The sequence below is a fragment of the Dromaius novaehollandiae genome, chromosome 3 (assembly GCF_036370855.1).
Source record: "Dromaius novaehollandiae isolate bDroNov1 chromosome 3, bDroNov1.hap1, whole genome shotgun sequence".
NCBI classification, from domain to species: Eukaryota; Metazoa; Chordata; class Aves; order Casuariiformes; family Dromaiidae; genus Dromaius; species Dromaius novaehollandiae.
Genome location: NC_088100.1, coordinates 16,947,355 through 17,091,533, shown reverse-complemented (window position 1 = coordinate 17,091,533; position 144,179 = coordinate 16,947,355). Strand labels below are relative to the sequence as shown.

Sequence of the window (144,179 nt, the reverse complement as noted above, 5' to 3'; positions counted from 1 at the left end):
TGGAAGTCAGAACAAGAAACAATTTATTGACAGTGCGGGGTTTTTTCCCTACCGTTTATTTTTCCAGTGCTATGTCCAAGGCAGTCATTAAATTTGGAAAGTAATGGGAGACTGCTTACCTGGGTAATTATTCCACTGTTTCATTCTCCAGGAATTGTTTTGGATATTCAGGGAAATTTCAGGGCTTCTTAATTTCTTCCTGTAATTTCCAGATTTATGTCTATGTATCACATACTAAATCATTAATAAATGGCATGTACCTGAAGAAACAAACCAAACCAAACCAAACCAAACCAAAGGTCCATGGCTGAAGTAATCGGTAAGCTTTTCCAAGATTTCTGTGTATACATGTTACCTGGGAAGATTTAAGCACTGATTTTCCATAAATCCAAGTAGTCACAAATATGCATACAATACCTCTTTGCAGTAAAAAGTCCTATGCTATTATGTTTAGGTAATATGTTGGCAGGACAAGTATCTTTGTCATTGAAAAAGGGGAATTATAAACATATGAGTTGAAGTATTTATCTGATTTGTATCATTCTTGTGGGTCTTTTTTTCATTTGGCAAAAGCTTTTTTTTTTGACTTAAATTTGCCCTGCTGGAGTTCCTATTATGAGGTTGAATCAAATCACTTATTACCACTTACTTTTATGTCTCAGTTTCCCTATCTGTGGAAAAATTACATTCTGGCTATGGAATGGTGTTAGGAAATTCATTTTGTTTAGCTTCACCAAGGAGCCTGGGGTCCCCTGTGAGAAAGCATTTTGAAGGTGTGAAGTATTCTTGCAGCTATTCAGATAACCAACTCATAAACGTTTGTAAATAAATGAATGAAGATGCAAACTCGCATAAGACCCTGATTGTTTCTTTCTAAACAGCCAACTTCAAATGCCCCTAATTTGCGGAAATTAATTATAAAACACAACCATATGTCCCTGTAATTATAAGAAAATAGATGGGAAGCTGAGGAAGCTGGCTGCATCCCATACATGAATAAAGGTCCTCATCAGATATGCCAACTTTAAGCCTTCCTTTAAGGAACTCAGTCAGTTCACATGTCCATGAACTCCCTGAAGTGGGATCCAGGCTTTTTACTAAGCATTGAGATACCATTAAACTAAACCCCATAGCAAAGTATTTACAGTGCCTGACAGCTCCTGCTGCTCAGAAATTGCAGCCTAAGAACCTGCTGAACCACTCATTTCATTCCAGGATTCATTTATTGACTTCCATGGAGTTACTACTCCTGCTCCTAAACAAGGAGGCTAGAATGATGTCCTCTGAGGGTCTTGGTAAAGGTCAGATACAGGACCACCACACCTGGAGCTATCGAAACCTTTGCCACAATGTGGTGGCTACTTCTTTTTAACTGACCATGCTGGGAGAGTAGCAAGGACATGATCTTCAAAGTACAAGACAACAAGAAGCTGTAATGAGTAATCCTGAACTTACTAAAGGCAGGTGTGAAGCTCTTCTAGGTTTTTGTTTGATTTCTGGGAGGTGATCTCTGGTTGTTGAACTTATATCATAATTCTGTTCCTAGGACACTGCTGTCAGTCCTCATAGGTTGGTGCTTTCAGTTCACAGTGACTGGCAGAGAAAAAAAGGACAGGAAGAAACCCCAAGCTGTGTTGTTCATGACAGGCTCCAGCACAGTATCTTCTTCAACACTGTCATCATCCTGAGGAGAGCCTTTGTTATTAGAGATGATTTTTTGTGACAGTATGTGATTTAAAAATTGTATTCCACACACTCCGATGTTGCTTTGCACATCTTCTGTGTGGCCATCTGTCTGTCAAAGAGGCAGCTCAATAAATGAATGCTCAGCTGAGTGCAAAAACCTACACATCATGTGCCCACTGACTCCTTAAAAATTTTATTTAAAATGTTGTGCATCAAACTCATGGCTGTTCTTGACATTTTTTTTCTTCTTGAGGCTTGGTTATTTTTTTAAGTAAACTAATGTGGCATCTACTGATTAGATTAATAGTTAAGCATTTATTCTAGTTCTTAAGACTTTGACTGTAATTAAATGATTGCTGTCGCCCATCTTACATCTCCAAAAAACAGGCCACGCAAATGCCAAATTAAGTGCTTCCAAGGTGCATAGACCTGAGGCCCAGAATTAAATCTGCAAAGGGTAATGGAAAACATGGTGAGAACAAAGCAACCTTACAGCCCGATCATGCTTGGCAAAAAAGGCTCGGCTGAGGATGTACTTGGTGTGAGCATCAAAAAGCAGCAGCAAATTGTTTTCTCTTTTTCTCAGAAATGCCTGCAAACTTCATGACAACCTGTTTTCTGCTTTACCTCCCACTGCCCCAGCCCCTCCAGTGTCCCACGTGCCAACCTTTGCTGTTTTCTGTCCTCGGAGCAGGGCGATATTTCACATGGTGTGTCAATAGCGATTTGGTTTTGTCTGATACCAAGCTGAAAAATTCAGCTGACAAGTCTAATACCTATGATTTAAATGTGTTACAGATGTGAACTGACATGAACAGTGATTTCAAGTGACCTGTCAAGATATCGAAGTTCTTGGGTTGATTTGAAAATTGGAGAAAAAGCCATTAATATCTATTAATGTAAAACTAGCATTGACAAAGCAGTCTACCTTTAAACAAGGCTGAGAAAGTCATAAGGTTGATATGTTTGGAAATATTTTATAACGACTAGAGCAAGGTGAATATTGAATGTGTTGCCATTGCTTTTGTTTGCTTTTTTCAGTTTTATAAATTTCCCGTATGTTTTTTATTTCTAGAAATATCTTGGGAAATTCACAACCCCAGAGAAAACCCTGCTTATATCTGCCAGCAGTCAGTTTTTATTTTTGTATTTAATCCTGTAGTTGAAATTCTCTATTTAATTATAAGAATCATCCAATTAAAGGGTGGGCATAGTACTATGCAAAGCCAACAGCTTAACTGCAGCCTACTGAAATTAAAATGATTGTGAGAAATATAAACATTGTGAAATTTGTCTCTGTCCTTAATTGGGGTGAAAAGTTGGAATTTTGAAATGTTTTGTGGAACTGAAAAGCTGAAATATTTCTGACTGGAAACATCAGACAGATTCCTTGAAATGAAGCATTTCAGTGGTGTCAAACTGTGCCATGAATGTCAGGCAATTTCATCTAATAAGGTGAAAAATATATTCCACCCTGTCCTACCCATTCTATCCTATTGGCAGTGTGAAGGACAAGAAAAGAGGGGGGCTTGAGATGAAACAAGACAATGAATTTTTATTTTGAATTATTCAGAAACTTTTTCAGTGGTAAATATCAAGCAGGATCTCTTCCTGGGAAATAGCATTTCTTTAGACAGTGCCATCCTCTGCATAGTTTAGCAACGAGACATAAAATATGATGCGCCTTCCCAGGCTGCCCTTCTGTGGGAGTGCTTTCCCTCTCCTCGTCCCCGTGGCACTGGCCGGTCCCCACGGCTGAGGCCACGGGTGGCTCCCAGCTGCTGGAGACTTGTGTTGTGGCTCCATCGGGACGGCACTGCCGGGCAGAGGCCCCTGGTAGGACACGGCTCTGCTGGGCGACGTGGGCAGATCTTCCATTAAACAAAAGGAGGATTTTTCTCCCCAGAGTCTTTACAGCTGTAATGAAGCTCTGTGTTGACGCCTGTCTAGTGAAGCGGGTTCAATACAGCTGTATGATATGTCTCTGTGCTGGAGGAACTGTGTGGCTGGCTTTGCCCCTCACTGCCTTTGCTTTATGCTACATGTCTGTTTTGGGTGGAAGCTGTTTCAGGAAGGATGTCTCTCTCGTGGAGGTGGCAGCTATATCTCCGTGTCCTCGCTAGGCTGCAGCTGGACTGCCTGAAAAAGACACTGCTCTTGCCCTAGAGCTTTCTGTGGTTTCGGATTGGCTGCTGGAGCTGCTTGTGGGGTTGTCCCGCAGCCTGCTGCCATCCAAATAAAATGGTAACCTGAGTCGTTTGCCAGCAAGCATGAAGGTCCAGTGACAGTGGTGACCGGCAGCTCCCTGTAGTAGTCTTGTCAACCAACACAGCTATACGGCAGAAGGAGATGAATTGCCTTACCAATGACCAGACTTTAAAGCTATGAGGAGAGCAATGGTACCTGGCAGGATTCTTAAAAACACTGAAGTATCTGACCTTTGGTCCTAATGGTAGTTAAAGAAAATCTTACTAGCTGCCATCCTGTACCTTCAGCAGCCAAAACATTCAATCAATACAATCAATACAGATTCCTGTTGGGAGCAATACGTTACTAACTCTCGAGGTGGGTCTTCCACTTGGTTGTTCGTTGCCGCACTAAAAGTTCTTAAGTGCATTTGTCTCCAGCTCTGTTTTCTCTGGCTGAGTGTGTAGGCATGCACAAGCATTTGTCTATGGAATTTCAAATGAGAGAGCTATTCAAGGGTTTTAATTGTAACATTAGTCGTGTGGAATTTGGAACATTGTCTTTTTAATGAATTGCATTCGAAGAGACTAATTAGTATTCCGGCTGGGTGTTGTTTGTGTGTGTGCGCGTCTGTCGTGGAACGTATCGCTAACAAAGCACAACACTCACATCTGTCCAAGATATTAATCATTCTGCAGTCAGAGAAAATACCTCATTTTAATCGCTGTGCCATTCTACATGTCCCAGTAATTAGCATTTATTAAGCACTAGCAGTGTGTTTGGTGCCGCGTGGTACCGAGCTTACAGGCTGGGAACCGGTACCTATAGAGGCAAAGGCCATGGGGAGAGCGGTGGCCACCCAAAAGTAATCTGGAGACAGAGTCTGGGAAGGGGAATTGAAGCTTCACTCCTTAGACAAAGCAGAGAAAATGAGGAGATCTGTAGACGACTGACTTAGTGAATCTGGTTAATGGCACATTTAAATGTGCCTCAGAGTTAATGACACTTTTAATGGCATATTAAGGCACCTGGAACTTCCGATGTGGTTGTTTCAGGGGAAGGAGCAGTAATAATCCTGTTCTCACTGATACTGTGCCAGTTTAGCAGGCATTGGGTCCAAGCCACAGTGCCAGGCTTTGCACACCCTAAGCCTCAGTCTTGCACCTTGGTGTATGTGGGAATAAATGGAAATCACCGGGGCTCTGTGGGGATGGAAGGCTCAAAATGAGACTGGATTGGCCTGGAAATGGCAACTATTGCGTGTTAACGACTGCAGCCTACCAAGGATATAACCCTACGAGCAGAGTCAGCAGGATTTCTCGGTTTATTCCTTCCTTAACCAAATGGTAGAAAACTGTGCTTATGTTTTCTGTCACTGAGAGGAGGTGAGTGGTTGTGCTGGTCCTGGTGTGGGTTTAACCTGCAACGCTTCACGGTGCTGCTTGGCGGGGGGCTGCGGCTGCTGGCACGGCATGCTTGTCCCAAGCACACACTCTGAACAGCCTGGAAAATCACCGTTTCACAATGGATGCACATTCAGACAGCTTTAAACATCACCATATAGGACAGCTTTGAAAGAGCCTGGTGTGACCATGAGGAATGAGAAGTCCCCTGTTCAGACTGCTGGTTAGCCGTCGTTGACCTCCTCCAAAGAGAGGCAGTCGTGTTTCAGAGCCGGTCCCCCCTCCACAAGGACACTTATTAATGACAGATATCTGAGGAAATAACTCGATTCCATTAATTTGACTGTAAAATTGACTGTTGCTTATCAATCTTCCTGGAAGTCTAGATGCCCATGATGGTATAGGCTCTAGCTATACAGGATTAGCTGAGCAAACGTAATTATGTAAAAACAGGGGAAAAGCTGACCAGAAGGAGAGACTACAGTGTCAGTGGATTGCTTGGCTGTTATAATATTTTCATGTTTTCATCTCAAATTCAGAAGTAATAGCTGGGATAATTTTCCTACACTGAAGGTGAAGATCTATTTTTTATTCTTTTGAGCGTTGTTTTCTTCGATGGATGATTTAAAACCTCAGATCAAAAGCATAGTGATCTCTCACTCTCCTCCCTCTACTTCATGCTGAGCCTCCGGCTGAGTATGGAGGTGGGGGGTCGTAGGGCAGCGATGGAAAAGTAACTGCAGCATTGCCCTTGCCTTCATGGCCCTGCAGCGCAGCATGCACAAGGGCTTGGCTGGCGACGTGGCCATCAGGCACGCGCGCTTCCCGGGATGGGCAGGGGACTGCTGCTGGAGCAGGTCGGCTCTGGTGGGGATCAGCTGGTGGACGATGCACAACGCAGCGTAGTCTTTGGCTTTGGCTTTGAACCTGGGCTCCAGAGTTAACAGGGCAGCGTGTTAGTATGCTCCCTGCGCTAGTGCTGTGTCCGTTCTCCACCTGGGCTGGCTCGCCAAGGAGAGCATTAATATTAATGCAGCATTTCTTTCTCTTGTGTTCTTGACATTCTGAAAAGTGAATGTATAATATACAGAGGGCAAAATAGGCCAGTCCTGCCATTTCAGAGAGAACACCAGCATTCACCTGAAGGGAGATGAGGACAGAACAGGTCTATTCTGCGAGTTCAATGCTTCCATAAGGGTATTTCTGACTTCCCCTTTTTCTGGTTCCATTTGATTTGTAGGCATCTCTCTATGTATGTATAGACACACACACACACACACACACACACACACATACACACACGTACAACTCAGGACAGTATCTTGGTTGACCTGCAGTTCTACACTCACACACCGGGAATATGCTTTTCTTTCGGTTAATTGATCAAGGAACAGTTGCCAACAAAAATCTAAACTTGATCAAAAGATCCTAAAATGATAAATCTCTTTCCTCCACAGATATGAGGTTTAATTTTGCCAGAACAATTCTCCACACATTTGGGTTCCCAATGATCCATTTGTAGCCCATCAATTAATTTTCATATTTCCGTTCTGCGGAGATGTGGAATTCATTTCTTGCTGGAGAGGTTACTGGAATGACAATGTGCAGGTGGCTTGAGATATAGCATAAATATATTATGCTTTGGTATGTCTCATTTATTATGTAAATATGCATACGCTCGGTGCAGATAAAACAGCTTGATACTGCAGCAGGGTCATACATTGGATGGCATGCATTTGTAAGGCTGTTCAATAATGTAAGTCAACCAGTGACTGCAGAAACTATAGCTTCAGAGAATGTGTGTTCCCCACAGAGGCTGGAGGAAACGAATCTGTGCTCATCAGTCTGTTTTGATGTCAAATTCCCCTTTTACCACTCCTTGCAGGCAGCAATCCAAGGGGAAGGATGCGGGAGCTCTGTGATTGCCGTGGCTATGATGGCATGCGACATCTGCTGTCCTCGGAAAGGCCTGTTACTGCCTGTTTTTTCTGTAGCACCCCTAATCCGCTAACCTTGGAGATGAAAGAGAACGTGCCGGCATGGCAGTTCGGTGCCCAAATTAACGTGTGGGCAATTAAACTTTCTATCTGCCCACTGATTTGGGGACTTTAGGGTGTTTTTATTGGAAAGGCCTTAGGTGACCTTTCTCAGTTTCTGTTGGCCCCATTTCTGAGAGAGAGATTCTCATTGTTACATGAATTGGACCCAAAAGAAATCCTAGCTTCAGTGAGAAGATTTGTGAGAACAGGTCTGTGTTTTTTGTCCTGAGATCATTGCTTCAAATGTCTCCAAGGCCCCTGTATTGCCCTTCAGCTCCTCAGGGAGACTTGGTGGGCTCCCAGCCATGCTCCTGGCTGTAACCTGGGCAGGGCATGGTGCCTTCAGCATGGTTTCCTGGCCCAGGAGCCTTGGAGACGCAGACAGACAGATGGGAAGCACCCCATGTCCCTGTCTCTGGGCCAGGATGGGATGGAGTAGGCCGTTGGGCTGCTCGTTGGCGGGGCTGTGCTGGCGTTGCCTGGCCGGAGGGATGCATACCAGCCCAGCCATGCAGGGCACCCCGCTTTGGGACCTGGCTTGGGCGCCGTGAGCTGCCCTCGCTCTGGCTGTTAATACTGGGCTTGATTTGTAATGACCACTTTTGCAGGAAATGCATTGAACTGCCTTGACGCTTGGTTTCCCACCCATCTTAGACAGGCATAACAGTAAGCCAGGCACTTCCATGAACGGTACTCTTTGCATGGGATTTGGCAGCACTGCTGAAACACTTGCAGTTCGAAATGGTCCTCCCATTTTGCCTTTTGCTTTCCAAAGCCCTCTGCTTTGCATTTGTCTATGCTCAACAAAAACAGCTGAGGAAAATCTGCCACTGCTGCTCATTTCATGACAATTCACAGAGCAGATCTGATTCTGAACAGTTGTTACACAAATTGGGACTGAATGCTCAAAAGCAACTTAAAAACAAACAAACGCGGCACAGCACAGCGTTGCACTACACGCCTTGCCATGACACCTGCGATGGGCTGAAGCAGGGCTGTTTGCCCTTTCTTCCCTTGGAAAGGCATGTGGGCTGCCAAATGCTTTGCCTGTTTGCAGAGCAGCAAAGCCCTGGAGAGGCAGGTTGTGCTATAAGATGCTCAGGAGCATGTTTCAGAACCCTCATGAGTGGCAAAGTGCATCCTACCAGGGCTTCATCTGGCATCATTGCAACTAACTCCTGGAATATTTCCTCCACTTGCACTTGAAAAGAGGTTAGAGATTAAGCCATGTACATGCCTAAAGCTTTGAATGGATCCATAAATAAATAAATATTCCTCTGCAAAAAATAAAAACAACAACCCCTTCCAGACATCATGAATTGCTAATACAACTGGGGGTGCTCTCAATACATGTGAGAAGGGGAGGAAGGGGTCATGTGGTGAACAGATAATGGTTTGTTATTACAGCAGCCTTATCTCCCTTATATTTTAAAAAAATAAAATTTCCAGCGAGCTGCTTCTCTCTTGCATGCCATGGTAACAGTTGCATCTGCCAGAACAAACACTGCATGGCCTAATGGCCATTCTCTTGAAAATGGCACTATAAAAAATTCAGCACCTGTGAGCAATTTATGAAGCCCTGGTACAGCCTGACCTAAAAATTTAAATCAAAATAGTTTTCTGCCTATTCACTTTGACTGAAAGACATGCACAGCTATTGGCTTAGGGACTACGTGGTTTTTCAGCTCTTTTTAGCTCCTCCTCTGCAAGCCACCTGTCCTGCCTACCCCAAATGCAAGAATCATGCAACTTGAACTACCTTGTCAGTGTTGCTCTTCACGATGTGGGAAGATAGGCTCGAGGCAATAGATGATTTCTCTTTGTTGCTGCGACCTCTTGTCATCCTCTCTGCAGCAAACCAGCTGTGTCATTAAACTGAAACTAGTCAATGAGTTTGTAGTGACAGACTGGATACCAATATGTCATTCTCAGAAAGGTCTGGCTGGAAAATAGTGCTGCATGTTTAGTACAGGATGGCGCGTGCAGAGTCACAAGGTGCAGTCCAGCCCCATGCAAGTTTGGGAAGACTTCACTGGGGAACGGCTCAAGCCCTTAACTCCCTTGGACAGGTCTGACCTTGGTGAAGAGAAGTTGTCTCTCTCCCATGACCTGATTCAGCCAGTTTCTCCAGGGCATATGCCCAAGAAGTGTCCATCACAGCTGAACTCCTGCTTTCATCCTGCAGCACCCTGCCCTTATGGTGGAGTGTGGGAACTCAAAATAGGTGGTGCAGCAGGGAGAGGGAATGTACTGGTCTCTGGTGAATCACACCCAAAAACAGAGATACGGATGCATGTTACAACAGTTTCTGTGGTTCTGTACTTAACAGGCAGAAACAACAGGCAATGCAGAGCAAACAAAAGAGCTACAAGGTATAGTGCCAGGCAGGGCTGTGCAGGAAAAGCCTGGCCTGGAAGCAGCAGCAGCAGCTGGTACATCAGCACAGGAACCCAAAGCGGGAGCTGCTCCTGACTTTCCTGCTCACTCACAGCCTCGACCTGTGCCTTGGCTTCCCAGAGCACAGGATGCTCACGGAGATGGTTGATTAGCTCGTGTAGCTCTTCACTTACTATTTTTGTACCTGTTTTGAACTACTTCTCCTCTGTGAAGCACACTGCTTAAGTAAAACTATTTCACTTGAAGAGTCATGTTAAGGTGTAGAAACTTGCTGGGGTAGAATAAAAATTATTCAGAAAGTCCCTGTGAATTAAACTGTCATTTAATTAAAAAGAAAAATAAAAAATTCCTTTACTCTTTTAATTCATCTGTGCCCTGCTCTTCTTGGGCCCTTCTAAAAATTAAGGATTGTTGCAGGTTTGTATAGGCAGATGGTTTAGGCAGGCCGATGTGAGGAAAAGTTACTATTTCTACTTCGTTTTTGAATGTGAAAAGCATCTGAACATAGATTCTCAGTGAGTTTGTGTATTTTAAAAGTGCTTGTATTTGGGGAGGAGTGTGTACAAGTGCAATTTTCAAATTAACTTGTGTCATTCAATAGGATAGAAAAACAAGTCTATTCATGAGCTTCAAGTAATCACTCATGCCCCTCATCTTGAGCTTGTGCTTTTCTGATGGCCTTCTTTCATCCGTTTGCAGACAACAGCTGTAGCAGAATGGGCTATTATTGTGTGCTAGCTTTATATTAATAATGCATATGTTAAAAGTGCTTTTTCTAAGCTCTAGATGCTTTTTCCATACCCTGGAAAAACAATGATGAACATAATTTACATCAGCACCTACTCTTTGTCCCATGGCAGAGAATTTGCTTCCAATGGGCCTCTGCCCCCTAAGCCCTATGGACCTGGTGAGGATGGGTGCCTGGTTGGTGGCCACCGCTCTCTAGACCCTCATGTGGGACAGATGGGAGCACAGGAGGGAGCTGATGGGAGTTTAGTATTTTAGACGTATGCAGAACAGAAGAAAACAGCTTATGGAGCCAGCAGGATAGACTTTCACTGGGCCCAACCACTACCAGCAGGCTGGTGTCATTGAAGGAATAAATAGTAAAATAATGAAGGCATTTTGGTCATTGTTGGTGGCCCCACTGGTGTTGACGTATTTTTATCCTGATTTTGAGCATCCCTGCAGTGAAGAATCTCTGTGTTATCAGATATTCTTTTGTGATGCATTGGATTTGGAAAAAAGATCTTGTTGCTACACAAAAACTGCCATTTTTTGTGGAACATCAAAATCTGAACTATTTCAAATCAAAATGGCACATTTTCAGAGCTAAAGATCCAGGACCATAGACTCCTGTCCCTGTCTAAGGAGTGGGGTAAACATCATCTTCCAGAAAGTCAACCCTTTCTCTTCCTTCCTTGAAGACATGTGCAATGCATCCTGAGGTACCAGAAGTAAAATAGGTCCAGTTTATATCTTCCATGAGGCACAGCAGTGCCATCATGAAAGTATTTTAGTTGTAAGCATTTGCTTGCATCTGATAAATAGCAAATGCTTTGAGGGAAATGATTACTTTAGGTGAAAAACTTGAAATACAGATAAGGCAGAAACAATAAAAGTAGCCCCAATATACTGGTCCCACATTCACCAATGATGGGGCCTGCCAGTTTTTAACTTTTTTAAAAGTGTCACCTGGCAGATAGCAGAGATCCTCATCTGAAAATAGTGGCTTTCAAATGGGTTTTCTGTGTTGTTTACAATGTGACAAATTGAAGCCTGACATACCTCCATGCACAAGAAAATGTGTTATTCCCCAGATAAAATGTCTGTCTTGGTTATTTTCTGAAAGCAGCACATGGCAAATATGTATATGCAAAGCTTAAAAGACAAAGGAATTTTTCTGCTCATACGTCAAGCACTGTTGTGTTTCTAACACATTATAAACGAATAAACCTGTCGCTGCACTGAAATAAACTGCTTGAAGTTCCTGGGAACTGATTACTGGCAGCCCTTGCTTCACAGACCTGACCTGCCCTCGGTAAAGTTTCCTTGTGCACCGCCGGCGTGCCGCGCTCAGGTCTCTCCCTGACAGTTGCTCTGTGGAACACAGCATTAAGCTCAAAGTTGGATGCTACATTTTCTTTGTCACTCTTGCTTGTATTTGAGAGACGTACAGCTATATAAACATGAAAGTTATTTTATAGATGGACTTTACAGTTTCCATCTATACTAGGTGTTTTTTATCTTTTTTTCCCCCCTAACTGCCGTGTACGTTAATTATATACCTTGGATGGTCAGTAGTCATAGCAGGATCTTTTATTTCTCGGCATCGGCTGTTACACGACCTGGCAAAGGAGGCAGTGCAGCAGTAGTTGCCTGTTCACTGTTTTCTCTGCAGTCATTTACATAGCTGTACAAAAGGTATAAGGATTATGCACCAAATACAGTGGCCACAAAGGCACAATTTCCTAAGCCCCAGTCTCACTAGAATTACTATCAGAGGAACACTGGTGCCTCCCTGTTGTCTCTATTGAAATTTAAGGTGTGATGTGTTGGCATAAGCCAACCCTTGTGTTTATCAGATTGCAGAAGAAGGTCCTCACATTTTCACTTCTGTGGGACTGACTCATACATCTAAGAAATGCCTCATACTGCCCTGAACAGAGCAGCAGAAATAATACAAGTCAGTGGAGATTAAAAGCAAGATATTTCTATTCAGCACTCATCTTTCGTTATCAGTCAGGCTTGGTTAGCCTTGGAAATGTACCTTTCACCTGCAGAAATGGACCTGAGGTGCTGAAAGCACAGATGTGTTGAAAATATTGTGTTTCAAGAGGAGACCCCCTATATTTTCCTGCAAAGTATGCAAGCCAGTGCACACATAAATGCCTTTTCAGGAAAGCAGATTCAATACTGATGTGCTCACTGCTCCTATGGAAATGAGTTTGCTTAATTATATCCACAGGTATGTTCTGAAGATGAAATTCAGGCATCCCTGATTTTGAAAATTTATCCCTACTCATCAAAGTATGAGAAGTCCCTCAGTGTTTCTCTTTTTAGAAAACTGAATTATATTGTATGCCAATTAATCTTCTTTCTTATGTCTCAAAGAGCCCCCAACCCAGATGCTGTTTTAAAACCCATCCCACTATTTCATGCCTATTTTCACCCTCAAACCTCACATTTCTGCTTTCAAACTGTTATATACATAACCTTTATGAAGACTGCAAGATACCTTGCATTTGAGGGGCAGCAGAGCCAGCTGGTGCATCTCCTAAATAGCATCTATACACCTACATCTGTTTGATGATATTTTGTACTGCATATACATGAAAGACGTATGTAACTTGTTTCTCTGTTATTGATAAGAAGGCATACCCGGCTCTAAACAGTTTTTCAAAACTAAATAACTATCATTTGTTAAATACTTGAAAAGGGAGGTTTTCAAATAGTGTGAAGGACATTTGCATGTGTGAGGTGGGTTGAAAGACAACAAGAGTTGAGAGCTAACTTTCTCTGCAAACTTTCCCATCGCTGCTCTCCGTGTCGCAGGCTCTCTTAGCTCTGCTGGACCTTGCTCATCTCCTCATCAGGCTCTTTGGTGAGAAGTGGTAGTGACTCATGCTCCTAACCAGGCTGTGCTGCTACCTGGCCCATTGAGGTCATCCACGCTATTCTCTGAGCCTCTGGACCAGCAGCCCGCCAGGAAAGATGCCTATTCGGGGACATCAGAGGGGGGTTTGGCTGACTGCTCATCTCCCCGACAGCAAGCAGGTTCCGTAAGAAAACATCTGATGGGTGAAGCCCATTGTGCCTCGGTCAGAGCAGGTGCTTGGGGTTGAGTCTGTCCCTCTGTTGTGTGCCATGGGGCATCTCACCTCAGGAGCGGCCCACTAGTGGCAACCAGAGCAGAGGCCCTTGGTCCATATGGGGCAGGACCTGCTGCTTTTGCTGATGGTGCAGAACAGGGTGCGAAAGCAAGAGTGGGTAGAGGGCTTTGTCCAGCAGTAGCTGATGACACCTGCGGTCTTTGCCTACTCTTTGGGGGTTTGCCAGGCACCAGGGAGTAGCAGATCGGATAGTGAGGTGACTGCCATTCGTGGGGGAGCTTTCTCTTTCCTTCCAAGAAAAAGTGAGTAAGCAAATACTTGGTATTTCTCTGACACCAAGCCACCTGAAAGGACTAGCCCATCCAGGGAGTTTCCTATGATGAAACCCACTGTTTCCATAGAGATCCTCAGTTTTACTTCTAGATCATGTTAGAAGAACAAGAAATTGCTGGATTTTATTGCTTTGCATTTCCAGCCTTTCATCACTTGCTAAAGCTGAAGGTTACTGTTGCTATGTCTGCACTGCAGAGGGAGACTCCTCAGCAGGTTGAAGGGACTTTCTCAAGGCCTGACAGGGGCAAGGCAATTTCCTACACACTGATCCTCTTGATGAAGCTACTTCTGTCTCTCTCACCCTAGAAAGCTCTAGTTTGGAGAAGCGGCATCGTAGCAAGCATCCTCAGTGCCTGACAACCAGAAGCTGCCGAGCTCTGTGCCCTTGCTCTCTGGACAAGACCATGGGAACAGCACACCTCACAGTGACATTTCATGTGACAGTGTTGCCTGGCTCTTTCCACCAAGCTGCCCCAACATACCGTTGCTCTGCTCTGGGTGTCATCTTCTGGAGAAGACCGGGGACTACAGAAGTGGGCTTGCTGGGTCCCAGCACGGCATGAAGCACCTGCAGCTCGTGGAGCAGACCGACGCAGCTCTGCTGGCCCCAGCAGAGTCTTGTCCTGTCACCTGGTGCTGGGTCGGCCTGGCTGAGTCGCGACCCTGGCTAATGCTAATATCTGCGTTGACATAGCCACGGTCTCAATCAGATAAACTTGTGCTGTTGCCTAGAAAGGGTGAGAAAAGACTAACCTGGCTGGTAGCCGAAAGACACTTCTGTAACTGGGACTGCCACCAACCAGATGGCTGGGCTCCTGGGAAAAATCACATAAGATGACAAACTTCTCCTTTATTAATAAACACCAGGTAAGAGGTAGCTAGACAGAAGTGGAGCTTGATTAATTTGTTGCTTATGTTTCCTCTTAAAAGCAACAGAAACTTCCTCTTTCTGTGGCATAAAACAGCCATGAACTGAACGTTAAAGCATACAATCAAATTTCTTCATTTATTTTAGGGCCAATACTAACCCTGAAATACCCAGATTTAATTAATTAGCTCAGCTCCTCTCTGGGATGCTGGGTCATCGCCATCTCCCAACTTGCACCTGCGCCTGGCAGCTGCTGGGACCTGCCCTGGCTAGCAGCCGAAGCAGGAAAGAAACGCTCAGCAAGGAAAGGGGACGCGGCATGGGGACAGAAACGGGGGAGCATTCCCTTTCTAACCCAGTGGGAGTGACGCTCCCAGTGGGAAAAGTGCTGGCAGGCAGAGGTTTTAGACCAGGCGTAAGACCAGACCAGAAGTCCTGCCAGCTAGTGCATATGTTAAAAAAAAAAAAAAAAAAAAAAAAAAAAAAAAAAGAGGGTGGCATTTTCCAAAACCACAGAATTTTGCCTTGAGGATGAGGGAGAAATACCCCTTTCCTATGGAGCGTTGTTCTGGCTTTCTGCATCCTCCACCTTTAGCCCAGCTAGCACTGGGCTGAATTCAGGTGGGAGGAAGAAAAATGGGAACTTTAAGAGGAAAATGGGTATTTTCTTTTTTCTTGATTGCTTTTCCTTGGTATGGAAAAATCTGAAATTCTGAGAAAAACTTTTATGTGAAATATTTTCTCTGAATTAACAGAGGAAGGTTTTCTTTTTTTTTCTATTGCTAATAAGCATTTCAGAACTTCTCATATTAGTTAATTACAGTCTTTATAGACATAACCTTCCTTTTGCTTAAATGTCATTTACTTCCAGAATTTTAATTTTTCCTCCATATACTAGAGATATATCAGGAGGCAAAAAAATGCAGTTAGTGTGTATTGTAACTTCATCTTTAACAAACAGGCAAAGCTGGAACTACTTAAAAGTAAAAAAATACATTTTTATTCATTTAATAATATTCTTGGCAGTATTTTCTCCTGCTCATGTTATTTTATGTGTTTTTTACTAAAGTAGGGATCCCAGGGAAGTCCAGTTTCGCCTACACGACAACTAAAAATGTTCCCACAATGTTAGTAGGACACATTAGGGCAAAAGACATTATAGACGTACGTGATACTGTTTGGAGCATGAGATATGCAGTGTTTGGAGATCTTCCTGGAATTTTACAGCTCTTCTCTTCTGTCTAAACCCTTGTGGTTTTTCCAGTCTTTGTTCTCATATTTCAGGACCTTGGTGCACGCTGGAATTCTGGCACAGATTTGTGGAGGATATTACTAAGCTGAAACAGAATCTGTCAGAAAATGTTTGTGCTGTGATATTTACGAAACATGGATAATCTTAAAGGCTCAAGAACTGTCATGGCAGCCTCAGTGTTTTAATTGAATAAATCTTTAAGTTAATTGATATGGTGCTATATTTTCCATACACTTTTCCTGTAAACTAGTCTGCCATCACTGTGAAGTCATATAATTATATGACTGCATTATATTATTGCCTGGTAGACTGATGGCACCATTTTGAAACTATCTAATAACGACGTTTTATAGGGAAGCAAACTTTAGCATTCAGAGAGGCCGCTGTCTCTGCCATTTGCGTGCTTTGAATTTTCAGAGCTAAAAAATAGAGTGGTGCCTAATGATGTTCTTTACAATGCCTCTGGGAGAAATTCTAAGTGATGGCCCTGCCTGTGATGTAGTAAATATTAAAGCTGATTGGGAAAAGAATTTTCCCCCATCATGAAATTTCTGACTAAGACTTTCATTTAGAAGAAATTTATGTTTAATCAACTAGTTATCTTTCACCAAAAAACATTGCCAGAAAATTTTCCAGAGCTCCAGTCATGAAAAAGCCAGCTCTGAGTGTAAACAACGTATTTAGCAGCAATGACATAGGATTATGCTGTAAACATATCTGGTGCATGCACAGAGGATTATGTATATATTTTTGAACATGCAAGAGGGAATATTTGTTATTACTATTTTTAATACACTGACATTACTCTGCAATGTATTCCTGTAACTAACAGTCAGAAAAGGAAGACATATGGTGCAACGGAAAAACCAAAGAAGGATATAACTGCTGTGTTTCCTCTTTCTTCTTTTAATGTTAATGAATTCTGTTGTTTTTGTTAACATGGAACACTTTCAATTCTTTTTTTCTTTTTTAAAAGACTGTTACCAGCTCTTAACCTCTGCCACAGCACTAGCTCATTCTGTGGAGGGACCATGCTCTGCTGACAGCATGTGCTTCCTCTGTGGTCCAAGTGACATCGTGCATAGACATGCTCCCAGCGTGAATGGGGAGGATTCGCTCACTGCGCTACTGGACTTGGAGAGACCTCTTTGGGGTTACAGCCTGAATGTGGGCAGGGTGACTGAGACTGCTTGTGCGAGGAAATGGCCATGGGTGGTGGGTTCCCAGCACTCCAGTGAGGCACCTACTCAGGCTAGGTGGGCAGTGCCAGGGGACAGGCTTCTTCAGTGAGGGAGTCTCAAACCAAGCCACTGCCCCAGCTTCCTTCTGGAAGGGCCTGTGACCACAGAGAGGAATTTAGGAGAACTGTCTATCTAGTTTAGCCAGTGAAATCAGGCTGCACAGGTTGGGTGGGATGAAATTTTTTCTTCTCTCTCCCTCACCTGCACAGTTCTCCCTGGAGAGCTGATGGAGATGTTAAAGCCTCTGAGGAATAGCTGTGAACATCTTCATTTCTCAAGCATACGGGAAGACTGGTCCTTTCAGAAGGAAATTCAGTGCTGCTGCTCAGTCTCAGGAAACAAGGCATCTGCAGGGAAGGAAGGATCTCATCTCTTGGCTTTGACCACCCTCCAGGTGGTATCGTGGTGTCCTCTTTCACTGCTGCAGCATCTTAAAGGAGAGAAAGAAACAGGTCCTGGTAATGGGAGAGTTTATTATTAGGCACATCAGTCATCCATTAGATGCCCACAGGGCTGCTAAGTCCAGGGAAATGTACAGTAACCTCCCTCCTTTTGGGAGGGACCTTTTGGGATATCTAGATAGGTTGCATGGGGACAGTCAGCAGCTGTGGTCTATACTGATACTGATCACATCTGGAATTGTAGGAGTTACGCTTGAGAAGGTAAATTGAAGTGCTGGGCAGGAGACTGAAGTCCAGGACCTCCACGCAGTGTTTGCTGACATGGGGAGCCTGAGAGACAGGCAGAGATCCAGCATCTCACTGTGTCAATGAGACAGTGACGTAGAAGAGAGGGGAACAAGAACCTGCCGGAACTAGGGCAGGGGTGCACAGGAAGGTTGGGCTGTATCTTAATTGTACTGGAGCCAGGCTGCTGGCACAGAAAATTAAAAGATGAGCATTTATTCTAGAAGCTGTAGGAAAGCCAATGGGCACAGAAGAACCTGGACTGACATGACCTCCAAGGTGGAGATAACCAGAGTTGCTCTGAAGGCACCTGTGAAGAGGCTGGGAGGGAAATAAATAGCACGATTGCAATAAATAAGGAAGGTAGATTAGACCCCTTGTATGTGTGCAATATTAAGTGACAGAGTGAGGACATAATTTACAAGTGTTTCTACACCACCGCTAGAAGCCTAAAAAAATAATACAGAAGAACTAAGATGCTTGACAACCCTGACACAACAGGCATTTCAGAGCACGGTGGAGGAGGATATGCAGTGGGAAATGGTTTACAAGGCTACCAGGCTTATAGCAACATTAGCATGAGGTGTGCAGGTGGGGCAGTGGCACTCTGTGTGAAGGATTACATAAAGCGTAACAGCATAATATTGTTATGGGAAAAGAGAAGCACTACAGGATCCTTGTTGGTAGAAATCCCATATTCCAGCAATACATATACAGTACTGGGTTTGTACTACCGTGGGCAGGATGATGGTAGTGATCAGGAAATGTTAAGTGAGATTAGATAAACTGCAAATTCAGGACAGGTAGTAAAAGTGGGAGAATTCAACTACTGTGCTCACTGGATTAATGCCCCATGAGGGCAAGGTGCAGAGATAAAATCTTTGGGTGTAAATGACAGCCTCCTGGAACAGCTAGTCCTTGGAAAGCTGTTAATCTGGATTTGGTCTTCATTGGTGCACAGGGTCTAACTCAGGAGCCGTTAGTGGGAGAAATGATCTGTAACAGCAGCCACAACACAAATAGTTTTAACACTGTGGCAGAAGAGAGCAGGCCAGATAAATCCAGCATGTGGATATTCAATTCAGAGAAAATAAGCTACGGTAAAATGAGGTAATGAGTCAAAAAAACCCCAGAGAACAAGCTAAAAGCAGCAGTCTGAAAAGCTAGAAGCCCAGGTGAAATGTGTGCCACAAATCAAAGAGAAAACTGAGTAGTCCAGTAAAACACTGTATGGTTAATAAAAAGCCAGGGTGATGCTCAAAAGGAAAAGATGAATGCCCAAGAAGAACAGAACTATTTTCCAAATGAAGATAAGAGCAAAGCACATAAAATGTGTGAGATAAATGTAAACGGAAAACTAAGAGGGCTGAAAAAGAATTTGGAAAACACCTCACAAAGGATGCTTAAGCTGATAGTAAAAAACTCTTTAGATATGTCAGAAGAAAGATGCCAGATAAGGAATTGGTGGGAAGATTTAAAGGGCATCTCAAGGATGGGTAAGGGTGTAGCACAGAAGCTCAATGAAGTCTTGATGAACTCATTGCTGCAGATGTTGGAGAGATTCCCACATCAGATGAATTCCTTAGAGCACATGGGTCAGAGGAGTGAGATCAATGTGAAGTAATACAGGGGGAGTATTAGATCAGTTAGATGAGTTAGATGTTTTTAAGTCCTTGGGACCAGAGGGCATTCATCCAAGACTTCTCAAAGTCTTGTGAAATTGCAGAACTGCTGGCTAAGGTGTGCAATCTCTCTTTATAAAAGCCATCATGCCAGAGGACTGGTGAACTGGCAGTGTAATTCTCACCCCTCCAAAAAACTGTAGAGAGGCTCCTGCGAATGACAGACCAGTGAGCCTGACTTCCAGCCCTGATAAGATGGTGGACTCCATAGCAAGGAGTCAGATTGCTGAGCACACAGATAGACCTGGACTGCTGGGAAGGAGTTGTCATGCTTTGGGGGACGGTGAATCCTGCCCCATCAACCTGCTGGGGTTTTGTGAGGGTGTCAGGAAGTATGTGGATAAAGAGGATCCAGTGGACATCATATGCTTAGATTGGATGGGTGCTTGGATGAACACCAAATGTTGTACAAGGGAGTACGTTGTCACGGGACTGGAGGAAAGTCCTGTTATGGACTGAAAGCTGGTTAATGAATGGGAAGCTGAGGGTAGGGCTTAGTGGTCACTTTTCAGGTGGAGAAGAATGGGTAGGGCTGAAGGCAGCTGGATAAAGTGAAGCTAGAACTATTATTCACCAAATACCTCCACAAATAAGTACTCAGAAGGGTAGGGCTGTACGCTATAATGTCCGTAATACAATAGTTGTAGGTGTTGGAGAGGTATGAGGGAAACGGACCCCAGAAAGCAGCCATATTTGCTCTCCTTAAACAGCAGGTCCTATTGCCATGCCAGGAGACAGAGTCCAGGTGTCAGTGAACCATTGGTCGGACCCAGTAGGGCCCCTCTTCTGTTCCTACACACTGCTTAGGGAGGGGCATCCTAGGAGTACAGCTTTGCAGCATTTCTGTGTCTGCCTGGGCTTTTTAATGCTATTTCAGCTCCTGTGGTGGGCACGCCCTGGTTAGGGAGAACAAGGATGTTCCTGCTGCTTTTAAGTTGGAGACGTTGCCATGCTTGAGAACTGGTGGTTTCACTCACTCACTGAGGTTCAGCACTGGGGCATTGTGTCTTTTAGGGAAGCAGGATACTAGGAGCCCTATGTATCACAAGCAGAGAGGCAGGAATTAAGTTATCTTGGAAATATTACTGAGTGAAGTCCACGGCAGAGGAGCATGGGGTGGGGGAATGCAAGCACAGTGCACTCCTGGGTCATGAACGGGGCTCCTCAATGCCAACATAGGACGGACAATAAGTTATACATCAGAACAGCTTCTGCTGGATTTCCAAAGCAGGAGAGAGAGGCATCTGAGATGTTTGTATTTGTAATACGCTGTGTGTTTCTGACAGAGTTTAGCTAAAGAAATGCCATTTGCTTGCAAGCTGTATACCATAAACAGTCTCTTCTGTTCATTTACTGGTCAGATGAGCAGTGCTGGGTGAGAAATTCACACAAGTCGCCTTTAAATATGGCTAATGGCAAATTTATAAGCCTACAATGCTCAGTTTCCTCATCCAAGGGAGAAACAATCAGGATGAACTTTGTCCCGACATTTAATCTATTACTACATTTGCAGCAGTTCAGAGGCTAGACTAGTAAACCTGAACATACTGATAAGGGTTTTTTAGCTGTTATCATTTGTTTGGTATGTGTTCTGACATTTCTGGAGAAAGGGCTGCATGCTTTAATGTAAAGGTCCAGTGAAATCATGTAGATTTATGTGCTAATATACGGAATTGCTCCAGCCGTCTATTTTTCTTGATGTAAGGTAGAGTGGGGACAGAGAAGTGTGAGATATTAGTTAGAAAAGTGTAGAAATGTATAAATTAAGATGTGGTATAGATTAATGATGATTCAACTTTGAAAAGTTTGGAAAATGCTAGTTTCATGGGTCAAGAAGCCATATGAATGTCCATGGACATACATGAGGTTGATGCTAAAAATGATCCTTTCAGCATCATTGTTTGGCAGAGAATAGGTAAATATATTTTTTTAAATAGTTTAAAATATAACTGTAAGAATAGAAGTATGTACTATGTACTGCTGGAAATTCAGCTATTGAAATAAATTCCTGATATTTGGATCATATGAATACAGTGGCTAGCAGTAGTTTTTTCAATATTGTTCAGTTAATCTGAAACTCATTTATTTTCCTAGGTATTGTAAATATGGGCTCCTAATTGGGAAAAAAGCTGAGCACCTTGTCTGAGGTCTCATGTCTCTTGTCCCTTAGCAACGAATGCACCATGTTTTTCAGCAAACTCCTTTCTTAATGATATCACAACAAGCTGCATATGACTGTACATTAAAAGGAGTCATTGGATTAGTGGAAAGACTTGGACTATGTGTTTGGTATCAAAATAGGGTCAGCCTAAGATAGGAAGTGCAGTACCATTTTATTTCCAAATACTTTTTAATGACTTATTATAAAGAAATAAACAAGTGAGTGCTCTGTGTATTCACCCTCAAATTAGCAGTGGAAAAGGTACAAGCTACCAGTAATCTCAGACATTGCAGTAAATCAGCTTCTTTGCCAGTAATGAGGATTTTTTATCTATATTAGTTTAAGAATTGTGTTCTTAAACAAATTTTTAAAGGAAGCACTGTAGGGGTTTTACAGAAGAAGAAACAATTCAAATAAATAGAGTAGTTTAGTGGTCTTAAATCTCATATTTGAAGCTGAACTAAAGCCCATCGAACCTCAGAGCAGAGTCCCAGCAAGAGCAGTTTATCTGTTCAACCCCCATGAGAATAAAATGAAAAGGGGGGTTGATTTTGTCTTTTGATTTTTACCTGTCCTACACGGGCATTAAATAATCCCTGGGCTTTTAGCGCAGCTCCATTATTGCCCTGCGACATTCTCTCCCTGCAGAGTGGTCAGACTGAATTCGGCCCCACAAATGACATTAATAGTGCTACTGGTTTACAGTGCTGCATCCAGAGTTCATGGAAAGCAGTAGTTACATGCAGAATATAAACCAGTCCAGGACACGGCAAGCCCTAAGGTCCTCATTTCCTCTATCTTATATCAGCAAGTTGGCTAAAACATGTCTGCACAATCTGATTTTCCTCCCATTGAAGCCTGCTCATGGGAGGGTGATTCACAGCTCATTTGTATTTCATCCTGACATGGGATTGGGACACAGAAGGGCTCCTGGGCCTTGTCATTAACAGTGTGGGAAGCTTTCCAACAACCCCTATGGTATTCGGGTCAGGCCTCTTACTTTAAAAGCATCCTGGGATGAAAGACACTTTACCATGACCAGAACGGCCATGTCGGAGGTAAAGCTTTCAGCTGTAGTTCCTGAACAGTCCCCTTCTTGGAGAAATGAGGTGGTAGCAATAGCCCTGCTGGGCACATTATCAGCACTTAACATTTCTGGACAAAGTAATCTGAATAGCACTAAATAGAGGGAGGAAATAAGGGAGAGAAAGAAGATGGTAGGAAATAATTGCCAGTGCAATGACTGATGCAATGCATAAGTTTTAAGATGGTTTAGGGGCTTCTTATAGTTGAGAAATGCATCTCAGTTTTGTCAAATTTTGTCAGGTATTGGGAAGACGTGTAGCCTAAGTAGCTGTGTTGAACACAAGGGTCAGACCATTTTAGAAACGGTGCAGAATAGCCTTAAATGAAAGAGATCGTGTCTCTGAGAAGACCTTTCCCCAAATAAGATCTTGTCTCAAAAAGAGAGAGTTTAGGCCCTGCTCCCATATCAGGGTAGTGTTACAAACTTTCTGCTTGTGAAGGGATGGTTTAAATAAAACTATGAATACTGCTTTGGAGTTTTAGAATTTATTTAACATTTTTGAAGGCAAAGAGGCGATGGAACTTACACTTGTACACATTTCTTTCAATTGATCTTATAATTCTTCTGTCACAAAGATCAGGATAAACATTTTGCTGCAACTCCAAGACAGATGTGTGTTGTGAATCTTTCAGTAAGTCAGATTAAGAGCAGCCCTTTACCTAACCCTAGAGCTTGTCCCTCAAAACCATTTAAATCAGTGGAATTAGAAGCTGCTTAGTCCCTCTGAGAGCATGTTACAACAAAATTCCTGGCATCTAGTCTTCCTCCTGTTGTTTTCATTTGTCTGTTTTTTTTTTTCAGTTCTACTTTGGATATTATAAATCTGCTACAGAACAGGCAATATGAGACAGTATTTTTGAGACTCATATGGCCACATTCATTTGAAGGCTGCATTCATTGGAATTCATATGGCTGAATTTATTGCAGCCATACAAGAAATATTCAGAACGCACCCTGGGACACATGACAGAAATGTTCTTATAATCAGTGTTATTTGAAATGGATATTTTGGTAGCATCTGGCAGCCCCAGTAACAGGCCAAGACCCCCCTGTACCAGAGGCTACGGGCTACATTGGCTATAATCAAAAACTGATCCCAGCTACACGGTGTGCAATTCAAAGGCCTGTCTGCACTGCAGCCGATATGGGTGTATCCAAATATGCTTTCAGCTAACTAGTGGCATGTGCTGGCAGGGTGGCCATGAGCTGTAAAACCCACCCAGGTATTTCTCCAGACTGACATTTCCTGACCACTCGGCAGGAGATGGGGCAGGGGGGGAATTAGAGGGCAGTGGTACTCACAGCCCATCTGCCATGCGTCTGGGTGCAGAGTACTGTTACAGACTCCAGCCTCTCAGTTCACCAGCCTGATGTCTCCATTTGAGGTGCACAGCCTTTTTTGTCTCTCCATCAAGTCGCTGAGACTTACAAGTGAGAGTAGCCTTAAAGGCAACAGCTCCTGCTGCTCTGCCTTTGGAGAAGTTGCCCTGGAAGTGAAACCCGCCTTTGAGGACTCTCTCAATACCGATGCAGACTGGTAGTGGACTCTGCTGACAAAAGCCTGGGAAGTTCAAAAGAACAAGAACTAGCTCATTTGTCCCTGCATCAGACTTCCTTCAGTCCTGTGCTAGATTTGGCCCTAAGTGACTTGCCCAGGACTTGGAGGGAGTCTGTGGCAGATGAAAGAGTAACACCAGACATCCAGACAGACCCTCCTTCCTCAAATTATTATTAGCTGTGGGGGAGCTCCCTGCTCATCCCTTCTTCCTTTCCCTTTCCCCCTTTCTTCTACAGTAAGTAAGGGTGAGGAATGCAAATGTCACTCTCTTGCCCGTATGATACAAATATCTGCCTTGAAATCACACTAGCATCATTGCGTTCTTAATATCACAGGATTCTGCAAGCTGCTGGCAATGCTGTGTGATTGCTCTCTCTATTTGACTCTGGTGTTGATGAGCCCCATGATTGCGGGAGCACAGAAATGTCAGTGACTATATTTCTTCAGTAGCTTTTGCCAGCAATGACCCTTTGAACAGCTGATGCCCAGAAACAGGAGATGTGAGATGGCTGTCTGGGTTTGGGGATATGAATGGCTTTTCTTGCACACAGTGTTTTGGAAATGTCAGCTGTAATTGAAACTTAATCTTCTAACAAGTTTCAGCTGGCTGCTATTTGCAGACAATGTGAATGTTGCATTTTAGTAAATGGCATCTGAACTGAAAGGTTCTGTTGATTTATCCTTTTTTCCCAAAAGGACACTGCCAGCTAGGGTTTGGGTCTTGGATTAATTTGACTTTCACAGATCAGGTACTTCTCCAAGTATAATTTTTTAAAAATAGTCTGCTTAGTAAAAAACAACCTCCACAAACTTTGACTTGTTCTAGTTGGACCTGAAATACTGATGCCCTTTGGGAATGGGCAGAGTTGAATCTGTGTCTGAAGCTAGCTGGTGGGCAGGGCAAAAAAGCAAGAAGCAATCAATCTAGGCCAATATAATCAGCATTTATCCAAGATCCAGCTATGAGAGAAATAAATAGTGTTTCCAAAGGTAGGCCTATCCTCAGAAAAGATTGTTGAGATACTCAGTGCTTAAGGGGTTTCAGAAGCTCTTGGATCATATATACTCATTTATAAAGAGAGCTTCCTCCTTCCTCACCTTTCAACTGCCAGCCCCGAAAATTTAACCTGGCCTGTCTGGGGAGCTGGGGTGGTTTCCCTTTGCTCACGGCAACCATGTACCCTGGCTGGTGCCCATGCAGCCGGCTGTCTGCAGCTGGTCTCTGCAAGTGTGTTGGCTTGGCCTCTGGGTATCAATTTTGCAGTTGGTTCTCAAGCACTAGTTGCCCTCAATGCAAGAGAGACTTTCTGTGAAGTCGAACAGGCTTTGTGTGAAGCTTGAGAAGTTTCCGCTCGCTATGTTTTTGTTACCATTTGAAGTGCCAGCCTAGCAGCCAATTTGAGCATAGCGTGACCTATGTCCTGCATGGTTTCTGCCCATGAGTGCACGTGAAGGATACACGTGGCTTGAGTGTGCAGTGCCCCCACTGAACAGAGAAAAGATAAGCTCACAACAGCCACTGATAGATTCAGTCTAGCTTCTGCGGGCCCTCGTCCCTCATGGCTTGAATTTGAGCTGCAGCACTCAGGAGTTCATGTTGAGTTTGCTGCTCAGCTTGGATTTGCAGGAGCCCTGGTGAGGCTGGACCTCAGGCTGGGCTGGGACTGCTGGTGAGCTGCCAGCAGAGACGAATGCCATCTGTCTTGGACCTGCAGGAGTACCCAGCCACACGGCTGACGTTTGTTTTTGTCTCTGAAGTCAGCAGCTGCAACCTGGAACGCATCCAGGAAGGAGATCCATGGAACAAGAAGGTATTTATTTTTACAGAGTAAATCCTGGCGTTAAACAAACTAATCTTCTCAAAAGTGATATGGCTTCTGTTTGGTGAATTCTGTGCAGGAATTCTTGATAAAGCGGCCATCTCAAAAATCCATCTCTGAGATGGATTATTATAGCTTATATAATAAGAAAGGAACAGATGACAACCATTCCACTTTATGAATCTATGGGGTGCCAGCATCTTGAATATTGCATACAGCTTAGTTGCTCCATTTTGAAAAAGATACAGTGGAACATGAAAAGTTGCAGAGAAGAGTGTTAATCAGCAATATGAAGCAGCTTCTATAGCCGGAAACACTAAATATATTGGGACTTTCAATATTCAAAAGAGATGCCTGAGGGGTGATCTCAGATAAGCAGAGGAATAATAATTATTTACTATTTTTCGTAATACAGATATCAAAATTTAAGGTATTATCAGCAGGAGATTTTAAACAAGCAAAAGGAAGAGCTTTTTATATATAGCACATGATTAAATCACATAGCTCATGAGAGGATATTGTGGGGGTACAAATCAAAGAGGACCTAGAAGATATGGTCAATTGTGTGGACAAAGCACAAGTCAGGCGCATGTCCTGACTCAGGAAGCCTCCGAACTGCTGATTGCTAGCAGCCAGGAGGAACTGGGACTGAATAAACACTGCATAATTCTGCATTTCTTACACTTTTTCATTGCTGTCTATTGTTGGTCAGCATCAGAGACCTGTATGGCAGCTCTGCATTTAACAATAATATTTGGCTTTAACTCTATATTGAGTAGCATCTAAGGAAGAGCTCCTCCTGTTTTCTTGGCAGAAATCCAGTCACTCTGAACCCCATCCAAGCCTCGGACAAACCTGTTCATCTCTGAGCACATCTCTGTGCTCAGCCTAGAGGCTTCTTGGGTGACTAATTTTATTTGCTCAGAGGTTTATAGGTGTGCCCATTCCCAAGATAAGGGTCACCTAAAATGTTGTTGTGGTTCAGGGCTGCGTGGAAAGCTGTCTGAACTACCCCCGAAGAAGCCTGAATGGTTAGATGTGATCACGTAATTGGGATGTGATTTAGGATGGTGATAGCTACCTGTCCTAATACAGTCCTGTGGTTGAAGCATTCCTCCAGGGACTTAAGTTGTGACTAGGCTGTGTGATATTGTATCTACATCTCCTATACTTTAGAGCTGTCCTAACTTCTAGGCCACAGAGTATCCTGCGTAACTGCACTTGCCGCTGCTCCTGACAAAACTGAGCCACTGTGTAGCCACACAGTCAAGTATCATGAGTTTAAATGAGGAGCAGATTAGGAGACATCTGACTCTAGCCTTGTGGTTGGGCACTCTGCTGGGAGGAAGAGAGCCAGGCATGCTAGACTCTACTTCAGGTGTGGCATCTGAATGGATAAATAAATGGGCCAGGGGCCATTCTCTTGTGTTGAGGACAACCGGCACAGCACAGCTTGCACCCAAACAGCCAAATTCCCTTACTCTTCAAAACACGGTGGCTGCAGCCAGCCATGGCCCATGCTAACCGCAAGCCATACCCAGGTATTGTCTGAGAAAGCGCTAGTTGCCTGGAACCAAAACTGTGCCAGGGAAAATACAGCAAGAATTTAACGGTGGGATGATATTGAGGCCCATGCTCTGGCCCTGTTTAGTTTAGAGTGAGTAACGTACCGTTTTGAGATCCAGCCTGTGTGTGCTCTACAAGGGAAGGCGGACCAAGGTCCTCAGTCTCCCATCCCCAGCCTAGAGAAGGCAAGCTGGGGCTCGGTCCCGTTTGGGCTGAGCACTGCATGGCCTCCACCCAGGGCTCTCCATTTCCTGGGTGAGGGCTTACTGCAGGGCTGTGGCACAGCAGGACCTTTCCCTCTGCTCCATGGAGCACTCACTCAGAGGAGAGAGAGGTCCTGCTGTGGGCTGCCTGCTCTCCCTCTGCACCTCTCCAGAGGCACCTGCCTCTCTGCCCCTGACTTCAGAGAAGTGTATCAGGCTGCCTGAATTGTCCTCTTCCCCCTCCTCTCCTAGGCCAGATGCCCAAAATTGCAGTGGAGCGTTGCCTGAATTAGTCACTGAAATGAGGCTGACTGGAGTCTATCCAATGTGTCTGTTCTAATGGGTGGTTTTATTGCCTCAGCTACAATTGTTTTGGAATGTTCTTTGTTTATAGCAATAATTGATCATGTCTTTGTTAGAAGTGAATTAGTGGCAGCTGGAAGATCTAAACTCTAATTTTCCTGCAAATAGGGAGAAATTTTATAACTTTTTTTTCTTTCTTTTCTTTTCCCATAGTTTTGGAAACCTATTTCCAGTTTGCAGCCCACAGTAAGAGCCCACCAGAGGTATTACAGAGAGTTTAGGGCTCAGGAAAAGTCTGCCATTTGTCTTTTTGATTTAAAAAGATTGTTTGACAGTGCCCTTCATTAGATAGAACCTAACACAATACTTTACAAATATTACTCCATTATTCAGCTTTCATATCAAAACTAAAGGAAAGTATTCCCTGATGACACAAGAGGAAGAGTAGCTTCTGAGCTCATTACTACTAGCAAGGACAATTTTTTTATGCACAAAGAATACATTAGTGAAGGGGAGCAGGAGGCATGATCTGCCTAAAGTGTATCCGCTTGAGCTCATCAAGGTGTGCAGGGTAGTTAGAGTTTCTATGAGATGAATGAAAACCTATGAATAACAAACCCTCAGCATTTGGAATGGAATATTTTACTATCGGCTTCCAATTTAACGGTCACAAAAAGCAAAATGAACAGTCCAGCTGAATAACATGGCCTTTTAAAGGCCACTCCAGGCTGTGTCCAGTTCTGCCAGAGTTCTCCAAGGATCCCAAGATCAAGCTCTTTGGTTAAGCACCTTGCCCACTTTTGGCTGTCTGTATAGCAATGGAAAGAGATGGACACTTCCTGAGGCGGTCCACGTCTTGGGAGAGCTGAATCATGCTCTGGAGCTCTCTGTTTCTCTTCACCTGTTAAAAAAGGCAACTAGTCCCTGATGTAGGTGGGGTAAGTCTGGCCCCAACTGTCCCTATGGGCTTGGGGAAGCTATTTTGCTTTCCTGTCTCCATTTCTCTGCCTTAAAAAGGCAACTTAGCAAAAAAATATTGACTGTAGTATTATGCTGTGAGAATTAAAATATATGCAAAGGGCTCAGACAAAGAGAACACTTTAAATGCCAGGCGAGTCTTACAGCATTGGCTGACGTTTCCAGTAGTGAGGAATATTCACTTTGATTCAGGGATGGTCAGCTGCTGATCTGATTTTAGGGCTGAAGCACCTAAATTGATTCCATGTCCTAAGAGCTCTTAGAGAAACTTGTTTTTCTGGGCTGGATTAGGAAATGAGCAGAAGCCAATGACAACAGGAATCAACTTCAAGTTTCCACCAGCTATAGGGAGCAGGTATCATATGTTTTCCTGCTCTTTGATCATTTTACTTTGAGTGCTTCACAGAAAAAAATTGCTTAAAGGCTGTTGAAGACTTTTGCTATATTACATGATATGCCAAGACAAGAGCGCTGCTATACTGTTCTCTGCTTGAAGTAAAATATTAGACAAAGCAGCTGTTCTGGTGGCTGTTACTGAGTTTAAAAACATTGCGTTGACTAGTTTGACATCTTACACTCACACTCTCTTCGTATTTTCACTTGTGGTGAAAGGCATTAATAAACCTGGTGGAAGTGGGCTTTTTAGAAGCCTGAAGTTCAAATGCATCAGCTAAGTTTATTGGCAACACTCTTTTCAAGTTTAGAGATGTTGCAAAGTCCCCTACTGCTGTCTGCTTGTCTGTGCTTCATGGTCACCTTCTCCAGAAACCTAAGCTGTCACTTCAAGCACCTAAATAAGTGTCTCAAGCCCCAGGAAAGCTCGGGCTTTTGTGTACTTCCTGACTGGCTGCCCAAGTCAAGTGTCATTGCCTCACTGACATTAATAGAGCAATAACGCTTTGCAACAGTCAGTATCTGTGCCCCTGTGCTGAGCTCTTTTCAAAATAGGGCTCTTATATCTTGGTAACATTTTAAAAATAGCCTAAGTGACATCAAAGCCTGAGAGACAAGGTCCATCTTGAAAATAGGTATTTACTTGTGGAACACTTAATTTCCAGTTGGACCTGATGGAAATTTTTTTTATTTGATGACTTTGACCCCAGTGCCTGAGTACCTGAAAATCTGGCTGTGCTCTTTCAAAAACTGATCCCAGCTGGGAAAAAGTTTAGTGCACCTAAGGGGGTTTTTACACAGCTGACTGAAGGAAGACTGAAGCTGACTGAATCTGAGGCTCTTTAGACTCCTATGATGCCAGGGCAGAAGAAGGTCTCCAGAAGGTGCTCTAGAGCATGCTAGTTTTGCTTGTGGTCTGAATTGCTGTGTGGAGAAGTCTTCCTCCTGCTGTTAATCATGGGGAACCTAGCTTGACTAGTTGGGTAGGCAGTTATGTTGAGCTGTGTTGTTTGGCTCTAATGTATTTATGTCCTCAGTTATTCTGCAACAGGATTTCTTCTTTTCCTTTGCAGTTGGGATTGAACCAAATGGAAGAAACAGTGCTTTAACCCTGAAAAATTGAAGACTTTGGCTGATTTTGAAAAATGGGTCCTTTACATTTTTTAATAGGCCCTCTTTTATTCAAATTTAATGAAGGTAAAAGGATGAGCTGAAAAACTCAGCCAGCCGTGACAAAATGTATAAAGCCCTAGAGAAGCCGCATCTGCAACTTGGAATCCCACTGTGTAGCAGTGTATAGAAAACGCGAGAGAAAAGGAGGCAATTTTATCACTATTGACAGGTCAGAGAGACACAGAGCCCAGGTTTAACTCCTTCAGAGCAGACACTGAGATTCGGAAGCCATGCCTGTTTTTTAAAGTGTTTTTGCCATTAACTCTCTCTGCCTACAACAGAGAGTGCTGTTATGTTGCCAGAGTTTCAGCATGCTTGGCTGCCTCTGCCAGTCCTGTTCACGCTTGCTGCCTCCAAGAGAATCATGCTGCACAGGATGAGGGAGAAGGTATTCACAGTGCTGGGCTTTCTGAGCGACGGTGTCGATAGCTGGTATCTCCTCTCCTTCCTTCTCCCATCATGCTTTGAAGAGAGGGCGAGTTTTCCATTGCTGAGGGATCTCTGGGGGCTCTTGTTGAATCTTCTCTGTTCAGAGAAAAGTGGCACGCGATGCCTGGCTCTCCAATGCATTAACTCTCCCATGGGAGAGAGAAGCGTGTTGGGCATGCGGGTACCTGCACGGAGGTGTTTGAATCTGAATCCCACTCTGTTCTGTTGAAATCTGTAACATTAAGCCTAAGATTGCCTGAGATGAGATTTGTCTCGCCTAACAGATCACCTGGCTCGGTTCACATGCCCTCATGTCCTAATGCGCCAAGCACTCGTGCATAGGTAATTGAATCAAGACCTGGATTTCTGTGTCTAAGCTGTTCCCTCCACACCTCTTCATAATCACTTTAAAGGTTGACTCATTCAACAGCTATTCAGTGTGTGTATCCCTGTCTTGTGACCCTGCACTGTAGTGCGGACAGCCGGGGAGAGCAGCCTGTGTCACACACTTCCTTCACTCCTTGTTGTGGCTTTGTCTTCCAGCAGCTCGGGAGGCTGTGCCTCTTATGAAGAGTGAATGATAGTAATAATAATAAGCAAAAAAACCCATGAAATGGCAGGATTTCTGTGATACGTGTGCAAAGTCCCTGGAGTATGTCCCTTAAAAACCCTTTGGCTCCTATGAAGAGAGAGCTAGGCTTCTTTCCAGACAGCTTGCTTTGGAAGAACTGAGTAGCTGCTCACATGGTGCGTAGGGTTTCAAACAAAACACTTGCACGTGTGCTTTATTTTAAAAGCTGTCCTGATGACCTCATAGCCCAGATGAAATGGGGATAGAGGTGCTGACAAATCTGTCTTGTCTTTTTTTCCTGGATACACCCTCTTTCCCCATCTGGAGATCTTGTCTAGGTCGATTTCGAGGAGTTGCTGTGTTTGTGTAGGTTTTGGCTGTTCAGCCTGCCCCGTTCTTGTGGCAAATCCCCGCAGTGCAGTGCATGTGCTGCGTGCTCCCCATGGGCACACGCAGCGGAGTCGCCTGGCTGTTGGAGGCTGCCACCCTCTCGGGGGCTTTGGAAATCCACATGCGTGCAAAGTGGGTGTTCAGCCACCCCAGTGGGTCCCTGTTTTCTCAAACGTTTGCCCTATGTGTACAGCGGGTGCCATTCTGCAGTGAAGCAGCAAGATGCTGTGTGGGCCAGGAGATGCCTCAAAGTCCAGGGGGTTTGGCATTCCTGGGTGGTCTGCACCAGCAGGTAGCAACCTTAGTTTAATGCTCATCAACATTAGGTCCTTTGCACCCAAGGTTTGAATGTGGATTTCTGCTTTGGCACTTCCTCAATACTTCTTTCTTGTTGAGATGCTTAAATGCCCCTCCATCACACACACACACACACACACACACATTAAGGCTTGTGTCTGGCTAATGTTGGGCTGCCCTGGTGACTGGGACCTGCAGGTTTGCTTGAAACCTTATTTTCAAAGTTATCTTTATAAGGAAACATAGGATTTCCTCTATTCCTGTGTGCGTTTCTCATCGAGTAACACCATTGTTTATATATCTCATGCTCCATTTCCCACCGTGATCTTATCGAGTTTCAAGCAGGAGGGAGAGGAAGCAGCCAGCACCGGCAGAACAGCACCACCCGAGCAATACAGCTCGTTTTGAAAAATATCCCCAGTCACAGTAGGCTTTTGACTATTGGTAGCGTAGCACAATGAGCTGTGAGAAATTGTTGTGGAGACTCCTAAATGCAACTTTGCTTCCAAAGTGTCATGAGCCTTCTTATACACGTTTCCTGAACGTTCATCACTGTGTAAAGTTGCTTGTACAGACATTCCTGGAAAATGTGGTTTGTGCCTGTACCAGGGTTTTGTTTCAGTGTGAAACTAGATCGTGGGCACTTGCTGAGTGTTCTGTGAACAATCACTGAAGTCATATTTTGAGGGGCTGCTTTTGGTGAAATCTGTGGGAAAAATCAGGAAGAGCAAAAATTCATGGGATTCTGTTTTCTAAATAAGAGGAAATGAGCAAACAGAAAATGAAAGATGATTTTCAAAATTAAAAACAAAACAAAATGTTATTTCAAACTGTGTTAAACTTGATTTAAAAAAATGTTCAGTTGAACCTTTTCTCATTGAAGTCAGTAGTTTCCTTAGGAGCCACCTCTGAGATTTTATCTCAGAAAATATAGTTTTGACAAAGATATTTTTGGTAGGAGGTATTACATGTTAATCATGACTGCTACCTCTACAACAAAACAGCTATATATGCTTCTCTGCAGTCAGGAGTTCTGATTCTGTTACTGAGTTTATGATACATACACATATATGTATGTGTGTACATTTATTCTCTTGAGTTCTCGTTCCTTCTAAAGATATAACATATCAGTGTTACAATTTTCCTGCCTTATTTGATTTGCTGCAATGAAACATTGATGCTTCTTTTGCTTTTACCAGCTATATTTCCAGGGTAGATATTAGGAAAATATTTTTTGTTAATGCAACACTTTATTTTGCCTTTTCTAAGAAGTAAAAAGCAACTAATGAGAACCTGTTTTTCTGGCCATGTTAACTGCTGGTAGACTATAATCCTAAGAGATGAATTTCAATTTATGCTTAGCCAATTGGAAAATATAATCTGTCTCTGAGAGGCAAAATAATTTACTTTTCTATTAAGCTTAAGAGGTTTTTGGAACCAGAACTGTTTTTGGGTACTCTCTATGGATACATCCATACTACTAAATTAAAGAGAGCCAAAGGCTGATCTTTGAGCGTGAGGCCAAGGAGTACAGACTGGTTTGTGTCTGTTCTGCTCCCTCTGGAGCTGACTGGCCGCATCCAGACTAAATAGTGTTTGGCTCTGGGTCTCCACTGGGCCCCATGAGGAGGCCTTTGGCCCTAGAAAACATGTTTTTTTCTGTGTTATTTCAGTTCCCCTTGCCTGAAGTAAAATGAGCCTAGTGCTGTAGTCCACCACAGTGGTGTTCTTTCACGTGATCCCGGCGGTATGTTTTGCTGATGTTTAGCATGAGGGCATGTGAGGCTGCAAAGCCTCCTGGGATAGTGTTGGAGAACTGCAGAGGGAGCCAGACGTGGTGCAGCCCAATCTGATCCCTCTAATAGTGACATCTGGGAAAAGTCCTGCAATGAGCTATTTTCAAGCTACTTGCCCAAACTTTGTTTTGCAGACAGCTAGTGCGAAAGGTCCAGAACGGAGCCAGAAATGAGCCGGCAGTTAAGCAATGCCAGATAGTCAGGGATTTAATGCCGGACCTTGCTCCCCTGTTGTCTATATTTAGGATGTAGATATATTCTGTATGGAAAGCTTTGCCCTGGAGTTTTTTCTGGGGGCAAGATTCCTTGGGGTGTGTGGGGGAAGTGAGAGAGCTGTAACTTCTTCTCCCTGGACCTTAGCACCACTTTAAGCAGCCTGCACCCCTACCCCACGTGTTTGGAGGAAATGTCTCCATTGCGTTTGCAGCTTCATCCCTCTCTAGCTACTGTGGTGGTGCAAATAATCAAAGCGGATACTACTGCCAAGGTGGGGTCTAGAGGCTGTTGAGGTCTTTGCTTTGCACTGAAGTTTGCCTTGCTGGATAAAGACTCAGGAAGGGAATAGCAAGGGTCTAGGAAGAAGGGACATGTTCCTATGTGACTTGCAAGAGAGAAGATTGCATTGATTATTACAGTTCACTGGTGTCAGCAAGACTGCCTCACTGTGTTTTCTGTGCAGCTTTTAGGACTTCCAGGATGTGCCTTCTGCCAGCAAGATTACCTCTGGGCCTGCAGTTTGAAACCTCCTGTGGCTGATAGGCTCTGAGTGAACCTGGTTGGGAGAAATAGTATTTTTTCTCACCTTTCCTCCACTGGATGTGATTGGGGAGGGTTCATCTCCTGCCCAATGAGCAGCAGGCTGTGGAAGTAGGAAGCTGTACCTGGGGCAGCTGAAGCTGTGTGCTGGCAGCAGGACCTGTCTTCAAAACTCTGGGCTCGCTGTGGGAGTCAGTTTAAAGTCTTCTAGATACCATTTACTACTATGGTTCAAGACTGAAGCAGAAATGTGATGTAAGTGGCAAGGACTTGGAAACAATGTGGCTGAATGCTGCTGGAGGAATAGCTGAGCTGCATATGGAAATGTATTATTCCTGCAGATATTGTGGCTTTTGCTTTGTCTCCATCATCTAAGAAGGCAACTCATGGCATTCTAATAAAACTATGCAGTTAATTTTAATTACTGACAACTGCAGCTTGGGTTGCTATGGAAACATGAAGAACTGCCACTTCTACAAGTTTCGTGTATAACTTGCTCTCTGGAAATGTCATAGGGGGTCTGATTCCTCTCTCCCTTCTAGCAGTAGCAAAACAGGAACACTACTGCATCAGTCAAGTTTAAACAGTGCAGAGCCAGTGTAGGTAAGAGTAAAATCTCCACCATTTTCTTGTTATCTGTGCCATTTTTCTGTGATTCTCAAATAAAATCTGTATGTTCCCAGTTTCCTAGTTTAAAAACAGTTCCCAGTGAGCTGATGAAGGAAACTAGAGCACAAAATCATTGGTATTAGAGTTGAAAAGCAGCTATTAGGTCATGCAGTCCCCATACAAAATTGTTCCTATGCTATTTTTTCCTACTACTTTTCACTGTCTAATTATAAATGCAGCTGCATTTGTAATAAAATCTCCTTCAGTTTTAGTTTCAGGGCCAGAATATTGTACCTAGAGCACAAGTCATTTGGCAATGAAGTTTGCCCAAATACGTCCATTCTAAATTCCCTCTTCAGTTTGCTGCTGTTTTTTGGACTAACATTTTTAAGGCCTGCCTTTTGTCTGAGAGTAAATAGCTTTGGAAAGCTGGAACCTGAATGGTTCTTCTTCCTAAAAGCTATATAAAAGGCTCATTTTCTGCCTCCAGTTGACTAAAAAAATATTGTGTGTTAATTTTGAGGCCTGGAGTTGGTGCTGTATTTTTACTGAAATTAGTGGACTTACTCTTTAACACCAGGTATTCCTTTGGCTCTTTAGTTATGCAGTACTGTTAAAAGTTAGGCTAAATAGCTTCGCTGCCAGGGGTCCTAAAGGATCTGGATGCTCCTCACATGATCTTTTTAGTACTCTATTTGTATAACAGGCCTGTGGAAAAACCAGTAATGATGTACTTTTATAAAAGAATGTCAAGTAGTATTAGGGTTGTGTCTTCAGCTTCCTCACAATAAATACATTACAGATTTCTGCCATATCCATAACTTTCCAGCACTGCACTGTGGTAGTTTAGCACAATTCCCACTGATTTCAGCTGATTGTCCCATTTTTGAGAGCCGAGAGAAGCATTTGCCTCTCCTACTGGCCTACATAACCATGTGAGAATACCGTATCAGTCACAGATACCTGCACTTGAGCGTAGACTTGGACTGACATCATCAGCAAAGCTTTTTACATGGTCTCGTGAACCATTTTGAAATGTAGTTAGTTCCGCTTCTGTTGAGGTTTGAAAACATCCTGGCCCTTTCCTAGCAAAACAATGTTTACCAGAACTGTATAACATAATAGCAAAGAGGTCTCAAATCTCAAGTTGGGGGAAGCAGCACAGATCATTAGCTGTCAACAGCATGGTAATTTCAGGGCTGTAGGCATTTTGGCTGTCTTTAATCCCTGCTTGGTCTGGGATAATAAGCAGGTAGCTGGAACACAAGGTAGAGAATGCATCTTGATTTTTATGAGTCTGTAATTATTTTATTCTTTTTTTATTGTTACTATCTGATTTTGTGAGTCATAGTCGTGCTGGGTTCACAGAGCTCTTGCTTGGCAAAACTAAGTACTGAACTCAGTGGAGTTATCCAGTGAAAGTCTGGCAGGCGTAGGAGGACCTGAAGAAGGCCAGTGTCGGTAGGATTGCTTACTTCTATCACTAGGCCCTCTTCTAACAGCCTCTCACTTCACAGATGAGATCAGCTCTGTATTTGGACACCTGCGGTAGCATTCAGTCACATTAACATAGGGACATGGTGATAGCTGAAATGCCCTAGGGCATCATGCCTGGCCTCTATCTGCCTCTCCAGTTGGGCAGGGGTCTGCTGTATGTCCTGAGCTGGATCTGCCACCTCATTGGCACTAGATGCCTTTTCTTATGTTTCTAAGATGTTATTATAAACAGTAGCTGCCTAGAGAGGTTGTAGATCTGCATCCTTGGAGATACTTGAAAGTCAACTGGACAAGGCCCTGGGTGACCTGCTGGATTAGACAACCTCTGGACATCCCCTCCAGCTGGGAGCACATTGTGATCAAGTGACTCTCATGGAGAAAGCAGAGCCAGCTGGTGGACTGAAGGCTGCAGTTTAGTTGATCAAACATACATATCTACCCTGGGATGAGCTGAATACTTCTCAAGGCTCCACTGACTCTAATGGGTGCCTAGGATCCTAGTACACTTGTGGACACCTGCATTTAGACACCTAGAAGTCTGACTCTAGAGCTGAAATCCACTTCCTCTGTAGTACCTTGCTGTGTGGAGAGGTCTGTCAATGGCAATGCCACGCTATCTTCTCTCCTAAGGTCCTCCTTGAAGCAACCCTCAGCACTTCACCAACCACTTGCATGCAGACCAAACCAACCAGCTGAGCCTGGGCACCCTGGGGCCCACTCCCTGAGCACCCTGACCCCAGCACGCATGGTGATCAGCAGCAGCCGCACCAGGCATGGGAAGGCTCTCTGCTGGCTGCTGGCATGCTTCACATGGTCCCATTTTACAGGCGAGGAGCTCTGCAAACAGTTGCTCACACGTGTTAAAGTTGGTGCCCTCCCAGGCCTCTGGAGGTGGTGCTCACTGGTAGCTGTACCCATGAGGGGACCTGAAAGGCCAAGACACCTGCAGCTGAGAGGAGAGAAAGCAGAGAAGGGGAAGGCTGGACTTGCTTGCTGGGATTTGCCTCTTCAGAAGTGTTTCCAAGCACTAGGCATGTGAGTTTGATGGAAAGCCTGCTTAACCGCTAGCTCCTTATTTTCTTCCATGCAGGCAGTTTCCCTAGGCCTGGTGGAGTGATTCAGCTGTGAGCAACAGATCACTGGCTCTGATGAAAGGCATCTTTTGCTCTCCCTGAGAATGTCACTGCACCTCGCAGCAGCTCACATGCCTCCTGCCAAATCCAAGCAGCCCCAGGGAGCTGCTACCACTCTACTTTCTCCAGGGACCATAGCAGACACCCTTCACTCCACTCAGCTCTGCTTTCTCCCTGTTCACCACGGCCACCAAGCTCAATGCCCCACACTGCCCCTTCTTGCTTCGGCATTTGTGGAAGACTGTATGCCTGTGCCTGTGCCCGTGCCCGTGCCCTTCCCACCACAGCTGTGCTGGATGAAGCTGTTCCTGCTTCCAGCTGTTCACAACTGCTTTCCAGTGCACACTGAAGTTTCTAGCACCTCCGAACTGGGTTCAGCTGTCTGCATAGCTCATCCAGTGACTTTCCTGATAGCCTGGCAAAGCCCCACACCTGTGCATGTTGGGTTTATCCCTAGCTGAGCTGCCTAACTGAGGAGCACAGCTGCTCCAGGCTCCGCAGGTCAAGGGGAAAACAGGATCTCAGGAGCCTGAATTGCCCTACAGAAATGTTTTCCTTCTCCATTGACTTTACAGGGAGGTGAGGCCGATGAATCCAGGTCTTACTATTTAAACTGTTTGGGCTAACCTAGATTGTTCTGACTGAAGTGGGTCAGGGAGCCCTCCCAAGAGCTGCTCTGCCAGCAGCTCTGAGCAGGCCCTGACTCCTGCCTGGGGACAGTGTTTGCCAAGGACGGTGGCTCCTTCAGAGGATGTGGTCAGGAGATGTGTCCCCACAGCGTCAACCCTGTCAATGCCAGCCTGCTGTTCCCCTCCGCACGAGGAGCAGGGTCTGGCCTTTAATGCTCCACAATTCCCCCTCGGAAGGCCACAAACCTACATGCCACCGATCCTCAAGTAGGAGCCTTAAAAAAGGTAAGACACGGACCTGTTTTAAAAACCTTTTTCATTCCCTGGTTATATTCCAGCTAATTGCTGGGATTTAAAATTGGAGAATATATAATTCATTCTGGAAAATGATGTGTCTTTAATGCCCTGGACAGAAGATCTGGAGGTCTCTCCAGGGCATATTGAAGAGCAGGGAAGTGGCCTGGGTTTGAGTTTATGTGAAGACAGAAGCAAGGTCTGAGTGGGTATCTTAAAGGACAATAAATAATTCTCCCTTTAAGTTTTACAATAGTTAGTACTTTGAACTGGAGGTAGAGATGTTTAGAAGAATGCAAGAAAATTAATGAATGTGCAGTTACATCTAGGACTTTCCTCTAGTTTGTCAAATTAGATATAAAGTTCTAATAAATGAAAAAAGTGAGTCTGGCACATCTGTACTGCTACAGTCAGAGATTCAATGAAGAACACAGATTTTTGTGTGGTAACTTTTGTCAAAACCTTCAAACAACTGACAACTTGCATACAAACTGATGAATGACTCAAAAAAAAAAAAAAAAAAAAAAAAAAAAAAAAAGCTCATCTTTCAATATTACCATTATCACACACAAGGAATCTTGTTCCAGGTCTGTGTCTACTGTGACTGAGAAACCTGTAGCTTGCTCCTGCCTGCAGACCCTGGTGGGTTTAAATGCCTCCCCTGCAGGGCTTCATCGGCTGCTGCAGGAGCTGCTGGGAAGAGCTTCCTTTGCCTTCTCTTGTTTAGGACCCCTCTTTTTCCCCAAGTCGTACCCACCAACATGGGTAGCCTGCTCTGTGATTGTCTTCCCTTATTCTCCATTTGGTTAGGGGATGGCTCGGTATTCCCTCTCATGGTGGAAAGGGATTGTGAAGGCGTTGGGTAAGGCTTACTGCACTGTGCTTCTCCAGCAGCTTCTGTGGATGGACTGGTTGTTCCCCTCTTCCAAAATGGCAAGTGCTCTTTCCTCTTACGTCTGTGCCATTGGGCTTTCGAGCTCCATCTTTAGGTAAACTCGAGACAACCCCCCACCCTTATTGGCTCTTCCTTGATTTTCTTACATAAGTTTATATGGTCCTTTCACACTAGGGGATTAAAAGCTCCAATGATGACAGCTGCAATGCCATTCAAACTCTTGCACATGTGAGAGTTATGGGGTGACAGAGGTAAACTTCCACATGCCAAATCAGAAATGATCGTTTTCCAGTGTAACCAGCTGCTCAGCTGTAGGTTGTTCCTTTTCTTCAATTTTCTTGTTTTCTAGACTCTTGTATGAATTGTTTGTTCAGGGTCTGTTTAAAGTGAAGATGCCAAACTAAACGAAGCTGCAGTTGCCTGGATGCTTTTTGTATGGATGCTATTTTCACACAGCCTGGATTCTCTTTGGATAAAATTTACAATCAAATTTTGCAGGTCCTGCTGCTCTTTGTGTTATCATGAAGCAGGCCAAATTCTTCAAATGACCACAAAGTGTATAAGAGACAGGCTAAGTTTTCAATAATTCCAAAAGAAAGATCAGCACAGGAAGTTCATAAGGAAATACTAATTAGCACATGTTCTTTGGCTCATCAAGGACTTTCACTGCAAAGCCCTTAAAGTGAAGGAGATAAAAATGTTGCCTGAAGTGAAGAGGTTGACTGGGAGTTTATTCAGCTGTTTTGTGTGCAAGAAATACACGATTCTGACTTCTAAAAGTGGAGGGGAAAAAAAATCCAGAGTAATTTCCCTGTCTGATTATGGCGAAAAAAGGGACACAAAGAAAATCACAGCTTTTGAAATTGTGGAGGATTTTTCTGAGGAAGATTTCGAGAAAGTCTCAGAATAAATAGCAGCTGTCTGCAACAAAAAGTATGTGATGAACAGTGACATGAATAGGCCATGAATTGCACTGAATTGTGCTGTGAAACTACACCTTAGTGGATGTAGTTGCAGTGGCACTGGAAGATCAGAGGGGATGCACTTCGTGCGATTCAATTGCTTCATGCCTTGCTCTATGTTTTTGCCATCCCCTTTTCTTAGAGCTGGCTCTCCAAGCTGTCCTGCTCCCTCCCCCATGCCTGTTCAGCATCATGGCCAAAACTATTGTCCTCCAATGAAGGGAGAAGAAGAAATATCTATCCATTTCCAGCTGGCCTCTGCATCTAAAACAGATGATACTGAGGGGTCAGTACACGTACTAAAACCAGTGCATTGCTGCATCTAGTCTAAGGACCTAAGCTGCTTCAAACAAAGCTAGGATGGCAAGGCAGCCTCATGGATAATATCTGGACTGTGACTGGAGAAACGATAAGCTGTAGTACTCAGTGCACTGAGATGTCTTTGGTCTGCATTTTCCCTGGAGGGGTTCTGCATGGAGTATGAGGGGTTAAGGGCATTGGCTGGGACACAGGGAGAAAGGGAGGCCCACTGGAAAAGAGGATCAGCCAGAGTTTTGGGGGCAGTAAGTGCAGTTTTGGGTGTACCAAGGTGTGCTGCTTCTGGAGAGGTCCAGAAACAAGAGCTTCAAAGGGAAACGTTTTGCCTTCCCTTTTTTGCACTGGACAAGGCCAGAAGGTCCTTACCTGCAGTGGGCAGCCTTTCTGGAGGGTCAGGGGTTGCAGATCAGATGGAAACAATAGCACATATTTACCCACCTGAGCAGAGGGAGGTGACAGCTGAATGGGGTAGCACCTCCACGAAGAAGGTGTGAAGCTGAGGATAACTTCTTGGCTGGTGTCTGGGTGCCAATATTCTCAGCAGCAATTCTTCATCCAGACACTGAACCTGCTTTTGCTTTGACACTGGGGGCTTAATGTGCCCTTGTCCCACACTCTCCACTGCTGGTTGCACCTTCGCTGAGGGGATCTAAGATGCCCTTAAAGAAGGTAAACAGGTATCCTGCTCTGCCTTTGGTTGGTGGCCACAAGCCATTGAGCAAAAAAAAAAAAAAAAAAAGGCTCTTTGTTTTCTCCTTCCCACCTGGAGGGGGATTTCCTGGGGAAGTGTCAGCAGCACTTTCACCTCCTCTGCTATGAGCCACCCAGTCTGCGTGTACCAAGGCTAAATGTACTATCACAGTTCACATTAGCCGATGTCATGCTGTCGTCACACATCAGAAATTCTCTGTGTCTAGTATTTGTAGCTTTTGAGAGAGCTTCACAGTACATTTTGTGTCCATTTACTTGCAGAACTGACTCATATGATAGAATGTCATATTTTTCAGAGAGTGATGGCAGTAACTGAATAATTTTAATGTCTCTGAATGCCAGATTTTCTCAAATAGGTTTGTCTTGTGTGCCGCTTCCGAGTAGACTAATGTGATCTGAGTATTTGTTCTTAATTCACATTTAAAGGTCTTAGATCCAGACACAATTAAAAGGCTGAAACTATGATATATTTTGAAAATCCAACTTCAGTTACTGATTTTCTTTCTTCTGATTTTTCTTCCTTTACAATTTTCTCCTGGAGTTTTTAGCATTTCGACTATGTTTGAGTGATGATTTCTTTGGTAGTAGTTCTTCCTTATGTTTACAGTGTAATATGTGCATTTTAGAAAACTGTATTTAAAACCCAAGATGTTCTAAAATTGCCTTTCACTGGCAAGATGGCTTGCTTTATTTTGGGGGGGGCGGTTTGTTTTTTTGTTTTTGTTTTTTTTTTCCCCTGCAGTATATTTAATTTGGGGGCTACCTAATATAGTATTTGTTCTCTCCATGGTTTACATGGTGTTTAACGAATTCACAGAAGAAAATGTCCTCATTTCATAAGATTTTAGCATTTAATTTTGCACCCCAGTACATACTACTCAGAAATAGGTGTCAGCATGGGAAATGCATTCAAGTTACAGGGTGAGGCATAAGCAAAATATCTTTCTCAGAGCTGTACTTAACAGTTTTGAAATCTTCAGCCCATCATTTCATGCTTCTGAACTAATGAGAAGCTTCTAAATTGAATTCATACAAAGCAAATGCACTGAGTTAGTGACTTTAATATATTTTGAGTGGCCTGCTGGGAGAGCAGCTGATAGCAGGCAAGAGTTTGATGGGTATTGCACTGTTTAGCTTAAACACCCAACTGCCAGTGCCTAGGCAAGGTGTATAATTCTGCCTATGCATCACATACAGCACGTGGACAGAGATAATCTCCTCCAGGAGGTGATTAAAAATAGGAGCCTTGCTTCTGCCCCACCATTCCCTCTCCTCACGGCACAGGCAGCAGCAAAAATGCCAAAGAGGCATCTGCAGATAGAGTGACGCCTGCGCAGGACAGACCAGCTCCCTGGGACACCCAGGGATGGTCTGCACTTCGATGGAGGCACCATGTCCATAAGGGGTAGACACAGGTGAGGGTGCCACAAAATGAGCTGAGTGCAAGAGGTTTAATCCATTGCTCCCATTCCGAACCCAGTAAGTTGTGTTTGACTGAGACACACCATTTTAGAAAGGATATCAAGAAATGGAGGATTTACAGCTCTTCAGTAATTCACTTTTAAGTTTCATCGTTCTCAGTATGAAATATATGCACCTTCTTTCTTATTTTAGGACATCTGGTTTTAGCTTCCCACCACTTGTACCTATTATGCCTTTCTCTACTTGTTACATCTTCCTCTTTCCTTCCTCTCTTTCGTGTTCCTTAATTCCTTCTAAAATTGTTCATCCATTTTTTTCCCAATTCTTTCTTTTTGCCTGGTAAGAGCAATCACAGATCAGCATCAAACAGCTGTATGAGTTCTAATAGCTGTTTTCATCCCTGCAGATTTTAAACGTTGTCAGAGTATCCTGATAATAAGCTGATTGAAATTCCCCTCTGAAGTCTCAGTTTTATACATGCTATTTCTCTCGTACCTCTTTGTAGACAGATACTTTGTGTTGTTTTTGTTTAACCTCTGGAGAAGACACAAAATGGAAAACAAGTAAGTAACAAGCATTTCCAAATCCCAGTGCTATAAATCTGTTTGGTTCCCTTCTGCTTACAAAAGTGGCAGATTATTTATTTTATTATCTGATATTGCACCAATAACAAGAGGGAGTCTGTTCCGTGCAGTCCAATTATGAAAAATTGCCTGAGATAAAATGACTCACAATGGTCCTGTTTTTCATGGCCCTGATTCAAGGAAATATTTACCTGCTTGAAGTGAAGAGAATTTACGCTCATACTGGCAGCTAAAAAGAGCCAATCGGAGAAAAAATTGTCAGATAGAAAGTTGGTCAGTCCTGGTTGTTTGTATCATTCTGTTGATATATGCAACCTTGTTCAACAGCAGCTGTGGAATTTTGCTAGCTTTGGTCGGTGGTGGAGTCGAGGGCCACAGGATGGATTAGATGACCCCTTGAAGTTCTTTCCAAATTGTTTTTCTGAAAAGCCGAGAACAAGTTTGTTCATGTTACTCGAACGTTTTCTGTCCAAAAGTGAGCTTGAGTTGACTGAGTGGACTTGATTCTTCTAGTTTTTGGTTTTTTATTTGTTACTAGTAACTTAGCTAAAAAACTGCATGATTCCCCAAGTGTGTGCCAGCTGTTTATGGAAGGGAAATTTCAGTAATGTACGTATGCAATAAGCTTAGTGCGTCAGTTCTTCGTTTTATTCAGTCATATCCACCTCCAACGGCCAGATCTCCTCCTGTGCAGAAATGCAAAATGCAAGTACCTGAAAGAAGCACAGGACAGACTTCTTTGCCAGAAAGGCACATAAGAGAGTATTACTTATTTTTCCATATTATCACCAGAATTGGCTCAATGCCCATTGGCAGTACACAACCTGCTAAGCCTTCAAGCTTTAGGAATATCTCGTCAAATGTGTGGATCCTCTTCAGCAGACTATCATCAGCCTGAAAGTATCCTGAGTCACATATATAGGCTGTCTTGAAAGGCATACGTGTATACAGTGAGTTTATCAGTCTGTAGCCACTTCAGAACAATTTCTAACCCGTCCTGGCCTCGCTCCTATATCCCCCACAACCACAGGGGTTCAGTCTTCCCCATCCTCCTGGCTGCTAGTGTGGACACTCATGGCTGCGCTGGCTGGATGTCCCGTGCGGCTAAGAGAGGTGATTTACAAGGACACAGAATTAGGAGCCCGCATAATCAGTTAGGGCCTGATCCACAGCTCATTGGGCTGAAGATCATTTCTACTGGTTCAGTAGGATTTTGGCTAGGATTTGATGCTCATTCACTGAGTAAACTGTGTAGTTATATTCTTACTCATGTTTATGTGACACAGGGGATAAGGATAGCATTTTAGATGCAAGGGCATGGGTTTTCTATTCACCTGAAGAGTGGCACATGCAATTAGCCTTGAGGGTCCTGTGCGTCATTTTCTACACCTTAGCCTAGCCCTACAGCCTATTAATAACTGCAACCAATCCAGGCAGTGAGCATGGAAAGGGAACAAGCTCACTGCGTTACTTGAGTTTTCACTAACAAGCTAAGCAAGTTTTGCTTATTTTTTTCTCTCTCCTTTATGAATTATTACATTCATGGGAGAAAAATTGTTTTATTTCCAGCTTAAGTGATTAATGTTAATGAGTAATAGCAGAGGAATGTGAAGATGGCTTACCAGGACAGGCTTCTGTGGTAATGAACAATGGCACAGGCTCTGGCAGAGGCATAATGATGGGAAGCATATACGTACATACATACATATATATATACATATATATATATATATATATATATATATATATATATATATATATATATATATATATATATATATATATATATATATATATGTGTGTGTGTGTGTGTATGCGTGTGTGTGTGTGTCTCTGTAGCATATTTATATATGTGTTCATGCATATGTTGCTGGAAGGTTGTACTAAAAATGTCTGTGATGGTCTTCTTTAAAAAAGAAGCCAAGTCAGAAAATTGCTTCTTTTGTCTCCTTTGTACCTTAGAGAAAAGCAGAAGATGAATTCTAGCCTCCTGAAAAATTCATATTCGCTCTGGGAATTTCTTTTGCCTCAAGGCAGCGCATTTAGAAAAGTACCTTTAAAAGGAGAAGAAGAAAGATTTGCCTAGCCATCACTGAGCCTTGCAGAGGCTTCTGCCCTGAGATTAGTCCTCTTGCCCTGCCTTACCTTACCCTGCAAGCTGGTACTTCCCGTTCCGCTTAAGCCAGTGTTGGCTGTGCTGTGGCACGAAAGGCTCCACCAGACACGGCTCTGCTGTCAGAGAAAGCTATGTGGATCTGGGAAAGAGTTTACTAAGCATGAGCTACTGGGTGCTATAAACCCATTGGCTTTGCTCAGCACTGGGTCGGCAATTCGTGCTGTTTATGGTGGGGCTGCTTTGTGGTTTTATCTGAGATTTGTCATCCAATAACTTTCTTCCTGTTTTCTGAACTGAAATAATAGAACATTTCTGTAGCTCTTTCAAACTTTCTAGAACTGACTGATATTCTTTGATTTTAAATATCACCGTAGTAGATGCTCATCCCTTTAAGAGACTATTGTTTTAAATACAAAATGATATAAAAGCATGGTGGCTTGTAAATGTCTGCAGGCCTGTAGTCTGTTTCACTGCAGGGTGTCTTGGTTACTGTGCAAAACAATGGGCCGAACAATTCCTGTTTTCAAAATTGTAAAACTACTTTGAGGCAGGCACACAGACATAAGAAGGTTTCACAGACAGTGAGAGTAAAGAAAAGCCGAGGATAATGACTGCTAAACCATGCAGCTAACATGTCTTCATTATTGCCTGAAGCAATTACAAATCAATGGGAAGATAAATGAAAGTAGTTGTGCTTCAGCAGTGATGGAGTGCCTCCACGGTGCCTGTCAATCTGGAGAAGGGCCTGAAGTCCCGGTGAGTGTCCACCTTGGAGGAACATCTGCAAGGGGTTTTATATTCGGAAGTTTCATCTGGATAAAGCATTCAGGATGAGTGACACCTGAGATTGCACTGCCATGAGCAGGCTGATGTCCTCTCCCAAACTGAGCCTGCAAGGACTCATGCCAAGGCTGTTAAAGGCCTCCCCAAAAGATGCTTTCACCTTCATTGGTTTATGTGGAGAACCTCTCTAAGAAAGGTGGCCTACTTCTGTGACAAAGGGTTCCTCCAACCCTGGTGTGCTAGAAAAACAATGTGGCAACTTCAGTAACCATGGGATGTGTAGATGGTCATGTGTGCTATTTCATATCAGTCTGGTTTTCCAAGGCAACTGTATGAGACTTCATATGGTTTCAGTGTCCATCGGTCTTTTTCTCCATCAGCCTTTCTATCTGTCAGTCTCCCCTCTCCAATAACTCTGGAGCCCATTAGTCAACATCAAGCAAGTTCAGTTCAGATGGAGATATCTCAAAGATGGTGTATTCATGTGAGTATCATGACAATTAGTGTCTGGGTAGAAGCAAGGCACAAATTAATATCCCTGCAAAGTGACAGATTGCAGTGTGAGCTCAATGCACATGCTGTTGGCCTATGTATTTGTAGCTTGGAACCTGCTCAGCACTTGCTGACCTTTGTTCTGCTGGTAGGTAGGAGTGTAGCAAGGATATAAGGATGCTGTTGGGGATGTGAGACTCAGACGTTGGGTGGGTCTGGTGGTGGTGTGCTGGCTGGAGAGCACAGCAATGTAAGGAACCTCTTTGCGAAAAGTCAGGCTCTGTTAATTCTGCTGCTCACAGAAGAATTGGATGAATTTTACTTTCCAAACACTTAAAAATAATCAGCTGAAAAAAAAAAACAAATTTATACGCAATAACAATTGCATATTCAATGCAGTTCTGCATTTGCAGTTAAGCTGTTAACAGGTAGTGTGCAAGACTGTTTCCCTCTTGGAGGCCACAAACTATTACATGCTCCATTAATAATCAACATTCCATTTTTCCTTCAGAGATATCCCAAAGGGCCTTACAGGAGAGGGGCGGGCAATCCTTTCTTTGCTTCACTTGGGTGGCCAAGAATGGCCAGAAGCAATGTGTTGGGACAGAAATGTTTTTACAAGGGATGAACAGCCTCATTTCTAGACAGATGGTTCATTGCTCTTGGTTAAAGGCAGCGAGTAGTTGTGCTGACCTTGGGAGGAGGTCAGGGACAACCTGTGGCTCTGAAACCTGCCTTTTCCCCAGGTGGGTTTGGCAGGGAAGGGGAACCTGCACTGGTTCCTTACTTGGGGCAGCTTTCTGCTGCATCCAGGTTGGCTGAGCAGCACTGATGGCATTGGATGGGTGGTAGGACTGTGGGGAGATGTGTGCCAGCCCCTTCCCACCCACCATCTCTGAAGACCTGGTATGGCTGCTGTGTGCTCTGGATTATGACTCATGACAAAAGTAGCCTATGCAGGGAAACAGAAATCCATTTTACCTCTTCGTGCAGATGTATAGGACATTCCCAAATGACCCTTTGAAACACTGTTGTGAGACTGCCAATGTCTGTCAAATGGGGTCATCTTATAGAAGAAGGTGGTGAAAAGCAGAATGGATCCAATCAAATGTTAATCACAAGGGCTTCAAATGCAGTGCCCGGGCCACTGGAATTCCCTCACAGGAATACACATAGGGAGGTAAAAGTGTTGCTTAATGGTTTATGGAACTTCTAGTCAGATATGCTCCAGATGGCACAGGGATCCCCCAGCTGCGTGGTTCTGAACTGCTATCACTGGGAAAAAAAATGGTATTGAGAGAAAAATGCATGTGTTAAAGTGAACCCTTTACATTCACTCAATTTACTACTTTTGCTCTTTCCCACTATTACTTTCTTGATATGCAAGGCATCCTCTCAATGTTGTTGTATACAAGAAGGCTAGCTTTTTGTGGCACTGTGTTGCTGGCATAAGGCTGTGCTGTCCCAATAATCACTGTGCTTGTATAGACTGACCCATGCTTGTTCTTATCCAGGTGGTTTTGTACTGTTTTCTTTAAACTAGCACAAGGTAAGTAGCTAACCCTGCAAGTTCATGGATGGCTTAAGGTAATCCAACTTTGCACTGCTGCCAAAAAAAATTGAGCCTGTCCTCTCTCAGACCGTTGTCAGTGGTGCCTGCGCAGCTGTCAACTGGGACCGGCTGAAAGCTAGCCTTAAAAACCAGTTGGGTTGCAAACTGATCTGACTTGCCGTATGGGCTGTGGTTGGTAGCACAGATACAAAGGATGCAGTGAGAATACACCGGTGGGGAAAGAGAAGGGCGAGACACCTTTATGGCTACGCTGCTGTCTTAGATTGGCTTATTCTGCTTGTGATGCTGCACTCTGGGTATTTACCGTCAGGCTTTGCCATCTCAGTGCTGTCCTGCCACAGCTGCAGTATTAGCAAGTATCACAGTTGCTTGTGGTAGGGCAAGCTGGGCTGTGGGTCATGCAGAGACTTAAATTACAGCTGTGCTATATAGGCACAACCGCACTGTTGTCTCCTCTTTTCAGTTTTAGTCACTGCCTTTGCTTGCTCCTTTGTTTTTCTTCTGTGCAGTGGCTATATTAAACACTGAGTACTCCTAGCTTTGGTGCCTAGGGAGGCTGGTTCCTCAGAAGGTCATGGTTCCTCATTCAGATAAATATAAGGATTAAAATCAGATATAAAAAAATAAAAAGGTTAGAACCTTCTTGGGCTGGGGTCCCTCAAGTAAAAGAAACATAGGTTTAAATAATTACAAAAAAATTACTTCTTGGCATTTGTTGGGTTTGACCACGAGTTTGTCCAGGGCAGCATTCTTTTGAAAAACAGCATACGGACATGTTGAAGGTCTTGCACAAAGTGTTGCTGTGATTTCATCTCATATTCCCATCAGTGATTGTACGTGTTTATAGTTCTGGTTGTGATGAGTGTAGCCTGATTCTTGTCTGGCTGATTTCCTCATCTGTGTAAGCTTTTCTTTCCGTGAATCCTCATGAGTTTCAAAAGTTTGTTTTCTGTGAGAATCTGTGTGACCAGAACTGGATTATTTGCCTATTTGAGGGAAGAAAACACAGCTGGAACAAATTCATTATTTTAATCGGAGTGAGTATTTGTGAAAATATTTTTAGTCATATTCCTTCTGCTCTGACTTCTCTGACTGATGCTTCCACGGAAATGTAGAAAAGTTCTATTTTATTCTTTTGATAAGGCCACTACATGTCTGAGCTTCTAATTGTGATAAAAAATCTCCTTTGACAGGCCTGCCAATTTAAAAGTCAACCTCAGTTTATTGAAATGAAAGAAAGGCATTGAACTTCAGTTCTCCTACAGAATCATTCTTCTCATATCCCAAGCACACATTAGTTCTGGATCTCAGTGGAATACAATAGAAGAGAGGTTATTGAATTGAAGTTTCAAGCACAGAAGCAGAGCTCTGGCCAATTATATTTTGCTGGGGTTGAAATTGGACTAGTCAAAAAAAAAATATATCAAACTGCAAACCAGTGCAATGCAGAATCAGATCTCTTCTGAGATGAAAATCTTCTTTGTCCAGAAAGGTGAAGGAAGTGATTCTGTATTTTTGTCTTTAATATCCATCTGCTTCTTCATGCCTTGTTTCCTAACTTTGTCTCCTTTTTGTGTCATAATCTCTATTGTATGGCTGCTTAAAATTCAGTGATAGTACTGTGCTTTAGGTGTCAGTGGGAAAACTTCAGAGCTTTTTGCCTTGTAATTACTAGGTTTGTTGAGGGCGTGCTGGGCAGTATGTAAAAAAGCTCAAAAAATGTGATCTCATGAGGTCAGTCCCTCAAACAGTTACCAACAGAGGACACACGAGGAAAGACTGTATACCGAGCATCCCTTTTGTTGCAGTGAGATGAAGTTTCGTGATCAGCTGTTACTGAGTTGGTGTTGACTTTCTGTTGCATTCACATTCCTGTTAGAAGGGGAGTTATGCTTTATGAGGAGATGCAGAGCCACGTTTTTCTTCAAATATTTAATTTTGTGACAAGTTTTACTACATTAGCTTTCCTTCACATCATACCTTCCCCCAGGCATCCTGTGCACCTCTACATAGCACACAGATACGCCATCTGGAAGCAGTCTGTAGGTGGTCGTAGAACCCACACGTATAGCTATTAGTTTCAAGATGCTAGTGTCTGTATTAATCATCAGATTGACTCCCTTGTGTTGCATTTTTCAAGAAAGCCTAAATTGGTTAATTTGTCTGATTATTTACGGTCCCATTTATACCAAGTTTTCTTACACAAATTATTCTTCTCACGCAAAGTAAATGACTCAGTTTTCACAGACCTTTGGGTATGGTGCCATCTGCGTTTTTGTTATCTCAGGAAATTTTCATTTTGCAATTCTCTTCATGCACACCCCACAGAAGTGAAATACGTGATGCAAGAAGTCACCACTGGGTCAAAACTACCAAGATACAGGCAACCTCAATATGGGGAGATAAAATGTTCTGAAAAAATGACTCAATGACTTACAAAAATGACTGTAGCTTCAAAGAGAGTATTTCTGCCCCTTGTATCAGGCAACTGAGATTTCAGATAGTGCAATTTCTCTGGAAGTAGCATTTGTTTATCTCAATGAGAAACAAGACTAATCTGTGTGGCTACTTTGAAATTATTTTTTTAAACAATATATAAAGTTCCAGGAGCATTAACTGAGTGATTTTGGAGGGACCATCATATTTGTGGTTGCACAGCAGATGAACCGTTATTCAGCACAGCTGTTAGTGGGAATATAATTCATTTGTGTTAGCATCCTCTTGATATCAGAACGTGAGGAGATGCTTTTCTATTGTGCTGTGCAAAGTCTGACAGATTCCTTCCCTCTTGTGCTAATACCAAAATTGTTCGTCTGTGTCTATGTTAGTAAGAAATGTGATGTAATAGGGCTGGAGCCGTGTAGATAAACAATTGGTATTGAGGACCCCCTGTTCACACCATGGACCTTTCAAGGGGGTTATGCAAGACACTATCTCTAGTCTGGTCTCATGGACTGAAAAGCCTTTAGCAGTTGAAGCCCATCTTCTGATTTAGTGTCATCAAAAAGGAGTCCAGTTTGCATGGTCCAGAATCATTCTGTAATGTGAACAAAAGCATGGTTAAATAGGGTGTATCAGGAGATTTTGCTTCAATAGCAAACTCTTAATTTGAACTAAAATAGTATCATAGATGCATCTAGATATTTCTTGTAGTAACAATTGGGAGAAAATTTTCTGTCAAAATTGTTTCTTCATGGGATGTGGGAATTCTGATTAAATTAAGGCATTTAAGAAAAGTGTCTCCTTTCCACAGCAAACAGCATTCTTCTTTCCTATCAAAATATACCAGCCAGTACTTTCTTTTTCTTCTTTTTTTTTGAGGTTGCAGACTGAAAATATAGGTAGAAATTTCAGTGAAGTGTTTTCTTCTATGCTGTCAGTGTCGGGGGCTGCTGGCAGGGCCGGTCTGGTCCTGGCCACCAGGGCCTGTCCTTCCACCCCGAGGGAGCAGGGCCCCGCAGGGGTCGGGCACCGCCGACCAGGGGGCCGGGGTGGGATCCAGGCTGTTCGTAGCCAGGCAGGGGCACGGCTGTGCAAAGCTGCGACGTAGCTCAGGCAGAGCCAAGGGTGAGGGCTCAGCCCGAAAGCGGCTCCCAAGCAAAGGGGATGACCCTGCCTGGGCTCCTTGCAGCCATCGAGTCACGGCCACCCGCCGCTCCGTCTCCCACCAGCACTGAGCCAAAGCCCCCCAGAGCAGGGGAAGGCTGCTCCAGGCCTGAACATGTGCGACCTGATTCCACAAATCCACCTGGAAAACCAAAGACTTGGCATACATCGGAAAGCGAGGCAGAGATTTCCAAAACTGTAACGGGGGATGGATCTCCCACTTGGCAGCTTTCTGCACTGCTGCCTGAATCTGGACAGACTTTAACGGCAACGGCAAGGTCACATTTTGCCTTGCAAGAGCTGCAGGAAGAGGCTGCAGTGCAGGGCTGGAGAAATACTGCATTGATATTACGTTATGTGTGTGAGGGGGCAGCTTTTCCTACTTTTTCCTACTTCAGAGAGTCCATGTTTTTAGGAAATACCTGGAAAGCTGGAGATTCCTTGTGGATGAGGGACTCCAGGCAATGGTTAGGTGAAATGTTGACAAACCCACTTTTTGGAGTTTTGCATTGAGGCAGCAAAAGGTATGAGTTGATAGGGTCCAAGGGAAGGTGGCCAGGGTGCAGTTTGGGTTTACTGTTTTCTATAGCTTGAGCTACAGTTACTATTTTAGACAGAAAATACCATGCCTGGGACATGCAGAGGGCCTTAAAAGTCAGGGAGCAAGGGGACTGTGTTCTCAGACATTTGGCTAATTGAGATGTTCCCCATGATTGTTACAAAATAAAATGATCTTCTGTACAACGCTGTAATCAGATGGGAAGGCAGTTGATCAAGATTGCTTACCAAAATGGCAAGATTTTTTCAAAAAAACATGAAATTAAAAATGTGGCTTGTCTGTTTTATGTTTTCTCAGCCTTCATATTATACTTGAGGGACATTTTTCGCTTTGCTTTTTTTAGATAGGAAATAAACTTGTGTTTTAAGCAGGCAGAAAAAGGAACAAAACAAAAAATTAAACAGATCCTTATGACTCCAGAAAATTAAGCTTTTCAAAAACACTAGTTACTGCAAGATTTATAACAAAGCTCTGGGAAGTAGCAATGAAGGACAAGGAAACAGGATATGGTGCTGCTCTAAATTAGCCCAGCTGCCCTGCATTAGGGCACAACCCTTTTTTCTACTGCAAAGTATTAGCAGGAATTTATAACCAATATAAATGGGGCACACTTATTTCTTTCTGCATCTTAATTAGTTACGGTGCCACCTTCCTAAAGACGTAGCATCCAAACCAGTCTCTGAGCTAGAAAACCTGTTATCTCATATCCTGGATCCCTGGGGCAGGATGCTGAGCAGATTGCCTCAGTACAGTATTAAATGTGGCACATCCTTTTTTACACTGTAGGCTTTTTAGAGTGGTGGTGGGCACATATGTAGAAGGTTTTTTGGTATACAGGGAGGAAGTAATTTCAGTGTGGAGTCTCAGGGAAAGTGGTAAGTGGTGAACCAAACTTTGGGCATCTTTGAGGCATTAGATAGCATTTTCTCCATGGGGGTCACACACAGGGAGGCAGCAGGGCTGCGTTCAGCTGTGTGGGAAAGGCAAGGGAGCGGGCAGGGACCTGCGTATGGCTTTGCTGGACGGGGCAGCGTGTCGGGTTGCAACACTGGCGTTGCCAGGAGGTGCAGCGTGGCGAGGTGCCACAGCAGCTCTCTGCGCAGCAGGTACGCAACCATTATAACTGTAATTTCTTAGAAACTGGTACAAAATCTACTTAGCTCACAATGTGGATACATCAATATCACTATAAAAGGGTTTGCATGTGTTTTATTGTAAACACTACCTTTTTAGCTAGGTCAGTTTACAGACCAAGTGAACAAAGTGCATATTAAAGCTGTGAGTCGAAGTACCACAGATGGGGCCTTTGCTGGCTCAGGCACACAAGCAGAGCTGTGCCCTGGCCCATTTAGTCAGTATGTTTAGCAGCTCAAGAGGATTAAAACAAACTCATTGGATTTGTCACTTGCAGAGCTTTATCCAGCAGTCACATTTAATTTCCCAGGTGTCAGTGCATGCAGCCTAATTTCCACATCTGTAAGGGATGTGTGGGAAGCAGTGAGGGGTGCAGCAGGATCAGACTCACAAAGACACCAGATCCTTTTGGGGCTGAAACAACAACAGAAAATGCAGTGACTCAGACCAGCTAAGCGTTAGTGTGAGGACCAGCGCTCCCCAGTTACAGCAACCACCACCTTTCCTGCCTTGATCCCTTTCCTTGGTGCGACCTGCTGTGTCATTCCGCGTGCTTTTACAGACAGAGGTGGGGAAAGACAGCTTGAGCTGCTGTCTCATCTGTGTGCTCTTGCCCAGATATTCTCACGGCCAGTCCGTTTTCTGTGTGTTGCAAGGTCTGGGTTCCCCTGGGTCCATGGGGTTTTACAGTATCTCTGCTTTCAGCTCTGCCAGCGCTGTTTACTTGCTGGCACTCTACCTCTGCACATGCCTGCGCTATCCAGACATTTCTGCTTTTGGTGATTAAGCCTTTCAAATGTATGGAAGTGCTTCTGTTCTCCATGGTTATCTTTTAGCCAAGTTATACATACTTAATTGCTTTAATCATTCCTCAACTCCTTCCATCCCCTCAAGTCATTGTTGTTTGATTTTTGCTTTTAACTGCTTCTAATTTGTCAGTGTTTTAGTTTTGTTTTGTGCTGACAGCATATTCAGAGATCTCAGGGCCAGGAAACGCTTTTCTGGTCTTCTAACTGGACTTCTTGGCTAGGACAGGCACAGGATCACACCAAGTAATTCCCCCTGGAGCCCAGGCGCTCCGGTTGATGTAGGGCAAGCGCTGACTTACTGACAACCTAGTGCACAGGAGACAAGGGTGAATGAGTATGCTCTATGAAAGAGCTTTGCTGGATCTAGAATGGTTCCCCAGAAGGCTCTTCCCCAAAACAGGATCCTTTTGATTTTTTTGAGAAGTCCCTGGCTCCTAGTGAGGTCGGGATCAAACCCTAAGCTGCAGTTGCCCCAGGTACACATGCTGGCTGATGCTTTGAATGGGCAGAGGACCCAGCATGCGCACTGATCATCCTATTATAAGCTGCATAGTATCTTCTGTTTTTTCAAAGCCTACAGTAATGCTATTTGTCCTGGATTCAATTTCTATTTATTGATTCTAGCTTTTGCAGTTGTAGAAAATATCTTGAAAGCAGACTCCAATGGCTCCAAGATCAGTATGCAGTTTCAGAAATCCTCATCAGTCTGATCCAGTCTCACAGGCTTCTAGGGAGAAGAAGAGGCTGAGATTTGACTCTGGCGTTTGGAATACTTTTTTTGTCAGTACTCCCCGGATTGTATATTCAAATGCAACTCCAGCCTGTACAGAAAGGATGGGATCAAATAACATGTAGCAAGAGGCATGTCTGTGCAGAAGAGGAAAAACATGGAGTGCACACAATTCTCTTTCACATTTATTTCCTTGCCTCTTTTAATTTATTAAATATTAATATTTTATTGCATCTGGAAATTGACATTATGTAGAAGAAATAGATTCAATTTTTAATTTGAGCAATAAATAAAACATTTAATAAATTATGCATGGCAAAAGATTACTGAAAGATTAAATAATGATCTTGTATACATGCTCCAAACTATTATTTATTAATAGCTTTTTTCAGTGCAGCATTCATGAAACTCAGAGAAAGTGCAGTTTTATCTGAAAAGTAAGCCAGGAGAGAGGGGAGCTGGAAATTTCTATCTTTGTATCTAAATGGCTTTCAGATCTAATATCTCACATTTATGAAGAAAAGAATAGGTTTCCTTTCCCACAACCCAGCCCTGGAAACTCTTTGAGGCTGAGACCCCTATCTTTCTTCTTTGTCTGTGGCCGGTATGAGGTTTTCTGCAGGCTGTCCCATGTAATCCTCTTAGTCCCTTCTTAAATACGTAACATAAAAAAATTCAAGAAAGCCTGATGAGAAAGCCAGTGGTGGTCAATATGGTACCTGGGGTTCTGGTTTTCAGCCCCAGAGAGTGTGTACAGTCACAACCGCAGTGCCCCAGGACAGCTAGCCGTAGGGCTAGGGAATTGGGGCAAATATTGTCACAGATGGGTGCTACATGAAAAATAAGAAGTAGATCTGTCTGTGAAGGCTGATGGACACGAGCTGGAGAGCAAGCAAGATCTCTCCCTACTTTCTCCCGTGCAGACTTTTCATGCCTAGGTATGCGGGTGCCCCTATCGAACGATTAATCTGTCCGTCAGACTGGCTCCCCGGCGGCAGAGCTCGGTCTCGGGGCAGTAGAAGTACTAGAGCTGACCAGTCTATTTTCAAGTAAACTTGTATTTCTCACTGCAAAGTCTTGGCTTTCAGCAAAGATGTAGTAAATACAGTTTAGTGTAAAACCAAAAAATGCTTATTGCTTTACAGGAAAAAAGGGTTTGGTTTCTAAATCTAGAACAATCAGTTTAAAACCAGATTTATATATTTGTTAATGAATGTCTGATACACAATATGGCGAAAAATAACTTGGGTTTTGGGTGTTTTTTTTTTTAGTTTTAACATATGTAGGCTGAGTTTTTCAACAATGACCAAAGGAGTAAAAAATCCCATTGATATTTTTTTGTTTGTTTTTTTCTCAGGAGAAATTGTGTGTCAAGAAATTATGTGAAACCCTTAAACAAATTTTTTGGATTCAAGTTGCTTAACTGTGTGACTCTTTCCACATCTCACTGTAATACTCAGTGGCAAAACAGTCTGGAGTAGCATACTGGGACCTGTTTTGGGCCTCCTAGAAAGTGGCCCAAGTTGGCAGTCTGGCACCTGATTTCCTTCTGCTTGGAATTAGCCCTGCTGATAAATATAACTACTAATTATTTTTTAACCTACATCTTTTTTTTTTCTCCTCCTCACTTTTTCCTTATTAGAGTGTTTAATTGCCAGTGGAAGGCTTGAAGAAGGTGTTTTATATCGTTCACGTGTAACTAGCCGAGGAGCATAGCAACGACACTGATGTCTGGATGAAAAAGCAGGTAAACCGTGCAGGGGCAACTCGCAGCCAAGCCTTCCTAGCCGGTTTCTACACAACAACAAACCACGTGCCGCTGTTGTATGGTGCTGGGTGGGAAAAGGCTCTTTGTCACAGAACGCGTCCTCCTCCTCCTCCACCCCTAGCGAAGGCTCAGCTTCAGCAGCAGTAAAAACACAACACTAAAAACTGATCCCACTTTGGCAGTTCTCACATTTTAATTTGAATGCGATTTAAAAGGCTGTCTTGCTGTATTTCCTGTCAGAGGGGGGTACAGAATTAAACATATAAAATCAGATTATGAGCCTGGAAACAATAATATGTAAGAGGGAGATCTAGGGAATTGAACCCTGCGTCAGAAGCTCGTCTTGCTAATGACTCTGGGATTGCTCACTGCCTGAAAAGAAATCTCCCTGCAGTCTTTTTCTTTTTTTTTCTCTCCATTCTGTTGTTACGATCCTGAAGGAAACCTAACAAAAATTAAAGCTTTTTTTTTTTTTTCATAGAGAGAGAGAGAGGTTATTTTCTAGCCTGTTTAGATTCCACACCGCAGCTGCTAATGTTATTGAGTACGTAGTTTGATCACGTCGACATTAGTCAGATGACTGCTGAACTTGCAGGCGAAGATGGCTAAGGCAGCGCAGTGCTGGCTGCCTCGGCAGGGAGCGAGGGACCACGGGCTGGGCTAGCAGGGACAGCTGGGCGCATGGCTCACTCCGAGCTGGTGTTAAAATGTATTGTCAGAGTCACTTAAACAACTAGCTGGAAGTGATAGTCCGGCAGCTTGAGCCAGACAGTTTCAGTAATGTTTCTTCAGGGAAGAAAAGAAAAGAAAAAGTAGGTGTGCCAAAAGACCTTTTTTTTTCCCCCTCGGCAGTACTGATGCTTACTGCTGATACATCCCTAGTACGTACCGATGTTACAGTATATATCTGATCAATAGAGTGACAACGTTTTACCCCAGCTGAGCATTCTGCCTGCATTTTTCTTTATACCGTAAGGTTTGGTTTCTGCTCTGTGAACAAGCACACGGAAATACAAATCCCAGGACTAGCTTCCTGAGCTTTGGTGATAGCCTTTGTCCAAACCTAAATGTGAATTTTGTAAATAAGGCTTATTTTTGTTATGGATTAGTCCTGGCTCCTGCGAGCAGCTGAAAGGACTGAACAGCCTTCCAGTATCTCTTTGATCTGTTTTGTGTGCTTTCTCTCACTTTGGGAGGTGTAAAATGTGAAGGCAGAGCAGCAGCTTGAGACCACTTCTAAAATTTTGGTCTCGTATTCTGACTTTACCCTGCATAGAATGGAGAACCAAAAACCTCTATTTCTTGGGAAGATTGCCTGCAAACACCCTAGTTTTCCTCTTCATAGTGCTGTTGAGTGAGAAATAGATTTGAGAGGGCAGCAAAGAATGTGTTGTGAAATGCATCTAAAACCCAGTGCACATAGCTAGCTACATCAGTATGAAATCAGGCCTTCACCCAGAGCTGTCTGATTTTGCAGTACTCTTTTCACTGACTGCGGTGAGATTTGCATCCACTTTGCATAGAGTGCTGCTTCTCTGGACCTTGCATACTGTGTCTTGTGGATGATCTTTATGATTTGTGCCAGGGAAAACAAAGTATTTGCAGACCTTTCTTTGAAACGTGGACATGACTGGTAGACATGACTCAGTTTCCCCACCTGCCCACTGGGCTGCTTGATGCACAGTTTAATTAGGGATGGTCTCAGAGGGGGTGAGGCTGGAGAACGTAGAAGGACCTGGAGGTTTTTGAACTCTGTCCAGCTTTAAGGGAACCTGAAAGGGAGTTATCTCCACATGTGAAGTTTTCCACGGGGAGCAGTGATGCTCTCAGGTTGTATCCACATGCTCCAGAGGACATTCAGAGTAGAGATGGCTTCTGGGGAAAGGAGGTGTTTTCAGCCTCTGGTGCTGAGTTACACTTTCTCTGTTTTCTGTCTATACATGAAAGAGTTATAGATGCAAGATGAGATGGAGGGGAAGTGTTAAAACTGGCACCTCCAAGTGACCATTTAGATTAACAACTGTATTTTTAAACTCTTAGCAGCACAAGAAATTGTTTTACATTATATATAATATTTACTTCCCCAAGGTAGTATCTTTCAGCAGGAGCTATTGTCAGTGCAGTAGCTGAAATAATGGCATTTGCTAAGACTTTACCTTTCATATTGAAAAAGAAGTAAAAAAGTTGCTGTAGGAAAGCATAAACAAGTGTGTTTATTTGTGCACGTGTACATAGAAAGAGAGAGAGACACTAGCTGTGCATTTGAAAAAGTTTGACAGTCTGAAAGGCATTTTAGATGTGGGGTGAAATCTTACTCTTACTTCAGGCAATGGGCCCTCTTCCTTTGACTTGAATAGGGGAAAGACTTTGCTGCTGGTGCTACTTAGATCACTGGTGAGAGAGAGAAATTAGTCTACCTTCTCTCACCAGCCTTGAGTTTTACCTTTCAGCTGTGAGATCACCTGCAAAAGCAATTTTTTTCATCTTTTAAATGGAGAGAGAGTGAATATGCTACTGTTGCAATATGAAAGCAAATTTCCCCAAGGACAGATTTTCAGGGACTAATGGTCATAATTTTTCTTGTGTTGAAAAGATTTGAGATTACCAGCTATGCTATCTTTGCAAGGCAGTTCAATTCTTGAAGACCACTCTTGTTTAAAAGTGAAGAAGGTAAGGAAAAAATGCAAATGAGTCGAGCTGAGGTTTAAGTTTCAGTGAAGACAGTCTGTAGAAAGCTCAAAAAGGATAAAAACTTACAAATCTTTCATGAAAAGGTTGAATTATTCATGCACTGAAGCAGTAAATGAGGTTAGAATGCCATGAATGCATTCGCCCTCACATAAGAAATATAATCAATGGATATTATAAATTTTTCTGAATTTCTTCAAGGGTAAGACAGCTCAGCAGCTTTTTAAAACTTTAGCTTTTTTATTGGGATGCTAAAGTTTGCCCTCCTGGTAGCTACCAAATAGACACAGATCTGGAAAATTTTCAAAGGTGGCTACTGCTCATGGAGCATGGATATTGAATGCTTGTCAAGGACAGTGAATATTTGAAGGGGCTTCCAAAACTGGATGGACCTTGGATCCTGGAAAACATCCTCTGGCTTGAGTTGCAGCAGAAGTCTACTAACAGTAAAGCTACCTGAGTAGTCAACCTCAGGCATTTTTGATTAAGTGCTGACTCATCAGAGCATAGTAACCGGATACTACTACCCCTAGATACCTTAAAATGCATTGTTCTGGTGCTCAGGGGACTGCTATTGGGAGGAATCCCACATTTTCCATTGTAACAGCAGCAATTCACAGGCCACAGGTGAATACAGCCACGATGTGAATGGAGAAAAGGCAGGGTGGTTTGCAATCCTGTGATTACTACTAGTGTTGCTTGGCCAGGCAACGCCAATGGGAGGGAAGAGGGCAACAGTCTCTTTAGTTTTTCTTTCCTTCTCTTAGTAAGTCTAGACCTGGTGACCTGCACAAAATTCACTTGGTGATGGTTGAAGTGTCTGCTGATTATGAGCAGCAGAAAGGAGATGTCAAGATTCTGTTTTTGATGAAATATTACAACATTTTTAACATATTTTGGCCTGTTTCTTTTTCTTTCAAATGTTGTCATGCAATTGTCATCTTGGTCTGAAATGTCCATGTCTCACTACAATCTTAGTTTGCTCCCAGGAATTCAGCCTGGTTCCTAACATGGTTTCCCCTCCTCACAGTCAACAGTCTCTTGAGATGTGAAGAGTCAGAAGGAAGAGTATAGGAAGGAAAATTAACATGGCTGATGTTTTTAGATCGGTTTTGAGGGGGTAGGTGCAGGGCTGCTGTCCCAGATGTGTGAAAATAGATTTTTTTCACACTGGGGGAGGGGCAATGAGATATCAGTGAACATGAAAAGCAATTATTCATATTACTTTCCATTGTGGGATCAAAACTTAAAATTACTTTTGTAGCCCATACTGGCCCTATCCTCATTTCTGGAACTTCTCCTGAGTAATTTCAGTCCATATAGCAATAGTTACGCACTGACACTAAGGGCTTGCTTATAGGAGAGCAAGACGTGTGTAAGTACACATTGCTGCTCCCATTTGAGGTCACTAAGTCCATTAGATAACACTGTTTCTGCAATAAACCCGTATCAGCCAGCTGTTATTTAAGCAGCTTTACTCTCCTTTTGCTGTGACTACTGTTGGTGGGTATAAGCATTTCTTTTCCTTGGACATGTGTATGGGAATAGCTAGGTTTATGCACTTGATCCAGCAGCACAGATGTCCAAACTAATGGCAGTGTTTATATGACTTTTCTGCTTCAGGCTTTGCTTACATGATCAGGGTGGTGATTTTTCCCATCACCTCTTTTAAGGTGAAACATTTTTCAGTCAAGTGTTTCTGTGCAGTTACTCTCAGGTTCTGCTTCTGTTTGGCTTTTATTGCAAGCACTGCTGTGGACACCATTAAAGTATAAAAAAAGCAAAATTCTGAGATGGAAAGACTTTTAATGTGCTTAGAGAAAGGCACTTTGCTGGTAATAGTTTTGAAGAGCCTACCACTCATGTGAGTTACATAGATAAAAAATAAATTGCTACCATGAACCACAGAAGGTTTGAAGTTGCTTTTGGTCCAGAAATCACATTAATGTAGGGGAATATTATAATAAAATATTATAATATAATATATATATATTATAATATATAATATATAATATTATAATTATATATTTTATATATATAAAATTATATATAATATATAATATTATAATCTAGGGGAATAACCTTTCAGTTGTCTCTGTCCTCATGCTCGCTCTACTAAGCGATGAGGCATTAGCTAGTGAACATGAGCCTGGGGGCTTTGCCAGCCTCATCAGCTATGGCAGATACATGATAGGTGGCACCAGCCCAGAAAAGTTGCTTGCAGGCTTAGGGCAGGTTCCCTGACACCAGGGCCAGGTTTCAGTCTGGGACTGAGCCTGGTGGAGGAGTCTACTTCTCTACTGGGTGTCTAAACTCCTGCTATAGTGAGTGGGATATAGTGGGAGTCCAGCTGATGCTGTCAGCGGAGCCTGGGGTGATTCGACTGAGAAGCCAGAAGGTGAGCAGCCCCATTGACTGGGTCTCCACAGGCTATGGTGACACCTTAAATACCTAGTGTGCCTGTAGGAACCTGTTTTGGTATCCTTGATCTCAATGATTCCACCTATGCCTATGTGGAATTTCTTGTTATTTCTCCTTCTGCTCTGAAGCTGTATCCTGCAGCTTGTTTCACTGCACAGTGGAGAAGCTCCTGAGGGCTCTGCGTGCAATCAGTCTGGTGTATGAGAATAACTTTGAGAGACATGGCTGGCAATATCTCTGCTGTTGGGCACCATGAAATGCACGCAGGCTCCTCGCATCTTAAACTGCTCCAGCTGTCAGCCTGGTAAACAACTTTACTTCCTTTCCCACTTGGCAACCTAGCATCTAGTAATGCACACCTTCCAAAACTGCACATCGAGAAACCTAAGTGCTGCTCTGGCCTTCAGGCAAACTGCTGCTACCTGGTTCTCACTTGGGACATGCCTGTGGGACAGGAGACAGCACAGGCAAGAAGCTGGCTCCTGAGCTCACCACTTTGCCATGCCTTTCCCCTCTTCATATTCAGAGCTGGAAGTCCAAACACTCTGCATTCATAAAGCTTGTGACAGACACTCAGGATGGACACACACGTGTGTGTGTGTGTGCGCATGCCCTCTTGTCTAACAAAAAACTATTTTGCATAGTGAGGAGAGTGAATTGATTAAAGTAATAGCTTTATTTTCTATTTTACCACATCTGAGATACAGTGTGGTCTATGTGAGAGTCGGTGAGAATTTCATCAGTGACCTTTGGTGGGGTTTGGATTAGCTAGTTAGGCTATTCCCATTCTCCTGATGCTTATTACATAGGTAAGAGAGTTGCTCTACAAGTGAAAGAGGAACTCATTTTCCACTTCTGCCCCTGTTCACATCTTGACACTGGCTCACATTGTTTTTCACTGATATGGGTGATCTAGTTGGTGATCTAGTTGTTTCTTTTTCCCTTAGCCCTTCTTACCTTTAAGGGAAAACAAAAAGCTGGAATACCAGCAACCTGACAGAGGTTTCAAATGAAGAGTTGATGGCTGGGTAAGTGGATCGATGATGATACGTAGCAATGACAACACATTGTTTGCCTGTGAAAGGACTAATATTACCTGTGGGAGGGAGAGAAGGCCAAGGGGAAGGAAAGATGGATACACAGTCAGGCAGGGATCTCAGCAGTGGATGAGATATTTTGGGTGAATTTGGTAATATCAGTCAAAGTACTTCCAAAAGCTACTGTGAAGTTGGGGTGATTCATATCAGGTGGAGACAGAGTAGAGAAGAAGGTGCCAACCCATTCTCTTTGCTGATGCACAGATTCAGCTGAAAGCAGTGGGTGTCTCATGCCTTCCTGCCTGTTACTGTTAAGCATCAGGAGTAGCTTCTGGAGCCACTATGGGAAGGTATCTGGTTTTCTGACAGTGAGTATACAGGTGGGGAGGACAGAAAGTCAGAGGAGGTAATGAACATACTGTTATGAAAAGCTTCTCAAAAGCCTCAGATGTCTGAAGCTTATGTGTAAGTCCTCATGTTCTTTGTTCTGTTGGAATTGATAAATGTTGCCCCAAAATCACTATACGTCCAACTCCAAAGTTACTCTCAGTGATAGTAAAGTACACGCTCCAATTATCCGTCTCAAAGGAAGCTGGAGAAATAGCTGTAGGCACAAAACCTCCACCACATAGGCAGTAACAGTGATCACAAGTGAAAAGTAGAATGAAAGAGCTTCAAAGGCCCTGATGCAAGAACTGAAACTCCATAGCTTTACACGGCTCTTCAAAATGCTTCTCAGCTTTTCAGAAATGCTTCAGAAGCCTGACAGCTTCAGCCAGCAGGGTATGGTTTTTGGATTCATAAATCACAATCAACATTGGAGAAACACAAAAGATGCCCCATCTTTAATGTTATTCATCGATAGATAGACTGAAAGAACTTAGGAAGTGGGTATCACAGCAAAGGTTTGTGCGCCTAACCTTTGCATCAATCTGAGGCTGAAACTTCTAGCTCTTCTTTTTTCAGCCCTCATCATCACAATATCTGAGTGTTTCTGAAGCATTAGTGAGTATATCCTAAAAGAAACTCTCTAGCTGTCTGTTGCAGATGAGAAACCAAGCTGAAGAGACTCAGTGATTTAACAAAGGTTATGGAGACAGCTGATATAAATCCAGGAATTAAAGCTTAGATTGACTAAGGGTCATTAGTACATCTACATTAGCATATGAGTTCAGCTCAGAAGTACACTTCTGAATGAATCTTCTGCTTGTCCCCACCTCTGGGGATGTGGTTGCTGTCAAGAGGTGTTGCTGGAGCACACAGACTGAGCTCCTTTCACATGGACTGCACTGGAAGGATGTGCTCCTGCTGCCAGTGCACATTCAGTCTGCAGGATGAGAATAAAGCTACTCTGAAGAAAACACCCCAAATGTGAAGCTGCTCCGTCTGTGTTGCACTATTTGCTAATGGAGACATCCTCAAAGTCCCCTAGCATCAGACACGTAACTGCAAGATCAGGCTTAATGAAGTCACTGTGGGAAATCACACCAGATTCCCCTCAACTAATATTGGGTGATTGGAAGCACAGTTTGTCTCATGCCTTTGACCTTACTGAGAGATTACCAGCAAACAGGTCTGTGCTCAGAAAGTGCAAGTGCTGTCCCTGGCAGGGCATGGATTTCATGTTAGCAGCTAGGCAGAATCAACTGATCTAGTGAATTTGCTTGAACAGAGCTTAAACCACAAAGTACAGAAATGAAACTGGAGTATGTTTCCTGGGAAAGTGCTGTTTAATCAACATGGAAACCAGAGCTGTAGCAACTTAATAGTATGCAGGAAGCTGATTTCCTTTGGGTTGTTTGGAGTGGAAGTCAGGAAGTCTGGGTTTTAGCCATGTTTCTGATGGTGAATATTTGGTCAAAAGAAACCAAACCAAATTCCGCTGATATATTTTTGAGTATTTTAGTCATATCAGGGTATGAAGTGCTACACAGAGAGATGCTATGATAGATCCCTGAGGGAAGAAGGCTGTAATATTTCACCCATCTTCTTGATATTGCTTACCCTTTATAATTCTTAATTCCTGCTGAGTGAAAGCTGAATAAGGAAGCTTAATTACAAAGGCAGAGCATAATAGCAGAGTTGCTCTGTGCTTGCTGCACTGCTGGCTTATAGTGTCCCTAGCATGATTGCATCTTTTTTTTTTATGATATCTGTGAGGGGAAAAAAAAGAAGAATTAGCTGTCACAGGGCTGGAGCTGAAAGCTTCTGAGAACAGTGGCTTTGCTTGTGCTGTTCACGAAGTTTTCCCAATTTGTAATGGGACTGAGTGATCAGGGAAATGGCTGACACACATTTGCTAAGCAGCTGCTGCAAGGCAAAGAAAGAGGGTGACTGGAGCCAAAGTGACTTTTCTGCAGCCAAAATGTCAGCATAACAAAGAGATCAAGATTTCCAAAGTCAGAGTGTGAAATTAAAGCCTCACTGACATCTTTGGCAAGGCTCCTGCTGACTTCAGGAAAACTGAAATTCACCCAAATCTTTTAATATAAGTAGGAACTTCTTGAGCAAAGAGTATTTAATACCGGCTGTGCCCCTGCTGAGTGGACTTTCAGATCATGAGATTATGTTCTTTATTTGTCTGTCAGCAATTGCTGTAATTTGTGTCTGCACCTTCCATGTTACTGTGATTTAAGCTTGTCCACACAGCAGTGTTAACAGCATTGTTGGGAGTGAAGTCATGTTAAGTAAGTCTATCTGAAAGGCTTCTCCTAGTGTGTCAAAAACACCATGCCCCATGACGCAAAGTGCTGATCCAGTGCAAACCTGTTGTGTTGGTTCAAAGTTATTCAAGAAACCCTGAAAAGCTAATGTTTATACAAGCAAGATGTATACAAGATTGGATATCCTCTGCCCTTTCGCTGCTGACATGAAGTCAGAGTACAACCATGAAACCAGCATGAACTCCATCCCATCCTCTGACTGGTCTGACAGAAATGTCTTTGTGAGCCCGCTCCTGGTCAGAGTCAAATTTGAATGACTGGGGTGGTCTGGCAGAGTCCAGGACTGGTGTCCAAAGATCATGACACCATGGCTAGAGCTGATGTGCAAGACAGTGCTCATGGCTTCTCTTTTCTTTCTTCTCTTTTCCCATTTTTGTATTTTTCTCTTGTGTTATCGCCACTAACAGCAGTTACAGACTTAGTCCCCTCAATATGTCCTCAACTAATTGTCCCATTGAATTTATGTGAGAATTTAAAATTAAGACATTAGCATTCTGCCAGCACATCAGTAGATTAACTGTCAGTGCACAGAGGCATTATTGCAATCAATTCCAATGCACAAATAGTTGCGTTACCCCTGAACAAATGTGAAAACTGGCGGACTAGAGGAGAGCACAGATGTGATGCCATTTATTTTTGCTTTAATTTTTGCTGCCAATCAAAGCTAACCTAGTTTGCAGTGTGCAGAGTTGTGTGTTACTGTAGGGCATGTAGATTAGTACAGGGACTCCAGCACTTCCAGTGATACCTTTGGAAATATCTTACATTACAAGCTATCTTTTAGGAGTGATGAGTAGCATATTTCACTGCATCTTTTCAAGTGAGGCAGCTTTCCTTTAAATCTTGATGAACGGGTAGGAGGGAAATACAAAGATATTGGCTAGCGCAACATTAAGTCCTCCTTTGTTGTAAGTGTGACAAGGGGTGACAAGAAAGCCCAAAATATTTAGTCATGTAGAGCTTTTGATGGTCCGGTCATGGCTGGTTATCATGTCCATGCAGGAGAGAGGCGCGTGAGCTGCCTTGTCCCACCCCCCCAGCAAGCCCTGGAGCCCCCACAGTGCCCCCCCGCCGGGCACGTAGGCACACTCTGGGAGCCCGCCATCCTGGTAGGGCTGCCGGGGAAACCCCTATGCCAGGAGCCCTCTGCGGTGCGGATGAAGCACAGTTAGTGGGAACGATCAGGAGGTTCTCTTCTGAAGTCCACTCCTCATCCAAACTTAGTGCTCATCTCCAAGTACCCACAGCACGGTAAAGCACTGCTCAGGAGCGGGCAGGCCCAAATCCTGCCCTTGTCGTGGAGAATTTGTTTCTATTTTCATGAAATGCATAGCAAATGGCTTCCGAGTAGCTTTTGGCATAACAAGATTCCTGACTGGGTACCAAACTGCTGCCGCAATACAGTCAAGTTGTAATGATCCTAAAGCAGTTTATTCTCAAGGTCTTTTGCTGTCCTTCTCCTGTTTTCCCTTAATCTCATGAGGAAGCTCCGTAGCTGAGTGTCAACCCTATTCTCTTGCTCTACTCTGTTGAATGAGTTTTGATTGAAACCCACAATGCAAATAGTAACAGTTCCTGAAGGTATCATTTACATCTTCACCCTACCGTCCAGCCTCCTCCATGTTTGGCTCCTATGGTTGTTCTGGTACTGTAATGCCTGACTGCACGAGTGTGTATGGGTAAGGCCATAGCCCTCCAGGATCTGCTGTCACTTTTTATTGCTGTTTCACTTCTGGAAAGCTTCTCTGCTCTCAGCTCTCCAGAGCAAAGATGCAAGATGAGCGGGGAAGTGCAATGTATTGTCCTGTGGCACAGCAGACCAGGAAACCCTGTGCTGATGGGCTCTTTCCACCTGAGCTTGCACTGATTCACCACACTGTGGTCGTGGGGGGAAGTCATCACTTTGGATGCTCCAGGGCTGTTGCTCCAGCTTGTCTCCTGACCAACTCCTTATGCTGATAGTCTCTGGATGTTCCCAACAGCTTCTATGTTCATGAATCACTGAGTCACATAGAGGGATATAATCTGCATCCTTTTAGTCTGCAAGTGAGTGCCTGGCACCGGCTGCACATCACATCAGCTCTAAAAGGAGAGCTGGGCTATGAGGGTTTATCCTTATAGGCTGCAGTGTACTTCTAATAGAAGAAAATCTTATCTTTCAGAAATCGGCAAGGTTGTTTTTGAAGCTTTCAAGCATTTAAATATCAAGAATTTTATCCTACCTAGTTCTTACAATAACAGCACAGCTCTGGTAATGTCGAAGGAGAGTGGTAAAGATACCTCATTGGTAAAGACACTGGCAACAGCCTAAATTTAAATCTCTCTCTTCCTGGTTTCAAATTAAGTATGTTGAGTTATCCAGAGCCTTAATTAGACTGGAAAATATTGTGTAAAATAAAAGCTTATAAAATTATATTACATATTTACAGTGACAGATATTTCCTTTAAGCTTCTTGAAAATTAGCCTGTTTTGAGGAGAATTTGTGAAATTATGCTTATTTTCACTTGAAAAATAGGATCCTTTAAAAACATTGATTGCCTCATTTTCATTCAAAAATAGTTCTCTGTGTGAATGAAAGCCAGTTTTAAATGGAGTGTTCTAAAACATCAGAGTAATTATTGACACGAGAAAATAAATATTCACACATTGAAATGTAAACATGAAACATGAGCATTCATTCTTTCCCATGAAATAATTTAGCTCATTCTTGCATCATAATTGGCTGCATAAGCCAGTGGTAAAACCACAAGGCACTGAAATTCCTTTTTGTAGAGCGATTTAGAAAACCATTAGCTGCGTAGCAAATTCCGAAATGCAAGGTGTGGAGGGAGGGAGAGGTGGGTTCATAAAGACAGTATATGCACAAGGTATATTTTTGCCTCTGTGCAGGAATGCTGGAACATGTGTTCAGTGGGCTGCAAAATCACTCAACAAAAACATGAAATTTTTTTCTTGCATTTTGGGAAGCAACTCCGGTCTCTTTAGTCTGAATGTGGAAACTGTGCTTATCCTACTGAAATTCTACTCTCTAGACCCTTCGGATATATGAATCATATCCACGCCTGGGGTTTCTGCCTCAGCACAGTATTTCACTTCATTAAGAGCTTCATTATCTTCTTAGCTCAAGGGCTTTTTCACTGTTAAAGTAAGGCAGGAGTCAGGGTTTTCCAGCAACCTGTTTGAGGTCTCCACATGACTTGAGTCATTTGCCTGCTTCAGACTCCAAAGAGGGTGAGAGCTGAGGAGAGATGGGGTCTGAGAGCCCCACAGGCACGTAAGGAGGAGCTCCTGCAGGCGTGTGGCACTGCGGCGGGATTTTACCACTGCCAGAGCTGCTGGTACCATTTCAAGCATTTAAGACTAGTATGTGGAGGAGTGTGATGGTTGGGGCTCTTTGCTCAAAAAAGGTTTGTTTTTGTTTTTGTTTTTTTAAGAGACCCAAAGATTCAGTGGGTTCAATAAAACCGTTTTGTGGAACCATGCCAGTTGTGATATGAACTTGTGGGGTCTAGAGTAGGATTTCTGCTTAAGCTGAGGGGACAGTCTGGTGGTTAGGGATTTCTGTAGACCTAAATTTCTGTTCTACCTGCTTTGTCTCAGTGATCTGAATTGTGGCCTTCCACATCCTAGACTGCTCCCCTGAACTGTGTGGCTACTGAGGGGTGAGAGGGATTTCTGTCCGTCTCTGTGCATTTTATTGTCTCTATTTATTAAAAGAAAAAAAAGCAAAAAATCTCCAGTTTATTCCAGTGTGGAAGAGATCTGGATGCTGGACACCTTTTTGAGAAATTGGAATTTTTATTTCCTGGACACCTTTAGTGCCTCCTGGCTTTGGGCTCTTCAGACTGCAATTTTATAAAGTCACAATTTAGCAAAGCAATTAAGCAAACAATCCCACTGAAGTTAATCTTTGCTAAATTTGTGGACTAAAACACTCTTAGTATGTTTAAATCTTGGTGTATTTAAAGCATTTTTTAAAAGTAGCTTCAATACAAAGGTAATTTTGTATCACTAAACAATTAAAAGTCGAGATACTCCATAACCGAACATCCTGAGGTGTTTGTTTTCTAGGAGGAGGTCTCCGATTCTGTGCTCATACCCTTGTATTTCCGCATGACCCCCTGGCAAGTTTGGATTCTGCCCGGGGTGCTGCTCAGGCGGGCTGGAGCACCCGCCCTCCTCCTCCTGCCCCAGCCAGAGCCTTAACTCCATTAGACTCTATGTAAATGAGTCTGTCGCAGAGGTGGCACCATGTGAAAACCAGGGCCTGGCTCTTGCAGTGCTGTGGGGCACGAAGATTTCAGTCCCTCTGCTTGCCTGTGGCAGTGGCTGGGGAAGGGGCTTGTGTGCGGTGCCAGCAGTGTCACCACCAGGAGCCAGGGTGGGAAGGTGAGGTGACCATGTCACCATCTGGATCTGCAGCCCGGTCCCCATGGCTTATGGTGGCATAAGGCACCAGCCAGCATTAGGCTTAAACACATACATCGCAAAACACCTCCAAAGTGCCAAGGGGCTCCGTGCTGCCAGCAAAACTTGTGCTCCTCACAGAGCCAGGGAGACCGAACTGATGGGGTGTCACCTCAGAGACACTAGCAACGATGGCCTGTCCATCCTAGTTGGCTCTCATAGGCGTGGATCTTTCAAACAAAATCCTCAGATACTCAACAGATGGATGTCACACTCAGATGCAGACAAAGTTTTATGGATACACTGCACAGAGCTGTGAAGATGAGGGTCTAGCAGAAGCCAATGCTGCCAGCCTTTACATTCACGAGTACTTGTTTAACAAAAAGTTGTTTTCTCACTTAAAAGTAACAACAGAATAGTGGTTTTGGATAGGCTGGTTTTAGGTAGGCTTGAAGGAAAACTTTTCACATGTTCAAAATGCTCTGCCTAGAAGTGTTTCGGGACAAGCCAAAACCTCTTAAAGTCTGCAGGCGTAGGATGTTGCTTTGTTGACACATCAGATTATATAAGCTCTTGGCAGCTTTTCTGTGTGTGTATGGGTGTGTGTACGTGTGTAGGAGAAGAATAGTGGTGGTCCAGACCAGAGACCGTGATGCACAGGCATCCCATAATAACTTCCATACGCAGAACTGTCATGTTAAACTGTATGAGACGGGGGGTGGAGGAGGGAGGCACAGTTTGATTTTTACCTCAAACAAAATTCCACTTCAGTGTATGTGGGTGGACCTGCCATTTAGCTAAATGCAACAGGGTTGAGCTTGGTTCCCTTAGTTCCTGGACAGTATCTCACCAGCTAGTTGGTCCTGATGAGAATGCTTAATGGGAGCAGAATTTATACTGGCAGAACCAGGCTTTTCAGGAAAAAAGAAAGATTTAGAGATTGTGCTTCTTTTCCAGTTCAGTGATATTTTAGATAAGCAAGGGAGGCATTTCCCCTCCGGGCACCTGAGCACAAGGGTGAGCTTGCTCAGCTGGCCTTGGACGCAGGCCAGGTCTCCCAGTTCATACATAGATGGATGCATAGAGTGTCAGGGTTCCCAAGTGTGGCATGGCACCTGAGCTTGATGTTGAACAACTTACTTACACGCACGTTTTCGAAACAAGCCTCATATAGCATAAGGTGATAGACTGTGAGTGTCCAGTTTTACGTGATTGCTCATCCAGGGACTCAGCACTCCTAAACAGCTCGGTCTCAGTGCCATTGGAAATGGAGCAAGCAGAAACAGAGGAGCTGAAAATGGGAGGTTTCTTTGGAGATATCTGCCCCCTAAACTTCCTGGCCTCAATTTCTTTGTGCCTATATTGGAAATTCTGCTCACCTGCCTCACAGGCAGATGGAGATTAAATAGCTTTGAAGGTGTTTAAAGGATTAAAGCACTTTTGAGGTGAAAGTTTCTAGGTTTGGTTAGTTCTCTGACAAAATCTTTAAGGATCATTTAAAGTTTATGAATGACTTGGGAGCTTGCTATAGTGCTCTGAGAAGCAAAATAAAGCACTAGGACAGAAGCCCAGAAATTCAAAATGAACATAGCACTTGTGAAGTAAATTTCCCTGATTTCTCTCTGCTCCACTGCAGCAATATGAGCGAAAGTTAAGGGGTGGCCTTGACTCAATACACGTGATAACATGGGTCTGTGGTGAAGCTCATACTCACAGGACAGTACAACCCAGTGTGGCACTTCTCCTTTGACCCCTGTTTATCAATGAATGGATATGCATTTAGGGCCTTTCAGAGTTGGATGCAACCATAGATGCAGTTCAAGGCAGGGGGACCACATGCCTGAAAACCAAGCCCTGACTGGCTGATCCCCAAATACTTGGGATTTGCTGGTGACTGCAATGGGCCTTGGATGTGAACCTCTGTGCTATAAAGGAAAACTCTTGAAATCAAGAATTGTCCTCTATTTAGTCACAGCTTAGAACTGTTTGGGAAAGGCACAGGAGCCAGGAGAGATGTTGCATTCCTTGAGTGTCTGTTCATACTGCTCAGCACACAACCCTGGTTCCCTCACAGCTCTGCAGGATGAAGCGTACTGTCCTGGCCTTTGCCATCACAGCAGGACTCCCTTGAAAATTAAATGTATGTTTCTTTTACATCATTGACTTAGGTTGGTGGACAGAGATAGGAACCTTTTGAGAATTGTTCATCCTGTGTTAAGAGAAGTGTCTCAAGCAGGTTCATAAGATTGCCTGATTTATTCTCCACTTTTGTAGGAGTCTAGATGATCATTTTAGGCTGAAGAGGTAACTTCTTAATCCAGAATTAGCTGAGATGAATCATCTAAAATTCCTGGCCCTGAGACTGACTGTTCAGGTAGATGAGAGGTAGCTGAAGAGCCATCAACAAATTTAAGATCTTTGCTAATATTCTAGGACTATCTCTGAGTATATTCATGGTCCAGTGATTAATCTTTCATTTGGAATGACATTAATTGCTTTGCCAGTCCTTCGACTTTTCAGACCACACAATGCTGCGGTTGGTTTAAAGGCCTCCTACAAGCCTGTGTTTTCAGGGGGACTTTTAATGTATAACTTGAATTTCCATTTGTAAAACTGTTTATAGTATTTATTCACAAATGAAAACAAGTTTAGGAGCCTTGCAAGTCTTATTCATACCCAATTACCATACCTAATTTGAAAAAGCAACCAAAGGTCTTCTAGGTTACCCAGCCCAACAAGTGCAGCTTTAATGGCTCCATGAACCACTGCATGGGAGAAGGCTGAAGGTATGCAGCTATTCAGGGAACAGACCCCTCACTCAGTGACATTTCCAGTATCTTGAAAAACAGTTTTAAGATCTCCTCCTCTGCTTTACCCTTACAAACAAGCCAGATAAACATCAAAGTATTTTGGCCTCTCAATTACTGTTCTGTAGACTACTTCAGATGCTTATTATGCCTGTGTTTTTTATGGAATGCTGGCTACAAATAATTTTTATCCCAACTCTCACTGCTTCCAACTAGCAATAAAATGTTGTCAGCCTGACTGAGCCTCAGCTTCAAGCTGACTCAAGAAGAGGTATCTAATGATAGGACCCTTATGGTCTACTTCTTTAACTTTCTCCCTCCTTTCTTGTGAAACCAACATTGTAGAAAGCTCAGATTCAAGGAAAAACCCCATAATTATTCTATGCTCAAGAGATTTGTGACAGACCTTCCCTGGTTTACCTACCACACATCATATACAGAAGAGATGCTATCGCTCTGCAACTTAGTGTCATTTTGAGTTGTAGCTGGTATTGATTATACTTCACATTGTGTTCTACTTGAATAATCCTCTTTCTTCAGGATCTTGTGATTGTACAATAGCAGAGTTTATCCAGTCCTTTTTTTCAGCACGAAACAGGGATTTTCTTGTCATATTGCACAATGCTCAAGAGAGCTAAGCAAAGGGATCTAATCTCCATAATATTAATTTGTCTGCGCATTGAGGAAACAAAAGCAACAATAAATCTGCACATTTGTTTTTTGTTTATTTTGGATTTTTTTGTTCGGCAATCCCAATGATTTATGTAAGATATTCCTGTGCAGGGGGAGGGGTAAGACAGCCAGTGGACTCAACTTAGATGTGAGTCATAATATATTTAGCAAGATAACGCAAATGCTGGAAAAATAGAGGAAGAGGGAAGATGGAGAAGAGTGCTTTCCCTGATAGCAAAGCTATTAAACATTTAGCTCAAGAGAGAACACAGCATGAGTAGACCTGCCCTGGCCTTTCCTTTGGAATGAAGCCACTGGGTGATGAGAAAAGAGCTGATCATAAAGAGGATGCTAAAGGCTTGGAAAGGGAATAGACCTATCTGAGGTCTGGAAAACAAACTGAATGCCAAATACGTGCCCTAGGAAGCAAGGCCTGGGAACAGAACACTCCTCCCTACTTAATACAAAACCTTTGTTTTCCAGACCTTTCCCATCAAGGAAAATACTACTCCTGATTCTTTATACAAACTTTTCCTAAGTTACTCAAGGGAAAGTTAGGTGACAGCTGCTGTCTGGGTAGATGCCAGAAACTGAATCAGACATCTCCGGAGCTGAAAGCATGAGTGTTTATAGCTTGGGCTAATTGTGCTTTTCGTTCGCTCTGGTATGGAAAAGGCTAGACACACAGCCCAGCCTGAGCTCTAGGTGGTTGGTGTTCAGTGCACACCCTCCTTCCCCAGAGCCAGTGGTGAGCCCAAGGAAATATCACAGCTTGTGCTGTGCATGCCATTGCTGCAGTCGAGGGCTTCAAAGATCACCATGTGAGAGTTTGCAGACCTGCTATCCCTAGCACAGAATCTCCAGGAACAGCCCTGGAGCACACGGAGACCTTCAGTCTCTGGAAGATCCACAGGTGTCCCTCACCTTCCAGCTATGGACATGGCACCTGCTATGTTGTCCCTCCACCTCAGCTCTGCTGTGTATCCTGTCTAAGCAGGACAGCCCAGCCATGGTGAGGAAACCTGTTCAGGCTTTTGGATAACTCAGCTCATTAATTATGAGCAAGCCGGTGCGATGCGGTAAGCAGAGCAGTGGCTTACGTGGGCTCTGGGCGGTGCTCAGCTGTCTGAATGCTCCAGTCTGGGCTTTGGGCCTTCTCATAAAGCTTGCTCTTGGCTACATTTCCTGGGATAGAGGTCACCCTGATTCTGTCGGCTCTGCCCACACGGTCAGATTACTCTCTAACTCAGAGTATAGGAGCTTTGCCTTTGTCATGCCCCCAAAATTCCCACAGACAAGAGGTCCACATATTCACAAAGGCTGTAGAGTCAGGTTGGCTGGTGTTTTGTATGATGTGCAATGTCTTGGTTGCTTTGGCTTATTTAAATTGCATGTAAATAGCTGTACGTGCATTTTTTTTTCTTTCAAGGAACTGCGGCTGGGCCTTGCCTGACTTCAAGGTGTATTTTCATGTATGTGACCTTTGCCATATCTGAAAAACCCTGCTGTACAAGCAGAGGATGGTTAGTTGTGAAGAACAGGAATGCTGAGCTGCACTGCAGCTCCCAGGGCCAGCTGGCTTCCCCAGAGTCCGAGGAATAGGGTCAGGCCTGCAACCAGAAGGTCTCTACACTTAACCACTTGTTTTCTTTTGGTAAAACAATATGGAATTTCCTCAAAAGGGAAAGAATTTGCATAGAATAAAAGTGCCAAAGCTAAGCCGAGAGTGTGATAGTCTACACAGAGTGTATCAGAGAGGATACTGGAGGGGCTCTGACTCACAAGTGCTGGTATATGATGCTAGAGCAAAATAAGAGGTTCCTTCCCCTCTGCCTCCCCCAGCTATGTTGTCCACTCTTTCTCTGGAAATTCCCACCCTGTGGCTGAGGACAGAACAAGGCGTGCACCTCCTTTTCAACCCTCTCAGTTCACTGTCAGGATGTTAACCCAGAGAAACCACTGGTGGTTTAAGCTAACATACCAGGCTATGAATTGTAGGCGCTGATGAACAGGCACACTCAGAAACTGCCAGCACAGACGTGAGGGAGATAGCTGCTGAGTGGCCTTTTAAATCACCCCAGCATGAATTACCAGGGTTGTGAGTCACAGCCCTGGATCTGTGGCATCCTCTTAGCCAGGGCAGCTGGGAGTAACCCAGGAGTAACCTAGCATTGTGGCCAAGCCTCTTATTAGATGCATGGCACTGAGTGCCTATACTCTCTGGAAGCTGAATTATGTAGCAAAAGTCTCCTGGGCAAGCAGATGGCCTGATCCTGAATCCCTTATCTGGTCTATCAGGTTGTCATTGTATCTGTGTGAGTAAAGCCAGCCAGAAAGCTCAGACCTGGGGGTCTCAGAGGAGAGGCCATCGCTCACTCACTCTTTCGAGACCTTCTTGGGTACCAAGGAGATACAGGTGCACATCCTGGGCTTTCCTGGGGCACAGCAGGGCGAATTGTGCCAAAAGGAGGTATCGCTGCTTCCTGGGTAGCAGCTGTATCTCATAAGGAGCAAAAGCGTTAACAGGCCAGTGACTCGTTTCCTAGGGACAAAGGTTTATAATAATAAGCTACTGAAAGGAGCTGAAGATGAGGCTTAATGTGGCTGTGGATGCTGGGATTAATAATGCAAGAGAGAGACAGATCTGAGACATCTGAAAGAAAACTATCAAGACAGGCTCATGGCTTTTTGAACAGAGCCTAGTCATCAGATGCTGCTGCTGCAAGATTGTGTGCTAGCACCACTACCCTGTCTTTTCATTTCAGAACTGCCTTCAAGGGCTCGACTAGAGCCAGCTCTGCATCCTACAGCATCTATAACCAGCATGATGAAAAATCATGGAGTGTGGCAGTAGGAAGATGGTAGGAGAGTCCTTTAGCCCAGGTCTCCTATCAGTGCATGCTTGTTTTAGAGGGCCCCAGTGTCACCTGTGAGTCCAGATGTCCTTGCTGAACACACTAGGATCCGAGGGGCTGCCTGCAAGGAGGTGATGCTGGTGATCCACTCTTAAAGGTATGGCTAGGAGCCCCGTGGGATGCCTCTCCTGCAGAGCAGCATAGCCATAGTTTGAGTCCCAAATCATCGTTTCTCACTTCAGAGATGTATTTAAGCGACATACTTCTAGCCTAATCATCCTGTCCTCCATCAAGAATCAGCAGAGAGAAATGTCGGGGTGGGGGGAGGGGAGGAAATGTCTCAGAATTGGGGAGGACTGGCTGCCCTATTCGAGCTGTCTCTGTTTGCTCAGGCTGGAGCAACTATGCTCCTAACTCAGGCACTATGTTACACTTTATTCTGTATGTCAGTAGCAAGATCACCTTCTCTCAGCTGCCTTTCACAGCACAACGCATCATCCTACCAGAACCTAGCCTGAATTTTTGCCTCAGTTTTCTCTGAAAAGAAAATAAAAATTCATATCATCACCTCAGTGTTACTCTAAATAATTCCTCTTCTCTCCAGCATGTATATATCCCACGTATACTTGCATTTTGCCATTTTTCTAGCATTACTTATCAGCCTGATATCTCCCATATATGCTCACTGCTCTGCAGGCATTCCTCAGTCTAATGATGATGCTTTTCTCTGACTTCTCCTGTTTATCCAGGACCAGCAAACGGTACCCTGTAGAGAAGGGTCTCTGACATAGCTATACATAGAAGGGCTAGCACTGTTGGCTCCTGAGAGCTTAGCCCAAGCAGCCAGTGATTGAAGAGGGACCTTTTGTTGCTGCCATTTTGCTCTACAAAGTCCCATCACATTGGCCATCCACGTTTGCCCCTTCTGTTTGTATTCTTTTCAGCCCTGCTACTTTTCAGTTGTTTCTTCCTATTTCAATAGCTGTGCTGGTGTTTGCTTACTTTTCTCTCTTATTTGCATCTCCCCAAACTTTCCCTGTTCAAGGTCTGCCTTGTCCTCCTCATTCCACAACAGATTGCTATTAGTGCAACATGACTATCTGCAGAGCAGCTACTACCCTGTGGTATGTAAACGGTCCAGAAACTGCTTATTTGACCTTTGATGGTCCCATGTGGCTTTCTCATAGAGTTCTTCACTTCTTCACTCTCTGCACTCATGTACTCAATTTTTCTTATTGGATATATATTTTTCTAAGTTTCAAAAGTCTTGGCTGCTTTGAGTCACTGACAATTTCCTATCCACCCCAAATATTAATGGTTTTCCTAATCTGCTACCTCTGCTCCTTTGATGTATTTATAAAAAACTTCTTCATATCTTCTTGAAATACTTTGCTGCTGTGTAATGCTGATATCTATTAGACTGGTGTAAATAGTATAAAAATGAACTTAAAACAACAGTTAATCTGAGATTACATTAAAAGCAGAATTTGTCCTTCTCTTCAGCTGACACTGAAGAGACTATTTGGATAAAAGCTGAGGAGACTTAGCTATGTCAGGCAGTCTTAACATTCCTACAGAGCTAAAAAGATCTGCGCTGATGCAGATCAGAACAGAAAAGAAAATGACAGCTTTGAGGAGCCGTTTTAATTACTCAGGGATTACACAGTCATGCTAAAATAATGGGGGAAACATGTCCATGGAACAGTACTGAACTGCTTTCAGTATAGTTTGTGCAGAAGTCAGATACTTGATGGCTTTTTTCTTGGCTTCAGAATGGAATAAGTGCTATTTAAAAGAGATGTCACCTCAGCCATGCCAAGAAAGGGCCATCTGACATTTATTTTTATATATCTCACAATAAGCCTCAGACTTCTTTGTGGAGAGCTGACCTGCAGAAACGCATGCTCCTCTCGCAGTTTCCTGTTCTCTCTCCCACCTCCCTCCGCTGCCTATTTTATTCAGCACCACGCTGGATCCTAATGGAGTCCTTGCACTGCATTTGGGGCTGAGTTCACGATAGTGCATGCAGGACATGGTCCCCAGCTCCTCCTGGGGCCATGGCAGGTCTCTCATTCAAGCTGCTGCGACGCCTGGAAACAAGCCCAGCGCTGGTCGGGTGCGCAGTCCCCGGCATACCAGCAGCATCATGCTTTCTCGGACCACCAGATGAGCTGTCGCTTTGGCTAAATACAGGAACAAGGTAATGCTGAGACTGCTTAATAGATTGCAGGCATAGTATGTTACGAGTGAAAAGCAGTGTGGCTGCTGAGGTCAGTGAAGCAGTGTGAGTTGTATCAGTGGTGGGTTTGGTCCGTAGGACGCACTGTGGTGCACTGTGAAAAAGCAAGAGGCATTAGTCTTCATCAGGCTCCATGTGGCTGGGTCTGGGCTGCTTTCAGTACCTAGGCAAGTTCATTGAAAGCTTGCTGATACCTTTACACAGCATTGCAATTTTAAGACTGCATATATGGCCTGCTATCAGGAGTCAACATGATGTCCGCTTCCAAGTGTAGAAAACACTTCTGAAAATGAGGCTAAATGAATGGACATGGGAGACCCAAGACATAACCTGGAGCAATCAAATAAAACCAGGTCCTGCACTGAAGGATAAGCATTTGTAAGGCTAACTGGGTAGGGGAGTAGCTAAACTGGTTAAAGTATTTCAGTACTGAGCAGCACCAGGACTAACTGTCTTTGCAGACCAAGGCCATAGAGCAAACCATGTGATAAACTCTAGGGATACTGCTAGATCAAGTGTTTGGTTAAAATGCTTCCTAAGAATATTCTTTCTATACTGAGGGCTAAGATGGTCAACAGCTACCTGGTTCATCATAGTATTAAGCCTCAGTAAGACCAGGATTTCACCCACAAGGTTTGACCCAGTGAATTTTTAGGTTTGGACAAGGGATTTTTCATTTATAAACACTGTTGTTTTTTTGACAAAGTCCTCACTAAAATCTGAGATCTTCATACTTCCAGAAAATTTTACCATAATCACTCTTCATTGTTACTTTTCCTTAACACACAGTCCTGTCTGCCACTTTTCATCATCCTTGTGCTGTGTGTAAGAAACATGTGGCTGCATGTGTCCACATCTCCCTACAGGATGACTCTTTGCATTTGTGTTGTGTCTTTTATGTCACAAGCTAGGGGCTGTGTTATGTTAGGCATGGCACAATATACAATACAAAATGGCAGTGTTGGCTTGAATGTGGCAGCAGATTAAACTGGGACAGCGGGAGTGAGTCCTGCTTGTCTCCTGGAGATCACCACGGGGACAGCTGAATGGCATGTTCAGCAGCTCTTGAATGACTGCAGTTTACAACGTGGCAAATTAAATTAACCCCAGACCCGCCTCATTTACTTCTGTACACAGTGTTGACCTTGCTGTGGGACCCAGGAAGGGAGTGGTGGAAGAAACTGCTTCCGACATCCTCGTTTAATCTGCAGCCACCAATAGGTCAACATCCTGAATAAGTTCCTTCCACCCTGGCAGGGCCCTTTCTGTACATTGCTCTGCCTTCCTCTCCAAACACGAGTCATATTCCCATTATCTTATTTCTTGCTGTGAAGTGGTTTGAGATTCTTCAGAGAAACAGCAGTGTAGGAAAATGCTGCTTTGCGTGGAACTGACAGTTCCCTGAGGATATTGCCCTCATCACTGTGATAGATCTGATCTGATGGCCTGAAATGGGTTTTACTTCCATCTTCAGGAAGGGATTTCCAAGCAGAAGACAAGTTCAGCCTAAACCTAAGATACAAATGTAATAGGAAATTTCTATATTTGTATGAAAAGCATGAATGTCTCCTTTACCGATTTCAGTGTTGTGATCTTTCAGAACAGAAAGATTAATTTCATTTCTGAGACAGGGAAAAAAGAGTGAGATGCTATTCCCGGTGGGCATGGATGGAATATCAAGAGTTGTCAACAGCTGAACAGAGTATCTCAGAGAAATGATGGAAGACCTGTGGTCAGATATGTGCTTTTAATGATGGGCAGCCAAGGCAAACAGAGACAGTGATATGAACTTGGCTGTGCACTGCTGAGATGACTGCACTCCTGCCTGAGACCTAAGAGACATGAGTGGCACTGTTAGCTGAGCTTGTGTGCATATTCTGCTTTGCCATTTTAACATGAGGACCTTAAAGTACTCTATTCCATTTGAAAGCTGACTTGTTTCAAAAGTCTGGGGTATCATTACAAACATCTTACGGTTGTGCAGGAATAAAGTCTCTAGCAAGAAAGCAAGTGCTAAGTGAGAGCAAAGTAGTGTTGAAGACAATCTGCTTTTGTGGAATAGTATTAGGGGTCTCTTCATTTAAAAAAGGAGACCTGATATTAATAGGAGACTTTATAAAGAGCACAAGCAAGCTAGGTTTGGCATTCATGGCAATACTAAATACCTTGCAGTGCACAAGTTATCTTTTACGAGGGAGAGCAGAAGCCCTCATCAGTATTGAGAGCGTATTATTCCACTGCAGATACAGAATAAATGTAGATAGCATGGAGCCAGGAAAATGACTGTGTATTCTGATACAATAAGAGGTTTATACATAGCCTGTAAATCTGCAGTTTATCAAATCCCAGAAATTACACACACATGTGCAGTCACACATGCAGCCACACTTGTGTCTTTCATCAGAAGTGACTGTTGTTAAAGGAAAGAATTAGTGTAAGGATTTGTATTATTGTAGGGTAACATTGTAAGCCAAATCTCCAGTTTATCTCCTTTAAGTGCAGTGTTCCAAGAACTGTGTTTTCAGGATTAATAATTAACATTTCAGAAATCAGAAGAGAAGAGCCTGACTCAAATGTAGAGTATATACCTCAGTAGAATGACATTTACAAAAATGTCATAAATACAAAATTCTATGATCAAACCTACTCCCGTAATTGATAGCAAGTTGCTGGCATCTTACTTTCATCTCTCAGAGGAGAACAGAATGACACAACTGCTTTTACTACACTCTTCGTTAGTGACAGCTTCATTTTTTCATTTGTGGTCTTCCATAGTGATGGAGCCCAAAGATCACGTGTACATCTGGACCAAATTTATCAAATCCACCTATGGGCAGGCCTGCTGGTGAACGCTTCCCAATGTTATCCTTCTCTGATCACTGGAAGCTTGCCACTTGGCAGATGGAAGTGAAGCTCCTTCGCGGCACAGGGCAGACTGCACAGCTAGCAATGGACAGAAACAAATCTTTGTCCAGTGCATGGCAGGATTGCTTGGCCTTCCCAGTCTCCCTGCTAAAGCAAGCCAGTCCCCAGAACAGAAAACCTGAATAAGAGCCCAGGGCAGCTTTAGCCACAGCCATGCTTTACGCTCTGCCATATCTTTCCTGGCAAGGCGTTCTGTGGCTTCGCTAAGGCTGCTGGAAAGCCTGCCTTGCTTTGATGAGGGAGTTGGCCTCATCATGGCCTTGATGAGCTTTGATGGCCTCGGTATGCTGAGGGAGTTGTCAGTCAACAGGCTCTCTTTTCTGTTCTGAAGAGAGCACGAACAGTCACAGAGGGTGATGTAGTTAGGTTTTCCTTTGCTGGTGGTAAGCAAGTGCATGGCAGTGTGCTGCACCTATTCCCGTGCTCCACAGACTGCATTCCTCAGCTCTCAAGTGTGCTGCTCAATCTGCAGGAGCTCAAATCCTGTGTGGTAGTTACCAGGTCCCAGTCAAAGGGAGAAGCATTCCTGAGCATTCAGAGAGGGATGAAAGTGTTCATTTGGACCATGGCATTTGCATGTCCAGCACGAGTCCAAGGCTTTGAGCCTTTGACAACCTGAGACTTGGTAATACTGAACTTCGAAAATGCCTGGCTTAACCAGAAGAGCTGTGCTAAATGACCTCTGTCAAGATGAGATATAGCTTTGAATCAGAGCCCAATGGTCTTTGCTGTTTTCTTAGGAGCTGAAATATCTCAGTGATGCTCTGGACTTCCACTTGACAGACCGGTATAGAATGAGATATTCAGAAGCATCTATGATAGATTTACACTAGGAAATTAAATTTGTTTTAAACTATATTCAGGCATTGAGACCAGCTGGCACATCCACGCTGTCAAAATTTAACCTCCAGAATAGGATGGTCGTATCCAGACTGTCTACTCGGTGTAGCCTCTGGTCTATCTAACAGCCACTCTGTTCCTGGGAGTTATTTTGGAGAGTGCGAGATGGCCTAGGCCAAAACCATGCAAGGGCTGTTCTAACAGTCTGAGAATACAAACTATTGATTTCCTATGTCTGCCTGGCTTTGCTTGATTTATTGGTATAGAAGTTGTCTGTGTGAATTTAGAGCCTAAATCTCGCTTAAAAACATGAATTATGTCAGCCTCTCTTAAAACATTTTCCTTTATGAGTATGCTGTCATAGGTATCTAACTCAGAAATTGTTTCTGGGACAGAGCTTGTGTAGATAGCTCTTCTGGTTGAGTAACAAAAAGGAAATTTGTCTTGTGCTGAATATATTGCTTTCCTGACTGATACATGTCTGGCTGCTAGAGGTTCCACAATGAGTAGCTGAAGCTGTCTGGTAAATCTGTTTTAGTTCAGAAGCTGCTGATACATATCTTGAAGATATTTATGTTTTTATTGCAGCCATTAGTGAGCAGGTAAAAGCAGAGTTTACTAAAAAAATGCTGTTTTGAAAAACTAGCCAAAGGTATTGTAGATATGTAAGCATGAAAATGTGCTCTGTCTTATTATCCTTAACATAAGAATATTGTGGGTCTCAACCCCGCTGGGATTTGGTCCCCACCACCACTAGTACCACTAGAGCTGGAAGGACATTTTTACTAGAGCAGGCTACAGAAAGTTTTGACTTCTAAAGTTGTTCAATAACTGCTGACTTATTTATGTGAAAAATTTTCAGCTAATGCTTGTATTTGTCAACCAGACCCATTCTTCAAGGACTCACTGTAGGAAATCCCATACTGTTTAGTTGCCTGTCTAAAGAGGATTTAAAATCTAGATGGGGTCCTTTATTCGAATGGTACAAAGCCATTGCCTTCTTAGAATTATTCTTACATTCCCTGTATAGTAAGGTCCCCAAATGAAGCAATGGAATAGCGATCACATTCCTAAGAAAATTTGTTCTTACAAACCGCTGCTGAATTAGAGCCACCTATGACTGCCAACAATCTAGACAGGCTTAGTGCTTAGTTAAATCGCTATATCTAACCGAACACATGCAAACTTCCAGCCCCGTCAGTAGACAGTTACATTTATATTTTGTATACAATATTCTTCCTTGACTTTAATTTATCTTAACCTCTGTCATTGCAAGTTAGTTCCCACAAGATATGTATTTATGATGGGCCTGAGTTCAGAGGACAAAATTCTAAGCAAATCCAAAGTGTTGTAGGATGTAGCAATGTTTATTCAACAGACTAATCTTCCAAACATAGATGTTGTGTTTTAGTAGGGTGTAGTGTTTTGCTGGGGCCTATGTATTTTTGATGAGCTGGAGAACTAGATTCTGACTAAATGTGGTCATAAATGATCCTGTGACATTTGAACAAAAGCCTGCTGTTAATTCAGGTTTCTGCTCAAATTTCAGCTCATGAATTCTATTCTGCCTATTTTCATCACTTCTTGCAATTTCAAGTGTGGAGAATGTTGTTCAGTTACTGTTCTCAGTTGCTGTGGAGGGTTATTAGTCCTGTTAAATTACCACTTAGTGTTTCTAAGTGCATGTTCAAGCCAGCTGTAGCTGTAGCATCCCTGCACAAGTTTCCCCACTCATCTTCACTAATGCTCTGGACTGCTACAATATGATTTTTTGCTTTTATAGCCCTTTCTCAAAATGTGTTGATCACCTGTGGTCTGACCATGTGGATGACACCCTAAAATTCATTTTCCCTCATGACCTTTTGGGTTGCAACACACCTTGCTGGAATGAAAAATTAATGCATGGTTGAGCCTCCAACAAATTTTCTTTGACATCAAAATATATAATTGAGTTGGTGTTCTTGACCTCTTTCAAAGGCAGGTTTCAGAAACACATGACACTGTGACAGTGTAATTTTCCTTTTGCCACATCAAGCCTGTGACTGAATTGTGCTGCTTTTATCTGTTGCTTTTGTTTTCCTTGATATTTCACATCAGGGCTGTTTGGGGAAACAGAACTAGGAAGAAAAATTGCAGTTTGCAAGACAAAAGCTTGCAGGCAAAGCTTGAGAACATAGCTGAACTTTTGACTCACTATTGCATCCTGAGGCTTGCAGATTTATTGGTTATGTCTGCTAAGGCAGATGATGCCTTTGAACATCTGACCTGTGAGGCCAATATACATTAGAGTGCTGTCATCACAACTTTTTTACTCAGCTGCAAAGACACCCCACTGCCAGCACTGAGTTTTAGCCAATTTCCCCTTCTTTTTGAATGCCCAAACCATTATACTCTTATTTATCCCTTTCTGATGGATGGAGTGGGAGAGAGATGAAGAAAAATATATTCCAGAATAGTGTGCAGTAGGTGTCCCATGATGAATCATCCTTCCTGCATATCTACCTCTCCTAAAGTGAGTCATTAGAAGAAGAACACAGGCCCTCTTAAGGGTTAGGCTTTTCTTAGCAAGACAATCATTTGCTGTATTCTCATGTATGAAAAGATCCATTCTAGCTAAGTTGTTATTGTGTCAACATGAAATAATTGCTGAGATATTTTAAGAGTCTGTCTAGTGCAAATATAAGGAGGATCCATAGTATTGGTGCTCAGAAAGAAAGGAGGCTTATGGTTTAGTAAAATACCATCAATTTATCCAATAGTCCAAGCTTTGGTTGGTTGGTTATTTGTTTGTTAAGAAGCTGAAGTGTTTTGCCTTGTCCCCAGTTGCACAAAGAATAGCAGGAACTAATATGCGAGATCCTTGAGATCCCAAGGAGGCTTCAAGCCAGAGACAGCTTCTGACCACAGTGAGAGCTTCCTACTAGCATTTGCATTCAGGTAAAAAGGCAGATGGTAACTTCCTCTTAGAGGAGTATCATGCCTGTGTCTGAATGTCAGCATCACATGGACCTTTGCAGCACTTCCCTTGCTTCTCAGGAGAACCAAGGGCCATGTTTACTTTCTCTGAGAGCTTGACTGAGCCACCACAGTTGTTAGGACTGTGAAGTTCTGAGTGCAATGAGTGATTCAGACCATTTTCTGTGCAGGACTGCCAGACCCTTACATGGTCAATGGAGAAAAGATATCATTGTGCTTATACTGGACACCCATAGCTGAAGGCCTGATTTGCGTCCCATGTTATATTTGCTCCAGCCTTCTTTCCTCACTTCCTTGAGTGGCTCATGAAGAAGTCACCCTGCTATCCTTGTGCCTTCATCATGCAAGCCTTAGTATACCAGTATCTTGAAAAATATTTGAGCAGAGGAATGCTTGCTTTGAAAATAGCATCAGCCGTGAATAAACAAACAGTTGCGAAATAGCTGAGTGAAAGGTAAGAACTGCCCTTTGCAGAAGGTTTAGAATTGCATGGTGGCACCTTTAAAAGTCTCTGCCTTCCCTTTCTCTCTTCCTTTCTCTAGCTGTTACAGTAATCAGAAGCTAAATTCATATTCATAAATACATCTTGGTATCACATGCAGTGAATTCATTAAAGTGAAATGACATGCTCTTGTAGGAGCTCAAACGAGAAATGAGATTTCTTAATGAGCTGAACCCTTTGGATCTGCAAGCCTCAGCCACAATGGCTCTGAGCATCATGGCTTGGCTGCTGCAGGTCGCAACTGCACAAATGAGCTAGCAAGGCTGGAGACCTGGGCTAAATTCATCTCTGAGTGTCATAGTTCTGGCAACAACCTGCTGTTTAACTCTGCTCTCCTGCAAGATGAAGCTGAAATGTCCAGCTGAACAGTGGAGTTCACCTGCTATATTACATGATGATGCCGTTCTCCAGCAAATAAGTTCAGTGTTGTGTCTGTTGAGCTCTTTGGGATAAAAGTATTTGACACATCTTGAAATTGTTTTAGCTCTTCACCCTTCTTCGAGATTATCTAACTGAACACTAGAGAAAACTGTGTGACTTTTTTTTTTTTTGGTCAAGTTGCTGTAGTAATACTGCACGCTACTGCAGCAGGCAGTGAGGGGAATATTAATACACTTTGCCATGCTTTCCCCCAAATCTATCTATATCCCAGGCCTTCTACCTACTCTGCTAAAGCCTTGGAAAAGGGAGCTGAGAATTCGGGACTGTATATGTGGAACAGCAGGTATGGCTCAAGATTGTCCTCCCTGTGATCAGTCCCTGGCCATATCATTCCTAGTAGTAGCAAGAGCAAAAAGCCTAACTCTTTGAGCCTGGCCTCTTACTCTCCATCCACCTTCGCTGCCCCCTCTCTCTCCTTACAAAGGAATAGTCCACTCCTAGTTGTAGCCTCTTCTCTATGGTAGCAAAATTCAGCTTTGCCTGCTCTTCTGAGGAACTGTGAGTTGGCTATGGCCAAAAGCCCAATTTGCATTTACTTGTCTCCAACTAGAGAATGGTACAAAGAAGTCTCCTGGTACCATCTTCCAGAACTGTACCCACATTTTTCAAAAGTTTCTCACTTCTAGAATTCTTCCAAATAAATATGAAAAAAAGTCATCTGATAGGACCATCTATCTGCAGATCCAGGCCCATTCAAAGAGTTAGTGGTGTAACATACAATTATTCTATATACAGGGGAGATTAAAAAATGTTTTATTGACATATTTTGAAGAAAATTCAGTTTAAAGTAAAGAAAAAAGCTTTAATGGAAAGTATTCAAATGTCTCTTGAAATGTTTTTGTTGTCCAAAATTCCTCAAATCTTTCTGTGCAGTGGAGAATGTTCCTATTTGCAGTTTTTGGAAACCAAAATCATCTTTATTTCTTTTTATTATCAACATAATTGTAATTCTGATATGCCAATAATGTAAAAAATTCCAAGCAGCTCTCTGTCTTTATGTCACCATAGCACCAGGAGTCCTGGCAGAGGGTGGGATTTTTTTTACGGTATGTGCTGTACAAGCAGAGCCTTCAGAGAAGGTCTGCCTTGGAGCTTGATTCTCTACTACTGAAACCCATTTTTCTGTCGTATTTCCTTCACAATAAGAAGAGATGAGATACAGAGACAGATATCATCATGCAATTAGTCAAGATCAGTCTTAAATCACCAGCTGAAGGCTTATCTTGTCTAGTTACAGTAAGGTAGAACCAACAGGATCTTTTTTCCACTAGGATTACATGTGGAGATAGGATAGTGCACTGAAGACAGCTACTGATGTAAAAACACATCATTTTTGAGGTAAAAATGTAGGAGCAACTTAATTCCTTTGGAGAACTCTTATCATATGAAGGTGAACCACTCAGTAGACTCTGGGGTAACAAGAGATAACAGTATCTAGACATGACATAAAATCAATTTTTTGAAGGAAGAGGAAGATCATTACTAGATTCATAGGGACTGCAAAGCGGCTTCTCTCTTTCCACCAGCTTGACCTTAAAAAGAAAGACAATACAGACTATAGTACTTCAGCATCATGGAAATGAGCGTGGTACAAGTGCGCAGAGGAGGACACTGAAGAGGGGCTAGGTGGAGTCCCTCTCTGTCCTAGCCAGACTTCTCAAGGCTGGTCAATGCAATCCCAGAAGGGAATCCCTGGATGCCAGACGAGAGTGCGAGTGTAAGTCGTTGCTCTGTGGTTTGATGCTGTAATTTTCCTCACTTCTGTGGTTTGGCTCTCTGCTTGCAGTCTTCTTAAAGACCTCAGCTAGAACCTGAAGGGTCAAATGGTCCATCTCCCCTTGCCCCCCGCCCCCCTCCTAATTTCAACTGAAGCCTAATTTCAAACACAGCAACTTCATCTGATAATTTTCAGTTTCAGGCTTATTATGTAGTGTTATTAAAATCTTCTGGTTTGGATTAATTTAGTTTGTTTAACTTTACCTTATATGCTTTAAGTAACAAACTGAATAGAGCATTGGTTACCTTGGGCAACCCAGAACTGACTGTTGATAGTTTGTTTTTATTCATCAGCATTTTATTCCTGAATAGAGCAGAGCAAACAATTAGTAGCAGACAATTCATCCATTTAATTTAGTCCTTTTCTTTTTCTATTTTCAGATTCTTTGCTTACAGGCTTGGATCAGATCCTCAGTTGATCTAAACTGCTATTACACTGCTGTTGTTGCTTCTGTAGCTGTACTGATTTGTCCCAGATGGACTAGATATTCTGTCTTTTATTAATATATGAATTACCTAGAAAAATTCAGTATCCATGAATACAAACATTTGTACCTATTAGCTAGTTAGGACCTATTCCTTTTGTTTTGAGCTGTGGCTTTTCCTTATTTGTTCATATCGCATATGAATGGTCACTTAAATCAAACAGCATTGCTTCTGCTCCTGACTGTTTGGAACTGCACAAAGGGAGGGCTGACATTTTTGGCGTAAGTTGTGACATATGCGCTCGTGCATATTTGAGTCTGAGTTTTGATTATCATTGGGTAACTTCCATGCAAACAACATCCCGTTTGCAGTACTTTTTATGGAAAAATAGATAAATATTGCAGAAAAATCAGGCAGGATGTCCATATTCACACCCAGTCACCACATCCAAAAGCCTCTAGCACACTTCTTTGTATGCAGAGACTAGTAGAATATCATGATATGCACTGAGCCAGGGCATATTCTACTCAGTTGCAATCATCTGGTGTCACCAAGAGCTCAAAGTCCATTTGTAATGTACTGGGGTCACTTCTGAGAAGGGAAATGTACCGTGGGCTCTGTCCCTGGTTCTGCTGCAGAGATGCTGTGACCTCAGGCAAATTTAATATTCAGCTTCCCCTGGTGATGTGACAAGCCCAATTTGCCATCATCCCACAAGGATATACTGCTCAATTCATGTTTGAAGAGCATTTTCAGAACTCTTAGATGATGATGTACAGCAGTAAACACATAACTGCTGTTGTCACTAAGCTGGAGAGACAAGTCTATTCCTAGTGTCCTGGAATTGCTATATATAGAAGGTTTTTTTCCTGAAATAATCCACTATTTCTCTTGTTGTTTACCAGCTCTTCCTTTCTCCCTTTTTCTCTTGTCCAGATAAGTCTGGACTCTGGACCAGTCCTAGTTTTAATTTATGTTTTGTTTGACATTCCCCCTTTTCTTGCACACACACCTGCTATTGGGATATACTTGCTTAACAAAACACAAAGAAACAGAAATGAAGCAGGGAAGAAATTTTCAGCTGAAGTTCAAATGTTCAACTAGCCCATAGTTAATTAAAACAAAAATTAAAAGTCTGTTTACCTGAAGGGCCCACATCTATTTCAGAGCTGTCAGTCATTACCTATTTACATGGGACTTAGCAACACTATTTACTAATCAATAGTGATAACCATGGCAACCCTGGCACTACAGGGCATGATATCTTGTGGGAACATTGCCGAAGAAACACAAACTCTTAATCTTTAATACATGGTTCTTTCATGCAAGGTTTCAGAGGAAAGTAGATTTTTCCATTCTCTACCTTAATCCTTTCCTTTAAAGAATAAATCTGGTCCTGGCCACTGTGTTTTTCTTTTTCCTTTCTTTTCTTCTTAGTATCTGCAGTTTGGTAACAGAGAAATGCTATAGAAGGATCAGGAAAGGAATAATGCAAGGTGCAATGACTACAGGGTTTTGGCTTCATTTCTATCTCTATAGCATAATGGCCCAGGGACAAAACCCTGTGGGGTGTGAAATCACTATCTGGAGAACATTTATTTTTCCAGGAACCTATACGTTCTAGAGGAACCTATATTTCCTAGTGGAAAATCAGAGCCCAAGGCTCCAAACAAAATGATCTTGTTCTAAAAATGTCCCATGGGGCTGTTGGGCATCGACCCTCAGGTACCTCCTGCTCCCATTTTCCTTGGCCAGGCCTGTGGGCGCTGCCCCTTTTGTGGTGCACTGCAGCTTTTTCCTGTTTTGCTATTGCCAGAGAAGGGAGGGTGCCTGGAGACTCCCAGCACCCACCACCCGGAAAGCCTCTGCAAGCGAAAATGTTTAGGGTTGTGATTCACCCATGGAAATGGCTCATTCTACAAGTATTTGATTTTCTTTCAATGAAAATTTATGTGGAAAAAAGACACTTACCACAGGCTCTCTGAATCATAGACCAGTTTTCATTAACTGAGAGTTCTGATGGAAAATTTTCAACCAGCCTTAATCATACCTACCAGCAGGTCTGTAAGGATCTCCCTGAGAGTTTGTGCCAGACCATCATTTTAATACCAGGAAACTGACTGAAATGCTAACTAAAAATAGAATAATAAAATGTTCAAGTACAAATGCCATAAGGACTAAGCAGAAAGGCTTTTGCAATGAAAACTATGGCTTAGTAATCTATCTGAAATTCCATCAGCACATTAATAAAATCAGGGCTAAAGCGGGACTAGCTGACGTCATTTGTTTGGAGGTTCAAAAATGCTTTGACAAAATCCTTCATGAGAGGCAATTAAAATAACAATAGAATTTTAAATAGCAGGAATAAGAGGCTGAATGATCTTCTGTGACAGAAAACAATCTCAGTAATAGGTAGGTAAAGGTGTATCACAGCCAGTGATATAGTATGGATGGTGTTATCTTATGTCTACCAATAAGAAGGAAAATGGGGAGGAAAGTGTTTCCTGGGATTCTCCCTGTGAGTACAAGCTCAGCCCGGAGAGCTGCTCCAGAAGCTGGGACTCCTAAATGGAGAGTATTTTGACAGTAATTCCGAAGTTTTAACTGAGATTAGTTGTTTGAATTTTTTAAATTGTTTTACATGAAATACAATTAGTAAACAATAAACTGTCTCTTGCTCCAAAAGGTTTAGCGAGAAAGTGGATGCCTGGTAGAAAGCCACCTGGTGGGAGCTGCTGGTCATTCTTTGGGTCACCCGGCAGGAGATGTGCTCACCCAAGCAACAGGGGATGGGAAGATGTAAGGGGGAGAAGCCTCTAAGCTCAGGCCCAAAGCGTTGTACATACCAACATGCATGACCTGATGAGCAGTTTCTTTCCATGTGAGAGATGGATATCCAGCTCCACTGTAAAAAAAGTATCTTGTAAAAGAGGAATGTTTGAAGGCGCAATCCCCAAATTTATATGAACTGGGGTTAGAGCTGACATGAGCAAGACAGGCGACAGCTTGGGAATAGGTTTCACATCTCACTGGTAAATGGCCTGGTAAATGGCCTACTAAATGGCTACAAAGGCCCAGAGGGAGGCAAGACCTTCCAAATTTCTGAGAGGGTCAAACCTGAGCTGGGCACTGAAATCCAAAAGCAGGATTTTTGCTTTGAATGTGGATCAAATGGAGATGGCTGGCCAGTGGGAGAGGAACCTGGGTTTCCTCTCGACATTTTCTACTGCCTGGTTTAGGCAGTTCCTCTACATCTACTACATCTGGCAGCTTCTGCAGTCTTGTTCTTTGACTCCTAACTCTCCTCATGCATCACACAAGGAGCCTGACTGGGTGGAACAGTGTCAAGCATTGACACTTCAGCTCTGTACATTCAACCCAAAAGATCTTTTTTCTCTGGTCCAGAGAATGAACAGTTACCTATTTGCCTCCCTATTTAATTAGCTGATTAATGTTGGTAAAATGTTCTGAAATTAAGTTCTAAATGTTGGTATGTTTATTCATCATGTAGCTCATTTTGCTGCCAAATATTGCTAGAGCTATTTGGCAATAGTCTGGATGTCTAGAAAAACTTGAATTTTTTCATTAAAGAAAACAAACAGTATTTTCAAGTTTTGGGTTCTTGGGTAGTGTTTATAATGAAAACTCAAAACTAACAGTTAAAAAGAGGAGGGTTTTTTGCAACCAATTATATTGCAATGGAAAGTAATTTTTTTGAAAAGTGGTGGTGGGTTTTTTTTCAACCAGTCCTAATTAGTCTATGAATAAGGATGAGCTAATTATCAAAAGTCATTTCATCCTGCAAAAGTAGGGTGAGAAAGTACATTAGAAATGCCACTGAAGCTATAAAGTAGCAAGGGACTTTGATGGAGTGGAAGATTCAAAGGCAGGAAATATTTTATAATGTTATGTTAGTACACCAGGAGTCTTGATTTTTGGGGGACTTTTAGATATTTAACAATAGTATGAAGTTTTATTAGTCTTAATATGACGTAGTCATTATCAGACTTTTGTCAGAGAATGAACCTGATTGCTCAGCTCGAGCTGAAATGCTTACTTACTTCCCATGCCACATGATTTACCAGTAGCTTAATTTATCACTGAATTAAAACAGAACTGCAGTGCAAACTATGTTCATAGATATACATACTCAAGCTGGATATTTTATGACATCTCTGACTATTTAGTCTTTACATATTTGATCTCCAAGTATGGAGTTTACAGAATTAGAAATAATTATTTTCTCTCTACTTAATACTTGCTGTTTCCAGGGCTCTGCAGAACACTAATGGACTAATAGAGGATAACTCTTGATCTCAGCTGGAATTTATAATGGAACATGAAATAAAAATATACTTGGACATATGCTTGAACTGTATTTGATAAGAATAAAATAATGGACTAAATGTATGCTTATCAGAGAATTGCTTGGAATGATATGTTATTAACTTCAATTTGAGAAGATGGTAGCTTCAATAAATGCAAGATTTATGTTTCAGGGACTTAGATGTGGCAAGATGGAGCAGGAATCTTGAAATCCCTGTCTCTGAGGAATTCGGCAATAGTCTGAAAGCACAAAGCTCAGATTTTCCATCTGAGTGTTTAGACAGCTAGCTGCTTTCAGGTGTCTACTGCAATTTTCAAAAATGCCCAGCTGCCTGACCCCCATTGACTTCAGAAGTATCTAATGTCCTAGTTGCTTTGAAAATCTGCTAGGTACCTAGGTACCTTTAGGCACTTATGAATCTTCAAAGTTTGTCCTTTGCTGTTAGTTTATCTTGGCTCTTGCTGAAGCTGAAGTCAAATTTCATGTTACCTTTGATAATAAGCCATTGCTTTGAGCATTTTGGAAAGATGAGAGTTTTGGTTTGGTTCCAACATCCCTCTAAGGATGGGTAAGTACTCTGCGATGCAGTGTCACATTGAAACACCTGTATTCAGCTCCATTGCTTGGGGATGCAAATACTTTCACTGAGATACACCTGTGTGGTTTTACCTATTTTTCTGAGAAGGCATAGATACGAAAAACTGATCTGCTTATTTTCTTTCTTTCATTTTTAAAGAAGTCAGGAAGCTTAACTTCTCAGCTTGCAGTCCCCTCAGACAGCAGTGGTCTATAACATGAACAGAAATGAAACGGCTGATCAGTATGCTCTTGCTATAGAAAAAAACAAAAATAAGGGATAAGCAGATGTTTGCTAAAAACAGTGAAATATTAAAGAGCAAAAGAAGCATAAAGCTCAATTGATACAAAAAAGTAGAGATGGAATAATGCTCATTTTAAAAAAAAGTATTAAGATCCAAATAGCAGGGACAAATGACGAAGTGATATCCTACTAGTTGGCAACAGCAAATTCTGGTGAGATACCTGTAATCATGGGCCAAATTTGTAGGTTATATTGTTCATCCTTTAAATTTGGTTCAGTCTCATCTAACTACCAGGTGTCAGAGAAATTGGTAGCTACTGGCTTTTTTTGGCTGTGAGAGACAATCTCTGTGCTAACATGTGAGCAAAGGTGCTATTTAATTAATATAGCAGCTCTCACCCAAATGTCTAAATGCTAACTGAGTCTTTCATAATTTCATCTACAGAAGAAGCACATTGTGGGAGAACTTCCATTCAGTTTCTCCTTTATTCTAGGCTTTTTGCTTGCTGTATTTGTTTTATGTGAAAATATTAATAGCTTCCAGTTCCTCTACAGAAGAAATGAAGTGGTGGACTTGTAATCAATGGCAGAATGCCCGCTGACTTTGATGGGGCCAGAATTTCACCCAAGAAGTTCTGGCCTCAGTCCATTTTAGATGAATGGTTTGTTTCCAGTAAACACATGCAAACTGGAAGTCATCTGTCTTCTTAAAATAAGCCTCTGCTACTTTCTAGTTTCAAATGAGTCTTTGGTAATTAGAAAAACATCCTCCCCTGGTAAAATCCTCCAAGTGTTGAGCTCTTCTAACATCTAGAAGCTTAGAGGGATATATCTGAGACATAGAAACCCTAGCATAAAAATGGCAGGGGGAAAGGGAAGGTGTCCTGTTGATGCCTGTATGTGTATGGCAGCTTGAAGCCTGACTGTCATCTTAGTTAATGCTTCATATATGATTTTGGTAGTGCATTACACCAGCAGCTTAGCAAAAGGTGTATGGCTGTTGTCCTGTATGATATTTAACATAATGCCCAGGTAACCCCAGCTTGCCTACGGCCTGTAGTGGGAGGAGGCCAGATTGAGCAAGTCTTTTCACCAGTAGGTTTGAAATGCAAAGATAGCCCTTATAGTTTGGAAGCATGACTGCTAGGAAAGGCCCTCAAAGAGATCTGCATGCTGTGATCCCAAGTAGTCAGAACCCAAAATGCCAGATTTCAGACACATCCCTCAGCAGCGCTGGCACCCAAACCCTAACCTCAAAAGGGAGGTGGCTGAAGGAAGTCCCCAGAGAGGAGTAGTCAGCCAGGAGGCAGAGTGACACCATGTGCCCTGGCTCTCCCATTCTCATGCCTGGGATGTGAGCAAAGCCTTCGAAGAAAATAAATCCTTTAAAATATATACAGAGTTGTGTTTTATTTGTAAATTTTTTTAATTTTATTTTTTACTTTTTTCTTGCACCTTAGAACACTTGACCTCACATCTTGCTAACCTTTTTCCACAGTTTTGCTGTCAAACCTCTTTGATACTGTGGAGCAAGAATAATCCAGCCAAAATGTTAGGGTGCTCCATTTTGCACTGTGCAAGACACCTCTAGGTGCTGGGTTTTTTTAGGGAACCTAGGAAGGGGGAGATATATTCTGCTAGGCAGCAGAGAGTCAGTGTTAGAGCTTATGCTGACAGGTGCAGTCTCTTGGGTAGGAGCAGATGGCAGAAAGACATCCAGCAGATCTAATTAAACCATGATGCATCACAGTAACTATGAAGGAAATGTAATTGTTAGATCCTGCCATATTCGGAAGAAGTTCTGCTCAGGTTTGGTTGGAGCTTTGGAAAAAAAATCTGTGTAATTATTATTACTTTTTTAAATCTGTTCTGGGTCTTCTCAGGTATATCAATTTTTTTGATATCATTTAGTTAGCTGCTCCAATGCACACTCATCTCTGTCATCTCCTTGGTTGAGGATGGGTAGGTTTTGCTGCCAAGAGCAGCTAGTAGGACTTCAGAAGGAACTGATGTAAAGAGTGGCTAAGGCAGGAGAAGCAAGGTGCTAAACTGTGGCATACTGGATAGGAGGACTTGTTTTGCAACAACCCATAGTTTAGCTCCGTCCTCTGCCGAGTTGTTTTTTCGTCCTTTTGCTGCAGCCATTTGTGGTCAAGAGGTTAGTGTCTCTGTTCTTTTTTTCCTGCATTATGAGTGCAAGATATTCAGATTGTTTAAAGATCTCATTATCCATGTGCCACACTGTGAATGCCTGCAAAATGCTGGTTATTGCATGATAAAATGGGTTTGTATAAATTATGTGATTTTTTTCCTCCCAGAAAAATCTAGCTTTTGTTGAAATCTTCCTTCTTCTTTGAAGCTGCAAACCATTAGGCACTGTATTTGGATGGTGCATAGCCAGGTATTATAACCAAAATATAATGATTAAAACACCACTTACTAAACAAAGCTTGAAGCTTTTTATATAAAAACCATTAGGATCACACACATGCACAAGTACCATTTCACAACGTGGTAGGATAATGAGCAATCTAAGGCACACACTAAAGTGCAGATAATGAGACTCCTACTTATTCACATTTCATTAGCAGTATAAAGGATCTAAATCAGCGCTGTTGCTACTCATTCCATAAAGCTTTGTCATCACTTTCATTTAAAAAACTGATCTTAGTTCACCATAATTACTGTATAAAAGCCCTAGATATTGTTTCCAACAGATCAGGTTTACTTTCCAGAACAAAAATGGGTTTGGACATCATAATGAGCTACGTATCAACTGGTCAGGTGTATTCACCCCCACAATGGCTCATCTTACTGCGAAGATAAAAGGCCTGCTGGCTGACCTTGTATTTCAGGGTTCATGGGCAGGGAGCCTCTTTCAAAGCATAGTTGACTTCCACCTAGGAGCTACAGCAGCTGTTAGCTCCAGACAAAGTACAAGCATTGAGATAAAATTCTCTATGCATGTCTTGGCAGTTCCCTGAGACATGGATGTGCCACGCGCAGCATGCAGCTGAGGGGTGCTGGGGGCCTGGGGAGTTCGACGTCTTCCACTCCCCAGTCCATCGCCATGGGGTCAAGGGGCTACACCTCTCAACAGGTGGGCGATCGACACCCCTCATCTGCAGCGCTCATCGCTGCAGCTGCAACAAGCAAATGATATCACTCTTCTATAGGGTGGTGCTCAGTGGGGCCTAGGATGTACCTGAGCAGGGCCTTGGTCCACGTGTGACCAATCCACATGCATTTTTAATTGGTGAAGTACTTTATCTATATGTCAAGCACACAGTCATGAACAGCATTGTGTGTTCAGTTCACACCGTGTATATTTAAGCATGAGTCTTGGGACAGTTTTGGTCAGTGTGTCCTCCCTATGCAGAGTCACAAGTGTCTTCTGGCAACTTGCAGTAGTTTCTTGGTGGATTATGGACATTATGCTACTCCTTTAGGCAATTATCTGTTACTTATCTCTTACTAACATCTACATTGGCTACCTAGATTACAAAAAGAAAAAAGGAAGTTAGACATGCCAGTCTGGGGCCTCAGAGATGAAAAAAGACTTGCTCTGCCTCTGGCATGCAGTTCCCTTTTGCCCAGGCAAGCCTCTTAGCCGTTCTGGTTTTGTTTTATTGTCCCAAAATAAAAAGTGGAAATAGTCTGTAAGTAATTTAACTCTCAGTGCTGTGAGGACCAAATAGTTACTGTGTGAGATACTCTAAGGTTCTCAGCAAGTCTCTGAAAGGAAAGCATGGCCTTTTGGTGAAGGCACTAGATCAGAACCTGGAGCTTTATGTCTTTCATAGACTCCTACAGTTCCAAATGGGTCATGTAAGTTTTGAGTCTTCATTACGCTAAGTCTCATGATACCTAATGCAACATGTATCTGAACTCTGCTTTTACTGGACAAATACAGTGGCCCCTCTTCTGACCATTTTTCAGGATTATCGGTTTGGAGGATTATTTGATAACCTGTTCTTGCTAGTTCATGGGTTGCCCATCTCCACTTTAAAGCACTTTAATGCTTACATAAAAGCACCCTGATTGTTTTTGTCCTCCATCAAATCCTTAGTTCGAAAATTTTTTGAGTATAAAAATCTAGAGCAGACCCTTCTGAACACAGCCAGCCTGATATTTAATGTTTTTTACACACTTTGTTGCCTACATATGCTCTGTTTAAAAGCAGGATATTTCTTGCTATTTTCATGCAATATGATATTCAGTTAATGCTTGGTTTACTGATATCCTTGATCTTGAACCTGCAATTCATAATAGACATGTATTATTAAGCTTTGCTGTATCTATGTGAGAGACATACTTAAATTGCAGTTACTTTACTTTTGCAGAAAGATCACTCAAAGTAAAGAGCGAAGGAGTGAATTGCCCAAGGTCTTACAGGTTTATGGCCAAGTTCACAATCAGACTGAGGAGTCTCTGGCTTCGGGCACAAGACACTCTTCTGTGCATTTTGTGAAGCTCTTTGGCACCCACTGCTCTGAAAATATGAAACATGTCTTTTATTTAAAATTCAGTGAACTGATCAATGGAACATTGCTGCACAAAGATGAATTTTTGGACAAAATCCTTCTTGGAAGACATTCAACATGACTGAAAATTTACTTTGCAATACAAAAGAAAATAGACAAAACCACCATTTTGATTATTTAAATATATTCTTATTAGGTAACAACTACTTTATTTAGCAATAGAGCATTATTCAACAATACATTATTTAGAAAGAGAACATTTTTGTTTTTTTAATAACAAGACTGGGGAAGAGGGAAAGATCTTTTTGTACTATCCCCAAGACATTTCTTGATTGATTTCTTTTCCTTTTTCTTGTTTTTAGGGGTTTATTTATTTATTCAGTTTGCACAGGATTAAGGCAGTTGCACATTCGTGACATGACTTGATTCCAAATTCATCCTCTTGCTACTGCTTTTGACTAGTGCATAAAAACACCTGGGTCATGATCCTCAGGTAATACAGACTGAAATACTTTCATAGACTCCACTGGAGCTAGCATGACTTAGACTAGTTTGATAATCTGGTAGCTTCAGTCAAAGAAGCTCTGGTAAAATCCTGTTGATGCAAAGTACATCTGCTGTGTATTAAATTGATAGTCAGAGTCCTGCTTATTAAAAGAAACAAACAAAAATTCTGTCTGTTTTTCAAGAGATGAGCCAGTAAAAGTATTTTAAAACCCTTTGTGAGCCCACCTTTTGGGTCTTGAAGACCTAAATCTAAATATTTCCCAAAGCTTTTTCAAGGAGAAAAAGGTAGGAGCTCATTCTTCGGTGCTTTGTAATTTAACCCTTTAAACCTGTGCAAAAACACGTATGGTGCTGCTGGATCTATGTGGGGAGGTTTTTTCCCTCTCTCTTCATGCCACTGTAAATGATTTCACAAAGCGTTGCAATTAGACTTGTTCTGGCACTTGTATCTTCTATGCCAAGTTATAATCAAGAAAGAAACGTTTGCATCCTATTAAATAAGAGAAAAGGGGCTTGATTTTTGCAGTACTGCTCCTGTTGAGCTCCTTACCCCAGTCTCCAAAGGAGGCAGGCAGGGGTGTTCCCTCACCCCACGCAGAGGGTGAGCAGCCAGGCTGGGATGCGGTAGCAGCTGCTGGACACAGCTGGAGTGCATCTTCCCATTTAGTTTTGTCCCAGATTGATCCAATCTTTGCCCTCAAGACCTTGCTGCAGTATGAACGACAGGGCAGCGAGGGGAGATGACTAGGAGAGTCACTCGTTCATGGGGAGAGCATTCATGATCCAAACTACAGTGCTACAACTCAGTGCAGAGATACTAGTAGAAATTTAAGGAGGGAAAATTCTAGTGCAAGGGAGACTAATGGCAAAAAATTCTGGTGAGTTTGGTAGCCACACAATTTCATCAAAGTGTGTCTTGAGAGGAAAGAAAGGAATAACTCAACCTCAGGGACATGAGAGAGAATAAAGGGGAGGAAAGTGAAATTTCTGAGAGATACATAGCCAGTAATAGCAAAATCCCAGGAAGAAGTCTGGGAGGTTCCCATTTTAAGTTGTTATTTTTGGTTATAGAATAGATAACGAAGGGAAATGCAAATTGGGAAGCTAAGAAGCAGAATATTTGGGAAGTTAACATTCCTCTCTCTATTGTGCTTAGCAAAACATTCTCAGAAAGAACAGAGATGAAACCTCTGATTTTGTCTCTAAATGCAAACTCTGCATTTAGACAATGGATTCTGCTCAAACTTTCCTTATACAAGCTCTTGCAATGACTGATGTTTTGCATTATTAGCATACTTCTTTCTAAGTCCCTTAAGATTCTTTTCCTTCCATATTTACTGCCCAAATTGTCTTTCTTTTTCCTTTATTTCTTAAGCAAAAATGACCCCCCTGCCCCTCTACGCTTTTCAGATGTCCTACCAAGCAAGAAAACATAGCAAGTTATTGTCATTTGTTTGGGTGGACAAAGGATATACAGTGAAAACTACCAAGGCATCTGTCTCCTGGGAATAAGAATGGTGCTAGTGAAAGTCTGCATGAACCAACCCTAAAGAATAAAAGGACTGCATTAAGCAAAGGAAAAAGTAATGGGCATTTAAGCAAATGTTCATTAAAGCATCAGAGCCCTTAAAGTCTGCTTAGAAACTTCCTGCCAGATATAATGTTTAATTCCCATACCAATGTCAGCCTTAGATAATAACCCTTTTACTTGATGCCCAGAGTTATTAATTACTGTCTGAATGCTCTTGTCTATGCAGCATTGTGGAGACAGGGCAATACAGTGTCCAGGGACTTCCAGTCTGCCTGGATAAACATGACCCTCTGGAACCTCCATTGCTGAGATCTTCTATAGCAGGCATGGCAGCGGATTTAAAGTTTGTTTGCTGGGGATATATTAGGCAATCGTCCCTTCTTTTGCTGTGTAAGATCATGTTTGGGTCAGAATCTGAACTCAATTTGCATGATCATTGTTATTCTGACTGCTTCTATAGTTTGGCAGAAGAAATTAAAAACTATGATTTCCATTTTTACAATTTAAAGATAATGGCAATACTTCTCCCCTATTTAGTTCATTCTAGTCACTGCCTACTAATCTCTGCTTTTAATAGTAAATTATAATTGCTCTTTGCAAATCCTTTCCTTCTTATCTGCTAATTTCTAAGGGTGAGTTATGCTGGCAAGGTTAGATTCCAGCAATTCCTTTACTCTGAGTTGTTTTCAATTCTGCTTATGTCTTTCATGATAGATTGATTGTTATGCTTACATTCCTAGTGAAAGCTTCAAAGCATGCTGTTTCTTTCTGAAAGAAAATGTAAAAACTACCCAAACAATAAAATAATCTTTTCTTTTTATTCTGTGCCTCTGACTTCACTTGATCTCTGTTGCTTATGCTAAATAAAGCTTTTTCTACCCAGGAGTAGGAAAATTGGGAGTTTTTTTTTCCCCCAGGTCTGAATGTATTCTTTTCTGGTCACCAGATGACTTCACTTCTTCTGAAATCTTTAAATACATCTTAATCTTAAAAGGTACACTGATTAGAGTGCTCCTTCTTTTGTTTGCGGTCAGCTTGTGTTTTTGTTCCCTGAACTTCAAAGAGTTGACTATATTGTTTCCTGGCTTCTTCTGAGTTTGGATTTTGATCTTGCTGATAAAGGTGTAAATAGGAAAAACTTGCTTGAAATCATTGTGTCCTGTCAACATAAATAAGATCTAACTCAGATCTTATTAAAAGAGAATACACTCCAATTCTCCATGGGTTTTCTGCCCACCTCCAAATCCTACTCCAGAGTGTCCATCTAGCATACAAGCTCTCCACAGAGCCTCTTAGTTCTCAGGCTTATGTTTTGCACGCTTCTAATTTGTGTTTCTGACTCCTGTCTTGGCTTGCTCACCTCCCCATGCCTGTACAGATTTTTCAGTACTGTCTCTTCTTACTCATCCCTTTCATGGGGCTCTCTCTGTCCCGAGCTGCTTAGCGGCTTCAGCTGTTTGATTCACGAGGAATGATTCTGGATCACATCCATCTTTCCCTTGTAATATTGCATCTTCTTATAGTCACTGCCACATAAAATGATGGCTTGCAATCTTTGCACTCGTATGGGTAACAGTAGTGGACACATAACCCTGCAGCGGCAGCATTAGACTTTCCTCTTCTTGTTTGCTCCAGTTTTAATCTTTTGACACCCCATGGGCAGAATTAGCTCTAGGGTCTTTGTCAAGACAAAATGAGATTTGTTTTAACCCTCTAGGGAAATGAAATGTTTTTTCTGTGAGTTTGTATTTGTAGCAACAATAATCAAATGATTGTCTCCTAGAAGAAGCCGTAAGACACTTCTCTACATCTCTCTTCCAAGAAAATGGGGCCCCAAAATTCTCCTGATCGAGTGGGCTGAGGCACCCCTGTCACCTCATCATGCAGCCCTCTTCTCACCTCTGTCTAACAGAGGTGACTTCCTTCTGCAAGCATTTGTGTGGAAAGGCCACACCAAGAAGTATTCGTATTTTTTATTGCCCCTTAATGACATTTGGCAACTGAAAGTGAGAAGGAATAGCCAGCACCATGAGCCAAACCAGCAAGAGGAAGTGCGCAGTGGACAACACTTGGAGAACTTCAGCACAGCAGAGCAAGGCAGAACAAAAGGCGTCTATTTTTTTCCTGGAGATGTTTCTCTAAAGGGAAATTATTATGAGAAAAATTCCATTATCTACTGAGAATCAGAAAACATTCAGAAAAAATGGTGTAATGCAATTTTTCTATGCTTTTCCAAAAGAAGTGAGCAGTGGAGATATTTCATTAGCTCCATGAGACATTCAAATGCATTTGTGTATGTTGTTAGGATAATGGCATTTCATGGGTCACTGAAGGTACTTGGCCTCATCCCATGCCTGACAATCCAGCGGAGACTTTCAGTTATCCAAGCACAAGGAAAGGATTTGTTTAACTACTAAGGATTTGCTTGAGGCCAGTTCTGTGTAGTTTTTCGTAGCCTTATCTTGCAAGACCTTTTGTTTATTAATGGGATTCTGCTTATGTATCCAGAGGTCAGCCTTGTGGGACAGCAAACCTGGGACCTGACTTCACCTGGGGCTGCTGGAAAGGTGGGTTTGCATGGTATCTCCCTGTATCCTGAATGCAGCGTGGGCCATGCGTGAACTCCACCTGCTCTGCTGCCAGCAGAGCAGGGAGTCACCAGCATCTCTTCTCCATACCTATTCAGCATACCTGTTATGGCTGAGATGCCACACGAATAAAAGTAGTGCAAAATGTTGCTTATAGTTATACTAAAGACTCTCAGCATTGAGCCAAGTGGCCACTATTTACAATACAGTTTTGTTTTTCACATTTTTTTGGTTTAGGGTTTTTGGGTTTGGGTTTGGGTTTTTTTGAGAGAAGGGCCCTCAGTGTGAAGTTAATACGATAACATGGGTAAGAACAATCACAGAGAATTCTTCCCCCTTCTCCAATAACTTATTCGCCAACAAATTTATACGTTAGTTCCCTTCAGTGATTTCTCTGTTTAATTTTATGCTTTTCAACAGAAAAGCAATCAACCCCACCAGAGGCTCACAGCAAGGCAGCTGACCACAGGGAGAAGGTCTTAATATCAGCAGAACCAGGGATGAATTTCTCCAGGGGAAATATTACCCTCTGCCTCATGCCTGAAACAGTGATTTAAAAACAGATCTAAAAAAACATGTAGTCCCATAAGTGCTGACTAGAAGCCAAGGAGTTTACAAAAACAGGTATATAGCAGATATGCTTTCAAAGGAGCATAGGCTTTTAACCAGCCATGAAGACCCTTTTGGCATTGCCTTTAAGGATTACATTTGTCTTGAAGATCTGGCCCTAGCTGGTAAAGGCAAGATTCCTCTCACCGTCTGCCATTTATAAGTTAGGTATCTAGTCTGAGCTTGCCCTCTATAGCCAGTGGGAGGACACACACCTCCATGGGTCATTCAGTCCCCTCTGCAGCGAGATGTCCAAGGCAGGACCTCGAGGACCCACCTGGACCAGGCACTGCACTTCAGACAGCTGGTGTTAGGGGAAATGACATTTCACCATAAAGATGAGCTGATTGGAAGGTGTCTCATTTCCTCCAGTGAGGCCAGAATTTCACCTGGAATTTTCCAAGAATGTTTACTGCCATTGTTCCACAAACATGGGAGAACCAAACCTTATAAATACAGTCTCATTAACCAGTAATGATAACATTTTTTACTTTACTTTCAACATTCAAGCTGCACTGTAATATTCAGAATACCATTAAAACTTCAAAACTCATAACCACCAGTGTCCCCACAATCATTCCAAAGCTGACATGGAAAAGAAAAGACTTTTTTAGTGTGATAATCATCTGACCTATTTGAGGATTTTTACCTTATGAGAGAAATCACACCACAAATATAGGATTTCTGTTTGCTGACTATATTTTCTCCCTAGATAACAGGGACATAGAGATCCACATTTGGTCAGACCCAGGTGACAGGCTCCTGAATGTCTTGTATCCTTTGGAAAATGTTGACTAGATATATTCCTTAACTGATGTAGGAAAACTTGGAAGATCTGGTGTGGGGTGGAAAGGGGGAGGACTTTCCCATGACTGCATAACTGTTCCTAACCATATTTATCCTATGAATTTGATATTGCCCTTCCCCGTGTGCCCTCCCCCACACCTTTTTTTGTCTATAGTAGACAATTTTCTTATAAAATTGAGATATTATTGTTGAAAATTGTGGAAGACTTTTTTTTCTTTTTCTTTTTCTTTTTTTTTTAGGAAAAGGCATGTGTTTTTTGTAGCTGAGGAATACTGGAACGGATACCAAGTTAACACCATTCATCAGTCAACACCAACATCAGTCCTAAATCATCTCACTTTTCTGATTGCTTAATTTGGAGAAGATGAGCCTCTTGTCTTGTCTCTCCTCACTTTGCTGGAGCTGGCATAGAAAGGATATGGAGACTGAATGAGCATCATAGCTCTCCCATCCCTGCAGTACAATGGGAGTCGGAATAGCACACAGAGCAGGCTCAGGCTTTCTCAGCAGTGTGAGCAAAATACAAAGAAGTGGCAAAAGTGAAATTTGTGGTAGTGGTTAACTTAGGCTGTAGAATAAGGTATTGGTTCACCTGAGATGTTGTGGATGAGGACATGGCATTAAGTCAGTGTTCAGTGGTGCTTGGGAAGGTCCCCACCAGAGCCACCAGGCTAACTTGTGCAAGCAGGGAGCTTGTCAGCAAGGCTTTGCCCTGCGGGACAGGTCGGTGCAGTTCGCAGCCCGCAGTCCTAGCGTCAGCCCTTGCGTCATTCCAGCGCTGGCTCGTTAGGTAAGACGGAATTGGCTGCGCAGGTCTGCTTAGATTAAAAAGTAATTATTGCTGTTGTTCTTAACTGCCTCGAAGTGCCCAGACTTAATGGTTATTTGTATTGTAATAGCGCCTCTGGATCCGCAAAGCCATAAGGGCCTCACTCGGTTACGCTCTGTACCTACAGCCGCTGGGAGATTGCCACTGCCCTGCGAGCTGACAGAATAAAGACAAATGGGTCGCGCTCTGAGCCGCGCAGTTAATGAAGCTAGATGCGTACAGATGTGAAGCCTGTGCTCTGCTCTTTCCCAAATCGTCCCCCCGCTGCAAGTCTTTATGCTGCCTTGTTGTTCCCGCTGCAGGCACACGGGTCTCTGTGCACAGCAGCCTCCGGTTCCTCCCGTGGCAGGAGGCAGCGCAGCGGCGGTGGGCTGGATGGCCTCCCGGCCCCACAACAGGCAGCTTTAACGCTTCCCCCAAAGCTTGCCTCCAGCAGGGGCTCTACTCTGGCTGTCTTTGCTGAAGCTCACAGAAATGTGATACAAGCTGCCCTTCTGTCAGGGAAAGGGTTAGATGGCATTAAGAATGGTAAGATTCAATACAGCCTGATACCTATCTAAACCACCTTAAGGCCTCGATGCAGGTTTTGTAGTAAACAATCCCTCAGTGCCTTTGACCTTGTAATTTGCAAGTACTCCAGGACTGTAACAGGAATTCTTCGCTAGGGGAAATGGGGCAGCCCTGAACTTTGGAAAACACAGCAGCAAAGTAAGTGCAATTAGAAAGTACAATATCCCTTCCAAGTAGCTTTATCATAGTGTCACCTTCTCTGCTACCACTCCAGATGTATTGTAGTCTCTTAAAAACATAAGTTAAATAATCTCTTGATAAATCAGAGGAAGGCAGAACATACTGATGAAGAGAATCTCAGGTGCATCACTAAAACATTTTTCTTGAAGCATACATCTTGTTCATCATCCCCAGTGAGGCTTGGTCAGGAAAGCCTCTGTTGTGGGATCTCTCTGGCCATCGCCAGTCTAGCAGGAGCACAAGCTCCATCTTAGTGTCTTTGCCTGCATTCAGCTGAGTTGTAGACTGAGGATCAAACTTGGTGTCTGGCCCCAACAGGAACACTGGAGGTCTAGCTACGTGCATGTAACATCAAGCTCTCTGTGCTGCCTGGCTGTCTGAGGCAATGCAGACTAATGTAGGAAGGTGAGTTTAAGAGCCATTTGATCTTCGATTCCAGTTGGATCTTTTCTGACTTTAGTCGTTATGTTTTAGCCTTGACTTTTTTCTGCCTAACTGTAGGTGCTGTCCAGAAAGGAGGGGATTCCCTGCTCTTCCTGCGTCGCTCCTAGAGTAAGAAAAGACTTAACTCTCCTTCTGAAATTGCTTATCTTCTCATTGTCTCTATTGCGAGCCTGCAGCGACTGCAGTCCCTGACTTAGTTACCTAAATATCACATTAGATGAATTTAGACCTGACTTTCATTCTCCCTTTGATTACAATAGCTCACCTCTAAGGACCAAAAGCTTTTGCTATGCTAGTGTTAATTCTGTAGCATGTCCTTCAGGAGGAGATAAAAGACAGAGGAGAACAATAGTGATCAGAAATCGAAATGGAAAGCATGGCTGCCAACAGCAGAAAAATATCTTCCCCTGCCTGTCTTGGGTTGTCAGCGTGCCACCAGCCCTCCCTACCCACTCACGCCTACCTCACTGGCTGGGCTGGGGAGCATTTCCCCTTTTTCTTGGTAGGGTTGTAGAAAACAGTCCAAGTAAGGAAAGGCAGAGAGCTAATAAAATGATGAAGAGACATTGGCAACAGTCAGGGGGTGGAAGAGAGATCGTAGGTGTGAATGCTAGAATGAGAAAAAGAGAGAGATTGCCTTTTAAAAACAGGAAAGAGCTGATAAATAACCCAGAGTAAAGACATGAGTAAGGAAAAGAAAAGGGTAGAGATGGATAGCACAGATCGGTTGTAGAAGGAAATAAATGCAAATGGAGAATTAATAAGAAGAGTAAGAAAAGAAAACTGAGTTTGGATGAGCTAATTTAATTTATATTCTTCTAAATATGAAGAAGTCTTTCCCTGGAGACATTCTACATCACAGTTAAAGACAAAAAAAAAAACCCAAAGTGATGTCAGTCAAATAAGAATGACAACTTGAGCTGCCTGCCTTAATCGTCAGGACAAACATATGCAAATGGCTCTAAGCCTGGAAATCCTGCTGCAGAAATCCGCTTCTGCCAAAAATTCTGCAGGTGCAGTAGAGGAATTGCAGCATTGATAAACAACTCTTCTAGAGATGCTAGGCATGTATCCCACTTCATCATGTGCCACCTGTCTCCTGATTCAGGTAGACCTGCAAAAATGATTCAGAGGAAGATGAGGGGAGATGCACACAAGAAAGTGCTCCATCATTATAAATTAGTGGCCAGTGACTGGTCACGTTCGTCTCAGCTCCTGGGGCTTTAGTAGGGCTTTTCCCACTTTCCAGCTCTGTTTTGTGTCTGCTCTTCCCTGGAATGAGTGTTAAGTGACTGCTGCATGGCTTTTTAAACGGTGGTATGAACCATCCTGCCTCTGTCACTGTTGCCTAGTTTATGCTTTTCCTAGGACCCTTTGAATTAGCCACAGCAGGGCCAACTGGGGCTTAGTGGCAATTATTCTGAGGGAAAGAGTGATTGCTTCCCCAATCTGCTGTCACTCCAAATCAAGCTGGGCAGAGAGAAGAGAGGCTATTTTCTCATCAGGTAACAGCGTTTGACTGAAGATAAGCAGAAACAATCAAAACTGAGCTGTAGCTTTCCTGTTTCATGAAAAGAAACTAGTCTTCCTACCAACTTTTGCTAAGCTGCAGGAATTTTGCTCCACATAATTATCGCCTTAATTACTTGTTCCAGAGAGATTATGAGAATCTGCAGTTCCCAAGGAAAAAGGCAATAATGGCAGATTGGGAGGAGAGAAGGAAAGGGCACTCTCTTTCCTCTGGAGGAATGAAGAGAATGGGCAGAATTTTGCAGCTATTGCTAAGAGTGCAGGAAAGGCAAAAACTAGATATCACCCATAAAAACAAGCAAGGAGAGGTTAGAAGCAGAAATTAATAACTAAATGACCCTAAACCTGCCAAGAGCCTCTCGTTTGGTGCTGTTTAGCTGGAGAAAAGCTCGAGGGAGTCCGGAGTGGGAGGATAAGCCAATCCAGAAAGAGCACAGCAGCTCTCTTAACATCAGCAACAAAAGGTGAGCTGCTCTGGGGCATGTCCTAGGCTTGTCGAAACTGACAAGCTGATGGCCGTGGGAGTCCGGCTAGATGTCTGTCCAGCCTAGTGGTAATGTGTTAAAGCCCTGATTACTGCAGGAGAGCTCTATCATTCTCCTTGCCAAAGAACTGATTGGTCTCTCCTGGTAAAGAGTATGTGGCCCAGTCTAGGTAGGACGTCTCCTGCCCTTAATAGTGAGGTAGATCCTGCACATCTCCGAACAGGGAGCACACTCAGATGACTATACCCCAGTATGCTCCCTGCATTCTGCTGTGAGCTGGGAAGATGTTGGCTGGGGCTGGTCACCACACAGATTTTGTTGACTTCAGTGTGTGGTCACTGTGGCATATTAAACTGTATGTCTTTTTGAAAGTAAAAGGCAAGCCCCAGTGCCATGTTTATTCACTAGATCCATCCATCTTGCACCTTACTAGTCTATTTAAGAGATTGTCTTCTGAGTTAGTCTGGTGAGTCTGGTGAGATATTTGGAAGAGTGTGACTTCTAAGTATACTGCTTTGGCTTGTGTGACTGATCAATGTCTATTCAAAAAGATGCAAAGCTCGGATTAGCTCTGTGTGTGATATAAATGGGAGCATATCAACCGGACCCTCGTACTTGGCTTTCGTCCCATTTCTTGCAGTAATCATGTACGGCAGTCAAGTTGCGTTAAGATTCTCCCCATGGAGCTGGAGGCCTGTGGCCCCGGATTTGGGGCTCGGCATATATGAGCTACTTGGAGAGGATGGTCTGTAGGTCGTTGTGAAATAAAGTGTGAAATCAAGCAGGTGCCGGTACTAAGGCTGGTGGGAGTCTGTTATTCTGGAATTCCCAGATGCTCATTTTGTGGGCCAGAGTCCTCTGAAAATATCCTCAGAGATCCATGTTTTTGCCATATTGATGCAGGTGGGAAAAACTGCTATTTTGCACAGTAGCTCAGTGTGTCAGGTGGTATCATAGGCTCTACAGTCCAGGGAGACAGACACAGTTTTGCTTATACTTTGTTGCCTCTCTTCCCCCACCATGCCGTTAAAGAGGATTTTTTGCCTGATTTAGCTGCAGCCATCCCCTTAGCTTTTGTCCATCCCTTGAGTATTGTGCCTTTCAGGGGAGGGTGTACAGCCATGAAGACAAACAGCTAATGTTGGCTTTTACTTTCATGAGCTGTAAGATACTCTTGTCTTCATTTATTGAGCTGTAGAAATTTTGTACTTATGCCACATTTCTTCTTTTCCTTATGATTTCTCTCATCTTTATTTTTGTCCTTTTTAGTGAGGGTGAGCAGCAAGCCCTTCTGTTGATGTGTCTGGTGCTGCACCAAACTTTTTGATGGTAATTCCTGCTTCCATGTGATCTCAGTGTATCTGTTATTTAGCTGACTTCCCTCCAAGTTGTTTTCCGTGCTGCATTCATCCAAGTCAGCTATTTCTGGGTTGCAGTATTGTGTGTGCAGGTAAGGAACTTTGCACATTCTTCTAGATGTAGAATATAGTTATTTTTCTGCTCATAGATAGTTAGATTAAGAGAATTCCTAGAAATTGCTTCAGTAAACTGTGAATGTGATCTATAGACACACTGCATAAGATACAGACAACATACTGAGCTCTAACATAGTTGTTGCAACCTCCACTAGTACAATTATTAAGGAGTCTTGGCTTGTTAGCCTCTGTAAACAGGGTAAGCTTTGTATGGATGAGACCAAAGCAGGTCTAAAGTACAGCTAGGATCTTATCATATATGCTGTAATTACCCTTTTAGAGAAATCAAAGCTACTGACAGTGAACTGAATCGACTGAATACTGATAACTGTGGACGTGGATACAGCTGTGTTTATAAATGTTGGCCTTAGAGGTGATACTGAAAGTTGAGCTGCAGAGCACTGCTTTTGAAAAGCATTGCCCCTTACTGACAGTAAGGGAATGAACACAGAGCTCCTGAAGGTAGGTGACAATTGGTATGTGATGTGTAGTTTCAATCTCCTGAATTCCAACCTACAGAAATAATATAGCCGAACCAGTTACATAATGCCTGGCTTTGTCAGTATGTTGAAACAGTCTGTGTCTGACCGTTGTGATGGTAGTCACAGCCTTTTGCTACCAGTTGCCCCAGCACCCCTCTGCCTGTACTGGGAACTTTAGCCACTCCTTCACCTGGAAGTGTGTAAAATCTGTAAAGCTCGGCTCCTTCTGAGGAGCTATATCTTTCCCATGAGTTGGTGTACCCATCAGCTAGTTGCTTTTCCCACTGAAATCAGAGCTGCAGTGGTGGGCCTTTTCTGTGTGGAGATCATCATGCCATCTCATGGTTGCCTGCACTGTGCTCTGCCACCCAACACCACCTCTGAAGAGAGGATTTGTGAGGGTGAAAAGGAATGTCCCTGTTGGGGTATGGAGCTCCCATTCATGGGATGTTCTGAAAAACATGGGGGAATGGCAAATTCAGGGCATTTTCCTTGCAGAGGGCATGAAAATTTGTCCCTGAGAAACTGAAAAATGGGTAATAAAACTAAGAAGAACAGGGAAGTAAACAGATGCTTATGAAGCAAGAACATTTTACCCTATGCCATCAGAACAATCTCCATGAAACCTCTGTAGCCTATAAGGGCTTTATATTCTTTGCAATTCTGCAGAGATCCAGAAAGCCAAACCTCTTCTATGTCATAAAGCAGTGAAAAATTGGTAAGAAATGAAGTCGTGTCCCCTTCCCTCTTACTTGTAACAGGGAGGGAGTGAGGGATGCCCAGAGTAAGAGGAAGAACAGGGAGAGCTTAATTGTGTTCCGCCTCTGGCTGGAGGGAAGGTCCCGTGCTCATGAAGCACCACCGTCCTCACTGTGTGGCTATTGAACTGCAGCACTCTCAAATTGCCACATCATTGTATCATTGCCTCTCTCCATGTGGTATTTGGATTCTCGAGAACTGAAAGCTGAATTTAAAGTACTAAAAAAGGCTGCCTAAGAATATCAAGCTACTGTGCTGGCTAAGCCCAGGTACTAAAAACAGTGCAGGTATTTCTGCTGCCATGGGCTTGCTGGTTAGGGATTTGACTGGTGCAATGCAGGTTATCAAAAATCAGGAGTGTGGCTTGCTAACATATCAATAGGAGCAAGTCTCGGATTGGCTTTTGTTGAGATGGAAGGAGTGACTAGTTTAGATTAATTGCATGATGTCAAAGACCACCAGAGCTTGCTGGCTTGAAAAATAAGTCAGAAGAGGGGAAACGGCCAATTGCCACATAAATAATAGCTATAGTATTGCTAATGTCATGAGAAGGGAATAAAGCTGTCAGTATTCTGAATATAGATGTTTTAATCAATAGGGAGTTATATGCTCTCCGCACCTGGGTGGGGTGAGCTCTTTCATTGATATTGAGAAGGATAATTCTCTAGTAGCTTCCAAGTAAACAGAGGTGAAATTGGAGTTTGTGCTGGGAGATCAAATTGTATTAAGCAATAAAACTCACTTTGGCTTGCACCTCTGAATGCTTGCTTTTTGCAATCACTCGTTCACAGATCAGTGAGTTTGGATACGGGCGAGTGTGTGCTGGAACTGTATGGGGGCAGTTGCATTATTTGTTTCTGTCACAATTCATCTCTTTTTCCAAGCACGAAAGCTAACAGCAAATTAACAAAGAGTGACAAAATCCATCTGGCGTGTTTCCAGATCCCTCCCTCTAGCCATTACTCATTGTGACTGTATTTTGGGCCATTATTTCCTTCTTGCTGAAAAATTACCCTGTAGTTTGCTTTACTTCTTTGACCTATGACTTGAAAAGCAAAAGCTTTGGCACACTATTTGTCTGTATGGGCCCTGGCACTTGATAAAAAGCTCTCCAAACAAAACTCTGTGCCTTCATGGACAAATGATACAAGTCAAATTAAATCCTCTTGTGCTGCCTCTCTTCATTTTTATGATTAATTTTATTTGAAAAGCAGGATTTATTGATTTCTCTTCATATTAGTTAGAATAAAATGCACTGGAATTTCTTCCTCACTCTACTTTTTTTTTTTTTTCCCAGAGGTATTAAGCAAACTGTTTAGATAATATTATTGTTTGCTCAGTTCCTCTTCATATATTCGCTAGAATTTTTCACCACTTCTCTGCTGTAGGTTGCTGCACTGTCCAGTGGCTGTTGCATTTCACTCAGAGTGGTTGCAGTAAGTGTCTGAAAGCATATGCAAAGAAAGAGTCATGCTTCAGTGAACTTGATTGCTGTTCAAACATCAACCAACCGTGTTGTTTGTTTTAAGATGCTATTGTTAGCATGACCCCATTAACTATAAATTTGCTTGTATGTTCTCAGAAATCTGAACAATCAACAAGCAAGGGCCATGAACTCTGGAAAAATGCACCCTATTCACCTGAAATAGGGAGGAAGTCCAGCTACATGTAAAAACCTGGTGTGATTGATCTGGTTGGGTGGCCCAGAATACTCCAGGAGATGTCAGGAATGGAGAAAGGCCCCTTCTCTATCAAGCCACTTTTGCAAATCTTCTCTGTGAAATTTTATAACTTTCCACTAATTCTTTCTGGCAAATTGGAAAATAGTTTTCTTAACAGAGTATAATTTAATCTCTACAATGCAGAAGAGAGAAAAGGAAAAAAATGGGAGGAGGCAGTAAATGGATTGATGAGGAAACCAAGGAAATGTCCTGTCTTAAAAATAAAAAGAGAAGATGTAGGCATGAAGTCAGAGGTTTCCAAGCTTGGCAATAAATGATTAAGGTATGAGGAGCAGGCTGTCTACTTTTCTCTTCTTTAATGAGGTCATAGTAGGAACTAGTAAACCTGACTGAAAAATGTGCAATATTTTCCATGAGATTTTTTTTTTCTATAACTTGGTTTTCTGAAAATTCTTTTGGTCAATTCAAAGGTGGAAAACCAGAAAGGTTCTTCCTCATCCCTCAAAACTGCTATCAAAGACTGCAAGAATTTCAAAAGCAATAGTGGCAGCGATTGAGAGTGTTATAACTTGCGCTATCCAAGGGGGTCTTTCCAATGTGTTCACACTGCGTCCCTTCCTGTATCCATTGCACATGTTCTTGCTCTGTTCTAGACCTATTTGTACAATGCAACTCATCGTAATAACCAAGCGCTATTTGGAACTGCGTTAAGAGGTGTGGTTGATGTGTATCACACATCAGTGGTTTTTCTGATCTCTTTCCACAGCAAGATGCTTAGGTAGTGGGATGTTTTGGATACACGTTACAGATATCATCTGAAGCCGATCAGTTGCATCTCACAGACTGAGTGTAACATTGATGATTTGATGAGGGGCTCATGCTGCCTTAAATTAGCCCCACAAATGTCATTTTCCTCAGCCGATGTGGCTGCCTTTCCTGAAATCTCTCCTACTGGAGGAACAAAACTGTTCAGCAGTCTTCAACTCAGAGCTGCAGAGAGATTTAGAGGGTCTTGTTAGTTGCCTTGGAGTACCAGAGATCTCCAACTGCAGCATGAGTGATGAGGGTTTATTTCTGCTCCAGCAGATATTGCAGAGCAAATGAAGGTCAGTCTCAGTGCTGGCTTCAGCAAAAATTAACTCTGCTACTGAAGCCTTAGCCTGGCTACTATAAAACACCGGAGTAAATCAGTATTGATCTACTGAGATACTGAGCAGCCTCAGGAAAAGATTCCTGTTACAATTGTCCTGCAGCGTCATTCCTCTCTGTTTGGCCTGTGCCTGTTCTTTACAGTCTTGCAGTTTTCCTATGCTGTTGTATATATCAGTATAAACTGCTACTCCATGGAGTGCCTGGGATGATAGTGCCATGAATAAATTAACAATGTTTTCATGAAAATACACAAGGAAAAGTGTTTATGGATAACTCACACTGACTGAAAAAATAACATGGAGCACAGTACTGGGAAGTGATAGTAAGATGTTGGCAGTATAGTTAGAGCAAGCCCAGTCTAGATCTGAATTTTTGTCGCGTAGAAAAGGGAAGTCACGTGGATGTTCTGGTGTGAAACAAGAATGGTCATAGTATGGGTCCATGCTAGACCCATAACTGTTCTATGTAAAGGCATTTCTTCTCACCACTGAAGCTTTGTCAAACAGGACAAATTCAGAGGCTGAGACTAGACTGCAGAATTTGTGCTTCCTTTCTAGGCAAGTATAGGCTTCATCAGCTGCAAATATGTGTAAAATAAGCTAACCTTCAAGTAGGAAATACATAATCTAAATATCTTAAAAAACTCATTCTCATATTTAGTATCAAATGTAACATTTACCTACCTACCTTTGATTTCCCTGCCAAGGACATCATTATAGCGGTCTGAATTCTCTTTTATCCCAAAATCCAGCCCATTTAGCTTGCCTTTGACTTCTGTAGAGCACCAATATCTTATGAAACTGAGTCTTGCCTGCATTACTGCGAGGCTACTGCATTAAATAACATGGTATGGATATTTCTAAATTTCTTGCTTGAAAACTTCTGTCATGAATTCTATCTCTGGCTGGTAGCTGGTCAACAAATATTATTAGTATGGGAGCAGTTGGAAAGAGTTCATCTAATATATCTCATCTTTTCCGCTCACCTCAATGATTAAAACTACCTTTCTGTTCTGTAGCATTTAAAGGATTTTCACAGTCCACTTCTTCTAAGCATGCCCAGTCCCTTTTCTTATCTTTATACAACACTGGTAATAAATTGTACAAGTCAGATCAATAAAAAGGGATTTTGAAGAAGGGTGAAAATAAATGTCATGCTTCATAATTTCTTTCAGGACATCACTATCTTTATTGTTGTCATGCCTACACCTTCCTAAAAATAAGCACAGGTTAGAAGCCAGAGTCAAATTCATTTTCAGAAATGTCCTTTTCAGGTGTTCCTAAGGTAATATTTGAGACTGATATTATGCACCATTGCTATGCCAAATTATATGCCTTCAGCAACTCAGAAAAGGTGAATCTCCTCCAGGCTTCCAGCCCAAAGGGTCGTGATATTGTCACTCACTGTGAAATTCCTCTGTGAACCTTTTATGGACTCAAACTCTCTCAGCAGAGGAAAAGGTTGCCTGATCCTTGATTTTGGGGGAAAATTACCAGTATCTCTATAGGAATTCTGTGTATATAAATATGTGATGGAAGGAGAGTAAAGACAACAGACCCAGACTCTACTCAGTGGTGCCCAGTGACAGGACAAGAGGCAACTGGCACAAACTGAAACACAGGAAATTCTCCTTAAACATAAGAAAAATCTTTTCTACCATGAGGATGGTCAGAGACTGGAATGGGTTGACCAGCGATGTTGTAGAGTATCCATCCTTGGAGATATTTAAAACCGACTAGACACAGTTCTGGACAACCTGCTGTAGATGACCCTGCTTGAGCAGGGTAGTTGGACCAGATGATCTCCAGAGGCTGCTTCCAACCCAACCATGCTGTGATTCTGTGATTTCACATTGGACTCTAGGAGCTGTATATATTTTCCATGGTGCCTCAGTGCATTGAAAGGTGCACTTCAGCATCTTTAAAGCTATACAGTTGCCACCTCAGCAGGAAATTCCCAATGTCCCTGGGAGATTCCCTTCCACGTATCTATGGAAACATATTTTCCTTTGGAGTATGTGGGGTATATACCTGAGCACTCAGATGGCTTAGAAAAACATGTTCATATCTGAATGAACAAAAATAACAGCAGAGCGGGAAGGAGATATCTTGCTAGTTTGCAGGTTTTATAGTGAGCTATAGTCTCCTGCAGTGATCAGTGAAAGTAGAGGGAAGCCTCTTCCTGTGATGAATTACCAGGTCAAACTCTTCATCTGTGAAGACTGAAGCTGTTGAGAGAACCTGCAGAGGTTATATTATAGCTATGTATTGAAATCCCTTGTGTGACAGTTTGAAACATTTTGGCTTATAGAGGCAGCTACTTTATTACATCAGGATCACATTCCTTTGAATGCTTTTTGTGATCCAAATGTTGAGAATTTAGTGCAAACATATACTTAAAAATTTTGTATAAAAAAACTGGGCTCATTTAAGTGCTGTCTTGGTAGTTTGACTTTTTGCTCTGTCTGTTAAGGAGGATAGGCTGTTGCACCTATGTGGAGGGTTTTGTTTGTAAACTGTCCTTGCTATACCTTTGTTGCAGGTATTACTACAGATGATTTTAGATGTGACGGGGCAAATTTAAGTTCCATCCGGCAGAAGGTCTGAAAGAAAAATAAAGGCTATAGAAACAGTGCTTACTGGTGCCTCCTTCTTGGGTTACCAACACCTTTGTTCATGCCATGTTCATGCCTGGGCATTGCTGTATTCAGCAGCTTCAAGGGACTGTTCCCAGCTGCTACTTATACAAGGCCAGGACAGCAGTGATGTGGAAGGTGGCTCCCAAGATGCACAGGGTGATTTCGAGATGCTGAGGGAAATGTCTCTTCTGTCTTAGCTTGGGTTCTTGCTTATCTGAGAAGGGGGAAAACAGGCAGCTTTGGAACAATTTATATATAGATCAACGAGTGGGGGGTGTGTGAAAGGGAGTGGGTCGTGCCTGTGGATGGAAGCAGAGCTCGGTGGTGGAGGTCAGGCTCTTTCAGAATAGGAGCGTTGTCTGCAATGAAATCAGGAGGGAGGTAAGCCAAGCTGCAACAAGGCCTCCAGTGTTCATCTTTCACTGCTCCAACTAAGGCACTCTCTATTTATTTAGCCGTAGAAGTGCTCTTCCCTCGACTCTTGTGCAAGGGTTTTTACTTGCAACCCTACCTGGGTTGGGCCAGTTATACTTTATTGCTGAGTTATTAGTAATACTAACCCCCCACTGCAACGGCAATCGCTGCATTTTCATCTATACAGCCCATACTTCAGGTCATCTGGACCTTGTTACATGTGTCTGGCCTTCAAAACAAGCCTTCAAATAACACCATCAGACAACTCACATGAAAAAAAAAGTTGAGAAAATCTGATACAGTAAGACTACTAATAAGGAGAATGCAAGCCAAGGACAGGGGAGCAGGGGAAGGAGTCAGAGACAGAGACACTGGGGGGAAGAATGGCCTGAGTCACCCACGCTGATGAATTGTTTAAGGACAAGCTGGAGGTCGGTGTGCATAAAAGCACTATACTCCTATCCAACTCGATGAAGAGCACTGTCATCTCTGGTAGACAAAGTTAGAGGGAATTCAACATGCAGCAAGCACACAGAAATGTCTGAAAAGTAGATCTGGGTGGAAAGGCCAAGAGAGCTGGAGTTGCTCAGATCAGACTGGGCTTGAATAAGAGTGTCTGAGTGGAGATGCGATGACTATGGGTACACAACAGGAAACAGGGAAGAAGTCAGGGGTCAACCATGACCATTAATGAGTGAGGACAGAACAAGGAATAATGGCTTAGCATGCAGCTTGACTCAAAAGGTGACTATGAAAATAGTACCCGAGACAGGAGGTCTCTTTTTTTGTTCAAGTGACGTTCAAATGACTTTCATGGGCAAACTGCTGCAACACAGACTTTAACAATGAGCTCGCCTCAGTCTGTCTTTCTTGTCTAGGAGGATGTATTTATAGCAGAGACTCTATTCACGGGGTAACTTTTCCACTTTTCTCCTCTCGCTGGTAGACTGCAGCTGCAAAAAGACCTGGTCACAGCACCTGAGACTGCTGGAGTGAGCAAGGGGGCACCTAGCCCCCTAAATCAGCATGTTGGTGCAAACAGAGCAAAACTGCAGGGTTGCAGCAAAGGGGTAGGGAGAAGAGGGGAGGCTGTGGGAAGCAGAATGGGACAGATCAGATGTACAGCCTGCAGCCTCCTGGTTGAGCTGCCTAATGCGGCAGTCTGGCAGTTGGACCCAAAGGTACTGAGCAAGTGAAAGCATCAGGGCTCCAGGCACTTGCAGCAGAGCTGGACATGGGTGGGCAGCACTGGGCATGGCCTGTGATGGCCACCGTCTCCTGAACTTCAGGTATCCCTGCTCCAGGGGAGAGGCTCCAGGTCGTCACAGAAAGGTCAGCACGATGCTCCTTGTAATGTGGGCAAGTGGTGTTTCTCCTCTTGGCTATTTTAGCAGTTTTGCCTTATGCTTTCCAAAAGCTTTCTTGTGACTTCAACGGCACTGAACTTGGTGCCCTCCTACAGCAGGCAATCATGTTTCACCATCAAATATATCAGCTTCTTAAAATGGAGCTGCTTACTCCTCAATCCCTTTAACCCATCTCCTAGGCTGATAACCATTTATTGCTGTGCTACATTTACACTATGAAATATTTGCCCCTCTCTTTATATCTTACCCTGTGATGTATTTAGATAGTGCAATCAAATCCCTTCTCAGCCTGTGGTTAGCAAAACAAGCCATGCTTTTTTGCTCTTCTCCTGTGAGACAAGTTGCATGCTCATCCCAGTTAAACTTCCTCTACTACGGTCCTTCTTTTAATCCCACTCTCATGTGTGTAACAGGCAGAACTGAGCACTAGAAGGATGCAAACTGCTGGAAAAGTCCATTAATGGCTGTGTAAACGACAAAGGCTTGCCACCAGTAGGTAATACCATTTTCACTGCAAAAATTTAGTGAGCCCTGGATGTAACATAACACTTCAAGTAATGATAGCCAGACAGATCCAACTTGTAGGGCCTGGTCTTTCAGCAGAGGAATTAACGCAGCTGCAGAAACTTTTGCCAGGCCTGAGTGGCCTGTGGACATTGGCCATCCAAACCACCGGCACCTGTGCTGCTGCCAAGGGCTTGGGGCAGGGGGGCTGCATGGCCTTGGGCTGGAGCTCCCTGGGAGCAGCACTGGTGCTGGTTTTGAAGAAGTGAGATGAAAGGCTCATGCACACAATAAAACCCAGACCAGGCTAGGGAAGCGATTCTGGCAATTCTCCATCAAGACTGCTGCTAGAAGGCTGAAGAATGTGATCAGACTGAGGTAAAGATCTAGGAATGACTGATATGCCTCTGGGAGAGGATATACTCATTTCTGAATGACTCAGCCTGTAATATTGTTGCCCATGGCTGCTTTGTTTCATGAAACAACAGTTTGCATATTTGCAGTACATTTACAATCAGCTTTATTCAGAGATGATACTAACAGACACTGAAATGCAAAAAAGATACACCTAAAGTGCTTTTCCAGGATAAGTCATCTGCCTAAAAGGCTACAGCTGGGATGACTGTATCAACAGGACCATTTGATATCTGAAGATGTTATTAATTCATAACCTTGTGTCATATCCTAGATGTTGGCTGCATGGATGCAGTCTGTAGGATCTCTTGGCCTGGAATAAAGAGGGTGCAGAACAGAGACAGCAATCATGAGCTAGAGTTGAATTTAAGTATTATTTATACATTCTTAGTTAATGAAATTACAGCCCCACCTAAATAATGACCATGACACTGTCTGATTGTCCCAGCATTTCAAGATCCACTTCCTGAAAGGAGAAGAGATTTTCACTTTCTTGTGAGCTGAGAAATCTTGTACAGATCTGTACAGACAGGGACAATATAGTTTATGTAAATTTTACACACTCTTTTGTTCATTATGGGCTGTCAGAGGTAAGAGAATGCAAAAGGGACAGATAATAATTCTATGTTATTTTCTAAGACCTAAATTCTTAAATCTTTTTGCCAAGAAATGCGAAAGTGTGAAAACTAATGACTTAGAGAAACAACAAAAGGATGCCACAGAATTTTCCACTGTTTTTATATAGATCACTTGACTGTGACAGTAAATTTTAAATGTTTTTTGCTATATTCACCACAGCTTAAGTTATACATTTCAGCAGGACAGAAACTTTGGAATTATAGAAGTGAATTTGTTTTGTCACACTTGAACATGCGAAAATGTTAAGGCATGTGCAGTTGAAAGACTGTTAAATATTTTCTATCAGAAATAGTTTTAGGTGAAGGTTACTCATGGCAATATTAAGTTCTTGAAAGATTTTTTCCCTTTCCTAACCACATCCCAAACAGTAGGGATGATGGACAGATACTTTATTACTGAGTACTATTAGCTTTTTCACAATATCCTGAGTGTGTCTCCACTATCTTGTTAAATTTAGAAAAAAATGATTATATGTGCTGGAATTTGACATGAAAATTAAGTTGAATAAAAAACTATTGGAAAATATTCATTTAATGAGGCATTTGAGCTTTCAAATACTGACTTCACATTTTCATTTCAACAGTGCTCAGATATTTCAGGAATCTTTGGGTCAGAAGTGATTTGGTATTTTATCTTCAACTCCTAGCTGTCTCCACTTCTAAGAACTAATGGAGCTTACTGCTTTCATTTCTGCTTGAAATTCAACAATGGAGAGACTTTTTTTTGTGTTAACAAACTTGGACAGATTATAGAAACCTGCTAAATATTGATCCTGCAAATGCTGAATGTCAAATTAATTTGAATTATCCCTTTGAAGAGCTTAGTCACCATTTAAATATACTAAATGCTTTTTAAAATAATAAATTGATGCTTAGGATAATTGTATATTTTAATATAACTGCATATTTGAAGATAGGCTTGTTCACGTGACAGTAAAAAAGCATGCTCTGTTAAGGGCAATGGTTCTCTGAACAACTCTTAATTTTAAGGATTGTTCCTCATCTCTACCCAAGACATGTAAAGATGCTATCAGTGAATGATCCATCTATCACATTGAGCAGGAAAGGGTTGGGAAGCCCAAGCCCTAATTCAGCCTTCAGCCGTGGGGTGTAGCTCTACCAGCCCTGCATAGCCCACTGCCTTTCATGCAGCTCCCTGCCACTGCCTTCTCCTTCCCAGAGTAGGAAACACTTCTGGTGCCCCATTTCTGTGATAGGAATGGTGTCAGCTGGCAAGTCTGAGCTTTGCCTCACCTTGTACTATCTGTGCATGATGGGGACCTCCAACAGACTGTAAAAACAAGCTTGTGCAAGAGACCTGATGCTTCTTAGTGAGCAACCATTCAGGAAGGAAACCTGGGAGTAGCCAAGGAAGAAAAAGCCTGAACTATCTTTTCACTACCTCTGTAATAAAGTCCAGGGCAAGCGGTAAGCATGCATGCTGGGCCACAGCATTATTATTCAAGCCAGTGGAGCTGTGTCCTTTTACTGGGGAGTGTTAGCATATTAAGTTGTGATGAAAATACATTAAGCTCTGGGGTTGTCCCTCTGAAGAGGTGTTCCTCTTTACTTTTATGACGTGTGCTTATATGATGATTTCTTGTCTGATCTGCAGAGCTCCTTGTGTCTTTAGAGTTGCTGAGTGGATTTTTTATATGTGGGAACAAATGTCAAATGTTCCCCTGGCCTGGCTGGTTCAGCTGTGTTGGTGGGTCAGGAGGAGCAGGGCTGCAATATGTTTCTGCTGCTAGAGTTTTGCCACTGCTTTGTGCCTCACGTGGCCACTGAGGTGTCAGCACATCTGCTGGGCTGACAAACGGCAGCAGTGCTGTAGTCTGAACTGACATGCTGGTACAGGCTGTCCCATTGACCTGCCACGGGGGCACACATTTAGGTAACACGGAAATTTTCACAAAATACACCTCCTTTTGGTGTTAAACACTTTCTGGCTTTCACTTCTTTTTTTAAATTAAAATAGATTTTCCCGTTTCTAGGTCCCCTGCCCCACCCTGTTTTCCTATCAGCTATAACTTTGTTCCTTAAATAATTACCAAGATTTGACAAAGTGATATGTCCATTCCTTCCCCATTGGAACCTGACTGGAATTTCCCCACGCAGACCATATTATCAGGACAAATAATATTTCTCTGACTCCTTCACATGCAATGTGTTGAAACAATACTGAGTTCATGGCATATAAGATGCCCCTTTGGGCCAGAATCAGAGTCAAGGGAAGGAGATAAAATAAATTATTCAGTGCAGTGCAGATTTACTCATGCAAGTGAGTAAGCTTAAAACTTGTGATTAAAGATTCTGAGGTGCAGTAGCAGCCAGAAATCCTGCTGTCAGCCTTTCTCTCCTCAAATCACCTTGTTGTTCCTCCCTGTATTCAATGTTGCATATAATGTGCACTGGCTGGCAATAAAACACTACATGCAAGGCTGGAAGTAGAGCACCACATGCACTAAAGTGCTTACTGAGCACTTAAGGAGATCTTTAAAGGAGCACTTAGGTTCCCACCTCCTGGAGACAGTCTGTGGGAACTGAGTGCTTAGTTCCTGTGCATCCTTCCCTGAGGAAGGAAAGGACCCTTGAAAAGACTTATCCTCAGTCTTGTTAGTGCTGTCTTAGCTTCTTCTCCAGGTGACTTCAGAGGCAGGAAAAATTGGGCCTGCTGATCTCAGGAGAGATGGAGATACCTGAAGTGAGAGGAGAGGCACCTTCCTGAAGTCCAGGCTTGAAGCAAACACAAAGGAGTGAAATAGATCCCCTAGAGTATAGCCAGGTGGTTATTAGAAAGCACGACACTTAAGAGGCCCTCTGTAAAAGGCCTAAGAGAAAGGTCTAGGAGAGACTAAGGTAGGGAATGATCCATGGAATAGTAAGAAATGAGCAGTTTATGAATCCGTAAGTAGGGTTTGAAGGAGAGGAAAAATTAAGGTTCTCCCATAAGGATTCCAAGGAAGTTGGTCTAAAAAACCACCATGATGTAAGTGATCACGTAGGATTTCAAAGTCAAGGCAAGGACCCAGTAGAAAGTTGCTGGATTTCATTTTTACTGTATCATAATTACTTCTCTTTGCTTACCCTTACTGAGGAGAGACACCCTTTGATTTGCTCAGAAGAGCCAGACATTTTCAGGAGCACTGGGATGAAGCCCTCTGAGATCAGGGGACTGAAGTGGCTGGAGCTGGATGATTGGTGAGGGACACATTAAAATAATCACGCCGTTGTGAATTCCCAAATCTCACACTTAGAACCTTTGCAGAGACTTTAATCACTAAAAACAATAGTAGTTAAGCAGCTGCACCTCTTCTGAACATGTAGGTGAAAGTTTTTATCACCTTTCTACCTCCTTATGTGAGTGACACTCTGGTCTAATTCCAGTCTCATTTTAATTTAGGAAGCAGAGAATCACAGCTGAAGCTAGTGATATTTACTCTTCTTCACAGAGAAGCCAAGTACAAGGACCTAATTCAGCATAGCTGTTAAGTCCAAAGTTTATCTTTTGCTAAAGTTCATAGAGCCTCGAGATAAGTATGTGCATGAAGACTGGGAAATGATGGATTCAAGTGTGTATTTAATCATGAACCAGTGTAGGATGAGCACTTGACTTCCCACCCCAGGTTAACTGGTCTGAGGCATGCTGGTTTAGTGATGCTGAGAAAAGTACGGCAGCTCTACCCTCTCCGTAGAGAAGAAGGCATCTTGCATCTCCAGGAGTGATGCCTCAGTACTTTTTGCAACATTTAAATCATTTTAAAAGGTCTTTAAGAATTTACGGTAAGCCCTTGAGTTTTTCTACAGGCCACAAATTAATTAGCTTGCTCCTTAAATTCCAGCAAGCTAAGTGGAAATGCTTCAGAGGTTCTTTCCCTGGAAAATGCAAAACATCTTTTGATTAACTCCCCACTTCATGATAATGATGGCCTGGGTTATTTTAAAGAGCTTGATGTGATTTTAAATTTATTTAAGTGTCAGAATGGGTTTCCAATCAGAATGTCATTAGAGATTATACTGATACTTTACTCAAAGCTAGATGGAAAGAACTGAATGGCCACCAACAAGGAGAGACTCTTCTGCTATGAGAAAAGAGTCCATCTCTGCCTGCTGGCTGAGATGGTCAAGCCTGTCTTCAATAAAAGAAATGTGCTACTTCGAGTTGTAAATGGAGACAAGCCCAAAGTCTGGGGCTACAGGTTCTGTGGGTCCCCAGTGTTGGACCCACATGTTAGCAACTAGTTCTCACTCCAGTCTGTGTTGGTTATGTATTTGAAAAACAAACCATAACTCATCAGAGCTGTAAGGGTTTTTGAGAGAGACCTGCAGCTATCACCAAAGATGAGGCTATACCCAAGTCCTACCAAAGCTGTGGCTTGCAGTGCCCTGCTGACCTCTCAGCGCCCCCCTCCCCCCTTTTGTTCCATTACTCACTGGAGATTTGGGGATTAGCATGCCTCCTCCTTGGGTTGCCTTATCCTTAGTGCGTGCATGGTTGTCCATCCTTTTCAGCAGCTGCTTTCATTTCCTCAAAGATAGCATCCATTTTCCTCTCTGGTGCTTGTTTCTAAGGTACATCCTGCTTCTGGCATCCTCCAGCTCACAGATTTGGAGTAAGATCTCCTTATAGATGACAGTAAAGGAAAAATGTCTGTTGCTTAGATAGCTGCTAAATGTAAAGGTCAGCTGGAGCCACAAGAGATTTGTGAGGATACAGAGAGAAAAGGCACATAGGAGTTGCTGAAAGCCATGAATTGCCCTGTCCCTGAACAAAGAAATCACACTGAGTCACCTGGAGATAAAACAGCCAGAGGGCAGGTGGGCATTTCTCACAGAGGTCCTAGGGCTAACAGGCCAGCTGAGGGGAGTTGTCACCAGCTCCTGGGAGTGGGTCACATGGAATGCAGAGCACGCAGCCTGAGTGAATGAAGGATTTGGACGCTCCCTCAGTCCTGATGCCATAATCTCTTCAGAGAAGGCTCTGGAATAGCGCTGTGAGTGTGCATTGCAGCAGGGAGTTGTCAGCAGGTGCAGATCTGGTTTGTCTGTGCCAAAAAATACACAGCTTCACTGTGAAACAGGCATCTGAGAGCCATATCTGATCCTGAAGCCGGGGAGTGGCTTCACACAAAATCTGGACAAGCTGGCACAACTGGTGCAATTTAAAAGTCAACTTTTCCCCATTGCAGTATAGAATTCCTTGTTCTTGGGACCTCTTTGGAGTGAGAGTCAGAAGTGGGGGAAAATCCCCATGATGTTCAGTGTCTGCCATCACTTAAAAATTGATATCTCAAATCCTGGGGCTCCTGGTTCACTTTCACTGAATTGTGGACAGGAAAAATCTCTCACTGAGTTAACTGACATTTTTGCTTGGTAAATCCTGAAATCCTTCTGAAGCACATGACTGAGAAATATTACACCTCCAAACTGGTGGTATTTATTTTATGCCAGCGCCTGTAAGCCCTGATCATAGGTGGTGATGCCACAGAGCTAGATGCTGTACAATTCTGAACAGTTGGTTGAACTTGTTGTGAAACAACTGTCTACCCTACAGTTCCTTAAATACCTACGATTTCTATTGCCCTGCATGATGCACATACATAAGTGCCCCTGCGACATGAGAGCACTCAGAGTACGTGCCTGCTATCTGAGCTGTAATCGCTTCCCATCCCATCCCATCTTTTCATCCCACCGTGGGGTCTCGGGGAGACGTCCCCCCTCCAAGGTCCCCACTTCCCACCTATGCCAGACAGATCGCTCAAGCCCAGATTCATGCCACCTCACTGAGATGCTGAAATTCGGAGTGTATTTGCCTGACTTTCCATCTGTTAGCAATAGCTTTCAACCTTTTGGTCAATGGGTGGACCCCCAAAGGTAAATTTTAGCTGCCTGGCAATAAGCTTGTTTTACTTAGCTACCTTGGTTTACTTAGGCAAGGGCGAGTTTGGTCTTAGTTTGTTAACTGTTTATGAATGCTTGCACTGTGCACAAAAAACCCAACAGTACAAATTCTACTGCTAGTCGTATCATTAACATATTAGTCTTTAAAGCACAGTTGCTAAAAAGATAATGTTGTTTTGTGTGTCATTGGCTGCTTAATGCTATGTCTCGTTCCTGCAGTTAGGTATATTGATTAAGTAGAATGCTTGTTGTTCAACATCTCAACAAGTAAAGCAGCTTTTTATTTGCTTTATAGAAGTACGGATGATTTGCCCCTAATCTGGCTCACAAGGAATGAGAGTTACATGAGGGGAAACTAATTCTACCTGATCCTTGTTAACCGTTATATTACAGTGGGCAGTGATTTTGTTCTCCAGGTGAGCTAAAATGTATAGCTGACAAGGGTTAAAGATCTGGGCAGCAGACAGCTGAGGGTAAAAATGAGAGTGTAATAAACTGAAGCTTAATAAAGAGGGATTCCTTGGGAGTAAATTGAACAAGTATTTGGATAGTAGGTCATGCAAGTTTGGGGAATATGACCAACACAGCAAAACCCTTTATTGCTAAAATATGAGTGTTTCTGTACTGCAGCTCTTTATATGATTTCCTTCATTTTCCAAGGCTGTAAAAATAACATAAAAACTCATACTCTCGAGTGAAAATGTACTGTTACATTTTTCCTTTGGTGAAGACATTGTGGAGCATTATGAAATAGAAAGCGTTACTACGTTGCTGCAGGAAAACTGAGTTCCTTGCCTTCTAATAACAATTTCACATTCTAATACTCTTGTATTTCTATATCAGCCCACTGCTCCTCTTACTTACCTTGTAACATAGGGCAGGATACAGACTGGGTATTTCCAGGAGTGTAGTATTTAAAGAGCTAACAAAAGGCAAAGTAGCCAAAAGCAGACTGCTCAACGTTTTTATAAAAGAAAAACTGGAAGAGTGTGTCACAAGAAAAGGCAGTGGTATAGTCTCAGAAAGTGGGTTAGGATACCCAAGAGACAATTTAAATGAGCTAGGAAGGAAAAACAGATCTGAGACTATTGTAAGACATTCTTCTCTGTTAATATTGTAGGAATGGATTCAAGGAGAAAAAAAAGAATCTTGTTTCATATATACTGTTTTATGTTGTGCTGATTTCTTTAACTCCTTGATAAATTGTCTATCTATAAACTCTGCAGGAAGGGAAGATACCAGCTGGGGACTGACATTTGTGGTCTGGTATAATAATGTCATATCAAAATTCATGCGAGAAGACTGGATTTTGTTTTCCATGGATAAACATAGAGGAATGTTTGGGGGTCTTCGTTTTTGTCCTGCAAGGTGTGTATCCCAGCTAAACTGTTATTGTTGCTGTCAGCAAACAACAATAAAAGTCTACCCTAGATGGGATGCCACTATTTAGCTAGACAGACAACAGAAGTTAACATGGTTACTTGGGAGAGCGAAGGACATGGTTGAATCGTGGCAAAAGTGAGACAGGGAATGTGAGCTGCAGCCCCCAGGCTGGGAAATGCTCTTGTCCAGGTTGCTGTGAGCACCGTACCTGGGGCTCAGCAGCAGGATCTGGTGCAGGTTTTGCATGGTACAAATAGAGGTCAAAGCAGCAGCAAATGAACCCCTGTAAGATGTAAGCCACCCCTTCTGGCTCTCATTAGCCAAAGGCAAGTCTGTCTAAACAAGTGAGAGCAGCAGTTCTTCCTCCGGGCTAGACCAAAGGCCAATCCTTTCCTGGTAGCTATGCCATGGAGACACAACACACAACAGAGACAAGCTTCAAATCTTTTCACTCAGCAACCTGCTAACCTTCTTTCCTCATGTAGAAGGGATTCTCCATTTTAAATGCACTAAATTACTGAGAGGCAGAATATCCAGAGGACTTGGAGCAGCTTTCATGCCTGTGTTCAGTTACGCTCCAGTTGTTCCTTCAGCTGAGAACTTGCCATAGGGGAAAACACCACTTATGCCTTGTCCTTACACCTTTGTAGCATCTCCAGGTGAATATTGTTTTTAAAATACAGCCAATATTACCTCCTTTCTTCTTTATGACATTGGTCATTCACCTGAAAATAAGATCTTATCTATTGGTAAAATTATAAACCTTTTTGTGAAGTCATTTCTATAGCAGCTTGTAACTATGCTTCATTCATTTCATTTCAGATCAAACTCTGCAATCTCCACAGCAGAGCACTATGAATGCTGGTGAAACATATGCAGCAGAACTGAAATGCTGACCCCATTACAGTCTCTCGTACAAGTTCCAAGGACTCCTGTGGAGCCAGATTGCAACATTGGAACAGGAAAAATATACAGATTTTCTATGAGATATTCCTGGTTTTAACTGTCTGGGAACATCACTAAAGGAAAAGAAAGGACCTAAATATAGCATATAGCTATGCAAGCTTTCCTGTAAATGTTTATATTGATATAGAAAATATAATAAAATTCCAAAATTCAATTTCAAGTATTGAGGAAAAGAAAATGTGAAAAAAGAGGAGAAACACCGTCCACCAGGAGCTGAAGAGAGGCAGCCTGCTATTTCATCCCATGAGGTTTCCAGAATCAAGTGCCATTAATATTTCTACCTACAGGAAGAGAAGAAAAAACAAGCAATTCTGTATGTATTGTTACTAATGAAGGCTGGGTTCCTGCAGATTTGCTGGTTGACTGTTAGCACTAATGGATGTGTTTGTCTAGGTAATAGAGAGATCTCATAAAATGGCTCACACAGCTAGCGTTTAACATGTGAGCTACAACTTTTCCATTTGTCAAGGCACTGAGAGTACGCTTTCTCTCCCTGCTACTCACTCAGCCCTCTGTGCTTATGAAGCTTGAGGAACCCGATTATCTTTGAGTATTTGCTCTTCTCCTGTCAGCTCTTGGTTGGAACAAGCCAAAGGCTTCAAAAGTTATTAGAAGGACACAAGAAGACAGTGTGACTGCATTAAGCCTTGTTCCCATAGAAACATATCTAAAAACTGTATTCATCTTCAAATGACAGGAGCTGAGAGCTGCAGGGGATGGCTGCCCCTGCCCTGAAAGCCTGGTCGTGGGCAGGGTGACATGCAGGAGCTGTTTGGTTTGTATCTTCATGTGTCTGATCCTCTGTTTGATTGGCAGGGGTAGATGGGCACCAGGGAGAGAGACCCCCCGGTTGCCTCACTCTGGCTGCTGAAGCTGAGTAAGGTGGAAACCTTTTTTTTGGAAGAGGGACTGCTTGCCTGTACCCAGCGAAGGCAAGTGTTCAGCAGAGCCTCCTAGGGAGCAGGGCAGGTGGGTAAAGAGATGAGGAGACTCCTGAGAAAAGCAGATTCCTGGCCAGACTTCAGAGAGGAGAGAAAGACAGACTTTCCTAATGGCCCAAAAGTCCCTGGTAAGGCCAGAGGATAGGATCTGCCCTGCAAGGCCACAGGGGCAAGCCAGAGATTTGTTTACATCCTTTTTATTCTGTCTTATCTGGCAGAGTCGAGATTCTCTATGTGCAGAGGTTATTGTTCAGGTAAAACCTAACCTTAGGGAGTTGAGACCCTTCTGGTGTTTTGGGGGGAGCTCGTGTTTGATCCACCTCAAATCTCTGGCTCACTCAAAGTCCCATGGGAGGAAGACTTCACTTGCACTGGTTTGTGATGAAGCAGCTGTCACAGATCCAGTGGTTGCCATAGTGGAGTTTCACTATAGCATGCAGCTTTGCTGGCTTAGCTCTGCTTTGAGCTGAGAGGGAATGATTTCATCTTTTCTCCAAGACAAGGGCTCTCTGCTCCTGGTACATGCATTCTGCATGGGTATCTCATAGGCCTTACCTCCTCTCACTGGGTTTTGGGGGATTTTTCTCACAGTTCTTTGAGGGATACGAGGTAGAAACTTGCAAAAATGAATACGCTTTATGGAAACTCAAGTTGAACTTGCATATTTCCTCAAAGCATCTTGTTGAAAGTGATAATCATGGTGGCCAAGTCATTGTGTTGGGCAAGGCAGTACGTCACAGCAGAACATTGCTGCCAGCTACCACCCCCGGGTTGCTGCCGCAGGGTGCTTTACAGGCCCCCAGGGAGCTACTGCAGCACCCGGGGAGGAAGGTACTGATCATCGCTGTATGGAGGCACCTTCCTAGCATCACTTTTGCTCAGGACACCACTGACTGAGTTTGTGGAAAGGTGTCAGCGAGGGTAAGGAATTGTCCTGCCTTAGCTAGCTGTGTCACACTGACAATTATGCATCCACGGTCCTCCCAAATTATTTTGCCATGCCAAGGACAATACATCCTAAAGCCTCTTTATTTGTTGCTCGTACCATGGATGTCCTTCAAACTACTGACCACCTGCATGTGCTAGGTTACTGAGCAGAGAGGGGATGTGATGCTGTTTTGGGGGCAGGTCTTTGATTCAGCCAACAAGACCCTGCTGGGTCTGCAAGAAAAGTGCTTTTTGGAATACCTGTGCAGAGTTTTTCTTGGGCCAGGGCCATTTTATAATAAAGCATGGGTTGTGGTAGTGGGGAAGAAAGGGAAACAAAAAACAGACAAAATCCCCTAAAGGAATACCACATTTTGGGCTAGCTTCATTGCCTTTGCTGACTCTCTCTTTCAAAGTAGTTACTAAACCCTGCTGGGACCACATCCTGCTCAGTAGACATCCTCTTTTGACATCTTCAGCAGAATTTCTGTCCTTAAACAGACTGCACTTAACATAAGTTGGCATTCCTGCATAAACCTAAGCTGACATTCCTGTGTACTGTGGTCATTTGGGCTCCTTTTGAAATCGGTCATTGTTCTTAAAGAACAGAGAAGCTGAAGCCTTGGAAACACAGAAAAGAGATGCAGAAAGGTAACTAAATTGATAATAGGAAATCATATGGACCCAGATCATGGTTTGGAGTGATTCTTGTTCAGATTTTGAGTGTGATTCTATTAGAAATAATCCATTTTTGTCCCGCTGGGACTATGTTGTATCATGGTGATGATCCAAGCTGGCAGGGTTGAAACGCCAGCCATTTTTACCTTTCTTACTCTCAGTAATGCATCAAAGAAGACAACAACGTATTCTGTATACATAGGTGGAGATGTGGCTAAGAGGTTAGGAATTAGCTTTCCAGAAAAAGCCTGATAATGCTGAGCCAAGTAAAGATAATTCAGAATGCATAGGATCTCATTCAGTTATTGCAGACTGAGAACTGTCTTTAGGGAAAATAAATACACTCTGCTCCTCAATCATTTAGAGTTGTTGGAGAATTTTGTTTTATTTTTAAAGTAACTTTCTCAAGCATTGATTGTCTTTTTTTGTCTGTGTCACTTGAACCTGGTAACTGCACATTTACTTGGATAAGACTAGCTAAGGGCAATTATTTCTTCTTTACACTGAAGTTCTTTTAACTTGTTTTTCGTTGGCTCCTTTGAAATCCTGAGATTTTTTGTAAGGTACCCAAGTACCTTTCTGCACAAAGGTTGCTTATTCCTCATTTATCAAATTTATCTTCTCTTCTGTACTTCTGAAATTGTGTATATACATATGTAGCCATTTTATAGACTTCATACTTTTTTCGCTTGTCTCTTTTTTTCCTTCATATAAGTATCCTGGGTTCACCATAGTGCTCTTCACCTAATGTGTGTTTTAACTACCCGAACAAGCTGCTTTGCAACTGAACATCCTTTTTAAAGATGCTTTTTTTTAAATTAATATAGGAAAGGTCTGTCTACACTGACTTGATAAAATAGTGCCAATCTCCTGATTGCATCCCCAACCAACCCATGACACCAAAGCTGTTCTTCCCTCATTTACTTCAGATCTTACAATCTCCGTCAGTGCTGTCGTTCTTGCCTCCTGGTGTAAGCATAGACCAGGTCTTTCAGGAGCTGGTTTGTGGTCCTGTCTCTTGCTCGGTGGGTTTTTATTTCTGTTGAGGAGATCGAAGTGGGGTGCTGTGGGCACCCAGAGCAGTGTGTTGCTGCTGGCCAGTTTGCACTGCTCCAAAAGCAGGGTTTCAAGGCAACTGCCAAAGGAGAAGGGCTTGTAGGCAAAACAAGGGGTGAGGCCACCTTTGATGCAGAAATCCAACAGCTTCAGGCCATTGGTCTGTGCTTCTGCTAGAGGCTGAACTTCATGTTGCAGAGAGTATGGACTTCAGTTTCCCGTAACTATGCCCACTAAGCTGTAGCTTTAGTACCAAATCATTCTGTGTGTCCCTCCTCTATCCTGGACTCATACACAACTTAATAAACATTCAATATCAAGAAATGAAGGACTTGGTCTAAGACCTCCTTGCATTCCATTTACATGTGCACACTGGAACTGCCTCTGAATGGTAATTGAATAATGTGCAAACCTTTGTGAGCAACTATCCCCACATTCCCAAAGACCATGTCATGCTGACAATGTCATCCATGCTAAAACCAGACATGGACAAAATGTTCTTAGCTCCACAATATCAGTGTTTTGGAGAAACCACACAGCTTCCACAGCAGCCTCCGAAGAACTGGGCCAAAGGTTAGCAAGTGAAATTTTGGGCTATAGGAAATCAGCACTGGCAACTTGAAAAAGCTCCTAATACATCTTCTGTAGAAAAAAAGAAGGCTTAAAAATATTGATTTTAAAAGCAAGGTCACTGCAAAGAGGTTTTGAATACTTTTGTGTCCTTAAAGAGCTCATCAGAAATAAATCTCTTGTCTTCATAAACCGCTGCTTCAGTTTTAATGGAAAATCCCCATTTTACCAACCACCTTTTAACCACTGGAAAGTGGTTAAAGTACCATTGCAGAAGCCTTATGCTCTGTTAACCCCAAAATTTTGCTTCTGTAGAAATAAGAATAGGGTGTAAAAGTCATAATTATTTTCTGTGAGAAGAAATTTTAGTTTGCTTTAGGGACAAGTTTCCTTTTTCTTTTCCATTCCCATTTTCTTTTCTCCCTTCATAGCAAATGAAGCATTTCTAGAGGCACAGAATAGGCTCAGAAAACTGAGGCTGCTTTAATTAGCCCCTATATTTGTTAGACTGCAGGTGCTTGACCAGTTTATCTCAGGGTCTACTCACTGCACTGTAATTGTTCAGTTTCTCACTTTCTTACATTAAGTGGAATAAGAGGGAACGCACTTTCCCCCTTTGCTGCCACAGTGAATAAATTCAGAAGAAAAGAGCAATAAAAGCTTCAGAGAAATAGATGGCAGAAATATCTTAGTTCTGCGGATGCATATAACATCGTGTTATTATTATTCCTGCTACAAATTCAGACATTGAATTTGTGAGTTCCAGGGATAGTGTTCTCTGTCTTCAGCAGTAAAACTTTGAAAGCATCATAAATTATCTGATGGAGATGAGGGAAGAAAAGCATCTTGGAGTTGGGTTAGTGAGGTGCAGTACAGCAGAAAGCTAGAGAAAGCAGGGGCCTGAGAGGGGAAGATGGGCCTGCAATTAGGCAGCGGGTGGACTCCAATCTCAAGCTTGTTCTTGGCTCCATCACAGACTTTTTTAAGCTTAAGCAAGTTAATTGGTTTCTGCCCTGTTTCCAATCCATAAAATGTGCCCCGAATGGCTGGCAGGAATTCAGACAGTATTGTTACAATGTAAAATAGTGAGAGATTTAGGGTTTTGCTGAGTTTTTGACAATACAGAGATCTTGCCCAATCAGTACTTCTTATTTTACTTTTATTTCATACAGTGCCAGAAAACCAGTCTCATCTTTTCCTATACATTTCAGGGATTTGATTAATTTGGACGCCTCCTCACTGCTGAGAACTAACAAAGACCCAAATTTAAAGTTCTAATTTTAGTTCATTTCTATTACAGAGTCAAGGTTTTCTGGTTATTTTTTTGTTTGTTTTGTTTTGTGTTTAATGGAAATTCTTCCCCAAATGCGTCAGCGATGAAGAGAGCAGGGCACAACATGCAGGATGAAGAATGGGACCGTGGCAGCTCTCAAGCCAGGCGGAAACGTTCTCTCTCTCCCCTAGCTGGCTACTGCAGAATGATTAATAAAGCCCTGATAACAACTGCCTGGGACAATCGAGAGCAGGAAGATATGGTGGTAACACAGCTATGGCAAATCAAAAAAAAAAAAAAAAAAAAAAAAAGGCAGCAGCTTTCTTGTTTTTCCTCTAATCTTGCAGGTCTTTGTGCTTGGGGTGTCTATTTTTCATCTGGAAGTAACTTGGATTAAGAGAGACTTTGCAAAATTTTACATCTTACAAAGAATTGGGGTGCAAAGAGAGGGGAAAGAGGAGAGGATAAAGATTGAATTTATTGTCTGTTGAAATCACATGTGGTGGTTTAGGTCTGCCCATGGGATGGGAGATTTATGAATTTTATTTCATGTTTGCGTGGTAAAAATTTACCACCAAACACTCACTGAGCAAAAGAAATCTCCCAGCACAGCAGATTGCCCAGGACTTGAACTTTTTCATCCTTTCTCTGGAGCTCTTAGAATGAGTCATCTGTTAGGAGCAGGTATATGAATCCCAGATAATTAATCTCTTGTGATTACGGTGGCGTTATTGCACCTTCATCTGTCTTCTGTTTCTCATGTGAAATAAATCTTTGGTTATTAAAGTAGCCAACCTAAGTGAAGAGGCTGGGGGCAATGGGAACAAGAAGCAGAGGAGTGAATTAAAGTAATATAAATACTGTTATTTATCAAGCAACTGTTGTGCCTTGGAGTACAGCAAAAAGCCTAGATTAGACTTCAGCATCATGGTAATGGTCATGTATTGGTGATATCAGGATGGATGCAAGAGAGGAAAATGAACAGAAATATGCGAGGTCTAGAGAGCTTTAAAGCACAAGGATTTCAGTTGCTACAAAGCAAGAAGAAAGCTGCTGTGAAGAAGTATAGCCTGCTTCCTCAGCACTTTTACCTAATGAAGTCCCTGCTGTTCTGAGATGTAAGGCACAGGCACTGAACTTTCATCCCTTTTTTCCTGTTTTCATTATATTTTCTGTGGCTTTTTGCCTTTCACACCTCAAGCTCTCTTGTTTAATCATAGAAAAAGGTTTCTTGGCCTGTGGTGTGAGCACCTGACGGGAAGTGCTGGGGTGAGAGAGAATAGATATCCAATGGACAGGTCAAAACTAAATATGTAGGACATGGCTGCCTGAGATTGCCAAAGCTGAAGCTGATAAGTCCCTTCGGTCTTGTGTTCCCGTAACTGCTGGTGGGTTACAAAAGCTGAGAAGTTATGTCCTCCTCCTCCTTCTCCTCTCGGTAAAGTAACAATAGCAACTGAGGAGCAGAGTGAAAGTAGAGGTCCTATGAAGAAGCAGGAGTTGTGAGTTGCTGGTCACACTACCGAAGTAAGGGCAAATAGTCTGGTTAGAGGATTGTCACTCTTTGTGATCTAGCAGTACTTCAAAAAACTACTTATGGATTCGGTTCTAGCTTGGGCTAAGCACATCTACTAAAAAGATGGCTGTTTGCTTCAGTTTCCTACTGTAATGAAACACAGGAAAAAATAGCTGAGAGGAAATTCTTGCACCATGCAATGAAGTGACTTGGCTGAGGTTGTGCAGTAGGTCAGCTGCAGAGCTGGGACCAGACTCAGGTCTTGAGGATCCGGTCAAGATATCTCCATCCTATTCCTAGTTTTAATAGACTTTAACTGAATTTTCCAGCTGAAGAAAAAAAAAAAAAAAAAAAAAAAAAAAAAAAAAAGGTGAAAAGGTGATCTTTGTCCTGGCATGCATCTTCAGGTGGTGACAACTTGGCAAGACTGAGGGCAATGCTGCTGTAATGCAGAGTTTGAGGGCTGTTCTTTATTGGTGAGCTAAAATAGTTTTGAGGGGTGTGCTGTGTGATCCATGCATTTCTGACTTAATAAAGCCAGAGAGACATGTCTTATTAGCATTTCTACCCACAAATATCTTTAGTCTTTGCTTAGAAATGGGAAGTATTTAAAAACAGGCTATGAATACAGATTTAATGATGTTGTTATAATTACTGTACCAGACAAGATGGCTCATTTTAGGAAGGTGGAAGTAGTTACAAATACAGTGTCTCATAAAAGAGACTTTAATTAAGTTGAGAGGCAAAATATAATAACAGTATATTTAGTGTAGGCATGCTGTATCAAAGATCTCCAGACTGACAGGAAGATTAAACTGGTTATGGTTTCTACGTCAGCATAATTGTTGGTTTCAGCACTTGGCAAAATAAAGCTTGGATCACAAAATAGGCGAACTCCCATACAGCAGACTATGGAAAATTTTCAGCATTTTTCTCTTTTTAATTTGGATGAAATAGTTTCCTTTGCAGTGAACAGTTTAATACCACGGGTATTTGTATAATGACAGAAGATCCTTAAACTAGTGGGAATGACCCAGATTCTGCCTTGGTTCTTCCCATTACAATTAAGTGCTGGGCACATCTATTCGTACATATAGCGCTCCCGCTGAAGGACAGCCTCTTCCTAGGCCGGGTTGCAGGAGGTTGTTTCTGGCTCCTGGTCCGGTGGCACAAGGCACTTTGGTTTCCTCCTTGCCTCGCCGATGGGGAAGCATTTTCGCCAGGGGTCGGTGAGCTGGCAGGCTCACTCCCTGCATCACAGCGTTTGTCAGTGCCAGCCCGCGGACTGGCAGCTCCGGGGAAGGCCACAGTTTTGTCAGGCTCCATCGGCAGCCCCTGCCCTTTTACAGCTTTTCCTCCCCCCCAGCGGCCTCCCTCCCACTCTGAACCCGGGACAGTTTCTCTTTGTGCCTTCATCCATCTTCTTCTTCACCGACACTGCCGGCAGCTGCTCCCCTGCATTGCTGCCAACTCCGCGCCCCTCCAAGGTGCAGGGTTTCTCTTCAGGCCAAGCCTGGGCTGCAGTAATAATATCAGAGAAGGCAGGACGCGCTTTTTTGTGTCCTGTGAATAAGCAACAGCCTCCTTGTGTTGGCAATGCAGTCCTTCTCACGAGCACTAAATGCACTTATCAAAACAAAATTGATAGGAACACGAATAAAAAAATGGCAAAATAGAGGGTGGATGGTTGTAGCTGAAATTTAATGGGTCTGAGGACAGACATTCAAAAGCTTTTTTTTGTTCTTTTAAACAATGCAAACAAACACACTGGCTTTTGGATTAGAGAAGTGCTCAAATGCACAAAACTTGCAATCCAATTAGTTATTATGTATATTAATTTGAACTAACGTTTTTGAGTATATTGATTACAGTTTCTAACTCCCTTGAGCTTTTCTCACCTTAGGAAATGATGACATTTTGTTACTGACTGTATTTCTGCTATAAAACCAAACTGTGAGAATTTTGTTACAGTCTAGGAGGGAGATGATGGCTCTGTATTGATGATCAGGGAATTATACATGAGAATAGGCACCTTCAGGTTTATATGTAGTAATGAGTAATGGGTCCATGCACCAAACCAACTAGTGAGATTTCCTTGTATCAACAGCACCTGGAAGAGACATAATCCCTTCAAGGGCAGTGGTCAGTGGTAATTGTTTTATGTTATTTTAAATCTACTGTGTGATTATATCACCGAATCTCATCCATGTAGTGCCTCAGCTACTGACGAATGTCACTGAAGCCCATGCTGTCCACAGTAATCCCTGTGATTGACAGGTGCTGCCAACCTGTGTCAGATTGAGGACACCTTGGTGCATTAGCATGGTCCAGGCACCACCACTGGAGCAGGTGTCCAGGTGGGTGAGGTGGGACATCTTGTTGACATCCCTTCTGCCTCCGCAATGCAGCCAGAGACTCCAGCGTTGCCTGCTCTTGCAGCACTGGGACTCTTGGGGACTGGGGCCCAAGCGGCCTCCTGCCCTGGCATCTGAAAGAAAGGATGGGCTTTTCAGACCAAATAAGCACCAAGTAGATCTTGCCCTTGGGGCCTGCACTGACAAGTACTCAAGACCTTGGACTGAAACCAAACAGTTGTTAGCTCTTACCTCTGTTGGTTTTTTTTGTTTTGTTTTGTTTTGTTTTGTTTTGCAGTCAGGTAGGCCCGTGTCAATAAAGATATTTTTGGAGCCTAACTCCACTGGGGATGTTATTTAGATCTGGTTTGTTTCAGTGTAACCTGGGTGCTTGGGTCTAGGTCTTCTCTGTTTATGAGATGTGGATAAGAACATTTCCTTTTGCCTTGTTTGCCAAATCTGGTAAGTCTTTTCCCCAGAGAGCCAACTCTGTGCACGTTAAATACTTCATTCAATATAGGACATTGCTAGGAGCAGTAGTAACACTATTAATTTATAGTAAAGTTCTGGCGCAGAGGTAAATGGGAGTTGAGAATCACTACCTGCTTACACCACTTCATTGGGACTTTCAAGTGGGGAGCTGAGTGAGAATATAGTGGTACAAGCTAGACTGAAATCTCCAGATAATTTTGTTTATAAAGGCTCTTTCAAATGAAAGGCATTTTGTGAATGTTATTTGTAATCATTCAATACTTCAAAGCTACCCTGCTATTCCGGGCTGTCATTGTGGGGAAGAAGCAGGCCTTTTGGAATTCAAATGAGATGCAGAGAGCATCATTCATGGGGCTGATTCCACTTCTGTTGGCAATCTATCAAATATGCTGTCAGTGGGAGTCTGACTCGGCAAGACGAAGAGCCGTCGAATCCGATGGTCCTGCCTCACCCCACGCTGGTTTTCAGCCATGTCTGAAGATGGGTTACTAAACATCCATTCTCGGCCACAGCTGGTGACTGGGCTGATTGTGGCTGCCTGAAACTCTCTCGAAGGTGGGAGCATTTCCCTGGCAGCATGATAGCTCCTGAAGCTTCCTGGACCAGGGCCTTGCTGAAACATTATCAGCATTTTAATCAAAAAGATCCTCAGAAAAGTGTTACCTTTACCTGCTATGTTTTCAGGTTTTTTAAGCTCCCCAGGCTTGCTGGCAGTTTTTAATAATGATGTAAATGGCATCTATTTGCATTAGCAATATTTGCACAGTGTTTTGGGGAGAGAAATATCGCTGCTAGGTTTGCTAGTTTCTTCCATCCAACTTAGCTTTTACTAGTCTAAGAAATTAAAGGGATGTATTGGCATGGTTTGCAGCTGGGCAGCAGTTTCTCAGGGCTGGGGTAAGTGCGATTATCTGCCAACACGTCTGTTTCTGCTGTCTTGGCATGGCCCCACTGGTGGGGGATACTCTCAAGGGACATCTGGACAAAGCAGCTGTGACTACCACAGTTCTGCTGTCATGTACGATGGATGCCTGGAACTCCTGGTGGCTCCACCTTGGGTTGCCTGTGAGCTTCCTCTTCATCTCAGATAGTCTGCAGCTTGCAGAGAAGTCCCTTGGAGGCTTGGCTTCTCTTCTGGTGTCAGGCAGGCCACGAGATCCTCTCCCTGCCCTCCTCATGCACCTATGGGCTCCAGCTCATGTGTACTTAATCCCTGTCCCAGGGCTCCCTGCTTTTCTGCTCATGCTTTCATTGCAAGTACAATTCATATCAACCACTAAAGGTTATGGTTTCAGCCTAGAATAGGGAAAGAGCAGGTTAAAGGGTGTTTTTTGAAGTAAAAATTTATTCACATTGTCTAGGAGTGACAAAATTCAGCCGGTTCTTTCATATTTTAGGATAAAGCAGTGTGAGAACTGCACGTGGGTAAGGTGCTGGGAAGACTAGGATTGTGCAGACGCACTAAAGAGAAAGTGAGAGAAAATCCAAAGATTGGTAGATGAGCACGTAGCATGCTCCACCCCAAAAGAAAGTGGAACAATAATCTGTTGGAAAGCACCTGGAAGTCTATGTAAGATAGGTAGCAGCGAATACAGTGTGCTCTTAACAATTCCCATATATCTGCCATTTATAGTAGGGTAACAGTCAGCGTGCTCGAGGAGAAACAGGTATCAGAAACATCGTGCTGAGGCTCCCGATGGTCCATGTGAACGCCACGTTGGCCGAGGGAGAGAAACAATCCTGGCTGAAGCTGCCAGCAGCTGGGTGTGTAGGCAGTTGATAGCAGTGTATGAAGTACAGTAATGGGTCACCTCAGCATGAAACGAGCCAGCACTTGGGCATTACAGAGTTGGTCCTGAATGTAGTTAGATAGCAGCCTACAGAAAGGGGAGGGAGGGCTTACAGCGACCGTGTGGTCAGAGTCAGGTTGTCAGGGAGGTGGATGTTGCTCTTCTGAAGGCACGTGCGAGGCCAGGGAAGGAGCTGTGCTTGGCTTGATGCTGGCTGGGCTTCAGCAGGGGCGTGAGGGCCAGCACCCGCTGCAGGCGCTGCCCAGGGGCGCAAACCAGCCACAGGGGTCCAGAGAGCACCCGACCCAGCTCAGGAGTCTAGAAAGCATGAAAAAAGTTTGAGGGAATGGGTGTCCTTAGCATGACGGTGGGGAGATGACAGGGAGTGGGGGAAGGAGGCGTGCTGTAGAGCAGCGAGGAGAGGCATAACAAATTTTCAACCATATAAAGGACTGTGCATAGAAGAAAGGAGAAATCAGTTCTTCATGCCCTTGGAGGATAGGATAAGAAACGACGAGCTTAACTTTGCAAAAAGATTTAGGTTCTGCATTAGAAAAAAATCTCTCAAACTACCAGGAAAGCAAGGCCATGGCAAAGCAGAGGGTGGAAATGTTTTCTTATGTCTCCATTCTCTCAACCACCAAATTATTAACAGCTGAGCTATTTCCGATGGTGGGAAGGCGAGTTCATCCGAATTGGTTTCAGGCAAATGTTTCGTGTTTTTCAGATCAAAGCACAGAGATCAGCGCTCAGCTGTCTGTCTCCATGACAGCAAAACACTAATTTTGTGGGGAGGGGAGCACTAGGGGAGATTTAAATTGTGAACCTTTTGGCTGTTGAAACCTGGTGGATAAACACTTGTTTTGCTCCTGGCAGATGTTCTTAGCACTACCCTTAAAGAAAGTAAGATATGAAGTTAGGCTGTGACCTGCTATGGACAGTTTTGCTAGTTCTTTTGGAATCACTTGATTTATGAAAAACATAAAATCCCTAACTGATAAAGCTGTGAATAGCACATGAGCAGCTGTGGCAGCCCCTGACTTTGCCAGCAGAGTTTGGGCCAGTGGTGGACTGTGCTGGGTGCAGGCTCGCCCGGGTGCTGAGTGCAGGTGGGTGCTGGTGCCGATCCCCTGCAGCCTGCGCGGCGCTCCGGGGGAAAGCCCAGGGCTGGGTGCGTCGGCCACCCTTGTACGTGCTGTGGTCAACAGGGGCTCTGAAAGAGGTTTGTCTTTGCTCATCCATCGGCATGTGCTTTCCCTGCCTATGCCTGCTGCTTTGAGGCCTCCCTGCCTTTTCCTAATTACGTAGATTCACAGGGTATATTTTGCAAGACATGATACAGAGCTTACGTGTAACCTTCACTTTTGCATCCTGACTTTTTTGGCTCACAGGCTTAATAGCTGTGCCTTACAGCTATTTCCCCAGTAGAGCACACATTTCTTGTGAGCAGCTCCAATTTTTTTGTAGGTGTTTCATCAGTGGTCCTGGGAAACTACCAATCTGTCCCTCTTTTTCTCTGATACGGGATACGCTTTTGGTCTCTAAGCCAAAGTGTCAGTGTGTGTCACTCTCCTACACAATGCAAATGTAAAAACCTGGTGGCCTCCTGTCATCTTGAATCCCAAAAGGAATCTTGCGTAATGAATAATCTCATGGCCATCCTGTGCACTGGTGTTACTAGCTGGTCTAATGCAACCTAGCCTTAATTCACCAGATAGCAAATAGCATAGAAGCCAGAAAACAGAAGGGATTTTTGTCATTCTTAAGCCCACCACCATAATATAGATTGAACCAGCTGGAGAAGATGAGGTGGTTGTCAGTGGTTGTCAGTGGTGTCTTACACCCCTTAACTGCTCCCTGATTTCTCTTTCACAGTGTGGAATTACTAGAGATATTTTCTTTTACAGAGCTCATCCATCTCCTGAAGTTTGTGTGATGGCTGCAGAAAGGCTTGTTTTAATTCCATTGTTGATGGCTGGCAGATTTTCTTCTTGTATGATTTTGAAGATGAGGAAACAGAGAGGAGAATGTGCACATGCACTTCAGGAGCCTGATGGGTGAAGTTCAAGCAATGAAGAAATCATAAATACTCATCTGCCTGGCAGGCCTGGCGATGCCCGTCCTGCCTGGACTGGCCATCAGGACAGGCACCAAGTGTGCAGGCCATGCAGGGCAATGTGCTGCCTTTAGGGGTGGGGTCTCCTCACTGTGAAATGGGCTGGAGGAGGGACAATCCTGCCTTTCTTTGCAAAGTGCTTGAGAACTAATGAAGCAAAGGGCTATATATGAGTCTGGCATTGCTGTTAATGTTATAGGTGAGCTGTTAAAGCAGAAAAATGGAGAGACGGAGGCATTGCTTTCTGTCTCCTGCCCTCTACTTGCTTGCCTTCCTTTCACTCCCAGCAATGAGCTGCATGCTTTAGCGAATAGCCACTAAAGCACATAATTTCCAAGGGGCCAGTGCTGAAAACTGACTTTGTGACATAGCCTCATTCTTCATATTAAAAATACTCTAACATAGCAAGCTGGATCCCCTCAAACGACAGAGAGGGAAGGGTGAGTTCCCTCTCTCAGGTCCCTGGCCCTCCTCCCGGTCCTGCCATCACAGCTGGGGCAGCAGGCTCGGTTGCCAGCCACACTGTCCTTGCAGAGCAGATGGAGATGCGCTTTCCTCAGCCTGGGACATGGTTATGATATTATTTAGAAATGATGGGGCGAGGAGGGTCACAGCATTCACAAAGTTTTTATCATGCTTCCAGCCACGCTCGCTGGCTCCTCTAAGTATTCAAACATGCTGAAGTGTCCCAGCTTTTGTTGTGCTAAGATGTAGAAAAATAGCACATGTCTTTCTAGATGCAAAATAGTGATAAGCCTGCCGGGTTATGTTCGTAAGGCTGAATTCTCTTCTCATGCAGAGTTGCCCATTCAGTTGGTATGAATGCCTCTAGGTGAAAGGCAGTGTTTAGTTATCTGCTGTTTTACATTCCTTTTAAGTTTCTGACAAATTAAATTGATAAATGATAGATGTGGGTAGATTCCTAGCCAAGCTGCAGAGGTCCCATTCTGATGCTACATGTCAGGGTTATATTATGATCTTTAGAGATGCCGGAATACCTTTTGTAAGACAGAGTCAGTCAGTGGTCAAGGTTACTTGAATCTTTCATGACTTATTTGATGAATTAATCTTTCATTCCTGTTCTAGCAATCAGAATAATAGATTGAATTTTCTGATTGCTTTCTGGTGTCATCCAGCTATTCTGAATGCCCAAGCACCTTCACAAGTCCTGTAGCTTGCAATAGCAGAATTAAACACGTTCAACAGAAATGAATGTAAATCTTTCTTGCTGCTCCATGAGAAACATTTCCTGATTAATATCTGAGATGTTACCAATATCTGCATGACAACTGCTTAGAGCATGTAGTTTTCTGAATGGCTCTGCCTGGCAGAGCATGAAAACAACTGCCAGCATGTTACAAGTTATGGGTTGTACACAAGAAATTGTTCAAGTGCATATTCCTGCCTGGATGATGATACAGCCCTTCACAGAAATATTGCGATTTGCAGATATCACAATTATAGAAGGATGAAAGAACAGGGCAAGCATTAGAAGCGTGTTCACACCTTCACCCACCTGCGTCTCCAAGCCT

At 42.9% G+C, this 144,179-nt stretch overlaps 1 long non-coding RNA gene across 1 annotated transcript; it reads left to right on the top strand.

Moving 5' to 3' along the window:
• The first annotated feature begins 25,952 nt into the window (after positions 1 to 25,952).
• LOC135327808 (uncharacterized) lies at positions 25,953 to 132,901 on the top strand. Its single transcript, XR_010388187.1, has 3 exons — positions 25,953 to 26,224; positions 127,812 to 127,953; positions 128,791 to 132,901. It is a non-coding gene; the product is annotated as an uncharacterized LOC135327808 (long non-coding RNA).
• Positions 132,902 to 144,179: the final 11,278 nt, after the last annotated feature.